General features: G+C 38.2%; 1 protein-coding gene across 1 annotated transcript; it reads left to right on the top strand.

The window, feature by feature from the left end:
* The first annotated feature begins 39,823 nt into the window (after window positions 1-39,823).
* On the top strand, window positions 39,824-96,363 carry LOC149230171 (uncharacterized). The gene is made up of 2 exons (XM_089381218.1): window positions 39,824-40,535; window positions 96,266-96,363. Exons 1-2 carry the CDS (start codon window positions 39,824-39,826, stop codon window positions 96,361-96,363), a joined length of 810 nt encoding a protein of 269 aa, XP_089237344.1.
* Window positions 96,364-144,179: the final 47,816 nt, after the last annotated feature.

Below are 144,179 nucleotides of genomic sequence, written 5' to 3'. Positions count from 1 at the left end.
GAATGAAAACCATTCCTTCTGAGGTACCAATGTTACCTCCAGGAGGGGGACTGTGAGTTATACTAGTGTTACCACCTTCATTCCCTTCGTTATTGGTGCCCCCATTGGGACCGACATTACCGCCATCATTGACACCTAATATGGTAGTGGCTTATGGTTGAGAGGACTTAGAATCAAAGGATTAACTAGATGAATTCGAATGACTAAAGTTTGATGATGGAATAGGGGAGGAACCCTCACTTGTCGAGCAAGTGTTAATGGATTTCCTAACAGGAAATAAGGGTGAAGAAGATGGAGTCTCCACGACAAATTTGTAGGGGGTACAATGATGTTACCAAGGACAAATAAAATTCTAAAGTCTAGGAAAAGTATGAATAAAAGAACAATAAAGAGCAAGAAAACATTACATGTAGTGGTGAAAAGTGAAAGCTAACTACTATGTACTGCTATTATAATTTAAGCAAGCTTGTCCTATACAGAAAAAAAATGAATTCTAGCCTAAAGGTTAACTAAACCTCAAACAAGTCCTAGTACTATGTTTCTGACGGCCTTTCATATAACTTCTTACTTGTGAGACTGAATATATGCAAGAATAGATGTTTAATTAAAGGTAGGGTAAGAGGGATGGTTGCTTCCCATAACGATCTGTATAGGGTTTTTATTCTAGGAATGGAAAATAAGGTTACCTCCGTCCAACGGGGGTGAGCGAACCTCAGCTTATCGGTGTCATCTTTGGAACTAGATTCCTGACCATGGAGTGGAAAGCTCCAAGGAGAACCACCAGTATCCTTAGCCTATGCCTTACCCCCTCTAATAGGTATCTATCTCAATCACCAATTTTTACCATTGGATAATAGATGATTTTAAAGCTCCCTAATTGGACAACCACTATGTCTTAATGTAAAGTGATTGGTGGGTGTTAATGGGATGCCTACCTGACCAACCCTACCCTAGCTAAAAGATTGTTTTTCCTAGGTGCCCAAGTGGGATTAAATCTATGTGTTGAGATTAAGTGGTTGTTTTTAAAAGTCCTGACTTGGAGGTGCTAACCAAGCAGGGAAATTTTTAGGGGGTTAAATTTGTTAATGGACTATTTTTTTTTACATTTTTTGAAAAAACTATTAGCCAATTTGGTGAAAATTTCGCTCATTTTTTTACATATATATGATTAAATGGATGATTTTCGCCAAAAGTTTACCAATTTCAATAGTAAATTGCATTTGTTTTATTAAATATTCACCTACATTCTATATGGATGACTTTTCAAACCATAGTCACCTATAATACTATAGATAAGCATAATATTTGAATCCTTAAAAAAATCCATGTAACCAAGCACTCGTTTGCTTATGGTGTGTAATGTGTGTGAAAATGTGTGGTGTGTCACTATTTTTTCATTTAACATTAACTGTGCTCCTAAAATGTGAATTGCAAAAATGAAAAATGAACTGAAATGAACAGAAAGTAAACAATAACACTCTACTTTCCCCTTGAGGAGACTTAAAAATGACACAAGAAAAGCAAAAGAGGAAACAAAAATGAAAATCACAAGACCAAGGGCCAAAGGGGCTAGAATTTGTGGTAAAAAAGGCCTATCTTACATAGAAAGAATTTGTAGAAAAGGGATGAATTCTAGAATGAAAATGCAGCAAACCACAAACTAATGAAAAAAAAAAACCTAAAGAGGACTTTAAGGGATGGTGAAACAAAGGTCAAAGAGGGGCACAATTGAATATTCAAAGTATCAAGAAGGGTTGGAATAGAAAGTTTGATCTACAAAAGAAACAGTGGGAAACAACTCTTAAACAATAGAATACCAACTCAACTAAATCCATTAAAAGGTGGAAGAGGAGTAATAAAAGCCCTAGAGGGATTTTTTTCTTTCCAAGTGGAGTCACCATTTGTTAGTTGTATTTTTCTGAGCATATGTGCCAAAAGTATATTTCTACAATTGGTGACAATCACACTTGACAACAAAGAAAACAAAAAATAATATGCCACCAAACTTTATGATCTTCAACAAGTTTTTTAGATCTGCAAGAACAATGTTAGCCTACCATGCAAAAAAGAGCTTACAAACATTGAAAATACATGCCAAAAGTAATAACAAAGAACCCAATGGAAATAACTTGATTTATACTAATATAAACACCTAGTGGATTAGAACATAGGCTCGAGTCTATAAAGTCCTCCTCCATGGGAGGGTCCTTTTGAGTCCCTACGGTTCCTTGTGGCTTCTTTCTCGCTCTCTCCCTGAATGTAAATGGGCAAGGAATAAAACTGGTTAAATTCAATGTGGAGATCTCATGGGTAGTGAGAAAAAAGTGACGATGATGATAATGATCATGTGCAGAGAGTCAGGGAAAAACCTCTCTATTTATAATAAAATGCTAGGATAGATTTAGATCTAGTCAAGTAATAAAATATTATTCGACCAAAGCAAGATCTAACCATTGGGAGTGTTCATTATATTTAAGAAAGGAAAATGATAAAGTCAAAAATCTTTATTTAGTGATATAACTCAAAAAATAATGATTAATTAAGTTAATTAAGAAAAATGATTAAAGTAATTAATGAATAAAAACGAGTTATTAATTACTTTAAGGAGATATTGTCAATGTGATTTAGTAATAATTATTAAATAGTGATTTAATAATTACTTCATAGGAGAAATGTGTGAAGATTGAGGAATAATACATAAATAATGGTTTATTTAATTCCCTATGTAATATGGTCAAAGTGGGTTAGGATATTTACTAAATAGTGATTCAATAATTATTTCAAGGGAGAGAAGTTAAATAATTAAAGAATAATAAATAAATAGTTATTTATTTAATTATGTAACAATATTTTTAATTATTTTCACAAAATGGGTAATATGAAAATAACATGAAATCAATTAAATGAAATTTTGGATTACTTTCATGTGGGTAAACAGAAATAATTTAGAAAAATGGTTCTCTAAATTAATTTTCTAAGATGGAAGTGAGTTTTAATATGTAAAAACCAATACTATATGGTGCAGTTGGATCATCTTAGTGGAAAATGGTTGGGTCATCACTTTTAAGGTGATAAAAAATAAAATTCCAATTTAATTCTTGACTTATGTATTTGTATAGTGAACTTTAGTATCCTCCATGTTCATGCTCTGGATCTTGTACATAATCACTCTTTTCATCTATATTAAACATCCTTATAGTGTAATACAATTGCAGTGTCCATGTGTTGTTTTTATATTTTTTTTTCTTCAGCATGCTCTTCAAGAGTTTATCCAATTACTTATGCAATACAAAAATCTTCTACAATATCTTCAAAAAACTTCTCTATAACAATTGTAGACTTGTTGTCTTGTATATATTCTTTTTCTTCAACTAACTCTTCTACAAGTTCTCCTATTACTTATATTATACTAGGCACTTCATTAACAACAACAATGTTTTTTGGTTCATTTCAGTGTTGGTCAATGCCCCCTTTAATTGTATGTCATCTTTAGAATGTTACAAGATTATTGAGATGTGGTTGCCACTACAATCATGGGAATAATGCTATCATTCAAACCTTTTTTAATAAAAGATAATGCTGCAACATCATCCTTACTGTTCGCTATAAGTTGATCCCTTTGATCTTGTGTCATTGCCTCATAGGCTGCTTGACTTGGGGGTTCTTCGAACCTATGCAATAAAATATCCCTTAACTCATCCATTCATAATATAGTTCTTATCTTAATCGCCCCAAACTCATAATCTTATAAAAAAGTTTACACCACAATAAAATAAATACAAATAAACAGCGAGTGCTTTCACATCCCCCAAAAATAACAAATTACTTAGTGTGGAGGCCCCTGTCAATTCTCTCCTCTTGCACACTCTCTTCTTTAAGATGCAATGATGGCTCTCCCTTTCCAACCTTTAATTTACCAATGGATCCCAATATCTATTAGTGACTATGCGAACAAATTTTCTATATGGATTCTTATGACGACTCTTTGAAATTCACTATATGACTCCTAAAATTGACATATAGACCAATCAATGGATGTTTGAGTGGAAAATCAAGCCATGAAAATGGCTTTAGTGCTTAGGGCGGATACTCTTTTGAGTGGCGATAACTACTCTTCGAAGTGTGGTTAGTGACTTATTGTATGTTGATGGTTGTGGTCGCTCTACATGCTACTCAGAACAATATTATAAATGGATAAAGAAGGAAACAAAAAAATAACACACTAAAATGTGAGTTGCTGCTTAGTGAAGTGATTCAATTTCTTAAAGATTACAATGTTAGAAAGACCCAAAACTACTAAGAATAGGCATGTTAATCTTATCTCACACACATATGACTTAGATTTACTAAATTTAACTTTCTAAAAATAACTCAAACTAATATCTAACTGGACTCAATGAATTTAGTCAACATGAGAGATTATTCTATAACAAGAACGTGAGAAGTCCTAACTACCTTTGAATGTGAAATCTTAACATGCAGTAGAGCTTGGTGGTTTCCCTGAGTGATTGATCTCCCTAAATTATCTCTTATGTTGAACACAAAAAATGGTTGAACAACGAAAATGAGATAGCTTATAGTTGGGACGTGGCATTGACACTCTTTTTGCATATCTTTTTCCTATATTTCTCACCATTTTGATCTTGATAGCCACAAATTGTTACTCTATTAATCGCCTTTTGACCAATGTGTGCCTAATTTCTATGTCACATTAATTTATTTAGCTTTTCTTGTATTTTGATATGAGGTTGACTATTTTAGGTGATTTTATTAACAAAATTGACAAGGGGTTGTCTAAGGGAAGTTTGGCTTGATGAGATGTTGTTGTAGGGATATCATGTTATTTCTCCCAGTTTTGTCTTACCAATTCCAAAATAAAGACCCTACTGACATCGTTGCTGCTGTGCCAATAGTATATCTTTAGGAAGCTTTGTTTTTTCAATGATAGTCATGATGGTCAACACAAGATGTCACTCGGTCATGGTTAACATTAACCATTGTTCCAACAAATTAAATTACTTTTTGATAATGAAGCCAAAGTTGGTCGAGATAACTATGATCTCTAATTGTTGGCCTTTTGTTATTTGGAAGCATTGTTTCAATTATGCTTATTCACAATAAACTATTGTAATCTTTTATGTGAGGTTTTGATTTTGGTAGTGTGTGGATCGAGATATTCTGATGGCTGATTCTATTTTAAAGGTATATGTAATGTAAACTATAAGATGGGGAGCACTTTTCCTCGCTGGGGATGGCATCACTATTGTAATTTTGGAGAAACTGTGTAATTGAAATCCTCTTCTAATATCAATGCAACTCTCATGATTCATGGCTTCATATCTCTCCATTGATTAGCATACGAGTTGTGTGTTACCAATTCCTTGTTAAGAAGGAAGGGCCCTCCTCTTTAGTAGGGATTGTTGAGACAATGAGGTATTGTAGCAGTGTGCTTAGTTTCTCTCAGTTATATTTCATGAACTTTTTACTGTTACTATTACATGTTTATTTGATGCATTGTAGTTATTGACTGGTCGATTGGAAAAATAGTAATCTTTGTCACTCATGTAACACCATAAGTCTTGGATCAACCTACTTGTTAATGCGTGTGTTGCTTGTTAATTTATTGTTACATATCTTAGATTTTAATTGATGAATAACTATATGTATGCTACAACATAATTATTCAGATTGATTGAGTGATATTATAGTGAGTTCTTTTATTCAATGAGATGGAGTGAATGATTTTTTTTTTTTTGTCTGCAAGAATGGTGAAGTGATTAAGTGGTTTTTTTTGGCAAGGGTGTTTAATTTTGCAAGAGTTCTTTCCTTTCAGAACTATATGTTGAATATTGGAGTGTAACAACAATAGTTTTGTGTGTTGAGATTGATAATTACAATGAATTGATTTCAAGAGTTTAATATTAGATTGTGCTAGTTGGCATTGTTACCTGCATATACTTTGCATGATAACCTTGAAATAAAAGACCTACCTTGGTTGTTAATTTATGTATGAGTGTGATTAATTGGTCTTAATGTAAAGACATTTAATTCAACCAACACATACCTTTATTGAATAAATATTTTCGAGTTTATGAAATGGGTAGTGCCAGTACCTTTGCATGTGGTAACTTCACCTATAATAGAACTTATCATTTTTCTCAATGGATAAATCTCCCAAATTGGTCTCTTTCCTTATTAATGTGCTGAAGTAGCCTTTGTGTTTTTGTTGAAGGCATGTATAACAAATATATGAATTTTGATTAGTCCATGGATTCCACATAAATCGTCATACTTACTGTGGCATGGGATTTCTTCATAGTGCAGGAAGGGATTTTTCCCTAGTTGGTTATTTGACACATGTTTATCATTTGTGTTGTGTCTTTTCACTAATATTCTATATCTAGAGATAAGAGTCAAATACATACTCTGAGGAATTGACCCTTAATCTAGTTAAAACATTATGAATGAACCTATCCACCCATCAACCTGCAACCAACAAGAAAACACACCATATAGTTGAGCCTCAAGTTACCCAAACCATACACCTAACCTAGGGAAATAGAGCCACCCTCCAAACAAATGACTACCAAGAACAATATACTACTTTGTTTACATGCAGAGTATCTACCAAGGACACTTAAAAAAACTTGCTTCTAAATCCCAGGGTCCCACATGACATTATAGAGAAACAACAAGAAATTTAGATTTGGGCACTCTTTCTTCTTAAAAAAGAATCTCCAGTTGTGTTCATTTTTCTTTTCAAAAATTCTCAATAGCTTATATCACACCAAGACCTACCATGCATTTATTGTATTCCCACTAGGTATGTGCATTGTTCTTCTTGAAAATGGATGTTGTGTTTATTAATCTCCACAACGTATACTAGTATAGATCCATCTTAAGCACATATCTAGCGTGCAGTGAGAGGGATCAAATCTCTTTAGGTGAAAACCTCTTTTAGAGAGCAAAATGTGAAAAAATAAATTTGCATCCATCTCATCCTTTAATAGATACCAATGAATCAATAGTGATTCTCTTTCTCTCTCTCTATATACACAATGTGTAATTTTTTATTGTTAAAATTTTATCCCAAAAATATTTCTTGGATTTCAAGGACAATTGACAAACAAAAATATACCTAAAAGGGGATCAAAATTAATATATTTATATTAGTCTAAGAATTTTAACCATCAACATTACTTCTTTCAATTGCATTATATGATAGATACATAATTTTTTACAAACAATATATAATATATACATAGTTGACATTAAAATATTTTACATAACATGTTTAGTGAAACATTTTATCTATGGACTCTATCATCCATATTAAAATACTTTATTTATTTATTTATTTTATTGACATCTTTTTAAGTATACATTAATATTAGTTAATACTACATATTAAAATAATTTATTGATGGCCGACATTGAAATTATTATTATTATGAATATTCTTAAATGTCACATATTAATTTTATATTAAAATTGAATGAAATACACAACTCCCCCTTGTTATTCTTATTAGGAAGTATTTGATATTTTTTATTTTATTTATGACATTTCAATGAATTTTTTTATTTGGACAAATATTTTATTATATACAACATGAAAATATTTTCTTTTAACATCTCTCTCTCTCTCTCTCTCTCTCTCTCTCTATATATATATATATATATATATGATGTTGATATCAACATAGATTAGTTAATATAGATCTTCAAATAGTTATTTTAAATCTCATATTGAAACATTTTTGAAAAGTATAAGGTTTAAATATCTTACTCACATTTTTTTTACTTCTAATTACTTCATCATATTTTAAAGTTGATATGAAATTATATTTCATCATGTGAACATTGAAATATTTTATTTAGGACTTGGAGTGAGTGATATATATATATATATATATATATCTTCAAATAGTTATTTTAAATCTCATATTGAAACATTTTTGAAAAGTATAAGGTTTAAATATCTTACTCACATTTTTTTTACTTCTAATTACTTCATCATATTTTAAAGTTGATATGAAATTATATTTCATCATGTGAACATTGAAATATTTTATTTAGGACTTGGAGTGAGTGATATATATATATATATATATATATATATATATATTAAGAGGGACATGTGTTGACTCCACATTTAGAACAGATGAAATCACACATCGCTCTCATATTGGTTTATCATCCAAAACAATATATCCTACCATAGTTTCATATTTGTCTCAATTCACTACATGTATGAAATTTGTATTATTATTTACAATTTTTTATTATATATATTTACTTTGAACTAGTTTTATGAGAATAGGGTCACATCAGAGTGAATGTAACATCCCTTTTTCCTTCACCCCCATGTTTGTAAACATGATTGTGTGTCACCAACATGAGATTCACAATTACCTAGAATGGAACTTGTAAATACTTAAGAATTCAATGTGAATTGTAATTGTTGGTTGACTGGAGGAGAGGAAAACACAAATCCAAATCCAGAGGGAAAGTTCTTGTTACATGCCACAAGAAGGTCATATCTGACCACATTAAATTCCCCAACACTATGGCTATCCAACCCAACCACTTGGCATTGATATAAGTTATGAGATTAAGATTAGGTGGCATGGGAGAAGGATTGTGCTTATCCCCATCCTCCTCATGAACCAATGCTAGGGATTTAGAGCCTTGGGAAGAAAGATGAGAGTTAATGAAAAAGAGATAGAAAAAAAATAGAAAAAAAGAAAAGAATAGAGAATGGGAGGAAGTATGGAGAGGTTGGTAGTTGAACATGGTGAATTAATCAAGGATAAGCAAAGAAGGAGTAGGCCTGGAATTGTGACTAAACCATGTACTCAAATACTTGGGGTGTTATTTCCTGTACTTTTGTGTTTGAGGCCATTGGACTATGTGTCTAAGCTTAAATAGTTAGTGAGAGGATCAATGGATGACCAAATCATTATGGTTCTTGCGATATAACTATTAAACTAATTAGACAAATCACTTTGAGCCATTGTTGTGCTTGTTGGAGAGCTTTTAAACCACCCAGATAATGGGCTATAGACCTCTGTCATACTTTCTATGAAAAGACAACTGTCAAACCACTAGAACATTGGAATTCAATCTTTTAGACTAAGCAATAACCCATCTAGACCTTGAGTGAATCCCTATTATTGAACTAAGTGAAGTAAGTGATTCATTGTGGTGCCTACTACTAGAGGGTAGTTGTTAAACCACCAAGACAATGGAATCCATCTATTGAGTGTCTAACAAGCTTTAGTGTGAATATCCCATCAAACTTTGGATCTAGATTGGGGGGGGGGGGGGGGTTAGCCGCAAAAAAGTTGCACTATAGCTAACCTATGGTTGGGTGGAGTGTGGAAGTCATTCCTTCAATTTCCAACCATTCTAACATGATCAAATAAGATTAATGCAACTTTATATTGAGCTATGCAATGTAACATTTTATAAATGTACATGTTTGGTATGGAATCATGAATATTCATGATTTTTTGATATCTCATTCATGGTTGACATGATACAAAATGTGTTTATACTTAATTTATTTGGATTTCTATGGTTGTGGAATGTAGTATCTTATTAGGCCACCTTTATTGTTCAATGGAGGATCTACAATTCCTCATGTATTATTGTTAGACTAGTATGCTTGTTCTCAGTTGATTTAATAAGCATATGCCTCTAAGCATGTCTAAATAGTAGGTAATAAGTACATTAAAATGGAGTGATTGGTTCATTATCCTTTTGCAAAATATAACCACTTTTGTATATTTGATGTTGGGGGTTTTGCCTCCTTTCAAATTTAGAATTGGTGCATTATAGGTGCTATGGAGTATCACACTCTTGCTCAGTCCATATTGAGAGATTTGAGCCTCGGGCCCATGCACGTTATACCATCAAAATTTGGTGTCCTTACCCTTACACTATGGTTCACAAATTGATAGGGAAAGGAAGACTAACCACTACAACTGCCAGTGTTTCACACCATGAATTCCTGGAGACATGCGATGAATCAACAAATGAGAGGATTCATGTCTAGTGATGTGCATATATCTATCTTATGCCAAGTATGACTATTAGGACACCACCATTGCTACCACCTCAGGCTTTAACTTCTTGTAAACAAGTGAAAAGAGAGAGATCGACTACTCTAGGCAAGGTTCCAAGCGTGGAGCCATCTCACTACCATGAAATTTGTAGTGTGGGTCAACCTATGCACTTGTAGAGATGATATAGGAATGTATGATTTGGCCATGGTTTTTTTTCCTCGAAACCTTGTCAGCATAAGATCACCCCCACTAAACCCATTTTAATTCTTATTTATTTTTCTAACAGGCAGTGCCGAGGAAGGTGGGTTGATCTAATTGTGGTTTTGATGTAGAATCTTATCACCACCCATCACTATCATTGTGAACCTTAACAACATATGAAAAACCATGCATATTATAGGTTGACCTATTTGACTGAAGTTATGAATCTTGGAACCATGCGATCATGCCATTACTGCCACCAAGACCCAGAACCCTGTTAACCATGCAGATGAGAGAGGTTGATGAGGGTGGGCCACAACCCATTGCCAAGCCTTTTTGCAATTTTTAAACCTTGTAGATGAGTTTTCATACAGAGGTTCCAACCACATGGAACCTTGTCACTAGAAGAATGACCACTAGCATTATCGAGGAATTAGGTGGACAAACAAACCAAGACTACTGATCCAATGAGATAGGTGTTGGGGTGGGCCCATCGATCACTCACCTTAACATTTATTTGTAATATATTGAATACCCATATCGATTGAGGTGCCCTCCCTCATCATCGATGTTTAACTGGGGGTGGGGGCCATTGTTGGAAATGACATTGAACCACCATTCCCTAATTGATAACTGGAAATGGTTGTGGAGCCCCTTGCACTAGGTTTGAAACCACTTCTAGGAGGTTCTACGCTACCAATGACTTGGTTAAAGTGTTTTACACACAAGGATAGTTGTGGTTTCGATGTTGGAACCTTTCCCATCGCGAGACTGCACACCACTAGGACTTGTAAACCATTATTTTGCAGCAGGCAATCACATGAAGGAGTGACCACTCCAACGTGATGTGGACTTTGTTCTAACCTGGGTAAGTACCATGGACCCCACTAATGATGTGATAGGGACACGCGAGCTCGATGGAGGTCACATAGATGGCATGTGGGTAATGTAATGACATGACCTCTTTTAATATGCAAAACTTTTGATAGGCATACAATTTTATTTGGGACTCAAACTAAGATAAATTTCATATTGCGATAAAATCTCAACAAGCTTATCAGAATGATGGTATCACATTTAAATTCCGTAGACTTTCAAAAATGGGGATTTTGGTAACCCCATTTGAAGATCAAGTCAAATAGGTAATACCTTCCTCAGCCTGAATATCCTTAAGTGGGTGGAAGGAAGGAGTGTACATTGAACTAGCATTCGAGCAAAAATTAATCAGAATTGATGTCACTCACAAGGTTAGTTTAGTATAGAACCAAACTTTTTTCACCAAATTAGCCAATTTGGTATGAAAGCCATAGATTTTGTACAATGGAAGTAAGAACTGTCGGAACCCAAATAGTCTCTTAAGAAACAATAATTTATAAGTGGGTTGTCCAATATTCAATCATAAGCTCCTACTAATGCATTGTAATATAAATTCTTAAAGTAAAAGTGAATTTCTTTTACTTTAATTTTTAACATTACCATTCATTGTTTCAAGGTGTTTTTTAGGATTGAGCCACTGCAACATTTCCATTGGATCCTTAGGGTATGGAACTAGAATTTAATGAAGAACACTGTATCCCTCAATATTAGTGGATCTGACTTTGAAATCTTCATTTTACATGTCAAGTTTTTTTTTTAATGCTTAATAAAAATGTACCCATCACTCAAACGAAATCTTCACTGGACACATTAAGCTTTTTCTATATTATTTTAATGCTTAGAGTGTAATATTCATATGATGATCCAAATATAGGCATTTTATGATATGTAAACATTTGTTGTAACACAAATTTTAATTTGGACACAAAATACCATCTAGTTTTGACACTTGATGCTAGTTTGGTTATACACACTTTTCTTGAGAAACTTTGCATATTTACATATAATGGTTTTTGGGTTTGGATTCATACAATTTTAGTTTATAAGGTTTTTGTTAAGTTTTTTTTCCCTATTCAAATAAGGTTGAGATTTTTAATCTCTACCTGTTATTGTTTCACATTAGATTGGAAAATTTTCAACGTAAATATTTATCTACACTACATTGTAAAATGCTACTTCAAGCATAATTAATATTATTTTTTCATTTTCTAATAAATATTTCATACTTCTTTAAACAATAAACTATATTCTAGTTCTCATATGACAATCTTCCATAACCCTCATTTTGATATCAAAATATTACTAACTACTAATATCAAATGCTATTTGTGGATGCTGAAGAGAAGTCCAATTCAGATTTACACTATATTTGGAGGATATATTTGTTGGGATCACAAAGCGCCGAGAGAGATGTTGGTGTCTAAATACACCATTATTTGTTCTTAGTGGCAACCAAGACAATTTACCTTTTTTCTTTATAGCCTTTAAATAGTCTTCTTGGAGATGAATATCATGGGAAAAATCCATGGATGTTCATATACCTGGAGCCATAATACCACCAATATATTGACCAATTCAAGTTTACTAGAACAACCCTAACAATCCCCTCCTTAAACTTGACTCTGAGAGATTGACTTGGTCCCATTCATTTTTATTGTAGTCCATATAAAAAAGTTTCCATATACCAGATTACATGGGTAACTAACTGTTATATCTTCCAGTTATCTAGGATACCCTTTTGTGTACATGGTTTAGCAACCATCTCATATGAGATCTCACATTCCCCCTTTCAATCTAGGATACCAATACACCTTCCACCTTGGTACCTCTCTAAGTAGTATATTTCACAACTTGATAACTCCATAAGCCATTTGAAATGCATGTGTTCTTGAGCAAGCTCTTAAGGCCTTACAACTATGCGTGCTGCTGTGTAATATGTTTGTCTCATCATCATGCCTTACAAATTCATAGGGAAATACATCTTCTTATCACACATTTCACAACTTGGACCAAAACTCTTACGATGTTCACATATCACACACCAGATCCTTCATTGAATCCATCTCCATTTTCATGATTATGTTCATCTCCATTCTTTTCATCCATCCTACCACTCTCTCGACTTCTTTATCTAGTTGATTTATACTTTGACTTGGAATTTTTCAACCATGCAATCTATCATCACATCCATCCACTAAATCAATTTTCACAGTTGCACCACCAACAACTTGTCATTGGTGTAGTCCTTTTTAACACTGTCTCACCACTCATTTTGATCACTGTTATGGAGATTTCTCAGTAATAGGCCTCTGGTCCTCATGATTTGTTCTACATGCAGCCTACACAGCTACATCCATTCTCTTGAAGGCTCTCACATCCCAAACGATATACTCGTCCTTCATTGAGCACCCATCCATCAAATAGCTAGTCACTTCATACTTAGTGGCTTCTGCTTCACTACTTTGAGTGTAGCCCTCATGATCTCTTGGTCAAACTCCATTTGGGATGCACTCAAAAATAATTTGCTGCTGTTGACTCTCCTTGACCTAGGTTTTTAGGCACTTACCTTAACACTATCACTATCTGAAAAATCTCATCTCCAATTCGGAAAATTGCCATAGGTATATACCCACACACTCCTATGGGACTCTAGTTATCACTGCTTCTAATGCCTACAGGTCTTATCCAAAGCGTGCTCTAGGCATGACTCTCATAGTTCACTACTCGGTCTCTTTTGCCACTACCATAGGTCCCTTCCTCCAACAAATTTATTCAATACTCAGGTTGCTCCACTTGGCCATTGGCTCTAGCCTTTCAATCTTCTCACAACGACCAATACACATTTGCATAAATTACATGGATGACCTAGCCTAGATTTGCTACGCTGACCTCTCCTTTGCTTCCCATGCTCGAAATCAAATCAACATGCTCTCTTCTCTGATTTTTGCTTCTTTACCCTCATTTAACCACTTTTTGATACGCTCGCTTGGCTCCACCTGACGGTGATTGCACCTGCTCAAAAAATACTTTAACACTAGGTGGGATCTGCCTTGCGCTCTCCACTTTTCTACCACTTTATGGAAATTTTCCCTCGCCCATCTCAACTCCTTTGCAGGTCATACCAACACAACAAAAACACATTTCCATTGTCTTTCTTCAAGAAGGAATTGATTTTTGATCCACTCAATATTAGAAAACATTCAAGCATTATTGTCATGGTGGACATTGATCACATTCAAGCATTATTCTCACGGTGGAAATTGATACCACTGCTGCCTCTTTCACTCACAGTTGATACCAAATGAACTTTTTGGATGTTATTCATTCTCAACCTTGAACAACAAGGTTTCTTTAGATTATAGTGCTTCGCGCCCAACTCCTTTCTTTTCCAACCTCCATCAACAACTTCTTCTACTAATAGACCGACATCATCATTCCTTCAGAGTTGTGTCTCCATCTTTGTGAGTTTGCACCTCACAAAGATACTTCATCTTGGAGCCCAAACGATCTACCTCCTACTACTCTGTACAATTGCACACATCGCATATTTTATCAGACCATCCTTGCTTCACATTCACCAGGCTTACATACACTCACCTTTGACTTTGATCACTGTGACTCTGATGTCATATGTTGGGATCACATAGAGCTGATAGAGATGGTGGTGCCTAAAGACACCGTTATTTGCTCTCAGTGACCACCTAAACAATTTACCTTTGTTCTTTCCAACTTTTAAATAGACTTCTTGGAGATGAATACCATGGAAAAAAATCATAGATGCTCATATACCTAGAGCCATAATACCACCAATATCTTAACAAACTGAAATTTACTAAATAACCCTAACAATATTTTGGTTGATTAACGATAAATGCTACAACCAAATGGTCCATAAATTAGCGAAAAGATTCCTAAAATCAGAAGATGACCAATTAAATTTGGACAAAGTTGAGAGTATGTTCTCTTAGCAAACACGGGCAACGTTTTAGCTATTTTGTGAAAAGATTACCTTGAATGTTCAAATCCTTCTCGGGACTCAATATACCAATTGCCACGTTAGGATTAATGTATAAGGGTATTACATTCTCCAGCAGATATCGCAGAAAATGTGAAATTGTATGTAAACGAAAGGTTTGGTTCTAAACTCTCTTAGAACACTGTGAGGGTGGTTCCTGCAGGGGCTACTCCCAATTTTGAGAGAAGAGACGTGAGGAAGGTCTACACAGTAACATATAAACTTAAAAAAAAAAAATTATAAAAAAATATTAGTTTAATTAATAATCCGCAAAATTTTTTAAATATTGAACGGAGAGATCTAATTTTTTTAAGTGTAATTTTTTTTTTTAAATTTAAAATTTGAATGGCATCTAATATAATATTTTTTCATTGTTTAAATTATATTTTAGATGTTATGTAGAGTACATAACTTAAATCTTTGATGGATTTCCCCAAAAGAAAAAAACATATCTAAAAAATGACCAAACTGTATAATATTGAGCATTTTGTCATAAAAACTTATTTTTGACATATTTTATCTTCTGGCATTAAAATTGTTTTTCTGTTAGTAATATATTTTTAAGTATCCATTTTTTTTTTTTATTGAATGAATTACAAATATCCCTCTCATTATTCTTATTAAGAAGTAGTTGATATTTTTTAATTTTATTTTTAAATTTAATTTCTTTAGAAATCTCATATTTTTATCATATACAACATTAAAATGTTTGTTTTTAATGTGTTTTTTTTTCTTCTTCTATATATAGACATATGTGAAGTTGATATCGACATAAATTAGTTAACATAGATCTTCAAATAGGTTATTTATTCCTTGTTAAAATATTTTTGAAAAGTATAAAGTTTAAACATCTTATTTACACATGAACACATGACATATAATACAAGAACCATATGTAATTTTCAAAGTAATGAACTAGGTAATTTTGGTAACTCCAGGTCACCATGCTTCGTGCCTCAACATGAACATGTGACATATAGTACAAGAACCATAGGTAATTTTGAATGCAATGAACTAGGGAATTTTGATACCTTGTTTGGAAAAATACAAGTTTGGACATGGACTTGGTGGAAATAATGCATGGAAAGACAAAACAAGTTTGGACTTGTTCAATTTTGGTGGAAAATTGAAATAATGTAGGGAAAAGAAAAACTAATGCTAGAATTAATTAGCTTTTATAATTTTTCTTATATCAAAAAATGGTAATTTCCTTCTATGAGGTTCTATAAGAAAATTGGTAATTCTTATAAGAAACTAAAAAAAACCAATAATTTCTATATTAATTTTTTTTATAAAACCACAATTTGCAATAAAACTAAAGATAATTTCTACTTTAACAAAAGAATTATAAAATATCACCTATATAAAAAAAATAAAAGTTAGGCCACTTTTATATTGGAAAGATTATAAAATGACAGATTTTAGTTTCAAATGAAATTTTCATCTCATTATTTCTAAATCATTTTAGAGAGAAAAAATCTATAATATTTTTGAAAGGAAAAATTAATATACAAAACAAATAAACAAAAATATCTAGTATTCAAAATAAATAAACAAAAATATCCTTGTTAGGGAAAGATTTAATGAATTTTATTTAAAATTTTAAATATAACTATTCTCCAATTTTTTATATATTAAATTTTTATAGAAATCTAATTGGAATTTGGTAACCATGCGTGACAAAACAAAAAAGATAAAAAAGATCATGGTGCATAGGAGCTTATGCTCGTTTAAAACATAAATTGCAATGAATAAATTAAAAACGATGGCAATATTGATGTGGAGCTTTTTCCAAAGAGAAATTATCATATGACCGAAGCTCGCAGATTTTTACAATCAGTATGGCCGAAGCCAACAGAATTTTTTACGGCATAGCCGGTACAAATATCGCCGTAGCGAAGGGGCCTCAATAAACGCCTCCGCAGAAATCGAACACAACTGGGGTGCGAAAGCCATCCGCCCCAGTCGTCATATCATGCACGTCATGGCACCCCATCCGCCCCCGCCATCATATCATGCACGTCATGGCACCTCATCCGCCCCAGCCGTCATATCATGCACGTCATGGAGCTTATGCTTGTTTAAAACATAAATTGCAATGAATAAATTAAAAACGATGGCAATATTGACGTGGATCACAAACATATAGCGAAATAGCTGGTAGAGACCAGTTATTCTATTATTCTAGGTTACCGGATTTTAAAGTATTATGGAAACCCTGGCTTACAACAGTACTATCTGAGACAGACCGAGGAAACGTTGCCCTTGCAACAGACATCCGCGGTGTCACAGAACATTATTATCATTGGAACTTGACGATGGATGAAAATACGAATAAGCTTCGTTACGGACCAACAACCGGTGGCGGGCTGCATGTACGTAAAATAAACAAATTACATCAGTACACACATGGATCCATGAAAGAATAAGGAATAAATCAGAATGAAGGAAAGAAAATAGAAATAGAAATAGAACGTACAAGCGGTCGCAGTCTACTCTGCATGTCTGGAACAAAGGAATAACGCCGGCGAGCAGTGGCTGCAATTCCAAGCGGGCTTGGCAAGCGCAAAGAATGTTGTCGCTGATGGCATGACAACAAAACTCTGTATTGGACGGATTGATGCCTTGCAGCACACATCCCTGTATGGCGTCCTTCAAATCATCTACCGTCTCGTCGCATCGCACCACTGTATCACCAACATGCGCACCTCCCCCAATGGGTTCACCAGTAATGGGTTGAGCAGCAGCTCCTCCAATGAAGGCGGAAACTGCCAATATCGTCATCATCAGCATTTTCATATTCATATTCATCATCTTCGTCTTGCGTTCTTGAGGAATTGCAGCGTACTCCCTGAAACATGGAGAGCATGTGTATCCATCGGGTGGTTTAAATAGAAATGGAATACCGCGCACTGATGGGAGGGAGAAACGTATTATTGTTGCCACCATTGTTACAAGATTCGCCATATCTTCATCAATATATCATATATACGCAATACCAATACATCTGGCGTTGGACATTCAGTACACATCGTGCGTTGGACGGACTCAAATGCCATACAGTTGGGTTTCTATTATTATACGCCCAGAACAATTTTATATTATATGCTTACTGGGTCGTCTACCAAAGCGGAGGAATTGTCAGGATAGTTAAAAATGATTATAAAAATTCAATAAATCTTGCCATAGCAGTGTTTGAATCATGTTTTTGAAGATAAAAATAGATTCAGCACTATTAAACACTTCTAAGACACTCAAAATATTGATTCGATTATTACATATATAATATATGCATGCATGATCTGCTAAAGCGTCTCTAATGGCTCTAATATCTCGGCAGACATATATCAAATTACCGCTATAGAGTCATTATAATTTGACAACTATAACTTGAATTTATAAAAATCCTACCACATTATATCAAAATCTTACCCAAATTTCTATGATTTTCAAAGAAAAAACAATTGGTTAGACTATAACTACCATTCACTCATTTAGTAATACTTTGATTTGATCTAAAATATCACTTTGGTGAACATATAAGATAGAAACCTTAAATGTTGTTAATAGATGCTATTTGTTTGGGCATTAAAACAAAGAATAGAAAGTGTGGTGTGAAATTGTTGTTTTAGCTGTCTATTTACCATGTAGAATTGACATATTAACACCATATTAACACTTTGCCAAAGTAAATAGATTTGATGACATTAATTATGTGATTTAGAAATTTAAAATGTAATTAATAATAATTAAAGGTTATTGTTGACACCTAATCCTCAGGATTGGGTGAATTCATGTAAATAATTAAATTAGGAATGTGAACAGTCATTAGGAGATGAATTGAACAGTCACACCCTTTTGTATATAACAATAACATACCTGATGGAACAATATGAATCAGTTTTTCTGCCAAATGGAGTTACTCCTGGCCTGACATGGTATCAAAGCCAGCTTCTTTTTAGCTCTCATGCTCCTTGTAACTCCTCTATCTGTCTACTTGTGATCTCTGTCTGCTAAAAGGTGTCTGACCATGAATGTTCATTGTTCTGCCATATTCCTGTGCCTAGCATTAAACCGTCTGCTCTCTGGTGGTCTGCCATATTCCTGCGCCTAGAATTAAATCATTTGCTCTCTGGTGGCCTGCCATATTCTTTTTATACAGACCAGCACTATCCAAGCTGGCCTGATGCATTGATGCTACTCTTGCTTTCCCGACGAACGGAAACTGAATTCACATCAGGATTCAAGCTCGGCCTTGAGCTGTGACAACTGCTCTCGAATTCTTCTCTGTTTCGAGCTTCAAATGATGCTCAGCCTCCGTTATTTTGATTTTTCGTTGTAATCTATTTACATCTACTACGTTCAATCATCATAAGGCTTCTTCCTTTTGAATTTTCGCTGTTTCTTGGCTTCTATAATCGAGGTGTTCGGCTTTGCTCACCAGGGAGGCCTCACCATACCCTGCGAGGTCGTGAACTGTCAAATATGGAGGCAGATACTGCTTGAGTTTGTCAACCTTCTCAGAGTCATAGACGCACAAAGTGCATGGCTTTTGATAATTCTGCTCTTCTGCCTTGGCACTGCTTGTAAATATTTTCAAGCAAGTCTTTAGAGATCTCGAAGAAATGACCCCGCTGGCTAGTCTCTGAGCCTCGAGGACTTTTACCCCAAGGAACGCGAGTGTGGATCGAAATCTTTGGATCCAAGCGACGGCAGGGAGTTGCGGTCTACGGTCTACGAGCCCTGGCCTGCAGAACCGAGACGAGTACTGTTGACAAGTACTGAAATTTAATTTATGACAGTATATGCGTGTGGATAGTATTGAAATTTCGATAACATTTATTTGCTATAACTTCGGGGAATTATAATGTTTGGTGAAGATCTTTAGCGCAACGGAATTCTATTCATGCCTTCCAATGATCAATAGTATATGAATAGCGTTTGGATGGTTTTAATACACTTTGTATATAATGTTTGGTGTGGCTGCTGGGATATATATACCACGCTGTTGGGCTACCATAGTGTTGTTTTCATAAAGTTGTTTTCAAAGTGACTAACATAGTTAACGCTCTTGCGTTTGACTGTGTTTAATATATTGTTTGAGGCCAGAATACATTTTGATATCAGAATCAATTTTCTTTTAGCAGCAAAAGTTTTTTTTCTCCACAAAAGCACATTTTTGCCAGCAAAAGTATTTTTACAGCTCTCGGATTTTACAATGCATTCAATCATATCTATGGTGGGAATAGTTCTCACTGGCAAGGAGAACTATCTTGAATGGTCCCGGATGATAAAACACACCCTCATTTTCAATGAGTTGTGGAAAGGAGTGTGTGTCGGAGAAGGAGACAATGACCCAGTACAGCCTACCTCAGACAAAGAACTCGTCATTTGGGAAAACAAGAACAGCAAAGCTTATGCATTAATCACAACATCTGTAAATGAAGAGATGAGTTGCCATATTTCGTCATATTCCACTGCCTTTGAAGCCTTACAAAAGTTGAAAGAACTCTATGGCTCACATTCTGCACTTGAAGTTGTTCAACTCATGATTAAACTCTTCACTCTTGAACTGCAAAATAATGATCCTCTTGCTCTTGCATCTGAAGTAAAGTCTATAATGCATGATATCAATTCCACTAAGGTTGAGCTGGATATCCCTCTTATTGCTTTTCTCAAGGCACTTTATCCTACTTACTCCAATTATCTTGAGTCTTTGCAAGCAAATGGAAATCTCAAAGATATAACCTTTGACTCTCTTGTGAAAAAATTTGCTGAAAGAGAGAAAGCTTTTGGAAAGAAGACAACCCCTGAATCTTCTGAAGAGACTGTGTGCCTTGCTCATAAAGAAAAGCATCCTACTCAAGATTCTACAAGAGGAAGAGGTGGACGAAGAGGAAGAGGAAGATATTTCAGAGGCAGGGGGGTAGACATTCTCAAGGAGAAAAGGCAGATCTGCACTGCATTCGCTGCAAAAGAAATGGATCACATGATGCCTCTACATGCAAGCTACCATGGGACAAAATTAAGTAGAAAAGAAATCAACAGAAAGGTAAAACTGATGATACAGACAAAGGTAAAGCACCTGAATCCGCTCACTATGTTGAGGCACAATGTAACATTGGAGTAAATGAAGATTTGTTTAATGCTTCACTTGCTTCCTGGAAAAATGATTGGTTGCTTGATTCAGGAGCAACCTGTCACATGACTCAGAAAAGATTTTTTTGAATATTTTACTGACAATGTTGATGGAGCAGTATACTTTGCAGATCAATCAAAAATCAAGCCATCAGGGCTTGGCACAATCAGGCTTAAACTGCCTGGTCTTCCAGACTTTCTTCTGGATCATGTTCTATATCTCCCACAGCTCAAGAGAAACTTGCTGTCCTTGGTCCACATCCGCTAGCAAGGTCACTCCATTCATATGTTTGATGGCAAGCTTGAGGTAAGAAAAACATCTGATCACTCGTCATGAGGGGAATAGAAGAATAAAGGCTTCTCAAACTGCGAGGAACATTTGCTCATGCACAACATTTCTCATACAATTCTCATCATGAAGAAGGTACACTTCCATCAAGTTTATTATGGCATGCTAGATTGGGACATTTGAACTATGACAGTCTTCGCTTATTGAAGAAAAATGGTGTTGCTGGTTTGCCTACAATTCCTAGAAAACTTAAGCAATGTGATGCTTGCATTCTAGGAAATCATAGCAAACAATCTTTTCATGATTCACATTCAAGAGCACATAGGAAACTTGAACTCATTCATTTAGATTTATGTGGTCCAATGCCTGTTCCTTCTGCAAATGGAAATAAATATATCATGACATTTATTGATGACTACACCAGAATGTGTTGGGTTTATTTATTGAAGAAAAATATGATGCTTTTCAAACATTCAAGAATTTTCATAAATGGATTGAAAATGATGCACAATCTCATATTGGGTCTATTCGCACTGATAATGGAAAAGAATACACATCAAATGAATTTGAAAACTATCTTCGCCAACATGGGATCAAACATCAAACAACTGTGCCTTATAATCCCCAACAGAATGGTGTAGTTGAAAGAATGAATAGAACAATCTTGAATATGGTACGATCCATGTTTTTTCTCAAAAATGTAAAGATAATGTTTTGGGCTGATGTTATTCTATGTGCTGCATATATAAAGAATAGATGTCCATCTAATGCTATAAGGAACAAGACTCCTTATGAAATGTGGTATGGACATGTTCCTTCGGTAAAACATCTCAGGGTCTTTGGTTCCACCTGTTATGCTTTGATACCTAAGGTACATAGAAACAAACTTGGTGCTAGAAGTCGTAAGTGTATCTTCCTGGGGTATTCAAACACCTCCAAAGCATACCGACTCTATGATGAAGTAAATAAAAAGTTTTTCGTATCTAGAGATGTAATTTTTCTTGAATCATCCAAAACTGACAATGTTGTTGAGCGGCAACTTGATCGTTTGGATAGATTCGCAAAAGCAAAATCATTTCAAGAATTTGATAATCAGATTCCACATCTTGAAGGGGGGATTCCTATACTAGATCAACATGTGGAATCTTCTTCTGAAGAACAATCTCCCCCGCATGAAACTCCAACAACGGATGATGCTTTAAGTGATGTAATTGATAGAATTGGGAGATTCAATCTTGATTCAGTTCCAACTCAATCAACAGAGCAGCTTGGACCATCTCAGAAAGGTCCCCCAAAGTGGCTGAAGAAGACACTTGAAAGTGTTCATCCTGATGAAATTGGAAAAACAGGAACTAGAAACTCAAACCGACAAAATGGAGGTGATGTAGATGACTCTAATTCACCTGTTGATATGGATGTTTCTTATGATTGTGAATTGAACTTGTCTACAGATTTTGAACCAACTTCCTTTAAAGAAGTTGCTTCTCATGATGAATGGAAAGAAGCGATGCAAAAGGAGTATGATGCCCTCATAAAGAACGACACTTGGAAGCTGGTTGATCCTCCATTTGGAATCAAACCAATTGGCTGCAAGTGGGTCTACAAGAACAAGTACAAAGCTGATGGCTCACTTGACAAGCACAAACCTAGGCTTGTGGCAAACGGTTTTGCACAGAAGGAAGGGTCGATTATGAGGAAACTTTTGCCCCCACAGCAAAATGGGCCACCATCCGGACACTATTTGCACTAGCAGCTCAGAACAGTTGGAAAGTCCATCAAATGGACGTAAAAACTGCCTTCTTGAATGGAGATCTAAAAGAGAATGTTTTTATGTCCCAGCCTGAAGGATTTGTTGTGAAAGGACATGAACATAACATATGCAAACTTGTGAATTCCTTGTATGGCCTCAAACAAGCACCGCGAGCCTGGTATGAAAAACTAACTGAGCATCTTCTGAAACTCAATTTCAATCATTTTGATCTTGATGATGCAACTTTATTTGTCAAGAAAGTTGGCAAAACAGTTGTATATCTTGTGGTATATGTAGATGATCTTTTAATGACAGGGAACAATGAAAGCTACATTGCATCCATAAAGAAGGAATTGGGAAATTTTTTTGAAATGACTGATTTGGGCTATGTTCATTACTATCTTGGCATTGAAGTAACCCAACATCCAAAGTCCATATTTCTTTCTCAAAAGAAATACATTGGAGATTTGTTGAACAGGTTTGGCATGACAGAGTGCAATCCTCTTACTACTCCAATGGAACAAAACTTGAAGCTCACATCTATTGAAGGAAAGGAATTTGAGGATGCAACAAAGTATAGACAGGTTGTAGGAAGTCTCAACTACCTAACTACCACTAGACCAGACATTTCATTTGCTGTTGGAATCCTCTCCAGGTTTATGCAAAAGCCTTGTGAGGGACATTGGTCTGTTGCAAAAAGAGTTCTAAAGTACTTGAAGGGAACTCAAGACTTTGGAATCAAGTACACACAGGTGGATGACTTCAGTTTAATCAGATACTCTGATTCAGATTTTGATGGAGACAAAGAAACTGGGGTATCTACTTCAGGATATGCTATGAGTCTTGGATCAGGAGCTGTCTCCTGGAGATCACGCAAACAATCAGTTCCAGCAGATTCCACAACAGAAGCAGAATACGTGGCAGCAGCTGAAGAGACAAAAGAAATTATGTGGCTCAGGAAAATTCTTGAAGATTTGCAGGTAAAACAAGTACAATCAACTCCACTCATGATTGACAACACCTCTGCAATAAAGTTGGCCAAGAACCCAAAGTTACATGATCGAACAAAGCACATCAATACTAAATATCATCTGATCCGACATCATGTTGAGGCCAAAACAATCCATCTCCGTCATTGTTCCACAAATGAGCAAATCACAGACATCTTCACCAAAGCGCTTGGAAGAGAAAAGCTTGAAAGATTCAAAATGATGCTTGGACTCACCAACATCCTTTCAGATTAAGGGGTGGGAATGTTGACACCTAATCCTCAGGATTGAGTGAATTCATGTAAATATTTAAATTAGGAATGTGAACAGTCATCAGGAGATGAACTGAACAGTCACACCCTTTTGTATATAACAATAACATACCTGATGGAATAATATGAATCAGTTTTTTCTGCCAAATGGAGTTACTCCTGGCCTGACATTTATAATGCCCAGGGAATTGTAGTTGGAGTTAACTTTAAAACATTTATTTAACACTAATACATATCAATTGTAGTTGGAGTTGACTTTTAAGCATTTATTTAACACTAATACAGATCAATTTTAATAACTGATATAGTAAAAGTGGAGAGGGATAAAATTTATTGAGGTGTAAATCTCTTTTTTATAGTACAAAATTTGAAAAAGAAGTTTGTCTCTAGAGACGTTTGATTCTTGATAGATTCATGGATTTACACACCCATATGTATTTTTTCATTATTAAATTGTATTTTTGTATGCGTAAATAGATTCAACATATTGAAAATTTTCTTAAACACTTGGATGATACACACTACACAAGTTAAAATTTGTAATTTTAACCCATATTTGTTAATAAACAAAAAAATATGCTTAAAACATGAATAGAATACTAAGTAGCCATAAGAATTTATTCTCTCAATTTCTTTATATAATATATAATTTTTTTTTTTATTAAACTATATATAATATATAAATAGTTGGCATGAAAATTTCACTTAACATGGCATTGAAATATTTTATTTATTGTCCACATTAAAATATTTTTTTATTATTAAAATGTTCTTAAATAGACAACAATATTATTTAATTTTACATTTCATTTATAATTTACATTTCCTTTATTATTATTATTATTATTTAAATGCTACGTGTTAATTTCACATTAAAATTTAAATGAATTACATTTTGCAACTTATTATTTTTATTAAGAAATAATTGAATTTTTCTAATTTCAATTACTCATTTTGTTTAAATTTTTTAAATGTTTTTATCATGATTAGGATTAAAATATATTTTCCTTTTACATTATTTATATACATAATAATAATAATATGATATCAAAATAATTTAATTAATAAAATATTCAAATAATTTGTTTAAATTTCTTACTAAAATATTTTTTTTAACATAAAAATCATATAACTATAAAAATTATACAATCAATATATATGTGTTATATACAAAATCACATAAATATAATGAATGATTATATAAAAAATTTCCCATGTAAATTAAATTTCAACATAAACAAATAAACTAAAATCATTTACAATATTGATATGAATCAAATCTTCAAATAAAATAAAAATTATTATTTAAATTAAAAAAATAGTGATAATTGTATAGCAACATAGCTCAAAGTTTGTGTTTCTGGAAGACCCACTACATTTCGAACAATGAAAGCTTCCTATACACCTCTGCAATTTGCAAAAATATACACCTCCGCAATTTGCAAAAGTAAACCTCATAGATGCACATTTTGCAATCATTACAACAATTTGGAAATTCACTTTGAGGTGCTAATGAACTTTCATTGCGCTGAATGTAAAAATGAGAAAGAAGAAACTTTCATTAGACAGAGTGTGGAGGGAGCATAATGTTCTGTTTTATGATTGGGAGAATATGCTAAGGCATGAACTGTCTTTTGATGTGCGAAAAAAGAATGTAGAGGGAATGCAAAAGAAAAAGAAAAAGTATACAAGGAATGAGTGCGTGGAATCAGTGACACAAACTCCTCCTCAGACCTTTTCTCCCACACACCTTTTCTGCCCCCACACCCCAACAAAAAGTGTACAAGGAATGAGTGTGTGGAGTCAGTGACACAAACTCCTCACACCTTTTCTCCCACTCACCTTTTCTGCCCCCACACCCCCACAATTTAAATAGATTTGCAAGGAAATATTAACCTGAAATAGTAATATAATTTTTTTATTAAAACCTTTGATAAAACAAATATTCACTTTGGACTTACACGACATGGCAGGATGGTAGTTTGAATATAATTTTACATTTAAAATATTCACTTTGGAAGAAATAAGTCGTGTACTTATGTAATACAGTGGTATGCTCATAGCAGTACTCATGAAAAAAAATAATTAAGACAAACTTGGAGGTGTACATTGGATGAGTTTTGCACAAACTTGAAGGAGGCGGACGTGGTGATTTCTAGTTTTGAATGTAGCCTCCGTCATTCATCTTCGGGAGTGCTTGTCTCCTTGTTACTCTGTCTAGTAGTGCTATATTCAAAACAATCAGAGTTGTTACTATAACTGCATTATAAGAGACACATTTTCACTGATTTTTTTATTTATTTTCAATTGAAATTAAAAATAAGACTTACTAGAGATTGAATTTTTTTGTTTGTTTGTTTTAATTAGAAATAAGATTTTTACGAACTAGATTTTTTGAATTTATGTAAAAATAAAAATATTTAACATTTTTTTAAAATTTTGATTAAAATTATAAAAATTTGACAAAATAATCAAAAGTCAAAAGAGTTTGACTACAACACATAATAATCTTATACAAACAAACAAGAAGAGTTCTCAATATTAATGTGAATAAAATTCCAACATAAACATATGATTGATTATTATAAGCACTTAGTTCAACACTCCTTGAATCAATATTCAAAAAGATTTTTGTTTTTTGTTTTTTTTATATTTTGAAAAGAATATTTATTATTTTGAAATAATGATAATTTTTGTGTTTTTATTTTGGAATAGGACTTCTAAAATTTTGACTTAATTATCAATAATTATTAAGTGGATGGTATGGATTTAACCTTCATATTCTAGAATATTCATAGTGGTATATACAAATAAAAATGGTTGAGATTTATCTCAAAGTAGTTTTATTTTTGTTAGATCTAAGACTTTTGTGATCCATAATGTAGATAGATATAAGTCTTTTAGATTAATCCTAACACTGTGATTAATCCGAAAGACTTATATCTAGTTTTATTTTTCTTACTATTTTGATTAAATTGATTAATTAAAAAAATGTCATAAGAACAGGTGTCATATGGAGTAACTTATTGTTTTTTGGGCATGGTATTAATAAAATATGGTATTAGCCCATGCGGTATTGTAACAAATCCTATTCACAAACTCTCTCCATGACGAAGTGGAGGTAAATCTCCATGAATCTTGTTCCATGTTTATTTAAAAGTATATATGTTTAACTTATATATTAAAATTTTAAATAATAATAATAATAATATTGTTATTATTATTATTTAGTTAGTGTTTATAAATTATTTTGAGAGTAATGTGAGATATATTATTTTGATGTTATTATTTTTCAACGAAATAGTTATAAGATTGTTTATAAAATTAGTTTATATTTGTTTTCACAATTTTTAACCGGTAGAACATGTTTCTGAGCACAAACACAATATGTATCTCTAAATTCTTTCAACGTTATTTTAATGTTTATTATAAATTAATATCTATCTTTATTATAGAGTTCAGGCTTCTGTGATCCATATCAAGATTGTGAGAGATTTTTCAGCGAAAATCACATGGAGTATCATTTGTCGACGCGTTTCGAACCAACTAGTGTGGTTCATCGTAAGGACAACTTGTTGTCCTGACGATGAACCACACTAGATTTGTCTAGATGATGAACCACACTAGATTTGTCTACGCGTTTCTAACCAACTAGTGTGGTTCATGGTCAGGACAACAAGTTGTCCTTACGATGAACCACACTAGTTGGTTCGAAACGCGTCGACAAATGATACTCCATGTGATTTTCGCTGAAAAATCTCTCACAATCTATCTTTATTTTTAAAGGTTTAATTTAATTTATAGAACTGTGTTAATTTACCATTTAATTTTATGATTATACTATGATAGTTCTTGTGTGTTCAATATACCAAAAAAAAAAGAAAAGAAAAAAGAAAAAGAAGAAGAAAAAGAAAAAAAAAGTAGATATCACCATATGCATAGCTCTTTTATATGTTGCAATTTGATGTGTCGAACTACTACATTATGGCTTGGGGAAGCAAACTGGCTATGATCGTTCCACCTCTCTAACTCTTCGAAATCCCAGGCACACGCTTCTTTACTATTCTTCTATTCCATTTCATTAATAATTTTGTACATTATTCTTCCTTTGCTTTGTTTTTATGATAAAATCTACTGGTTGACATGAGAATCAAATAATGGTGATATTATCTTCATTATTTGTCATTCTACTGACTATGATGCGCCTGCTCAAGCCACTCTTGGTACTTTTCTTCTGGTTGAGTCACCTGGGTATGGAACTAAAGGTAATGGTAAACCTAGAATTGGTGAATCTGGCTTGCCAAAAGTCAAGATTGATGCATGCCAGCCTGTCTTTCATACTTCCATCGAACATGAATGCAACATCATCTCATCCATGCAATGATAAGTTTCGCTATATATTTCGCTGTGTTGAATAGTGAAATTGGATTAGCATTCCCTTACTACACAATTCATATCGATAATTTTAGAAAGTGGGTAGTGATGACTTAGACCTTCACAATTTACTCAAACGATCAATCATATCCTCAAATGGTTTCTTGTACACCTGAGCACAAAGAATTTGTTGAACACCGAAAATGGATTATCACCCCCTTATTAAATAAGTCGTATGGAGTTTAGAATGTGGGCATTTGTTATAGCTAAGTGTAATATTTTTGAGATACAGATCTAGATCTGCAAAACAATAAACAAGCTTGCAAGAGAAGGAAGGAAGCGAGCAAGAATTGAGAAAAGAATGAAAATTGATTTTACAATATTAGTTTTAGAATAAATACATAAAAGCAACTAAGTTAAGCTTAGTTATACATGCAATAACTAAAGCTAAGGCTAAGTGTGCTTTATCTTATGTTAATATATACATGTGCCACATGCAAGCAATAAGTTAACTGGAACTAATCTAGATGCATGTACACCAACACAGCTAGTCTAAGTGCATGTACACCAACACAGCTAGTCTAAGTGCATATACACCAACACTAAGTCGTATGGAATTTAAAATGTGGACATTTCTTATCACCTTTGCAAGTGACAACTTCGCCTGCAGTTGAGCTTGGCGGTTTCCTTTGAATGGCCGATCTCCCCAAATGGTCTTTTGTGCTGAACACTGAAAACGAGATAGCAAAACTTTACTAGACAAATCTTTCGGAGTTTCTGAAGTGGGCAGTGCCAGTAACCTTTGCATGTGATAACTTCACGTGCAATAGAAGGAATGTGTAAAAAAATAATGAATTTTTCTGTCCATGGATTCGATATAAACCGCCTTAATACTGTGGGCTGTATTTGTCCACGACATTATCTAGCAACAACAAGAAATTGGGATTTGTGCGCTCCTTTCTTCTCTGAGAAGTTGTGTGCATTTGGGATTTGGGCGCTGCTTTCTTCTCTGAAAAGAATCGCACTTTTCTGGTTGAAAGTGGATGTTGTGTTTGTTGTTCTCTATAGTTTATAGGCAGCGGCTAACCAGTCTGCTATAGGGCATTAAATGTCTCGGGAGATGCAGGCTGGATAACTCGCTAACGCGAATTCGGAAATTAGACATTAAATAATAAATGGGAATTCGCGTGTTAGCGGGCTATCCAGCCTGCATCTCCCCAAGCATTTAATGCCCTATGTCAAACTGGTTAGCCGCTGCCTAATTTATATGATACCATGGCCCGCCATGCATTTGTTCTATTCCCACCAGCTGTGCATTTCACTTGAAAATGGATGTTGTGTTGTTGTTCGCCACAACTTATATACAACCAAGACTCGCCATGCACCTGTCCTATTCTGCGCAAGGTAGGCCGCTGTCATTGATAAATATTTATCAGCCAAAACAACATATCCTCCCACAATTTCATATTTGTCTATCTTAACTAGATATACGGATTTTTAATTATTTATTTACAAATTTATATTATATAGGTTTACTTCATATTAGTCTTATAAAAACATTAAGTGAACTGATTTTTGAGCAAAAATGGGGTGAAGCTAAATCGTAGAGAGTCATTTTAAATATAGATTTAGCATTTCAAAACAATTTTTTTTTGAGTGTAAAATTTGAAAAAATAAAATTATATGTTGATATATGCCAATGAATATATAGTGGTTTTCTATATATAGAATGTGATTTTTATTATTATTTAAATTGTATTTATGAATGATATATGAAATACATAGTTTAAATTTGTAAGTCAAAAAATATCTTTGTTCGATCGTGGAATATATATCTATATCTATATATATACATATATAAACAATGATCCAAATGTAAAATAGTGAGAGTATTTCAAACATTTTATTTATAGACTATATTGTTCACACCATTTTTTTTATTAATACATTTTTAATTACTTAAACTACATCTTAAAATATTTTATTGATTGAATTTTTTTATTATTACTTGATATTTTTATTTTATTTTTGAACTTTCAATTACTATTTTCCTTTGGAGATATATATATATATGTATGCTCTATATATAACACTATATAGAATTGAGTAAACATATATATTTAAATAGTTTATTTAAATTTTGTGTTGAAATATTGTCGAAAAATGTGAAGTTTAAACATCTTATTCACATCCTTTTTTAAAGTACAATACTTTATTTCCTTTTAAAGTTGATATCAAATTATATTTTATTTATTATCGAGAGTGATTGAAATACTTTTCTACATTGAGTTGAAATATTAACAAATTGGGATTATAACTTTAGATAGAATCACACATCGCCCTCATATTAGGTTGTGGAATGCACCTCTCGAGACACTGATCCTAACTTCATTTAACTTCAAACCATTTGAAACTTTTTTTTGATATATTTTTTGAACACTTGTGCAAATTTTGATTATTGTTGCTATTTTAAATATATTCATCCTTACTTTTTATATATAATTGACAAACTTTATATATATATATATATATATATATATATATATATATATATATATATATATATATATATATATATATATATATATATATATATATATATAGATATATATATTTCTATTCCAATTCTACTTTTTTTTTTCTATTCCAATTCAATTTAGATTTCTGGTCTTTACTAGTTATTGTTTCACACTAACTGCAAAGTGCTCTACATTACATGGTAAAATGGCTTTTTAAACATAATTAATTTTTCAAATACTTTAGACTTTTTAAAACCATAATTTATGTTTCGGATGAAAACCTTCCATAACCCTCATTTTGATACCAATATTTTAGTAACTATTAAATATCAAGTGTTGTTTCAGACATTGAAGTGAAGTTAATCTAGATTTACATCAAATTTAAAGAATGTATTTGTTAGATAATAAATTTTTGGAATTAGGTTTGTGTTATGGTGAGTGGTTATTAGAGTCTAAGAAGACCCAGAAATTGAATCAACAATTTCATTAGGTATTTATATGTACATTGTGCACATTAATTTTTGAGATCAAAATTTAATATATAGTTGAGTTTGGTTTCCAATTTGTTATCATACAATGGTATCAGAGCGTAGGTTGAGCATTGATTAATCATATCAGGGCAAAGATTTATTTGCTCTTATAAATAACTTGAGCCACTAGTTTTGTGACTTCCCGGTTGTATGGCCTTCTTAGAGAGTGCTTATTTATGAAAGAGAGGGTTCAAATCTGACACCAGTGGAATGGAGCACTAGTGAATTTGTTAGAAAATCATATCTTTACATCATACTTCAAGTTTGAAAATAAATTTGCATCTTTAATTCTACAAACACTACTCAAACTACATACGTAATTAGAATTTATGTAGAAATTAATGTGTAGATTCGAAACTCTCGGATGTGGGTGTACATAAAGAGTGATCTGATGGCAGTGACACGGGATGGCAAATGGCATAGCCACATGACCACCCATAAGATCGCACATAGAGCAATAAAACCGTGTCACAACAGTAGTAAATTCCATTCAATGCAGCACTCGAACCAATTCACCAATGCCATCCCGCCTTGGCTTTGCATCATGGAGCCCTCAGGCAACATTCGACCCACTTCCTCTATTTTTACTCCTCTGCCTCTGAGCTGCAAGTGCCCCCTGGCTGCAGTGGAGTCGAGCACACACACTGCAATGGGAAGGAGATGCAATATTCTCTGCTGCATAGACTTTGGAAAGGGCAACCATTACTCTCAGAGTTTGATCTGCAACCTGACTTTCGATTCTGAGCCTTCTACCTCAGAGCTCCGCTCAGTGCCGACCTCTCACATGCAGTCTCTTCATCCCCAATCCATCATGCCTCAACTGCGCCAATGAATGCATAGCAGGAGGGGTAGTAGTAGAAGGAGACTACCCCATTCTTCACCCTCAACAGTCTCGAACTCCTCTTCCCCTTTGTCAAATTATCTTGATACTCACAGTGACAGAGGTCGCACTCGCGCTGTCCACTCCTAATGCAAACCTCCATACCAGTTACTGATATCCCTTCCAGCTCTCAGCAATCCCACCATTCTACCTAATTCATTTACCATTTCTCTCTGAATTGACCACTCATAAAGGATACCACCACAGTTACCTTTCAAGAGGAGCCTTCTAGTGACGAAGGACGCCCCACACACGCAATGGAGAAGAGTGATAATGCTCAGGGCAAGCCTTCTATAGCAGAGCAAAATCGAGAACTGGCGAAGGATGACACGAGTGTTCTGCCGAAAGACGAGGACACCCGCGATGCCTACAGGTGCCTAATTATCGAAGAACACCTGTTAGCACCAAATGATAACTAATTCACCACGCGTCTTCAGGTTTCAGGTTGTCGGAAACCAAGTCTATGTGTTTACTTTTGAATTTTTGAGCAAAATAGTTAGTATGAATTCAATAGAATATCGCTCCATGTTCGTATGCTGGTTTCTCTTGTGTGGGCATCAAATTTATTTTGGATTGGACTGGTTTCCCATTTATGGGTAGTCTTAATTTTGTTTTTGCTGCATTATGCCATGAACCTTAGCTCAGAATTGCAGAGGCCAAAGCCTCCTTGTATCATTTTGTTACAGTAATAGATCTTAGACTTATTTAGAAAAAAAATGTGTAGATTCGAAACTATTCATGAAATTTACTAAATCACAAGACTCGAAGTTACTCTACTGATTTGCAAAAGTTAATTAACCATCTAAGACACAAATCATAAACATGCACAAAGAAATCAATTGCTCAAAACCCCTTACTGTCTATATTGAATTAATCAGAGAATAGAGATGAAATACATATGCTTGCTCAAGCTTGATCACACCCTCCAAGTGTATAGTCTATCCCTCTGCATGCCTGACTGACTTTAGTCAACACTTAGTCAATTTTCAAGCCCTCCAAGATCCTATTTCCTTACGTTGTTTCGTGAGGAAATTAGCCCCTAATATTTAGGAAATTCCTCTAATTCATTACGCAGTTCCCAGGAATGGTCGACCTAACCTCATGCAACATGCATACACTCAACGAGTTTAAAACCGTTGGTTAACTGCCTTGGAAACTCCATCCCAACTAGGTAACTCAAATTCTCTGCATGCATGAGCTAATTTAGACTGATTGATCAGTTAAATGGTTGATCACTAAGTATGGTTGAAGTTCCACTTCCAAAACTTGACCTTCCACTAGTTCCTCCAACAACATTTAGAACTAGTTTAACTTATCATAACTCAATTTAACTGAAATAGATTGCTACAAATAAGAAATAAATTATACTTAATTGAACTCAAGCTTCCCCAACTCGAATTAACTAAGTTAGACTCCTATATTTTAGGAATCAATTCAAGCAAATTGAAATTCAACTCATTAGCTTGAATTGAGTGTTCTTAACTGAGTGACCAGAGCCATGTTACCTCATTTAACTCCTTCATTTTTTCTGTTGATGTGGAATTTCAAATTTACTTGATTTGATTAAGGAAAATCAAAATTGAGACTTTCTTGTTGTATTTTCAGCACTCCCTCTCAGTATGAAAGGGATTATCAACCACCCTATCTTGCACCTATGGAATGTACTACATACAACACCTCTCCCTGTTGCTACTACTACTGCAACATATGAAATTAAGAAGCATCCAAAAAATACTAAATCAACTGTGTCTGCATCTGTATAATGGGAAAACTGTGTTACTACTGACTCTGCTACTAAGCCTCCTTCTCTGTTGTCAACACTCCTCTTGACTCCTCCGTATCTGATAGACATTGATCCTCCTACTACTGAATACTATGGACCCCCGTAGTAAGGTAATGATTGATTTGGATCTTGGGGGGAGGCCCCCATGATCTGAATTTTGAATATTATATTTCTATGCTAATATCCTCATCAGAATACAAAAATGTGCTTGAGGTTTGTACTCCAAAATAGCAAGTAAAAACATGATTTTTTATGTGTGTTTTCTTAAGTTAATTTCATGAAAAACTTTAAAAATGAAATCAAAACACTGAATGGAGGCATGCATCAATCAGTAATACACCAGCCACTATTAAAGGTGTTCACCCTTCCTGGGCTACATCTCCTTGGATCAGCTCAAATGGCATGAACCCTTCTCATTATGCTCAATGTCTAGAAAAAGAAGAGTACATAATTGAAATGCTAATCTATGAAAGAGGGAAATGTCTAATCTATGCTTGCTGAAATGAAATTGCAGAAATGGAAATGAAACAACTACTCTACTCTTGCTGAAATAAACTACTTAGCAGAAGGTTGTAGTAGAAAATAGAAGAAAAGCAGCAATCACAAATACTCTGACACTTCCCCGGCAACGACGCCAAAAATATGGTGGGCTCCAGTATTGCAGCAATGATGCTGCAACTCCTGGGACTCCCTTCTTTACTTTTATCAACCTGGTTGTTCGTAACAAACTTGGAAGTGACGGTGCTATATGCACAAGTACTAGCTCTTGTCGCAGGCTGTCACTTGATCAGCTGGCACAAGTTCACTAGGAGCTTAAGCCAACTTCTATGATCTCTTAGAAGAAGCTTTTAACTGTGATGGATGAAAGCTAACTCAAAAGAGGCTAGTCTACTTGCAGAAAGAAGATGAAAGCTGAAAGGAAATGTAAACCCTAGCAAACCATAGTTTATAATCCTACTAGTGCAAGAAAAGAGATGAAAGCTGCGGAAATGGATGTCATTGACTTTTGGAAAGGTAAAATGCATGTGACTAAGCTACTTCTAAAGTAAAATTTGAAAAAAACATCCTTTTGTATTTTTGGGTAATCTTGCAGAATTATTATGCATGTGCTTTAATTGTTTTTGACTGTGCAGAGGTTGATTGGTGAAAGGAAATGGATGGGGCACTTGCAAGAGGTTGGGAAGGTGAGAAGAGGACCTAAGGGGTCCTTAGCACCCTTCCAAAGAGTTTCACAGCAATCAGATCTCGAAAAAACTGCTCACGTGAACTTCTACAGGAAGTCTGCAGGGGTTCTACAGGAAGTTCTATAGGAACGGCTGAAAGAGGATTTTAGAGGATTGATGGAGAAAAAAATGGTGGGGAAGTGGAAATGAAGGATGGATAAAGTTTTTAAAAGGTGTGGGACTTGGTAAATGAAGCTCAGGAGTGATGAAGATGGTTGGATTTGTTCAAGGATGGAGAAGGCAATGTTGCACAAAAATATAGAAATTAGGGCAAATTGGGACAGTGTGGCAAATGAAGGGAAGGAATCTTGGATTAGGGGCTGGAACAGGTTGGATGATGGAGGAAGGGTAGGTAGGAATGTATTACAAGTACTCTACACACTATTTTCCAAAACTGATTGAACAAAGACTAGAAAAACCAGAGACCTATCTATTTTAACCTAATTTGACCTAAAAACCAGAAACATGATGAACATAAGTTTATAGACAGGAAATCATGCAAGATAGCTATGGAAACTAAGCAAGAACATATCTAAATATGCAAGTACAACTGGTATCAACTTTTCCAACTCGAAATCTAACACTAGCAATTGCATTGAAAGGAAAAAACAATGTTTTTGTGGTAGCAAGTATGCCTTGGTTTCAGCTCATGGTCCCAAGGAGGGAGAGATGAGATCAAGGATTGCTTGATGGCCTTTTTTCAAATATTTTCTGTTACCAAACTGTCAAATCAAATTGAAGCATGAAAATATATTTTAATCATCAAAATAAACCTAAGTAACAAAGCAAGATCTTAACCTAAATAACAAAAATTATTCTATGAATGCAAGGAAAACACATAAAAGTACATAGAGGAGGTACTGGCACTTGGGTTGGGCCCAACCCCAAGAGCTATAGCCTCCTAAGAAAGCTCAGAGCTGGTGCAAAGTGAAATTCATCTCCATTACTCAAAAAATAATACTCATGTCACAAATTTTTTTACAACAAGAGCTCGAAAATGAGCTGAAATGCAGAGCTGCACTCAAGTGCAAAATAAATTGTTCAATAGCTAAACTACCAAGGATTGAAGCCTTCCTACTTATGCAACACGAGGACTCCCAACAGTCCTCCTTAACTTTAGAAGCTTGGCTATTCAAAACTGTAGTTAATTAGCCACTTCACAAAACCTGCTCAACTGCCCCTTGAAATGATCTTTTGTGGGCTATTGAACTCCGAACTGATGATGGAGAACTCGAGGAAGGGATCATTTAGTGCAAGAGACACCCCTCCTACAAATCCTCAACCTTGTTCCTTCGTATTTGGTTGTCAACTTGCTCATAAATGCTTGACCTTTGTCCAAAAGATGTCCAAAAATATGCAATAAGTACGTATTAGACTTTGTGGTCAAGTGACTATTCTCATTCATTCAATTAACATAAATATATTCAAAAGCATGCATAAAACCATGAAGAATGGTGGATTAATTGAGAATAATAGGCAAAATGAGCCCATAAAGTTACCCATTTTTGGGGCCAATCACCTGCCTCAATAAGCTTGAGTCTATAAGACTCCCATTCAAGTTTCAGTTTGGCATTCAGGCCCAGTTTCCAAGAGTGTGGCCATGTACGAAAGGGGTATTACAGGGGAGTATGGTTCATTAAGTCAACAAGAAATCTAAAACCCAATTGATGTAATGCCAAGATAATTTGTGGCGATAGTGAATCATCCCCATTCATCCCCTTTATCACATCCATTCCAATATGAAACTTAGCCCCGTTTCCTTCCTGGCATCTCATATTTACACAAATCCAAATCTTAGCAGCCATTAAGCTACCCCATTAAACAATTTTTTTACACTTAGACAGAGCTTCAACAATAACCCACTCTTCCATACTTTGTTGCTAAATATATTTACCTAATATTATATCTCTCCATAAGCCTTGTGCATTAAAATCCCTCCACGGATTACAACAGAGGAGGGCTAGATTAAAATGCTTTGTGTCCCTTAATCCCCAGCCACCCGAATCTTGAGGGCAAGAAAGTGATCCAAACTTGATGAGGTGAAATTTCTTCCTTGGACCAGATCTTGACCATAGGAACTTGGCAATGGTAGCATTGATTTTGTGAATAATCGCCACTGGTAGAAGGAGCAAGTGCATCCAATACACTAAAATTCCTTGAAGCACCATTTTTATCAAGATCACCTTGTCGCCAAGGGTCAGCCATGGATGGTCCCAAATAGAAATATTTTTTTGGATTTTCAAGATGACATTGTATCTTCACAAACCTATAATTGCTACAACTCAATTTTTTGTTTATATAACTATTCTACTTGTGTTTGTGAATTAATTCACCCAACCATTTAAATGTATTGTCTTTCTGGTAGCTCTCCATGATCGTATGTGTGTGCAAGCTTATTAGATAAGTGTTAATTCTGGATTAAGCTTTTGAGGGATCCATTGATCCTCCTTGTAGACTACACAAAAATGTATGTATTTTCTATTTAGTTAATGTATAAGGAAATATATCTTACTTTTCTATGCAGTTGTATTGTATAAAATTAGACAGTAAGTGTGTTTTTAATTTTTATAAGAGCGTAGTGTTTTTTTTTAATTAGTCATTTTCTTTGGTAGTTGAAAATAATTAATATTATATTGTATTAATGGAAAAATGGTTACATAGTTGTAATATAACTCCTTAATTTAGGATTAGTTCCTAGGTTGTAGGAGTTTGTCCTCACCTCCCTATTCTTTTGAGATGTATTTATTGTATTATCTTTGGTTAATTGAATGAGAATGTATGCTCCAGTTTGTGTGCTCTCCAGGTGCAGCTTGCTCACCTGTGAGCTGCTAGTTAATCCAATCCATGTTTTTCTTTCTAGTTTTCTAACATGGTATCAAAGTTTAGATCTAGTGAGCCTGATTTACCTGCAGAGACTTATTAGCTACACTAGAGCCCTAGTGGCTATAGAGCCTTCGGTGGCTACAGAGCCTTCGTGGCTACAGAGCCTTCGTGGCTACAGAGCCTTCGTGGCTACAGAGCCTTCGTGGCTACAGAGCCTTCATCGCTACAGTGCCCCAGTGGCAACATAAGAGCCTCAGTGCTCACATTTCTAGAGTATAGGTGCTCGGGAGTGACGTACCTTACTCACAGGAGAAATTTATTTTCTCACAGGTCTCAGCATATCTTCAACTAAGCACAAAGTGGTCAGCATGCCTTTTGGCCTGACAGAAGCGATGATCATCGTGGATCTCAGGGTCAAACCCGCGATGATCAACCTCTCCTTGGGGATATTTTAAGTCATCGTTGATTTTCAGTCTAAAAGAGTGATGGCATGTTTTTAATGGTTCTAAGCTTTAGATCGAGCAATTTGGTGGCGGATCTGAGTTGCAGAGATAGAGATCGTGGTAAATTGGTGGCAGATCGATCAGATTGGAGGTAGATCAGGAAGTTTCATGGTAGATTTGTGATCGTTCAAAGGTTCTGGTATGTTTTGAGATTATTTTCTTTTGTATCTTGTAATTGTTCAAATGGTGAGAATCAACTGTAAATTGAGGGATTGGGATTTCGATTAGTAAAAAATGAACAATTTTACAGAAGCTATCTCAACGAGTCTAATAAATTCGATGGGAACAATTATACCAATTGGAAATTCAAGCTATAAATGTTGCTTGAGGGATTGAACGCTTGGTCGATCATCAATGGCAATGAGCAGAAGCTGACCACGGCAGTAGGTGGCTTGGCAACACTAATGCAGGATTGGGATAAAAGGGAGAATAAGGTGAAATTCTGAAGATTTCTACTAAAGATAATATTATCCCGCATATTAGATATTGTAAATCGTCTAGTGACATATGGACTACACTCAAGAACCTCTACCAGACACAGAACACCAATCGCATATTGTTGCTCAAAGGCAATTTATTTTTCTTGAGAATGGAGGAGAATGAACCTGTTGCCAAATTCATTGCACGGGTCAAGGACCAAAAGGACAGATTGTTAGACATTGGCGAGAAGGTTTCTGATTTCAATCTTGTCACAATTACATTTAATGTGATGACAGATGAATACCAGATGTTCATCACAGGCTTGTATGCAAGGAAGGAAACCCCTGCATTTGAAGAGCTAACAGGAATCCTGATACAGGAAGAAGAGCGGTGGCAAAATTTGAGACCACAGAGTGTCGATCTTGCTCTGATGGTGAAGAAGAAGCCATACAAAGGGAAACCAGCACAGGGAAAGAAAGGATGTGTTATTTTTCATAAGAGACCATTTAGAGGTATGTCTCCAAATAAATATGACATTAAATGTTTTTATTGTGGGAAAACTGGTCACTTTGCTAAGTTTTGTTTTAAGAGACAAACATATGAAGTTATAAATAAACAGAGAAAACACACAAGGAACTTTGCCGATGGTGGTCACAGTCATGATCTTCGATTATTTGTAGTTGATTATGCTCTTTCACCTATTGAGGAGGATGAGTCTGAAATATGGTTCGTAGATTTAGGCACATCTTCACATATGATAGGTAATAGGCATTGGTTCAAAATATTTGAAGAAACTATTTGTGGAGCTAACATATATTTAGGTGATGAAAGAGGTTATCAAATCAAGGGGTACAATGATATTCCAGTGATGTTACTTGATGGTAATATGAGATATATTAAAAATGTGATGTATGTACCCAGGATCAAGAAGAACTTGATCTTTGTTTCAATGATGGCAGATCAAGACCTGCAAGTTGAATTCTTAGATCATATTGTGTCATAAAGGATAGCAAGAAGGAACCAATTGCATTAGGAGTGTGTGTGGGAGGCTTGTATAGGTTGAACGTCAAGAGCATGCCACACCAATCTCTAGATTCAACATTACTGACAACCGAGAATCTCTGGCATCAAATATTCGGTTATCTGAACCTACAAGATCTCATGTTGCTACGAAGAAAAGGTATGGTTGATGGATTGCCTGCTTTTCAGAATGTTCTTTTAGATTGTGATGGATGTGCATTAGGGAAAATGAATAGGGAATAGTTTCCTTTGAATTCTAATAGGAAGAAAAGAAATATTCTAGAGCTTGTGTATACAGATATATGAGGACCTATGCAGAGTAGGTCGCAAGGTGGTGCATACTATTTTCTACTTTTTAATGATGATTATACTAGATTCTCTTGGGTATATTTTATTAGAAACAAGATTCAGACATTTCAATGCTTTAAAGAATTTAGGAATATGGTGGAGAATCAAATAGGGAAATTCATTAAGATTCTCCACTTCAATCAAGGAGGAGAATACAAGTTGGGAGAATTCATGAAATTTTGTAGGAATCATGGGATTATTCAACAGTACATAGTACCTCACACTCCGCAGTAGAATGGAGCTATTGAACGGAAGAAAAGAACCCTTATGGAGTGTGCAAGAAGTATGCTTCAAGGTAAGGGTATATCCAATGGTTTTTGGGCTGAAGCCACTAACACTGCAGTATACTTGAAAAATAGGGATCCAACTAAATGTCTCAATTTTAAAACTCCTTTTGAAGAATTTTATGGATATAAGTCTGCAATGAATCATTTAAGGTTTTTTGGGTCAAAAAACTTTGCCCATATTCCCAAGGATGATAGGAAGAAGTTAGATCCTAAGGCCACAAATGCATATTTGTAAGATACTACATTGAGTTTAAATCTTATAAATTGTTTAATTCTTTGATTCATAAAGTTTTTGCGAGTTGAGATGTGCTATTTCATGAGAAGATTGGAGAAGGAAATAAGGAAAACAACCTTGAAGAGTGGCACATTCCATTGTCGATGGAAGAAAGCAGTGAGGACATGCAGCAACAACAACAACAACAACAAAAACAACAACAAAAAGAGGAAGAGGCAAGTGATGTAATCAGTAAGTCAAGTCCATTTAGGTCTGAAGTAGATAGATTTAAGGTGAGTCCCTTACATCGAAGATCGGGTAGGTAGACTCAACTACCAGCCAGATTGAGAGACTATGCTTTAATGTCAAACATTTTAAATGTTATAGAGCCCACAAAATATAAAGAAGCTAGTCAATATCATGAGTGGAGGGCTGTGATGAATGAAGAATTTGAATCTATTATCAGAAATAATACTTGGGAACTAGTTGAATTTCCTGAATGAAAAATACCCATCGGTTGCAAGTGGCTTTATAAACCTAAATTTAATGTAGATGGGAGTATAGAAAATTTTAAAACTAGACTGGTAGCAAATGGTTATTCATAGAAAGATGGAATTGACTATGGAAACCTTTGCTTCAGTAGGCAACCTGAATACTATTAGAATTTTAATTGTTGTAGCTACAAAACATCAATGGAAGCTACACCAGTGAGATGTTAAGTCTACATTTTTAAATGGTGATATAAAGCAAGAGGTTTATTTAATACAGCCTGAAGGGTTTGTTAAACAAGGGCAGGAGCATTTGGTTTGTAGATTGAAAAAGGCCCGTTATGGTTTAAAATAGGAACCCAGGTCTTGGTACAAGAAGATTGATTCATTTTTCTTACAACATAGTTTTCATAGGAGTAAGAATGGCCCAAATATATATACCATGTATGATGAACAGGGGCATATAATTTTGATTTCCTTGTATGTGGATGACATGATTATAACAGCTAATGTAGATGCATTAATCAAAGAAATCAAATTGAAAATGTCACAGGTTTTTGAGATGAAAGACCTCAGAAGTTTACATTATTGTCTAGGTCTGGAAGTGTGGAGAGAATTTGGGCAGACTTTCCTTACTCAAGGGAAGTATGTCAGAGGACTGCTCAAAAAGTTCAGAATGGAACAATGTAAGACAACATCAGTACCTTTGTAGCAAAACCTGAAATTATGCAGAGACGATGGCTCTAAGGAGGTGGATGCCGCTTTGTACAGGCAGATAGTTGGTAGTTTGATATATCTGACTACAACTAGACCAGACTTAGCATAGTCTGTTAGGGTGTTGTGCTAGTTTATGTCTAGACCTCTTGAAAGTCATTGGGTTGCAACAAAAATTGTACTGAGGTATCTTCATGGTAATTGTGATTATGGTATTTTATACACTGATTCATCTGATGTTATTTTAGCAGGTTTTTCAAACTATGATTTGGCATGTAACCTGTATGATCGAAAATCTGTCACGGGTTATGCATTTAGTATTAGATCTGGGGTAATAGCATGGAGAAGCAAAAAACAGATCATTGTGTCCTTATCTTTAGCTGAAGTTGAGTACCAAGCAGTATGTGTAGCGACATGTGAAGCTATCTCATTGAGGAGGCTTCTCCATGATGCAGAAGAAGAGCAGAAAGAAGCGACCGTCATCAATTGTGACAACCAGAGTTCCATTAAGCTAGTGAACATTCTAGTGTTTCATAAGAACACGAAACACATAGATACTCAGTTTCATTTTGTAAGAGAAAAAGTCCAGGCAAAAGGAATTTTTATTGAATATTGTAAAACATGTGACAATATGGCTGATATTTTTACAAAGCCTCTTGGGAAAGTAAAGTTTGAATTGTTTAGGGGGGATGTTAGGACTTCAGGATAATCTTTTCTCCATTAAGGTTGGGGGGGGGGGGGGGGGGGGAGTTGAAAATAATTAATATGATATTATATTAATGGAGAAATGGTTACATGGTTGTAACATAACTCCTTAAGTTAGGATTAGTTCCTAGGTTGTAGGAGTTTGTTCTCACCTCATTATTATTTTGAGATGTATTTATTGTATTATCTTTGATTAATTGAATGAGAGTGTATGCTCCAGTTTGTGCAGTCTCGAGGTGTATCTTTCTCACCTATGAGCTGCTAATTAATTCGATTCATGTTTTTCTTTCCAGTTTTCTAACAAGGGTAGAGACTACAATGATCAAACGAACTAAGAATTATTTATGGGATGACCATTCTCATATCATCATCTTAACCAATGTTTTAACAAAATGATCATTTTTGAAATTATTTTAATTATTTAACTTTAATCTTATGGACAACAAGATTGAAGCTATTGTGAGATTTTCATTTTACAAGGAATTTATATTCTTATCAATGTAAAGTATCCAAAATTTTATTGAAAATAAGATATTCACAGTTCTATTTATATCCAAAGTTTTAATATATCGTAAGGATATCTTAAAATTCACTTGATATACAAAGTCACTTGACTTTTCCATATCTATGCATATTCTATCCAAAGTTCTAATTTCCATATATTTTATTGCCCCACCATTTTGCAGGCACACTGCTTTCTACACGAGTACACATATATTGTGATTGATGCCACATGTGTGGCACTTATGTTGACATCACATGTCCTTATATATTCATCAACACATATAAGGGTAGAAACCCCCTAGAAATAGAGCCACCCAGAACTAGAGCCACAAAGAGAGGCGGAGATTATGATGGGTGAAGTTGTTCTTAGCCAAATATTTTGTTATGAAGCATTGTATAACTAGGAGATAACAACAACCACCAATATGCACTTCATATTTGGCTATTAGTGTTGATCTTCTTAAAGGCATAATATCTAGGAAAAGTATGCATAACATATTATTGCTTTCCTTCCTGATGATTTGTTTGTCCCTATGTATGCGTATGCTCTACATCCATAAAAGCACCAAGGTGGACATTAGGTGAACCCAACTAGCACAAAAATAAAAAAAATGTCAACAAATTTCCCAAGTTAGTTTTTACTTTCACAAGGAAATGGAACATACACAAGAAAATGTATTGATGTCTGTTGTCTCATGTCGACTAGTGAGGCGCCTTACATTTCCCTCCCCATAGGAAAAAAATATTCTCCTTGTGCATCAACCATTGAATTTCTTCTATCAAGACACTGCATTTATTTTATCCAACCACTACATTGATTTCGTCCAAGCACTCAATTGTTTTGTCCAACCACTACATTTGTTTTGTCCAATCTTCCATTCAGACACCACAACTTTTTCCCACCATTGTAGGCACCTATCTTACCATGTGCAATGTATCATGAGTTGAAGACTTAATTAGAGAGTGACTTAGTTTCTCTAAGGTGTTGATTTGTGTAGCTTGGGAGGTACTCCAAGCCCTAGGGTTTAGGGTTTGGAGAGCAAAGAACCACAAGGGAAGCTTGTGGGCTTGGAACCCAAGTATGGGGTTTTGGCACCCATCGAGATTTGGGAAAAAACACTAATGGATTTATGGCATGTGATGTATCAGGATGATAGTGCTTGGAAAGACGATTCCAACGGAATGAAAATCGTCTAAATCCAATTTTTCGTTAGAGAGAAATTGAATTTTGAAGTTGACATAATTATTATTGTATTTTTCAAGTAAGCCAACTTGAAGTAAAATCCAAAAGACATGTCTCTTCATTTGATTTTATTGAGGCCTTAGAGGCTATTTATTGAGGACGTATTGGAGTCATTTAAAGCATCCATTTGTGAGGAATACATCTGCTAGTATCCTATGAAATTTCAGTGAAGCAAGAAGACAAAAAGGACAGTGTGGAGAAGCCCTAGCAGTAGTGTGGGAGAATTTAGGTGGCTATAGGTACAACATGGAAGTCTAGGGATCCTTGGGTGTTAATTTTATGTTTTTCTTGGGTGCCATTGTAGGACAACAAGGTCGAAGGTTAGAGGAGGTTGAGCCACAACAAGAGAGGGCCAAAGGAACAACGTGAAGGAGCTTAAGGAGAAGCATGACATTTCTGTTGGAAGGTTGAGTTTCTGTAGGTTAGAATGGGTTTCTTTGAGGCTTGGTTGAAGGTTGTCTTGGGTGCAGATTGTTGGGAAAGGAAGGCCGTAAATCTGGAGGAGAAAACAATGTTGTTTAAGGGCTATTTGGGTGGTGTATAAGGGAGCTGCAGCTACAACTAGTTGCTGGGCTAGGCCATAGGCCATAGCTAGCAGCTAGAGGCCACCTAGGTGTTGTGTTTGAGGTAAAACAAGAAGACATGGGTAGCATAGGAGTGTAGGAACATTCCCTTGGTGAACCGCAGTATTTGGAGGATGTATTGTTGAGCTATGTGGAGGTTGAGGGTAGCATGGTGTGCCCTAACTAGTGGTACAGTGACAACATTGTAGTAAGGTGAACAATAGTGTTTTGGAGAAGTGTATTGGCTCAAAAGAGTCGACTAGTTTGGATCAAAATTGGAGCAACCTGTGGGAGCCAATTGAGAGCCTTATCTTGGTGATCAAGAGCCTCTTCTTGAAGTAGATCTCACAGTGAAGTATTGGGTGTCATAGAGATGAATGGAGGGTAGTGTCTTGGCTGCCCAAAGTAGCCCTATCGAAGTAGAAAAGAAGGACGTTGTTGGTGCGTTTTTGGGTGAAGGATTGTAGCCTTATATGCAACACTTTTATGGATGAAAGTGATTGCTATATTCGCAGATTGGAACTCGAGAATTAGGCCTGCCCAAAGAGAATTTTGATGAGTTTGTGTTTATGTCGCAGACATGATTTGCAGCAGTGATAGGAGGTAGCCATGTTGGAGTCTCGATGTGTAGATGCTTTGATGGACTAAGGCACTATTAGTGAGCGGTATGGAAGCAAACGATCGATAGGACAAGATACGACATAGAAGCTGCAACGAAGTTTGTCATTATATCTTGTATACCATAGACTGTTGTATTATTCAGTGTTTGGTTTAATATAACAAAGATTGGGATTTTACAATTTTGTTTAAAACTTTTTATATTGTGCATATGTGATCTATTGATTTATATTTCTGCTATGCAAAGTAGTTATGGTTGAGATTCTTGGTTTGGTAGTGTCAACGATTTTAAGACTCTAACCTAGACCCAAGGTTGTGGAAATTCAACATAAGGAACCAGGTTTCGAGAGAAAAAGAAGAGAGAGATAAAAGGGATAAAATTGGTATATCTCCTTCCTTCTAGGAGTTCAAGAAGACACAAGTCATGTTGCTAATGCAATGCAACATTTCTAATGTGTAGAGAAATGATGGACAGGAAGAGTAGCCTTTTAGGATTTTGCAACAAAATGTTGGAGATGAAAGGGAATGAGACGGTTCAGATACATCCTTGAAAGAAAGAGTCAAAGGGAGTGAAGATCAAGATTCAAATCTATATACCATAAAAATCTTCAATCAAGAAGGTAGACAAGGTGGTAATATGTTATGTAATGGTATCTCTTATGTTATTTGTTGTCCTTCCCCTAATAAAATTGTTATTTTCTATCTTTAGAATCATGACACTCAAAATAATAAACTTGAAGGAAGATATTTATAAGGTGAAATGGTTACAGATGCCAAGGATTAAGAGTTAGACCTATATTCTCTTATAAAGAAAAACCAGGTAAGGATGCAAAAAATAATCAGTGCACACTTCAGAGAATGATCTCTCCTCCATGGTATGAAATAAATTTCTTTGTCCTTTTCGGAAAACATAGAAACGACATTGAGTCTATTCTTTTTCTACAAAAGAAACTATCTTTAACCCTAGTAAAGAGAAAGAAAAACCCCCTTTTCCCACCTAGTAATGTTATTTTATTTCCCATTCGTACTATTTTATTCTTGTATTTAGATATCAAAAGACTATTAGCATGAGAAGTTAAGGAATGAAAAATAAAACTAGGTCTTTGTTGATAATGCAACACTCAAAGTCATCATTGAAGACATTTTGTAGGTTATTATGATTAACTAATTCACCAAGGTTAATGTGGAAAACATTGAGATTTGGCTCATCTGTTAATAAAGATCAAGTAGTGGTTTTTCTAATACTTAGAATCCTCATCACTAAAGCTGCTAAAAGCACTCATTTCCTTCAAATGATTAATAAAGAAACACAAACCTTGCCTTGCCATAATCTAGGATCTAAATCCAACTTCACTCTCATAGAGATGAGATGAGAGTTGTGTAGTGGTTGCAGTCAAATCCATTTATGTTATTATTAAATGCTATGGGCATTAGGATGGGATTAATGTTTGATTGTGTGGCTATAGATCATTCATATCCTCCTTAGAAATAATAAGGTGTTCATTGGCATTCACACCCAACAACCTTTTCTGGGACTTGGGTTGTTTGTATATGCATGTTTGGAGTTACTTGGAGCCTTTCATTGTAGCCACATATAGTGCATGCAAAAAATTATTCTTGGAGCTACCGTTGATTTCAATATTGTGGGTGCATGTCTAGCTTAACTTCCACTTGGGCCAATCATATCTGTTATAGGCCATTTTGTCACATATTCTCAATATGCCTACAAACTGGATCAATCAATATCCATGAACACCTTTCCATTATCCCTACACAAAGCCCTAAGCATGAATCTCCCAAATCCATGAGTTTTTTACCTTGATTGCTTCATTCTAGTGCTTTTAAGGCCCAACGCACCCTGGATCTTTAGGGACTTGTGTTCAACAACATGTTGCTTTGTTCTCCACCTGGTTTGATTAGAGAAGGTTGTCCCTTGCTGGGGGTGCATTGAGTTTAGAAATTTAGGAAAAATAAAAAGAATCCCGAAGCTTCCTCTTCTAGAAGCTTCTAGGAGTGGTTACAACCATTTACCTTGGATAATAACTTTGAATCCTATCTCATCCTACCTTGGATATTTCACCTCTTATACCTTGAGCTCATCCTCCCATCAAGAGTGGATCTCAAGCCTATATTGGTAAATAGATAATAATTCATAAACTTCCATCCTCTTTTATATATTTACTGCCATCCACAAGATAGAGGTTGGATTTTGGAGAATAATCATACCCTTATGTTGTTTCTTTGACCATAAGAATGTTATCATTCCCATGCATTAGGGTGACCTTGAGGTATACATTATGGCAAGGAAGTACAAGTCAAATTGGGAGGATCTCTAGAAGATCAACTTTCACTTTTGGTTGTAAACTCTCTCCCTTTCATATTAATGCAAAGAGAATATGGTTTTCGTATATGTGTTATGTTATGTTTACATTCATATATTTCAGTGTTATGTTGATCCGTTGAATAGAGTGATTGGATAATGCTACATAGATGTGGTATATATTAGGCTTGTGTTGTTTATTTGTGCAGATTCTAATTATAGAGACCAGAGCTACGATTGGATCTTACAAGCCAAGAGGAGAGAAGAGCTTGCAACATATCACAAGTAAGCATCTTTACATTCTCCAATTTCTCTAAGGAAAACTTTATAGTCTTTGATTTATGTTGTTCTAGATGAGGCCACTAGGTCTAGGGAAGATACTTCTATCCACAGTAATAGATTTTGTACAACAAATTGGTGACCATGCTAGGGAATGATTCATTCCCTTGATGGTTTAATTGAATTTTTCCCTTTGTTACACCTCTTGAATATACCTCTAGTGTTTCACTCAGCTTGAATTGACACTAGGAATACCTTTCATTGAGTTGCATTTGATTTTTTGGGTCATTAAATCCCTTTTCCTTAATCAATGCATCCCTTGGTCTATTGACAGAGCATTGCAGAGCACCCTAGCCTTCTATGTACCTACATTGCAGAGCATTGGTAACCTCTTTCCACCTACACTAACCCCTGTTTCATGAAAAATATTTCCTTTTTTTGTTTATCTCTTTGATTAACTTGATTCCAATTGGTCCTCCTTATGTCCCTGAGTGTGTTTATCCCTCTCAGAAGCCTTCATCTTATTTGCTTTGGTTTTGAGTGCCTTTGACAATAATTTGTTTAGATTTTCCTTTGGTTTTTCCATTAGGTCATTAACAAACTGATTTCTTAATTATTGGATTTCTTGAAGGAATTGGTGTTTTAGTCATCATTCTGAAAAGTGTTTTTTATCAGTGATTAGGTGAATATCTTAGTTTACATCTGAAAGTTAAGTGGAATTGAAAAGACCAATATCTTTGCAATGCATATAGGGATTTGATTTTGATTGGAATAGTGAAGTTGAGGAGATCGATTGTTGCATGATTTGTTTATTGCATTGTTGATTGATTTCTTCTTCCCCGAATTAGTTAGGTCTTTCATTGTTAAAAGGAAAACAAAAAGCATTCCTTTTGTTATATTAGTTATATCATAGGTTGTTCTAGTGACAATGATTTTTTAGCCCTGGAAATGAAACTTAATTGAAGATATACTATAAAATTTACTGAATCAACCTAAGGAGCGTTTGTAACATTAACACAACACAAAGAGGTCTAGGCTAGAGACATGTTCTGACATATTTAAACATAGGAGTTTTCGTTCTTCGTTAGCGTTTCATTCTAGGGGTGATATCTTGTTTCTTGTATGTAAGTGTATCATACCTTTCTCCACGTATCTCCAGGTATATTGGATGGTGCTCCACGCATGATAATTATGTTATCACCTATATTTACCTCAGGCTAAAGGAAGGGAACTTCCAGGGTAACCACAAACCAAGCTTAGCCTTGTAGCTAGCCCTACAAAGCCAAGAGAGGGCCTCTCCTTTAGAATCTCAGTCGAGATGACTGGATCAGGTAAATGATTTTAGGCTAGGTATAGTAGCTCAAAATGTTTTGATTGAATTTGTTGGCGTTTTGCTGGATCAGGAGGAGCTGGGCAATTTAGGTCTAGGAAACTAACTCAGAATTGTAGGGTGTTCTATGGGGCAAGGTAGGCATAAGCTTTAGCACCTTAGGCTTGATGAGGTGAAGTGCTAGACTGGTGAGGAGCTAAGAAGGGCATGAGAAGGTCATGAATCCTTCTTAAACAATAGAAAAGACATGAAATATTGGTGTTTTCCCAAGGCAGAGCATCAAAACTTAATGGATTCCACCTATCTGACTTGAAAACATCCAATTAGAAGCAATTACATGAGAGAGGCATACATGAAAAACATGAAAACATAATAACAGAAGAAGAAACTCATGCTAAAGGCCATACCACATGGATCCCATAAAAATAGCTACAACTTTATTTAGTTTCCTGCCAAACTACTACAAGATGATGTATATTCAGTACATGAGCATCCAACTAAATCCAACCTCTACAAATGACAAAGAGAATACATGAAATATACATATAAACCACTCATCCTAGCCATCAAGGGTCGAATCCATGAGAAAAGGAGCTGTTTCAACCATTTCTAAACAAGGAACTGGAATCTAGGCAACCAAACAACTTGCCTCTAAAAGAGGGGAAACTAATTCATTACCCTAAAAACCACTTTTAATTTAATGAATCTACCATCTACCAATGTTTAACCATCATATTTACAAGCCATGACATTAATTATATTAGTAAATCATCCATCATGAGAGATAAATCATGAACATAGTCGAAAATTGGCAGAATAGGCAACCTGAGCAAAATTTGCTCTACACGCAGCGCCATTGGTCCTACGCGTAGTGAAAATTTTAGGCCACTGTTTGAGCCTTTCCCATCATCTAAATTGAGCCCAGAATAGCTCATTGGAAAGGCCTTCAAGTCTAATTTCTAGAACACCTAGAATTTCTGCATTTGGAGCTCATTTGACCTCTCAAACGTTGATACTCCCAAGGTTGCTTCTGTTTGTCCAAAAACTGGCAGAAAGGTCAATTTTGGAGTGTTTTTGGACCTTCTGGTGGACCAGTTTTTCTCCAAAAATTTTGAAAATTGCTAGGGTACATGTCATCAATTCCTTGAATCGAATAATGAAAACCATTTGTCCATTGGGTGCCCATATAAAAAGTGCAGTTTTTCTGTGTATTGAATTTCAAAAATTCACAAATGACAAAATTTGCTTAAAAATTGTCCAAAATTGGTATGAAGCACCACAATCATGTGCTTTGATTAACCAAGGAGGCTTCAGCCAACATCCTAAGCCTATCCCCCTCCTTTTTGCCTTTTAGAGCCCGCCTTAGCCTAGCTTTCATCTTTTTGATTCTCATGTTGCAATTCTTATTATGGGTCATGTAGTGATATGCCATGTGTCTAAGCATCTTGTTGTCCCTGTTGGCCTTCTTTAACAGCTCTTCAAGGTGTAGATTGACTCTTTCAATCCAAGTCTCCCTTATGAGTAATTTTGTGTTGCCTGGTTCTCTCTGCTAAACTGTCACTAGCTGTGTTTTCCTCTTCATATTCATAATCTCCTCTATCAATATTTACAAGTTTTTTAGTTGCACACTTTTAGACAAAGATGAAGGGAATGAGTGGGATTATTTAGGGTTTGTAGGGATGTGTTTAGGGTGGATCTAGACACTTATGGGTAAAACATGAATCATGAGAGTGAGGGAGAGGGTTTTTGGGATGAGGGATATAATGAAGGAATATAGATGAGGGGACAAGTAGGGATGAAAAGAGGGGTTTCTTGCTCTAATGATAGGTGATGGGAAGAAACAAAGGGGTTTAGGGTTTTTAGGATGAATGGAGTGAAACTAGGGTTTGATTTTTAACATGGAGAATAGCACTTATAACTTTGATATGCAAACCAAAAATGAAGTAAAGGAGGTTAACTTACTTGGAATGAGGGAAAGAGAGAGCAATTTGGAGATTTTTTGAAGTTTTGAGGGTTTTGGAGCCTTCCTGCTTAATGCGTTGTGCCTTCGCCCAGAAGCACAGTGCCTACTCCTACGCGCAGTGCTTGTGTATTTTTGAATTGGAGAAAATTTCTCTAAGCACAGCGCACTACTCTATGCGCAGCGCCTCCTTCCCTACGCGTAGCGCATTTTGCAGGCCTTCCCACTGTCCGAATTTGGCATGGGATTGATTTTTGGAAAAATTTTCAAGTCTAATTTCCTGAACATCTTGAATGTTTCAATTTGGAGCTCATTTTCGCTGTCAAAAGCTCAATCTCACAAGACTGGTCAAAATGTGCAGAATGAGGTTGCCAAAATGCAGAGTGCTTTTTCAGTCAACTTTTGGAGGTCTTCCTCAACTCCAAATTAAGCTCATGATAGCTCATTAGAAAGCTCTCTATGTCTAGTTATCATTTGACTCATCAAGAAAGTCACTTGGTCATCCCAGCTAGGATAAATCTTGATTTTCCCAAGGTCACTCCAAAAGTGCATCAACTCTCTTGAGGCAACTTTATTTTGACATTTCTCTAAAACCATGTAACCTGTGTAAAAAGTGAAGGAGGTTTTTCTTCCTTGGCATATTGTGGTCAAAAACCTCTCTCACTATTTCCAAATTCTTCCATGTTTGGTCTAAAACATAGTTTTAAGAAAAACCAGCCCTATGCGTGGCAAATGATTTGTCCCTTGGAATGACTTATTGAAAACTGATGGAGACATGATGTGTATGAGTTGGAATGGCCTCATACTCACTGAAATGACCTCCCTTATTCCACATATACTCAGATGTCTCTGATTTCATAGCCAACCCTAGCTCAATGGGTGAGGAAATTAGGGTTTAGTGCTTGTGGAAAATGATGGTTTGGACACTCTTGGGAAAAACAACTCCCTTTGGCATGCACTTAACCTTTTGAAACTTTACCCTTTCACTTGACTATTTGCTTTGAAAAATTGATCTTTTGATGGTCTGGCATCTTTGGAACACTAAGTTAACAGCTTGGGATGGTGAAATTATTACATTTGAAAGACATAAAATTACATAATGAAATAAGAATTTCTCTTTACAAATCATCTTCACATGGTGAAGGGATGTTATTTGATCACCCTTTACTTGCTGGTCTTATGCAATGGAATGGAACCTTGGCAACCCTAATGACCTAATGAAACCTTGAAAAACCCTAAAGACCTAATGAGACCTTGAAGGACTAAATTTCAAGATGACATAATGACCTAATGACTGATACAAATGGCATGATAAAAATAACTTTATGGATGATCTACAGTCAACAAGATATGAAACTATGCTAGAAAGTAATCACATTTAGGGAAGAGTGATGTTTTTGGACTAGGAATACCATGAATGACTATTTTTTTGCATGACCTAGAGGAATGATAAAAAATTGCTGAATCAGACCCCTAAAATGAAATGAAAAGAGGATTTTTGATCATTGATGGTAGGATGCAAATACTGACACTAACATTGGATCCATTGGGGATGGTATCTCTTTGGAGGTGCCAATAACACCATAGACCAAGTAGCCTTATCCATTGGGCATGGAGTAAAAAAAAAAAAAAACACAATCTTAAATACATGACTGAATATTGATGACTCAAAGACACAGACTGACTTTTACTCAATACTAAAACACAATTGACAAACTAGAAAAGATGCTCAAAATGGAGCTTATTCAATAAAACCTAATCTAATTGTTCCATTCATCACCTGATCAGGTGAAATGAAACAACCAATGCAACCAAGTAAGCATTCTGGTTGCTGTTTGAATTCTCCGCAAGTGCTTGTTTATGAGCAAGAAGAGAGAACTACTAAAATGCAACTCCCATGAAAACTTGTAAACATATCCAAATTTTCCCATATTGAATAATATGGATGCTCTATCTGACTCCAAAAACACTGCATAAGGATCATGAAATTCATGTGCACTAGGACTTAGCTCATCCAATGGATTACTTTGCTTCTCCTCATACCATGAATGCAAACTTTCATTTGAGCTTTGTGACGAGACTCCTGCTGAAAATGACAAAGAAACCGGCTGCTAGATCAAGTTTGTATCAATACTTTTTTCAAGCTCAAAGTTAGCTAATGGAGAAAGAGTTTGACTGTAGATATCATCCAACACATCATCTATTGGATCGTGAAAAACTTGAAAAGACTGTTGCAACCCATTTTCTATTGTTTCCAATGAGATTGCATGATTTTTTATAGGCTGCTCATCCTTTATTGAAGATATACTATACAAATTTCCCTTCAAAAACTGAAATGATTCAAAATAGAATGGTACAGAATCATCTTGCATCATTTGATCATATGTTCTAGCTTCCAAGTCTTCATCTGCAACCTAGCTTTCAATGGCATTCTGGGGCTACAAATCTAGATATGAGAAGTCTTGAGCAAGGATTTCATTGCCCACTAGATGGTCTACATCAAAAATTCTCGACGATTGATTTCTGATTGCACGAAAGTTGTCTCTAATGATCTGAAACGAAGTAAAACAAAAAGGCAAAGATCCTTCACTTACTTCAAAATTTGCTGCATTTTCCTCCTCACTTCCATAGCTGATATGCATCAGCGGATCACTGTATTCGAGATGCTGAAAGTGAATCTTCCACAAACCAGCTGTTGATTTGTCTACAAGACAAACTTCTATTTTGAGAACATAATCATCATCATACTGATCAAACTTAGGCAAATCATCAGTATAAAACACATCATCAAGCATACATGTCAGATCAACAGATCTCTCTTCTCCAAGATGATCTATAAAACAGTGATTATCAGATCTATGACAACTGGGATAAGAAAGAAAATGTTTTTGATCAACCACTTGTTCTTCTTCAATCCGTGAGCCATGGTCTTTAACATCATACTCATTCCTTGTGGTGATCTTTGGCGTCATCTCTTCGATTGCACTTACCAAAATGTTGAGCTTTACCTCTAAAGATGTTGATTCCTTTGGATCTATGTTCTTCATCTCTTCTTCCTTCAACTTTGCCCTTCTGATTAACAAATTAGCCTCTACATCTACTGCATTGTTCTGCATCTCTTCAAGTGTTGTAAGGTTCCTTTCCCTCGGCTAAAACTCCATTACCAGATCAAAGGCACCCGGGTAGTGCAAGAGAGTGGATCCAGGAGGATGCCTTAGATTAGCAGGCATCTAACAGTAAACTTGGTTAAATCTGGCAGAAAGTTGTTGTATTGTCTCCCCTGGCTGTCTTTTTAGTTGGTTATACTCTTCTAGAATCAAGAAAGGGTTCTGTCTGACCACCCACTTGTCGAGGAAAACTTTGACAAACTGCTGGAAATATGCGATGCTCGCATCAAGTAGGGTTTTGAACCAACTCTTAACTTTTCCTTGCAAAGAAAGAGCAAAAAGCCTAATACTGACATCCTCTTCATCAACTTCAAAAAGGTCAAGAAAAGACTCAAAATTTAGTACATGTCTCTCAACAGTGATGTTGTCACATTCACCATCAAATCTTGGTAGATATAGGTAATGATTTTTAGGGAAAGCATGGGATATAGGAGGTAAAATCAGAGGTTTGTATCTATCTGGAATTTTACAAGGTATAGGAGTATATACAAAAGCTATAGAATCTGTCTTGGTCTCTTTAGGCTTATCAATTTGAATATGGTCATCATAAGATTCAGAATAAGGGTCTTGATGAAGATCAAAGGCGTACGAAGAATTTGTTTTCACAATCTTTAAAGGGAAAGAATCAAATGCAGGTCTAGGATCTTTTCTCAAATACAATATAATTTGTAAAGCCTTCTTAAAATTCTCAGGAAAAGAGAAGAAATAATTTATAACAAAGAACATAATGTCTTGGATGAAATTCCAACTTGAATACCTAATCTTTCCATATTGTCCTTTCATGTTTCTGTTGGTCAGGGTCATCCTCTAGTGGAGTCCTTAGATCTGATATCGAAACTAATTTAGAGTCGCCAGGTGAATGATTTCAGCCTTTCGGTCGCTTTCCACCATCAACAATCAGATCTAAACTTGATACATTTTGCTGAGGAACATAAAACTACATTCCCTAGTATGGTTGCCACTATGTTATCACCTAGATTTACCTCAAGCTAAAGGGAGGCAACTTCCAGGGTAACCACACACCAAGCTTAGCCTTGTAGCTAGCCCTAGAAGGCCAGGAGAGGGATCTCTCCTTTAGAATCTCAGTCGATATGACTGGATCAGGTAAAGTATTTTAGGCTAGGTATAATAGCTCAAAAGGTTTTGATTGAATTTGTTGGTGTTTTGCTAGATCAGGAGGAGCTGGGTAATTTAGGTCTGGGAAACTAACTCAGAATTGTAGGGTGTTCTATGGGGCAAGGTAGGCATAAGCTTTAGAACCTTAGGCTTGATTAGGTGAAGTGCTATACTGGTGAGGAGCTAGGAAGGGCATGAGAAGGTCATGAATCCTTCTTAAACAACAAAAAAGACATGGAATATTGGTGTTTTCCCAAGGTAGAGCATCAAAACTTAATGGATTCCACCTATCTAACTTGAAAACATCTAATTAGAAGAAATTACATGAGAGAGGCATACATGAAAAACATGAAAACATAATAACAAAAGCAGAAACTCATGCTAAAGGCCATACCACATGGATCCCATAAAAATAGCTACAACTTTATTTAGTTTCCTGCCAAATTGCTACAAGATGATGTATATTCAATACATGAGCATCCAGCTGAATCCAACCTCTACAAATGACACAGAGAATACATGATATAGACATCTAAACCACTCATCCTAGCCATCAAGGGTCGAATCCATGAGAAAAGGATCTATTTCAACCATTTCTAAACAAGGAACTGGAATCTAGGCAACCAAACAACTGGCCTCTAAAAGAGTAGAAACTTATTCATTACCCTCAAAAACACTTTTAATCTAATGAATCTACTATATACCAATGTTTAACCATCATATTTACAAGCCATGGCATTAATTACATCAGTAAATAATCCATCATGAGTGAGAAATCATGAACATAGTCGAAAATTGGCCGAATAAGCATCCTGAGCAAAATTTGCTCTACGCGCAACGCCACTGGTCCTACGCGTAGTGTCACTTTTAGGCCACTGTTTGAGGCTTTCCCATCATCTAAATTGAGCCCAAAATAGCTCAATTTTGGAGTGTTTTTGGACCTTTTGGTGGACTAGTTTTGCTCCAAAATTTCTGAAAGTTGCTAGGTTGCATGTCCTCAATGCCCTAAATCCAAAAATTCAAGCCATTTGTCCATTGGGTGCCCCTAGAAAAAGCGCAGTGCTGGGATATTTTTCTGTGTATTGAATGCCTGTGGCGCTGCGCTTCTGGGTAGTTTTTCTGTGTATTGAATTTCAAAAATTCACAAATGAAAAAAATTGCTTAAAAATTGCCCAAAATTGGTGTGAAGCACCACCATCATGTTCTTTTATTAGCCAAGGAAGCTTCAGCCAACATCCTAAGCGTATCACCCTCCTTTTTTCCTTTTAGTGCCAGCCTTAGCCTAGCTTTTGTCTTTTTGATTCTCATGTTGCAAATCTTATTGTGGGTCATGTAGTGATATTCCATGTGTCTAAGCATCTTATTGTCCCTATTGGCCTTCTTTAACAACTCTTCAAGGTGTAGATTGACTCTTTCAAGCCAAGTCTCCCTTATGAGGTTTTTTTCTGCTGCCTGGTTCTCTTTGCTGAACTGTCGCTAGCTATGTTTTCCTCTTCATATTCATAATCTCCTCTATCCATATTTGCAAGATTTTTAGTTGCACACCTTTAGAAAAGATGAAGGGAATGGTGGGATTATTTAGGGTTTGTAGGGATGTGTTTAGGGTGGATTTAGACACTTATGTGTAAAAGATGAATCATGAGAGTGAGGGAGAGGGTTTTTGGGATGAGGGATATAATGAAGGAATATAGATGAGGGGACAGGTAGGGATGTAAAGAGGGGTTTCTAGCTCTAATGATAGGTGATGGGAAGAAACAAAGGGGTTTAGGGCTTTTAGGATGAAAGGAGTGAAACTAGAGTTTGATTTTTAACATGGATAATAATGCTTATAACTTTGATATGCAAACCAAAAATAAAGTAAAAGGAGGTTAACTTACTTGGAATGAGGGAAAGAGAGAGAAATTTGGAAATTTTTTGAAGTTTTGAGGGTTTTGGAGCCTTCCTACTCAACGTGTAGTGCCTTCACCCAGAAGCACAATGCCTACTCGTACGCATAGCGCCTGTGTATTTTTGAACTGGAGAAAATTGCTCTAAGCGCAACACACTGCTCTACGCGCAGCGCCTCCTTCACTATGCATAACACGTTTTGCAGGCCACTTTTGGAGGCCTTCCTGGTGTCCAAATTGGGCATGGGATAGCTCGTTGGAAATCTTGTCGAGTTTAATTTCCAGAACATCTTGAATTTTTCAATTTGGAGCTCATTTTACCTATCAAAAGCTCAATATTCAAAGACTAGTCAAAATGTGCAGAATGAGGCTGCCAAAATGCAGAGTGCTTTTTCAGTCAACTTTTGGAGGTCTTCCTCAACTCCAAATTGAGCTCATGATAGCTCATTGGAAAGCTATCTATGTCTAGTTATCATTTGACTCATCAAGAAAGTCATTTGGTCATCCCAGCTAGGAGAAATATTGATTTTCCCAAGGTCACTCCATAAGTGCATCAACTCTTCTGAGGCAACTGTATTTTGATATTTCTCTAAAACCATGACACCTGTGTCAAAAGTGAAGGAGATGTTTCATCCTTGGCCTATTGTGGACAAAAATCTCTCTCATTATTTCCAAATTCTTCCATGTTTGGTCTAAAACATAGTTTTAAGAAAAATCGGCCCTATGCGTGGCAAATGATTTGTCCCTTGGAATGACTTACTGAAAAATGATGGAGACATGATGTGTATGAGTTGGAATGGCCTCATACTCGCTGAAATGACCTCCCTTATGCCTCATATACTCAAATGTCTCTAATTTCATAGCCAACCCTAGCTATTAGGGTTTAGTGCTCGTGGAAAATGATGGTTTGGACACCATTGGGAAAAAACAACTCCCTTTGGCATGTGCTTAACCCTTTGAAACTTTACGCTTTCACTTGACTATTTCCTTTGAAAAATTGATCTTTTGATGGTCTGGCATCTTTGGAAAATTGAGTTAACAGCTTGGGATGGTGAAATTATTACCTTTGAAAGATATAAAATTACATAATGAAATAAGCATTTCTCTTTACAAATCATCTTCACATGGTGAAGGGATGTTATTTGATCACCCTTTAATTGCTGGTCTTATGCAATAGAATGGAACCTTGGCAACCCTAATGACCTAATGAAACCTTGAAAAATCCTAAAGACCTAATGATACCTTGAAGGACTGAATTTCAAGATGACATAATGACCTCATGACTGATACAAATGACATGATAAAAATAACTTTATGGATGATCTACAGTCAACAAGATATGAAACTATGCCAGCAAGTAATCACATTTAGGTAAGAGTGATGTTTTCGGACTAGGAATACCATCAATGACTAATTTTTTGCATGACCTAGTGGAATGATAAAAAATTGTTGAATCGAACCCCTAAAATGATATGAAAAGAGGATTTTTGATCACTGATGGCAGGATGCAAATACTGACACTAACAAAGTATATTGGAATTCTCTCATTGAAAGGTTACGCATTAGACAACACTACCATGGACCGCACTTCCATGTACCATCGAGTATATTTTGCAAGTCCACTATAGGTTTCTACACTCAGCATAGGTAATTGCGCTGGCCGCCTTGTATATTGTGATACATCGAACACAAAATTTGGGGAGATTGCCTACTTGTACGTAAATCTTTGGTTTTCTAGGGTGGTATATTGTAATTCACAGTTGCTTGGTAAACCTTTTTTCCTAGTTACCCATTTTATTTTTATTTTGTGTATTTAATTTCTAAAATCAATTAAATGAATGTGGAACAACTCCTTAGTAGATCTTAGGTTAAGACTAATGGCGAGGGTTCCTGAGTCTAACAATCAAGGAAACCCCTCCGATAGGAATCTTGGTCCTTTTTCTTCTTTTGGAAATATTGGTGCTCCTTATATGGCAATGTTGTCCCTTTCAAGATTTACCATTGGTTTTCTAGTTTGGTTGTTTTCGACCCTTATGGTTCTGAATGTCCAAACTACTCCTCAACCAATTTTTCCTCCACCTGAACAATATCAACCTCAAGTTGATGCTAAAGTTGACCCTTTTCCTTTTTCACTTGTTTTTTCTTCATATCTTTATTCCTCCTCACCTAGTGAATGTCTTGGTTCTAGTAACTGAGAGGCCGAGAAGAAGAAGAAAAGGATGATGGAGAAGAAGAAAAATAAGCAGGGGGGTAACCAAGTAACCATTTCTACAGATGCAACCAGTATGGAGGAACCTTCCAATCAGCCCCACAAAGTTAAATTCCCTTTCAAGTTATGTAAGGGTGACCATCTTCTTAGAGATTTATCTAGTATTCCATAGGCACTAGAAGTGTGGCCCATAGGCTCACGTCAGCCTTTGTCATCAACTTCTGGAGATCATGTTGGTGACAAATCATCGACTGGTGATCATAAGGTTCATGGGAAGAAGGGTAAAGTTAATTTTCCCTATAGGTTATGGGAAGTAAATCATCTTATTCACATTTGTCCTTATATGTATGAAGCCTCAAAAATGTTGGAAAACCTTACATATTCTCAGCCTCGTCCTTCTGCTGGTTACCAAAATATTTTCCCTAATCCTCCATTAGTTGATGAATTGACTGATCAGAATCCATCTCCATATAATACCACTCTCTCTGAACATGAATCCCATGAGTCTGTTCTCGACCAACCATCGGTTGAGAAAACAGTTGACTCGATTCCACCTTCAGTTGATTGTACCTTTCTTGTAGAGAGTGAGTCTCATACAACTCAGGTTCTTTTCATTTATTTAGGTTCCAATTAACTGGGGATCAATCCTTCCATTCCAATGACATAGGGTGACAATCCTCCCATTCCCAGAGTATAGGGGAGTGGTTCTCCCATTCCCATGACACCTCTTACAAGTCGTATGGTCACTTCCTTTGATTGGAGCATGATTAGAGTCGACTGGAAGGATATCATCTTCCTTCTTATGTGCCCTTTTCAGATCATAGTACAGGCTTATAATACGACCATAAATAACACATATATAGATGAAGGTCCCTCTATTAGTATTATGTCATCAACTACTTAGCAAGATTTTGGTTCTCTACAACTTGCGCTTGTTACCTAGAATCTATTGGCTTTTAATAGAGGAACCAACCAACCATTAGGGATCCTTCCTCAGTTTCCTATTACTTTGGGAGGAAATATTTTCTATAAATATGTGATGGTAGTCTAAGGCCCTTTGGATTTTAATTTACTCCTTGGGCATGACTATGTTTGTGTCATGGGAGCTCTTGTCTCTTCACTCTCTTGTGTGATTTTTTTCCTACATGAAGGAAGAATCATGACCATTGACCAACTTTCACTTATTGGTCCTAATTTGACTCCCAATCAACTAGCTTCCCTAAATGGTCCTTATACACAAGTGGTATCTCCCTTGTCACAAATTAATTATGTAGAAACTTGTTCTATGTATGTGTCTATTGATGATCTAGTAGGTGATTTAGTGTATCATGTGCTAGGGGCATTGGATCCTGATATTTCCATTAGATCCCTTGATATGTATCCCTTCCAGAGTGTTGTTCTCCCATATGATGAGAACCTCTTCGAATTCATGGCCTTTAATAGGTCATGGTCAAGGTACCAAAGTAGAGTTCCTTCTCTTTTGTCAAGCTCCTTAAAAAAATGAAACAAGGTCCTCGGCGCAGAGTTCCTTTTCTTTTGTCAAGCTCGTTAAAAAATGAAACAAGGTTTCATGAAAAGAGTTCCTTTTCTTATGTAAATCTCATTAAAAAATGAAATAAGGTCTATGAGCATAGTTATTTTCCTATGTCAATAGTGTTAAAAAATGAAACAGATCCCCTTCCAATTTGAGTCTTTGGTTAGATATCGTAAATTCCCAGTCGAGTCTTTCACTTGATCTCATAAAAGAACCTTCATTCCATCCACTTGTTAGTAACTGGTAGTCTACTTAGGTGCATGAAATGAAGCTTGGGGGGCATGTACCTTGAATTGAGTCATTATGTTGGGGGCATGCAAACTTATTTCAAGAATAATTTTTTAATATTTCATGCTTATGTAAAAATGAAACCAATTTCGAGCATAGTTTCCCATGTTTCAAGCTTACATGTAAAAATGAAACCATTATCATCCTATCCCTCATGATTTCCATTTTTATCAGCCTTTTTCTACCTAATGAGCCTTGGTTTTCTCATTTCATTGTCACCATCTACTTGGCCAATCATACGCTTTCACTTGGTTGTTTTACCCTTTCCTGAGGAACCGCTACAATGAGTGGTCTTATTAGCAAGCCTTTTGACCTTTACATGTTTTTAGAAGTTCCATCATGACTGGAACCAATTTCTACCCTTTATACCACTCATTCCTCTAGGAGGATTCCTCTTTCATCTCTTTTTAGACTCCCTAAACATGAAAAGATTGTTGAGAACTTGTGTTTCCGAACTCGTTAAAGTAAATGAAAAGAGGTCTACTCAGCATAAGTTTAACCCTTTTCCAGATTGAGTTAGACTAATTATGAAAAAGGAATAAATTATTTGAACATGGATAAGAGGTTACCATGGGTATGTTTTCTACCTTTTTGGACTCAAGAGAATATCTATGAAAAGGAACCTTTGGAGTTTTCTTTTTCGCCTCTTTTTGAAACTCTCTAAACATGAAAATTACGTTGAGTTAGACCTTAATTGGAATTGTAGAAACATAAAACAATGATGGAGTCGTCGAACATGATGGGAATGAACCACTCCTTCTTAGGGTTTGTTAAACATACTCAGAGGGATTCATATGAAGGATGAACTTATAGATCAAGCATATGTTATCCTCCTAAAGCTTGTTAAAAAATAGAGAGGTACTGACCAGAAATGCTTGGGGAAATTGGGAAAAGTGGATATTCCACCTATTAATGGTAGTGATTCTCTCTTGAACATGACACTTTTCCAATTCATCTTTGTGGCTATTGTGTTGGGAAATCTACTTGTCTTTTGGTTCATCACACCATTTCAAAGCCTTGATTTTTGGTTTGGGTCAGTGTTGCTAACTCCATTCAGTGTTTTTGATGTTTTTAAGAGAAGTCATTTAGTTTATATCTACTATGATATTCTTAAGCCTTCATTCCATGTTTCTCATTCCTAAATTAGTTCCACATCAAAGTCATTATGTGTCAAATCATGATACCTGTTTCATGTCATTGACGGGGGATACATCAAGGCCCTCCTACAACGAGTTGCTTCCTATTGACATCAACTCATTATATAGGAAGTTAACTTAGAAACTTTTCCTTCATTACCTTGGGACTTGCATATATTAATGGAAATTTTCCTCGCCCTTGGCAATAGTTCTTCATCATTGACCTTCAATCGACAGATTTTTTTGTGTGTGTTTGAATTCAAATCATTCATTCAAACCATACATATTTTATTGGTGTACCTTAAGAACCATTAACATCATCGATGATTTCTATCGCATCTGTTAATGAATTACACCATTGGCTAGTAATCATATGGTGTCTGCCATGTTTGAGTTCAACTTACTAATCCGTATGGCTAGACTCGTACATAGGACAATTGAGTGAACAACATAGAATAACTTGGATCTAGTTCCATCCATCCAGGTTGTGATATCATACAAATAGTCATCCAATCATGGATCCACACTTCATCATCAGTGGACATGTATTTTTGGTCATTGTACATGTAATGTTAGCTTATGTGTTGAGTATGGGTATGCCTCCCTCAAATATATCATGATGTAAATGTATTGTAACAGATGATGATCCGACCAGTTTTTCTTGATCCAAACTTTTCACAAGGTAAATCACTTGAGTCATCATTTGTTATTTCTGAATTTGTGCTTTAGGGGGCAATATGTTATAGGCCATTTTTTCACATCTGGTAAATAGGCCTATAAACTAGATCAATATACATCAATGAACACCTTGTCATCATCCCCACCCAAATCCCTAAGCATGACTCTCTGAAATCCCTGAGTTTTTGACCTTTACTACTTCATTCTAGTGCTTTTAAGGCCCAATGCATCCTGACTCTTTAGGGACCTACATTCGGCAACAAGTTTTTCAATTATACACCTACTTTGGTCAGAGCAGGTTGTCCCTTGTTGGGGGTGTGCTGAACCTAAAAATTTAGGAAAAATAAAAAGAAGCTTGAAGCTTCCTCTTCTAAAACCTTCCAGTTGTTGATACAACCATTTACCTTAGACAAGGACTTATCCCTTGAGCTCATCCTCCCATCAGGAGTGGATCACAATCCTAGATTGGTAAATGGATAAGAAATCATAAACTACCATCCTCTCCTATATATTTACTTCCATCCAGAAGCTAGAGGTTGGATTTTGGAAACTAATCATACCCTTATGATGTTGCTTTGACAATAACAGTGTATCATTCCCATGCATTGGGGTGACCTTGAGGTATACATTTTGGCAAGGAAGGACAAGCTAACTTGGGAGGATCTCTACAAGATCAACTTCCACTTTTGGTTGTAAACTTTCTCCCTTTCATATTAATGCAAAGAGAATATCATTTTGCTATATGTGTTATGTTATGTTTACATTCATATATTCCATTGTTATATTGATCGATTGAATGGAGTGATTAGATAATGCTACATATATGTCGTAGATATTTGGCTTGTGTTTTTTGTTTGTGTAGGTTCTAATTATAGCAATCAAAGCTACGGTTAGAGCTTACAAGCCAAGAGGAGAGAAGAGATTACGATGGATCATAAGTAAGCATATTTGCGTTCTCCAATTTATCTAAGGATAACATTATATTCTTTGATTTATGTTTTTCTAGACTAGGCCACTAGGTCTAGGGAAGATACTTATGTTTGCAGTCATAGATTCCATAAATGTTATAGACATTTTTGTGCCTTACAGCTATAAACATGAAATGTCCATAATCCAAGGGATCCGAAGTCCCTAAAGATGTTGTTACAGCTCCTAAAGGAACAAGGTCAACCAATGACAGCTTCTCCCAGAAGTTCTCCACCAAAAACCACTCAGAAACAGTCAATTCAGGATCAATTCAGATGCTCTACTAGCTGCCTGCGTTGCAAAGCACCCAAATGCACTGGCTAGGTGCGTTGCAACGCACTTGGATACACTACCCAGGTGCGCTGAGCGGGAAATGACAAATGGAAAGCTCATTCAACGAGGTGGAAAGACCATGGAAGCTTCCAGAATCTTCTCCAATGACACTTGCCTCAATGAATTCGACTAGTGATGAGTAAGAGGCTCTCAACCTCCAAGTGGAAGCAAGAACTGACAGAGAGAAGCCACAAGTCAAAGCATAAGCTGACTCATCCTCTCTGCTTACATCTATATATGGATCCCTCATCCCAGAGATCCAGAGGCTGGAATTTTGTACTTTGCAGAGAATTGCTGTTGGTTTGAGATTGAGATTAATACATTGGGTGATTTATGCTTTTTTGGAGGAGAGGAAGGGATTCCTTTGCTGGGAGGTAGATGCTGGATCAGAACTCACTTGGTTGTATCTCCTCTTGGACTTTCTTATTCTATCAATAAACTATTTGAGTTTCTCCTACATGCTGTGTATCAATGATGTTTTGTTATGCTTACATGTTTAGCTTAATCTGATCTTGAGCTTTTTATGAATGTATATCTGTATCTTTGTGTAGTTTCTCTCTCTTGTGATCTTGCAGGAATTCGGTGAAGCTGGGCCGGTGAAGGAGCAAGGAGCTAGGAGCTACTGAAGAGAGAAGTGATTTGGATCAACAAACTAGCGGAAGACACAGGTTAGTTACATCCTTCCTCATCATTTACATTTCATAAAGAAGAATACTCAATTAGTTTACCTTGTTTGTTGCTAAGGCACTATCACACCTTAGAGTGGGATAGGGGCATTCCGAATGGATACTTTTCCCAACAACAAATTGGTGACTCCACTGGGGACCGTATCTTGTTAGTTTATTTGTGTTTCTATTGTTGTTCTTCTCATAAACTTAGGAGTGTAGAATCGAACTGCATTTGCCATTTACAAATGCAAAGTAGAGATCTGCCACTCTAGTCCACTCACTGGGCCTGTTTATGATCTAAAAAATCTGATCCACAAGTGCTCTAACAGCCCTTTATGATAGATCTTAGTCCTCCTTTAAATCATCCTCCTAATTGTACCTAATTGATAGCTTTTATCCGGCCAAAAACTGTAGATTAAACTGCAAACCGTGACCCAGAACCGAGAGACAATTCTCGTTTTGCTTCAGCGCAGGCTCTGTGAAGAGGTTCTGAATTTCAATGTAGGTCCCGAGAGGGCTACCTGCGCTGAAGTTCAGTTTCTTTGTGCTGGGGGTGCGCTGATCAGCCCTTGCCTTGTGCAGCTGTGGTTCCCTGCTTCCTTTTGCTCAGTTTTATCTCTGTTTTTTGCAGCCTGTTATCAGTGTGTGTACCTATTTGAAACCCATTTTCTTTGCCTCAATTCCGCCTCAGTTGTATAAAGAAACTTTATTTGTTCTTTGCGTATTTGTTACATCATTTGCAGTTTCCCATTACAAAAGTAAACTAGTCATATTGTCGCCCTTAGATATAGACCTGTCGTAAGTGTCGTTTTTATCTTAGGAGTGAGTTTGTTTGCTGTTCACAGTTGATTACGCTTTTAATTTTGTCTTTTGGTTTGAATTTATGCATTTCTAGTGTTGAAACAAGTGTTTACTTCAAAATCATAAAGTGTCCTAATCGTTTTTTTTGAGTTCAAAAAGAAACTTGTTTGTGTTTTCACTTGAAATCGAATTCAAATTTGTACAACAGCTTTCTTTTTAGGCATCAATATTAAGAAAGTGAAAACAAATACATGCATTTGTGCATTTGCATATTGATAGTTTGCATGCTTTGATTTAGGAAAAGTGCATTTACAGTGTGCTCTATGCTCTTTGAGAAAAGATTGTGTCTTTCTTTTCCCCTTGTAGCTAGGATTTTCATTGTTGAAAAGATATAAAAGCTTGCTTATCATCTTTAGACTGCATTTAGGAATTGTATCATACATCTCGTGGTGATACAAAAAGGCAAACTTCTAAGAAAGATCAACCTAAAATAAATTGAATGAACTTAAAAACGCTTTGTAACTTAATGCACAACATAGAGGTCTAGGCTAGAGACGTGTTCCGACGTCGTAAAACCTGGTGACTGTCGATCTCGCTGATGGTTGGGTGATTCCTCCTGAGAGACGATAAGCGCCAGTACGGATTGTGCTCCCACGTACCGTCGAGTATATATTGGGAGACCCCTATAGGCATAAAACCTTTATCCATAGGAAGCCGTGTCGGCCGCCCTACTGATCGCAATGCACTGAACACAGCATTCGGGAAGATTGACCGCCCGTACCTTAAAAAGTATTCTGCGGTTTTGCGAAAAGTTCGGCACACCCTCTACCTAGAATTCCAGAGCAGTTCCTTTTGGCCTTTTTCAGACTGTATAACGGAAAAAGTCCAGCCGAGCATTTGTCACTTCGGGCTCGTTAAAACATCGAAGGCGACTAGAGTCATCTTTTGCTTTTTCTCGACTCTTTAAAATTGAAAAAGCAAGTTGTGTCTAAGCATCGTTAAAATTTATTTTAAACGGAATATTCATACCCTTTTTCCTGCGTTGATCTTTAGGTTGAGAAAATGGAGCCTACCAACCAAGGAATTCCCCTTGGTGGAAATCCTAGTCCTTTCTCCTCTTGGGGAGATGTTGGTGCGCCCCATATGGCCACATTGTCGCTTCCAGGACTGACAATTGGCTTGCCGGTCTGGCTCTTCTCAACCAATGTCATTCAGAACACCACTATTCCTGAACAGTCGAATCAACAGTTAGACCAGTCCAGAGTTACCCACCAGCCTTCTACTTCCTCTAATTCTTCCTCTCCTCCTTCCTCTTCGCTTGACGGGACTGGTAAAGATAAAAACCAAGTTCCTAAGGAGAAGAAGGAAAAGAAGAAGAAAGAGAAGAAGAAGAAGGAGCCAAAAGCGACTGGGGGCAAACGAGTGGCGTCTAACGAAAATCCACACACAACACTGACTAGTCCTAAATCGCCATGTGTCATATGCAAGGGAGACCACTTTCACAGAGATTGTCCCATCATCCCTCAGATACTAAGGGACTGGTCTCCCCGTTTGCACAATCCGGTGGCATCAACCTCTGATAGCCATGTTGAATGCACACCGTCAACTAGCGAAAGTGAAGTCCCTGGAAAAAAAGGGAGAGCTAGATCTCCCTGTAGACTGTGCGAAGGCAACCACGCCATCCACCGTTGTCCCTTCTTAGACGAAGCGAAAAGAGTTTTGGATGATCGTCTGGTTTCACCGTTACGACTTCCTCCTGAATATAAAAAAATCTTGCCGAGTCCTTCGTTAGTTGAAAATCCAGCTGGCCCGCTCAAGTGGTCAGCTGAAGCGCCGGTCGTTGAAGATGAACCAGCTGAATCCATACCCGACGAAAGTCAAAAGGTCGAGGCGGCAGTTGACCCGGTCTTGCCTTCAGAGGTTTTATCTTTGAATGATACAGTCACTGAAGAGGATAAAGATGACACCATCCAAATTCTCTTCATCAACACAGACTCCGACGAGCACGGGGGCAATCCCCCCATTCCTTTATCGCAGGAAGGAAGTTCGTCAGAGCGATACCCGGCCGTTTACTCGGTCCCACCACCAAGCAACCTAGTTGTCTCCTTCGACTGGAACCAACTAGGCAGACCCCGTTTGCCAGCAAGCATACCATTCAGAATTATCGTCCAAATATACAGAATGGTCATGGCTGGCACCATCATTGATGAGGGGGCATCTGTGAGTATCCTTTCCTCTATTTCTTGGAAAGCGCTTGGTTCGCCAGCGCTTTTGCCTGAAATGAGAAATCTGACAGGCTTTGATAAAGGAACCATTCGACCTTTAGGGATCCTCCCCAATGTGCCCATAACATTGAAAGGGAAGACCGTTCAAATGAACGTGATGGTCATTCAAGGACCCTTGGATTATAACCTACTCCTTGGACGAGACTATATATATTGCATGGGAGCCATCGTCTCCTCACTCTTTAGAGTAATGTGTTTTCCACACGAAGGAAGAGTGGTCAAGCTCGTGGACCAGCTTTCATTTCCCGGATCACGCATCGCAAATAGTCATATACCATCCCTAAATGGTCTCTTCACGGAAGAAATGTCTCAACCCATGGTCCGTCCTCCCGATGAGCGCGAGTAATTCGGAAGGATATGACTGGAACCCAGGGGGCATGCGTCCTGGTCTGCTTCGGCAGGAAAACTTTGGGTATAGGGTAGGTTTCCGCGGGAGAATATGACTAGTCTGTACCCCGTCCGTGATTGGAAGAGGGGTTGTTCTAGAATAAGATTCTCTTGTCAAAGTTATGTGTTTGGCGCTCGTTGTCACTCACCTTTGTCTATCTCGGTAGACATCGCCGAAGAAGTGTTTTGTTTGGAAGATTAATGGAACAATCTTTGGGTGACCTGTAAGAGGTAGGCCTCTCTCGCTAAAACAAATGTTTTATCGGACTAAAGTAGAGGTAACCTTGAAACTCTGTTTTATACCTGGGGGCATGCAAACCTTTTGGAATGCAAGCAAGGGGCGGCTATTTATTTTTTAAATTTTTAGGACCTCTAACCCTTTAAACTCGTAGGATTAGTCGTTTCCGAACTTGCATAACGAAAGGATGTGGGGCATAGCTTTGTAAGGCGCAAGCTCCATAAAAAATGGAATCTTACATGAGACATTCTTATCATATGACTGGATTATCGAGCAGTTTTAGCACATAGTTCATGCTCGTTAAAAAATAAACATAAGATTGAGCAAGTGTTTCAACCCGTGTTTAAGCTCGTTAAAAAATGAACTATCCTCCGGTAAATAACCTCCGTGAATGTAACATTATCAGCCATTAAAGCCTTGGTCGTGTTTGCACCGTCACCTCCACTTTTCCATTGGCCGATCATTCACCTCCATTTGATTGTTTACCCATTTTGAGGAACAGTTGCGAAGAGTGATTTCACTAGCCATCCTTGTGACACTGCCGTGCTTGGAAAATTCCAACCCTTACCTGGAATCAGCTGCTACCCATTTTATCACTCGTTCCTCAAAAGACGAGTCTTCTTTAAGCTCTTTTCATCTGACTCGTAAAATATGAAAAGATTGCCGAGTTTTGGCCTTCCAGCTCGTTAAAGCGACCGGAAGAGCTATCCCTCCTCTAGATTTTAATCTTTTTGGACCTGAGGGATTATTGCACAAAAAGATCGAGCGCTTGTTTTGTTCGGCTCGTTAAAACTATCGAAAATTCATCCCTTCTGTATTGTTTTATACTTTTTCGGACTTAAGGGATTAGATGACGAAAAAGGACTTTCGGAGTTAACTTTAGGTACCTTTTCAGACTCTCTAAAAATGAAAAGGACCGAGTTATCTTTGTCGTTAGACTCGTTAAAAAAACATTAATAGCGACAAACTTGTCTTTAGACGAGAACGAGTTTCACTATCGCTAGGCTCGTTAAAACATAGCGATGGGTTTGCCCGAAGGGAAAATTATAGAACAAGCATATGTTATCCTCCTCAAGCTTGACAAAAATAAAGAGGTACTGGTCAACAATGACTGGGGAAAAAATTGGGAAGAAACTCAAAGAACTTTTATTGGTAGCAAGTCGCTCTTGAACATGACACTTCCGCTCCGTGCCTGAGTCGGGTTGGGTTGTTTCATTCATCGGTCACATCACCATGGTCTCGCCATACCATCCACCTTTGGGGTAAATGCTACCAATCCATCACATAAGTGTCGCCGATATGTTCAAGAGAAGTCATCCAGAGAAGTCAACCGTGTCCCATCCACTACCATACATTATCCTTCATTCTTTCATGACCGCCACCCTGAACCATATATCATCAGATCGTTTTCACCTCCATCAAAATCATTTGCTCCGTTCCGTGTCACTGATGTGGGATACATCAAGGCCCTCCTTTGATGGATCACTTCTTGTCGACATCAGCTCATTATCCAAGAAGTTGATCTAGGAACACCCCCTTCAGTACTTTGAAGCTTGCATGCCTCAATGGCAAGTTTCTCACTTCCGGCGACAGGTATACATCAATGACCTTCGACCGGAAGATTTTGCGTGGTGTTCGACGCCAAGTCCTTTATTCACACCACGTGAATTGTGCTGCAGTACCTTGAGGGTCATTATCATTATCGGTGATTCCTCTCGCGCTTGTTAACAGTTTAGATCATTGACTAGTAATCAAGCGATGTCTTTCCATGTTCGACTTCAAAACATTTCTCACATGGATCGACTTGTACTTAGAGTGAAGATCGGACGAGATTGAAGACCCCAGATCTAGTTTCATCCATCTGGGCTGCGATATATATTTAGGAAAAATAAAGACATTGGCATGTACATCAGTGCAGAACAGATAATCATCCTACCAAAAGGATGATGATTTCATCAAAATCATCAGTCTACCATCAGACGATTGTATGTCCTATGTACATAAAAATGAATTTATAAAGCTGAGCATGGGAATGCCCGCCTCAGCTAGATCATGAAAGCAGTATGAAAAATAATGTATTGTATTGTATCTTATTACAGGTCTCCTCCCAGCATTGAATGAACTTCGGATCCTCCTAATAAAGCATTTCACCCGATAAACGACCTCATACTTTAGGGGGCAACTGTTATAGACATTTTTGTGCCTTACAGCTATAAACATGAAATGTCCATAATCCAAGGGATCCAAAGTCCCTAAAGATGTTGTTACAGCTCCTAAAGGAACAAGGTCAACCAATGACAGCTTCTCCCAGAAGTTCTCCACCAAAAACCACTCAGAAACAGTCAATTCAGGATCAATTCAGATGCTCTACTAGCTGCCTGCGTTGCAAAGCACCCAAATGCACTGGCTAGGTTCGTTGCAACGCACTTGGATACACTACCCAGTTGCGTTGAGCGGGAAATGACAAATGGAAAGCTCATTCAACGAGGTGGAAAGACCATGGAAGCTTCCAGAATCTTCTCCAATGACACTTGCCTCAATGAATTCGACTAGTGATGAGTAAGAGGCTCTCAACCTCCAAGTGGAAGCAAGAACTGACAGAGAGAAGCCACAAGTCAAAGCATAAGCTGACTCATCGTCTCTGCTTACATCTATATATGGATCCCTCATCCCAGAGATCCAGGGGCTGGAATTTTGTACTTTGCAGAGAATTGCTGTTGGTTTGAGATTGAGATTAATACATTGGGTGATTTATGCTTTGTTGGAGGAGAGGAAGGGATTCCTTTGCTGGGAGGTAGATGCTGGATCGGAACTCACTTGGTTGTATCTCCTCTTGGACTTTCTTATTCTATCAATAAACTATTTGAGTTTCTCCTACATGTTGTGTATCAATGATGTTTTGGTATGCTTACATGTTTAGCTTAATCTGATCTTGAGCTTTTTATGAATGTATATCTGTATCTTTGTGTAGTTTCTCTCTCTTGTGATCTTGCAGGAATTCGGTGAAGCTGGGCCGGTGAAGGAGCAAGGAGCTGGGAGCTACTGAAGAGAGGAGTGATTTGGATCAACAAACTAGCGGAAGACACAGGTTAGTTACATCCTTCCTCCTCATTTACATTTCATAAAGAAGAATACTCAATTAGTTTACCTTGTTTGTTGCTAAGGCACTATCACACCTTAGAGTGGGATAGGGGCATTCCGAATGGATACTTTTCCCAACAACAAATTGGCGACTCCACTGGGGACCGTATCTTGTTAGTTTATTTGTGTTTCTATTGTTGTTCTTCTCATAAACTTAGGAGTGTAGAATCGAACTGCATTTGCCATTTACAAATGCAAAGTAGAGATCTGCCACTCTAGTCCACTCACTGGGCCTGTTTATGATCTAAAAAAACTGATCCACAAGTGCTCTAACAGCCCTTTATGATAGATCTTAGTCCTCCTTTAAATCATCCTCCTAATTGTACCTAATTGATAGCTTTTATCCGGCCAAAAACTGTAGATTAAACTGCAAACTGTGACCCAGAACCCAGAGACAATTCTCATTTCTGCTTCAGCGCAGGCTCTGTGAAGAGGTTCTGCATTTCAACGCAGGTCCCGAGAGGGCTACCTGCGCTGAAGTTCAGTTTCTTTGTGCTGGGGGTGCGTTGATCAGCCCTTGCCTTGTGCAGCTGTGGTTCCCTGCTTCCTTTTGCTCAGTTTTATCTCTGTTTTTTGCAGCATGTTATTAGTGTGTGTACCTATTTGAAACCCCTTTTCTTTGCCTCAATTCCGCCTCAGTTGTATAAAGAAACTGTATTTGTTCTTTGTGTATTTGTTACATCATTTGCAGTTTCCCATTACAAAAGTAAACTAGTCATACTGTCGCCCTTAGATCTAGACCTGTCGTAAGTGTCGTTTTGATCTTAGGAGTGAGTTTGTTTGCTGTTCATAGTTGATTACGCTTTTACTTTTGTCTTTTGGTTTGAATTTATGCATTTCTAGTGTTGAAACAAGTGTTTACTTCAAAATCATAAAGTGTCGTAATCGTTTTTTTTGAGTTCAAAAAGAAACTTGTTTGTGTTTTCACTTGAAATCGAATTCAAATTTGTACAACAGCTTTCTTTTTAGGCATCAATATTAAGAAAGTGAAAACAAATACATGCATTTGTGCATTTGCATATTGATAGTTTGCATTCTTTGATTTAGGAAAAGTGCATTTACAGTGTGCTCTATGCTCTTTGAGAAAAGATTGTGTCTTTCTTTTCCCCTTGTAGCTAGGATTTTCATTGTTGAAAAGATATAAAAGCTTGCTTATCATCTTTAGACTGCATTTAGGAATTGTATCATACATCTCGTGGTGATCCAAAAAGGCAAACTTCTAAGAAAGATCAACCTAAAATAAATTGAATGAACTTAAAAACGCTTTGTAACTGAATGCACAACATAGAGGTCTAGGCTAGAGACGTGTTCCGACGTCGTAAAACCTGGTGACTGTCGATCTTGCTGATGGTTGGGTGATTCCTCCTGAGAGACGATAAGCGCCAGTACGGATTGTGCTCCCACGTACCGTCGAGTATATATTGGGAGACCCCTATAGGCATAAAACCTTTATCCATAGGAAGCCGTGTCGGCCGCCCTACTGATCGCAATGCACTGAACACAGCATTCGGGAAGATTGACCGCCCGTACCTTAAAAAGTATTCTGCGGTTTTGCGAAAAGTTTGGCACACCCTCTACCTAGAACTCCAGAGCAGTTCCTTTTGGCCTTTTTCAGACTCTATAACGGAAAAATTCCAGCCAAGCATTTGTCACTTCGGGCTCGTTAAAACATCGAAGGCGACTAGAGTCATCTTTTGCTTTTTCTCGACTCTTTAAAATTGAAAAAGCAAGTTGTGTCTAAGCGTCGTTAAAATTTATTTTAAACGGAATATTCATACCCTTTTTCCTGCGTTGATCTTTAGGTTGAGAAAATGGAGCCTACCAACCAAGGAATTCCCCTTGGTGGAAATCCTAGTCCTTTCTCCTCTTTGGGAGATGTTGGTGCGCCCCATATGGCCACATTGTCGCTTCCAGGACTGACAATTGGCTTGCCGGTCTGGCTCTTCTCAACCAATGTCATTCAGAACACTACTATTCCTGAACATTCAAATCAGCAGTTAGACCAGTCCAGAGTTACCCACCAGCCTTCTACTTCCTCTAATTCTTCCTCTCCTCCTTCCTCTTCGCTTGACGGGACTGGTAAAGATAAAAACCAAGTTCCTAAGGAGAAGAAGGAAAAGAAGAAGAAAGAGAAGAAGAAGAAGGAGCCAAAAGCGACTGGGGGAAAACGAGTGGCGTCTAACGAAAATCCACACATAGCACTGACTAGGCCTAAATCGCCATGTGTCATATGCAAGGGAGACCACATTCACAGAGATTGTCCCTGCATCCCTCGGATACTAAGGGACTGGTCTCCCCGTTTGCAAAATCCGGTGGCATCAACCTCTGATAGCCATGTTGAATGCACACCGTCAACTAGCAAAAGTGAAGTCCCTGGACAAAAAGGGAGAGCTAGATCTCCCTGTAGACTGTGCGAAGGCAACCACGCCATCCACCATTGTCCCTTCTTAGACGAAGCGAAAAGAGTTTTGGATGATCGTCTGGTTTCATCGTTATGACTTCCTCCTGGATATAAAAAACTCTTGCCGAGTCCTTCGTTAGTTGAAAATCCAGTTGGCCCGCTCAAGTGGTCAGCTGAAGCGTCGGTCATTGAAGATGAACCAGCTGAATCCATACCCGACGAAAGTCAAAAGGTCGAGGCGGCAGTTGACCTGGTCTTGCCTTCAGAGGTTTTATCTTCGAATGATACAGTCACTGAAGAGGATAAAGATGACACCATCCAAATTCTCTTCATCAACACAGACTCTGACAAGCACGGGGGCAATCCCCCCATTCCTTTATCGCAGGAAGGAAGTTCGTTAGAGCGATACCTGGCCGTTTACTCGGTCCCACCACCAAGCAACCTAGTTGTCTCCTTCGACTGGAACCAACTAGGCAGACCCCGTTTGCCAGCAAGCATACCATTCAGAATTATCGTCCAAATATACAGAATGGTCATGGCTGGCACCATCATTGATGAGGGGGCATCTGTGAGTATCCTTTCCTCTATTGCTTGGAAAGCGCTTGGTTCGCCAGCGCTTTTGCCTGAAATGAGAAATCTGACAGGCTTTGATAAAGGAACCATTCGACCTTTAGGGATCCTCCCCAATGTGCCCATAACATTGAAAGGGAAGACCGTTCAAATGAACGTGATGGTCATTCAAGGACCCTTGGATTATAACCTACTCCTTGGACGAGACTATATATATTGCATGGGAGCCATCGTCTCCTCACTCTTTAGAGTAATGTGTTTTCCGCACGAAGGAAGAGTGGTCAAGCTCGTGGACCAACTTTCATTTCCCGGATCACGCATCGCAAATAGTCATATACCATCCCTAAATGGTATATTCACGCAAGAAATGTCTCAACCCATGGTCCGTCCTCCCGATTAGCGCGAGTAATTCGGAAGGATATGACTGGAACCCAGGGGGCATGCGTCCTGGTCTGCTTCGGCAAGAAAACTTTGGGTATAGGGTAGGTTTCCGCGGGAGAATATGACTAGTCCGTACCCCGTCCGTGATTGGAATAGGGGTTTTTCTAGAATAAGATTCTCTAAAAAGGACTTTCAGAGTTAACTTTACGTACCTTTTCAGACTCTCTAAAAATGAAAAGGACCGAGTTATCTTTGTCGTTAGACTCGTTAAAAAAACATTAATAGCGACAAACTTGTCTTTAGACGAGAACGAGTTTCACTATCGCTAGGCTCGTTAAAACATAGCGATGGGTTTGCCCGAAGGGAAAATTATAGAACAAGCATATGTTATCCTCCTCAAGCTTGACAAAAATAAAGAGGTACTGGTCAGCAATGACTGGGGAAAAAATTGGGAAGAAACTCAAAGAACTTTTATTGGTAGCAAGTCGCTCTTGAACATGACACTTCCGCTCCGTGCCTGAGTCGGGTTGGGTTGTTTCATTCATCGGTCACATCACCATGGTCTCGCCATACCATCCACCTTTGGGGTAAATGCTACCAATCCATCACATAAGTGTCGCCGATATGTTCAAGAGAAGTCATACAGAGAAGTCAACCGTGTCCCATCCACTACCATACATTATCCTTCATTCTTTCATGACCGCCACCCTGAACCATATATCATCAGATCGTTTTCACCTCCATCAAAATCATTTGCTCCGTTCCATGTCACTGATGTGGGATACATCAAGGCCCTCCTTTGATGGATCACTTCTTGTCGACATCAGCTCATTATCCAAGAAGTTGATCTAGGAACACCCCCTTCAGTACTTTGAAGCTTGCATGCCTCAATGGCAAGTTTCTCACTTCCGACGACAGGTATACATCAATGACCTTCGACCAGAAGATTTTGCGTGGTGTTCGACGCCAAGTCCTTTTTTCACACCACGTGAATTGTGCTGCAGTACCTTGAGGGTCATTATCATTATCAGTGATTCCTCTCGCGCTTGTTAACAGTTTACATCATTGACTGGTAATCAAGCGATGTCTTTCCATGTTCGACTTCAAAACATTTCTCACATGGATCGACTTGTACTTAGAGTGAAGATCGGACGAGATTGAAGACCCCAGATCTAGTTTCATCCATCTGGGCTGCGATATATATTTAGGAAAAATAAAGACATTGGCATGTACAGCAGTGCAGAACAGATAATCATCCTACCAAAAGGATGATGATTTCATCAAAATCATCAGTCTAACATCAGACGATTGTCTGTCCTATGTACATAAAAATGAATTTATAAAGCTGAGCATGGGAATGCCCGCCTCAGCTAGATCATGAAAGCAGTATGAAAAATAATGTAATGTATTGTATTGTATCTTATTACAGGTCTCCTCCCAGCATTGAATGAACTTCGGATCCTCCTAATAAAGCATTTCACTCGATAAACGGCCTCATACTTTAGGGGGAAACTGTTATAGACATTTTTGTGCCTTACAGTTATAAACATGAAATGTCCATAATCCAAGGGATCCAAAGTCCCTAAAGATGTTGTTACAGCTCCTAAAGGAACAAGGTCAACCAATGACAGCTTCTCCGAGAAGTTCTCCACCAAAAACCACTCAGAAACAATCAATTCAGGATCAATTCAGATGCTCTACTAGCTGCCTGCGTTGCAAAGCACCCAAATGCACTGGATAGGTGCGTTGCAATGCACTTGGATACACTACCCAGGTGCGCTGAGTGGGAAATGACAAATGGCAAGCTCATTCAACGAGGTGGAAAGACCATGGAAGCTTCCAGAATCTTCTCCAATGACACTTGCCTCAATGAATTCGACTAGTGATGAGTAAGAGGCTCTCAACCTCCAAGTGGAAGCAAGAACTGATAGAGAGAAGCCATAAGTCAAAGCATAAGCTGACTCATCGTCTCTGCTTACATCTATATATGGATCCCTCATCCCAGAGATCCAGAGGCTGGAATTTTGTACTTTGCAGAGAATTGCTGTTGGTTTGAGATTGAGATTAATACATTGGGTGATTTATGCTTTGTTGGAGGAGAGGAAGGGATTCCTTTGCTGGGAGGCAGATGCTGGATCGAAACTCACTTGGTTGTATCTCCTCTTGGACTTTCTTATTCTATCAATAAACTATTTGAGTTTCTCCTACATGCTGTGTATCAATGATGTTTTGTTATGCTTACATGTTTAGCTTAATCTGATCTTGAGCTTTTTATGAATGTATATCTGTATCTTTGTGTAGTTTCTCTCTCTTGTGATCTTGCAGGAATTCGGTGAAGCTGGGCCGGTGAAGGAGCAAGGAGCTGGGAGCTACTGAAGAGAGGAGTGATTTGGATCAACAAACTAGCGGAAGACACAGGTTAGTTACATCCTTCCTCCTCATTTACATTTCATAAAGAAGAATACTCAATTAGTTTACCTTGTTTGTTGCTAAGGCACTATCACACCTTAGAGTGGGATAGGGGCATTCCGAATGGATACTTTTCCCAACAACAATAAACAAATATTTTTCCCTACAATATGCATTAATGTGAGATGGCATGGTAGTGACGATGCTTGGTATTCCATATGTGAGGTAGTATGTAAGTGACAATTTATGGTAGTCTATATATTTAATTTAGCCACCTTAACCATCTATTCAAACCATAGTGGGCTTGATGTGAATCCCTCTCATTCTATGATCTTTTGCAACTAAGCTCTAGGCTATGGTTTTCTTGTTTCACTTCTAGTCAGTTGGTTGACATGTATTTAGGGTTACAACATCAGTAGGTTGGCATGTATGTATGGTTATAATTGTAATGAATCCACTTGGTAGAAGGTTGAGATTATTTTTTTTATTTTGGTATTTTGTGTATAATTCTTGTTTTGGAATTTGTGACTGATAAGTCTATACCTATGGCATAGAAATGTCCATATTTTAAAATTTCATCATTGTGATAGGAAATTCAACATGCAGAGTGTGTATATGTTTGTAGTATTCCTCAAGATTCTTTTATTTTTTATTTATTGTTCTTATTTCTTATGAGTCCTCTTTAACCCATTGGATCAATAAAATTCTTCAAATAAAATTTGACTTCAGGTGATTAATTAAACAACTTTTGTTCCATGTTATAGAAGTAGATTTATTTACTGACTATTATATTTTTCTATTGTGCTGAGGGTGGTAGTTTCGATGGTATTCTCTTATTGGTTTTGATTTGAGTAATGGGTTGATAAGATCAGGATAGTCACAACTATCAATATCATGCAGTTGAATGCATTTTAATTTCATTTTTTGTAACACACATTAATTCAACAAATTATTTGTTAAACCTAAAATTTGTTAAGAAAAACAATGCTTTTTGTGACATAATTGTAGGACATAGAAAACAACACACACATGATAGAATTTTTTTTGAAGTGGTGCAAGTTCTGTAAATCTTATCAATGCTATACTCCAAGTTTCTCTCTCCGTTGTGTGTTGAAATACAAAATTCGAACCTTCAAAATCGAAATGAAGTAGAATCTCATCATGTCCATATGCCCATTCCTAATATTGATGCACATCAATTCCTTTCTCACAAGAAGAAGAAGAAGCACTATCTCAAGGCCTCGACTTCTCCCAAGAAACCAAAAAATAATGTCTTTGTTGATACACAACAAGTGAAAGTGAAGAAGAAAGAGAAGAAGAAGAATAATGAAGAGGAGAAGTTGATTGATGACAATATTGAAAAGGAAGTTTCTAATCGAATTGAAAACAAGGAGGTTGTGAATGGAATAAAAAATAAGGATACTAAAGGAAAAGAAAAAGGAGAAAAAAAAGTAACGATAGTGAAATGAGTATTTCTGGGAAATGAAGTGAGAATACGATGTAAAAAATGTTGAAATTGTTTGAGGCAAGGCTTCTAGAGAATGTGCCACATCACTATAAAAAATTCGAAAACCATCACACATTAAGGAACATGCCTGGCCCTTTATTCTAGATGGCAGGGGCTTCATTGGCATAATGACCATTGGATCAAGTACACCCCTCTTTACTCTCTTTTTCCTTTTTTTTTTTTTGTTATGGGTTTGAAATCTCTATGAACTTTTATAATTTCTGGGGACAAAAGTGGTTGTAATTTTTTCTCGTATTTGTTGTTCATTTATTCTCTTTTAATACATTCTTATTAACGTTTTCCTAATTTTCTTTAATTCAATTATCTTTTGAGTTGGCGAAGTGGAAGGCCAAATAATGTAACTTTGTGCTTATCATAAACCCATATTCTCATTGTGGCTTGGGAGGTTTCTAAAACCTACTTATGAATTTTCAATCAATCCAATTTATCTTCTTAAATTTTAGTTTTTCTCATAGTCATCTTTGTGACCCTCAACACTCTCTATATCGCCTTTCCCAAAAAGATGGTTTGAATAGTAAAAACCCATTAATTTTCTTGTATTTGTTCTCAAAATAAGGTTTTCCTCATCCATATATATAGTTGGGTGGGTGGGAAGACTAAATTCTTGTAATGTTGTCAAGCTTGTTCTAAATTAATCTCGGTAGGCCTCTTTCTTATTTCCATAGTTAGCAACTATGTAGGACAATCCATAACCTGCTAGCAATAAAATAAAGAAATTATTGAGAAGTTAAAATTTAATAAGATATTGGCATATTAGAATATATCTGACATTTAGACAAAATTGGGTCAAGTAGAGTGGAACGTGTGTGAAATAATATACCTAATAGGAATTAGTAATTCCATAGGGGTGTGTTCTTGTGTGTCCATTCGACACTTACTAAGGTCCATGCTAGAATCAACCATTTTTAACCTTGACCTTAACTAGGATTTCTTCATGATAGGCTTGCAAGAGTGCAAGGGAAATGTTAGAAACTCTTTATAACAAGGAACATTTTCATTCCTATAGGGGTTAATGAGGGGCATCCTTATGTCTCACATTATTTTCCTATAAAGAGGATTTTCTACTTAGGGTTTTGTTATATGGAATTTACCACCACAAACAAGAGTGTCTTCCCTAGGTCTGGTGGACTGACCTAGAACAACAAAAAGAAAGGACTATAATTTCCTCCTTAAAGTAAATGGACAACGGGATGAATCCTACTTGGGATTCGTCACAATATTCATTCATATCTTGGATTGTATGCTCTAATCCTAGCTCTGATCGCTATAATTAGAACATTAACAATTAGACAACAGAAGCCAAATATATATGACATCTATGTAGCATAATCCAATCACTGCATTCAATAGATTAACATGGTATTGAAATATATGAAATCATAACATCACATATATGAAAACAATATACTCCTTGTATTAATAGAAATAGAGAGAGTTACAACCAAATATAGAGTTGATCTTGTAGAAGAGATCCTCCAAGTTGACTAGCCATTCCTTGTCAAAATGTGTTCCTCTGTATCACCCTAATGCATGGAATAATGTCTCTCACAATGACACCATGAGGGTAGAATCTATCTTCAGAAGCCATCCCCTATCTTGGGGATGGCAGTAAATATATAGAAGATGATGGTAGGTTAGGAATTCGTATACATTTACCAATATATGCTTCATATCCACTCTTGATGGGAGGATGAGCTCAAGGGATAATGAGTGAAATATCCAAGGTAGAATATGATAGGATTCAATACTTTCATTGAAGGTAAATGGTTATAACCACTTCCGGAAACTTTTGGAAGAGGAAGCTTTGGGATTATTTTATTTTTCTTGAATTTTTAGAATCAGCACAACCCTAGGAAGGGGCAACCCACTGGTGATTAGCACAGGTCCAAAGAGGTACAACCCACTGATGAACAAATTCTTTCAAGGAAACAAGGTTTGTTGTGTTGAGAAATCGATGCAAGTAGATTAGGGTTTGATTCCTCTTTCTTGACAATTTCTTGTGATTTATGTTGGTTTATTTTACTTCTTTATTATCTTATATTCCATCAAAAAATTACAATATTATGTGTCTATTAAGATCACAAAAACACAAGACACAAGATGTAGGCACTATGCCAAGGAAAAACCCCCCTCGTGGGAAAGTCTAGTTAAAAATTCTCTTCCTTCAATAGTTTTATTTGAGACTCTTCAACCTAGACATAGACCAAACCTTCCCTCCACACCAAGTCAACTCTTCGAGATCTTCAACCCCTTTGCAACAACACTTCCATCTGAGTAACTTCGACTATGCAGCAACTTATGACATCAGGTAGCAACTAGCAGCAACTTACGGCATTAGGTAGCAACTGGCAGCAACTTACGGCATCAAGAAGCAACTGGTAGCAATAACACTTATAATACTTCAATCTCCCAAACTAGGGCACGAAAGAGAGAGAGAGTATCACCAAAACTTTGATTTCTTCCTTCTCCTTATCCTTTACCCAACTCACACTTATTTTGATTTCCTTGACCCACTTTGCACTTTTCCCAGCTTCAGTAGAGATATTGAACTTGCTTGAGATGAGATGCTCCAAATGAATTTGATATCCTTATATTTATAAGCTCCAGGAGAGGTCGAATTGGTCTCCCTTAGACCGACTTGATCACCTTTGGGCTGACTTGGTATGGAGGTTACATAAATCATATTTTACTCAATAATTAACCTTTTTAGATGATTCCAAAGCCCAAGAAGGGTCTCTTTAATTGTAAAAAGACTCTATTGACTCAATATTAATCCTAGGAGTCCACAATGGGGAATTTAACTAATATAATGTTGACCCAAGCATGAATCCCATTCTTTAATAAGTCATTGTAACAAAAATAAAAATTATTGTCTTTATTCCTTTGACAAGTACATTACATGATGACTCAAATACATTAATGAAGACTGAACCTAGTTACATTTTCCAACACTCCCTCTTAACTAGGAAGGTATTCATCATATACAAGTACAAGGAAGATCTCAACTATATGAACCATGAATAAGTTTAGGCACAACAATGCCATGGACTAGATTCATGAGCAGGGAAATATATCCATTGGTCTCTCAACAGTTTAGGCACTACAATTCCATGGAATATATTCTTGACCAGGGAAATCTATCTAGGTGGGACTAATATGGACTCAATATTTCAACCTTTCTAGGTACCATCAGGCTTAGTTTCTAACCACCAATCGAGGAAAATAGGTGTGTATTCGAGGTCGGAGCTCTACAACCAACGCCACCCTCCCTACTTTGGGACCTAGACATCAACACAAAGTGCTAGCTGGATGTCCTCCCAGGAAATGCTTCACTTGAAAAGCCTCAACAAATCTCTTCCAATATCTTATCATCAATACAATCAACAATATCTACTAAACCAATCATGTTTCTTAGATATTCAAACTTCTTATTAGGAAGAGACTTTGTTAGTATGCCTGCTACCTGTTCATCCATCAAGACATACTCCAACTTCACGATCCCATCCTGCACCAAGTTCCTAATAAAGTGGAACTTATTGTTGATATGCTTCATTCTAGTATGAAACACGGGATCTCCAAAATTTTTAATAAAACTTTGATTATCACAATTAATCATAGTAGGACCTAGAGACTTCTCGAACAAATTTGTTAGAAGCTTCCTTAACCAAACAACCTCCTTTCCTAACTCACATGCAGCCACATATTCTACCTCGGTACTACTTAAAGTAACATGATCTTTCTTTCTACTTGACATCCATGAGATCATAACAATTCCCAGACTAAAACATCCTTTAGTAGTGCTCCTTCCATCAGTCTCACAGCCACCCCAATCAGAATATGTGAAGCTAATTAGCTTAACTTCCTTAATATCATACTTTAGACAATGATGTATAATGCCGCGAAGATACCTCAGTATGTGTTTGGAAGCTATCCAGTGATCATGACGAGGATCCAACTGAAACCGACTAGGAATGTGTACTGCAAAACATACGCTTGGACTAGTATTTACCAGATACATTAGGGAGCCCACCAACTAATGATAGGAGGTAGGATCCATGAGACATGAGTCAGATCCCCTCAACTTCTTGAGATTAGTGATCATAGGAGTAGTCATAGGCTTGGAATCCATCATCTCAAATTTCCGCAACAACTTAATGATGTACTTTCCTTGCCCCAAACATATCTCCCTAGGTTTTGCCCATACTTCTAGACCCAGTTAGTAGTGCATTAGTCCTATATCCTTCATTTGAAATTCATCTGCTACCATATTATTACATTCTCAAATTCTTTACTCCACAACAATGATGAATAGATCATCCACATATAGTAGAATAATGACGGGCTTATTATTCACAACCTTGATGTAGAGATTTGGATCAACAGAACTCTTTACAAATCCAATTCTAAGGAGATATGCATCCATTCTTGCATACCATGCCCTAGGTGTATGCTTCAAACCATATAGGGATTTATTGAGTCTACAAACATGAGAGTCCATGCTATTAACTTCAAATCCTTCAAGTTGTTTGATATACACTTCTTCATCAATGGTCCCATTTAGAAATATGGTCTTCAAATCCATTTGATGGATATTCCAACCCATTGTAGTGGCCAATGAAACTAAAGATCTAATGGTAGTGTACCTTGTTGTGGATGCAAAGGTTTCTTCATAATCAATTCCTTCCTTTTGAGAGAAAACCCTTGAAATGAATCTAGCTTTGTACTTGTCTATACTTCCATCAATAGCATGTTTGATCTTATAAATCCATTTGGAGGTGACAACCAATTTGTCACTAGGTCTAGGAACAATTTCCCATACCCATTCTTCATAATGGATTGATATGCTTCCTGCATCACTTTCTTCCAAACATCTTGATGAGTAGATTCCTTGAATGTAGATGGTTCAATTTCAATTAACTTCATCATATTATTAGCATAACCCTAATATATCTTCGGTCGTTTACTTTCCCTGAAGGTTCCTTTCACAACTTCATGTCCTTCAACATCTTCTAATGTATCTTTTAACCAATTTTTCCTTTTCCTTATGTTTGGGATGACCACATATTAATAGCCTCACTTGTTCCTTCTTCTTCCTTTGGATTTGCAGTAGGGTTTTCATGATGACCTTATTCTTCTTCAAATATTGGAACTTCTTCATCATTAGAATCAACAGGAATATCCTTTGATTTCTTGTATGGTTGATTTTCATTGAATATGATATCCCTACTTACCTTAATATGTCTTTCTTCCTTAATGTATATTCTATATGCTTTTGAGGAGATATTATATCCAACGAATATTCACTTGATACTTGTGGAATCCAAATTCTTTTGCTTGTCCTTTGGAACATGGAGATATGCTGGATTTCCAAAGATTTAGAGGTGATCCACACTTGGCTTCTTTCCTATGTATACTTCTTTGGGTGTTATATTATTAATAATTATATGAGGCCTTATATTTTGAATGTACATGACTGTCATTACTTCTTCTCCCCATAATAATTTTGGTGGGTCTTGATCAAGGAGCATTGTTTGAATGCCTTCTTCAATTGACCTGTTCTTCCTTTCAGCCACTCCATTTTTTTCGAGATAATAGGTAATAATGAGCTCCCTATTAATTCTTGTTTCCTTACAATATGCAATAAATTCCTTAGAAGTGTATTCCCCACCATTGTCAGACCTTAGAGTTTTTATCTTTCTTTCGGTTAGGGTTTCCACTTTAGATTGAAACTCCTTGAATTTTTCAAATAATTCATATTTTATTTTGATAAGGTAGAGCCATGTCTTTCTAGAATGGTCATCAATGAATGTTACATAGCAGAGATGACCTCTAAGTGATTTGTCATACATGGGCTCACACACGTCATAATGAGTTCTAATATATCTTTAGACATAGTTTCACTATTAGGAAATGGCTTTCTTGTATGTTTACCCAAATAACATCCCTTGAGCACACCTTCATGATCTAACTTCATATTGAGGATGCCATGAACCAATTGTATCTCTAGCACTCATTTACTTACAAGGGTCTCTATGGTCCCTGATGATGGATGGAGTCACCATCTAAAATGTTGGACATATCACTCATATTACACAATGCTATTATGGAAATCTCTGACAAAATGAACCAATTTATTAAGAGTCGGGATAACCTTATAATGTAGATGACCATACCTCCTATGTCATAGCTCAATGGGATTGATCTCCATGTGAACCGAATCTTGATGAAGTGGTGTAATAACTCTATAAATACTTCCTTCATGAACTCCAATAAACCTAGATTTATCAATGTTAGAGTTTTTTCGCCAAACAAATACTTTTCCATCAACAAAATCAAATATATCCCCTTTATCGTCTAAACAAGAAATAGAAAGAAAATTATTTTTCAAACCTGGAACGTATAGTATGTTGTTGAGGTTAAACTTTGATCCATTTTCTAGCTTCAACTATCTTGATCCTAGGCCTCTAACATCACTGCTTTTGTTGTCACCGAAATCCACTACATGAGAAGACGGCTCCTTTGATAGTGTAGGAAGTTGTTTACTTTCTCTTGTCATGTGCCTTGATTCTACACTACCAATTATCCATGCATTTTCATCACTAAGAGAAAATGTAACAGAAACCAAGAACCCTTGAATTTTGACCTTGTTGAATAAGTAGTGAATGATATTCTTGATCCATCTTCCAGCAGTGTTGATACCCATTCTCATATATTTTATCAAAGAGGGAGAATCCATGTACCTTCACTTTTCCTTTTCGCAGAGGGATATACTTTGGGATATCAGTTATAGTCTCACCCTCTTTAGCATCCAACTCCTCAAGGATCCGTGAACCTCTTCTTCATCCAGGTCAAGGGTTTCATGCGGTTGTTTTGACTTGTCCATTTTTTCCTTTTGGCAAACGTCAGTGGGTTTTTTCCTTGGTGACTATCTCACTGGATCTGACTATGATTTCTTTTTCTTTTTCTTAGTAGCAGACGACTTAGGCCTAGGTGACCTCAGTGCCGTAGGTACAAAATGTGTTTCTTCTACTCATTGTGTGACTTCAAGGGTAGCGGCTTTAGAAATGACGAATTCTATGCAGTTAATGGTTGTCATTCTTTCCAAGAAAGTGTCATGGAATGCTTTGGGCACGTTAGCTAACCCTAGATGTAAGAAAATATCTTCCTAATTACAATGGTTCATAGACTTAAGGAACAAAATATCACAAGTGATTTTCAGAGAGAAAAGTGTTCTAATGCAGGGTAACATGCCATATTTATAGGTGATTTCAAATTCAAATCTGACTGTTCCCTCCAAATATCTAACATAAATGCATCTTTGGTGGCACATTGCCAAATATTTGTTCCATAAATGTAGCCTACCCACTCCTCTTAATGGAAATTTCACCATCTAATCATCTACAGTGAAACCAAGGACTATTTTTTTACTCTATTGCATGACACCAACCTCCATGGCATATCCCTCCTTGCGCATCTCCTCTTGGCGCACTTCTTGCTTCCATTGTGAGCCCCCTTACTTCCTTTTCCACTTCTTGGGCAGTGTAGTTTATAGTCCCATACTTCCTTGCAGATGCCTAGAGGACTAATATTATCCCGCCATCATGTAGTCATTACACAGGGGTAGGGTCCCCTATATACAACTTCAAGCGACTTCCATTAACTCTACTTGGAAGTAATTCCCCATTCAGCTTCGTGAGCTGAAATGCACCACCATATGCAATTTCCTTGACTACATAAAGTCCTAGCTAATGTTGGCATTATGACACAGGTTTGGCACTATGGCACAGGTGTGGCACAGGTGTTGTCCTTGATGGCAACTCACTCTGGTAACAGATCTCAGTTCAGGTTCTCAGAACGAAGAAAAATATATATACGCAGGTTCATCGTGATCAAGCTATGTATACATGCGGGTTAGACGTTCCAAAGTCGCGTATGCATATACACGCACTTTCATGCAAGGAAAATCACGTACATGTGGGAGAACTTATGTTTGGTCTATGGTATTTAGTCCTTGGTATTTGAACCTATGGTTTTGGACCATAGTATCTCGTCAAATGTGTTGATCCCAAGTATTGGGTCCATGGTATTGGTTTGTTATTGTTTTGGACCGTGGTATTGTGAAAGGCCTAAGACTATAAAAGAGGAAGGAGATCATTAGGCAAGGATCATCTGATGTATTGAATATCTGAAGACATGCAAGTGATTGCTTTGTGTGGCTGAATCTGAATCAAGGAGGAACGTGAGCATTACAAGATAGATAAGTTCTATTGATGGGTCGAGATCTCAAGGCTTGAATAGTAATATCTTTTTGTGATTTGATCTATTATAATCGGCGCATACTTAGATCTATAAATCTGATAATTTGAGTATAACTGAAGATTGTTTAAGTGTAAAGGGTGAATTGTCTTTTATAGATCTGTACGCAGGTTCGACTCTGAAAAAGTGCGTATACACGCAGGTTCAGCAAGAGAAGAAAGCGTATACGCAGGTTGACCTTGATTTAGCTGCGTATGTACGCAGGTTTATACACAGTGAAGTAGCATACGTCTCTTGAAATCTGGTTTAGCTGCTACTGTGGATTACTACAGTGTTCTGGGTTCAGCATTGGTGTCTGGTTATTAGTATTATTTTCTGATTACATCATTTTGAGAAGTTATTGGTTGATTTAGCAGTTGTTGTGGAAAGGAGATTGGTTGATGCACATATACTTGATGTTTGTTTGATATTCATGGATCCAGTCTGAAAATTGATGAAATGTGGTCCCTGGAAGAAAAGATAAGGTTGTAGCCTTCTGTAGGTCAGCACCTACATACTAGTATATCAGCTAGTACAAGAGCTAAGGGGGTTGTAGCTCCCTTCCAGGAGAAGCTGGAGAACGAGAGAGGGTTGTAGCTCTCTGCAGGTTGCAGCCTACGTACTGGTATAAGTCTGCACCAGTACAGAATCATTGTGAAAAGAAGTTTCTAATTAAAAGAAGATAGAGACAAATTGCAGCAGGTGGTTTTCACCCACGTTGGGTTTCCACCTTATATCTTGCGTTCTTGTGTGTGATTGTCTTATGCTCTATTTTTACTGTTCCTGGTTACTGTTTATATGACTCTGATGCACAGATTAATGATCAACATCTGTAGAATACATTAAATTATAAGTCTGCATTGTATACGCGGGTTTTATTATCTGAAGTTGCGTATATACACGGTTTTCTATAACTGAAGTAGCGTATATGATCTGGGTGTGAAATAAAAAAATTTGACTTAATAATATTGATTCACCCCCCCTCTCAGTATTATTTTCAACAATTGGTTTCAGAACAGGTCCTTTAGAAGAAGCTTGATCACTTGAAGGAAGATCTATCATCATGAGCAACTACGAGAGAGAAGCCTCGATCAGGCCACCAATTTTTGATGGGACCAACTTCGTTTATTGGAAGGTAAGAATTACATCCTATCTTCAATCTCTTGGTACAGAAGTCTGGGATATCATAGATACAGGGTACACATTTCCATCAGCTACTCCTACAGATCCGGCTGAGAAGAAGCAATATGAAAAAAATGCAAAGGCTGTCAATACTCTATTAGGGAGTCTATCTCAAACAGAATTCATCAAGGTTATGTGGCTCAAAACCGCAAAAGAAATATGGGACAATATCGTTCTGAGCTATGAAGGAGATGAACAGGTAAAATGAGCAAAACTTCAAACCCTCAGAATTCAGTATGAAAATCTCAGAATGCACAGTGATGAAAGTGTGGCTAACTATTTCCTTTGTATAGATGAGATTGTTAATTGTATGAAAAACTTGGGTGAAGAAATAAAAGAGGTTGTTTTGGTTGAAAAGGTTCTAAGATCTTTGTCTTCTAAGTTTGAATCAAAAGTTTCTGCCATAGAAGAAAAGCAGAATCTACAGAGCCTTACCATGTCACAGCTGCACGAAATTCTAATTGCTTACGAAATGAGAAAAGGAGGACCATTAGACAGGAGAGAAGTTGCATTCAAGGCTTCAAGCAAAGGAGATTACTATGAGTCAGGACATATGTCAGAAGAAGAGGAAGAGTCAAACTTTGTCAAGAACCTCCAACGGGGAACTGGAAGATTCAGAGGTAAGCTTCCTTTCAAATGCTTTGCTTGTGGAAGAGTCGGTCATTATGCTGCAAAATGTCCTCATAAAGATAAACTAGACAAAGGTAAGGAACCTGTCAGATGGAACAAAAAGAAGAATAAGAAGATCTATTACACGCATCAAGACAATGATGGATTGTCAAATAGTGATGAAGATGAACGAGGTAATGATGACAGACTTTTGATGGCTTTTGAAGATGATGATTTCTTGGATGCTATAAATGAAGAATGTCTTTATGAAGAAATTTCTAGACTTAAAGTTTGTTTAGAGGAAAAGAATATGATTATAGATACTCTAACAATCCAACTTACCGAAAAAGATAAATACAATGATAAGTTAGAATGTGAAATTGTGGGACTTAGAAAATAAATTGAGAAAACAAAAGCCCTTAATCTCAGATTTGCTAAAGGGTCTGAAACTTTAGATGAGATCATCAAAGTGCAGCGTTCTCCACTAATCAAGACAGGTCTGGGATATAATGAAGAAGCGTCTCAAGCACAAGAGCCATCCACCTCCAAAAGTTATCTTGATGCAGCAAGGAGGAGTGAACAAATTGACAATCGACAGCAAAGGCACAATGGAGATCACCAGGTAAATCAGGGACAATTTACCTCAAGAATGAACAGAGATTACCAGGTAAATCGAGGGCAATCTACTTTAAGGATGGACAGAAGCTACAATCAGCCACAGGTAAAACATTCTCAATTTGCCTCAAGAATGGATGTCAATAGAAACTACAATCGTTCGGTTGGTAGATTTGATAATCGCAGGAGTTTCTTCAATGGCCAGTGTTTCTCTTGTCATAAATTTGGTCACAAAGCAGCTCAATGTGTTTCCTATAAGACAATCATGACTAAAGAAACTCAAAAACAAAGAAGTATGACTGGGATCATGAAAAGGACCTAGAATAACGTTTCTGCTCTTGAAAATGAAATAGAATGTTCTATTTGTAACAACTTCGGTCATGAAGATTCTGAATGCAGGAGTAGGTTTCGGCAGACAACTCAGAAGGAACAAGTCTCAAGTGCCAAAACATGGAGAATGAAAGAACCACAACTAGAAAGATGTGGGATAGCCTTATATGCAGAAGGACAGGAAAATCAATGGTATATTGAAAGTGGATATTCGAAACATATTACAGGTGATAAAGAAAAACTTCAATCATATAGTGCCCTAGAAAAGGCAAAGAAGGTCTCATTTGGAAATGACACCCCTGCGTTCATAAAAGGTAAAGGTTCTATTCAGTTGAAAGAAAAGGTCAAATTTGGAAATGTTATGTATGTTGATGGCTTAAAGCACAATCTATTGAGTGTCAGTCAGATGTGCGACCAAGGAACTGAGGTAATATTTCGATCAAATGGATGTAGTGTTCGTGATCTTGATACAGGAAAAATAGTGTTCAAAGGCATAAGAACTCCAAATAATTTATACATATTCAAAGAAGGAAAACCTCAATGCTATCTAAGCAAGAATGATGAACACTGGCTATGGCACAGAAGATTGGGGCATCTTAGCTTCTCTCAAATAAGGAAAGCATGCAAATATCAGGCGGTTCGTGATTTTCCTGACATCAGAATTCCAGACAATACAATATGCAAATCATGTCAGTTTGGTAAGAAAACCAGAACTAATTTCCCTGAGAAGGAAGTATCAGCTATCAGGCCACTTGAACTTGTCCATACTGATATATGTGGTCCAACTAGGAAGAAGTCACCTCGAGGTGAAGAGTACTTCATATTGTTTATTGACGATTTTTCAAGGATGTGTTAGTTAGGACTCATGAAGTATAAAGATGAAGCTTTCGAAAATTTCAAATCATTCAAAGCCTTGGTTGAAAACGAATCAGATCGACGAATAAAATATCTCAGATCTGATCGAGGAGGAGAATTTACCTCAGATGAATTTTTCGATTTTTGTGAAGAACATGGCATAAGAAGGGAATTTTCTACTGCAAGGACACCTAAGCAAAATGGAGTAGTGGAAAGGATGAACAGAACGGTTCAAAATATGGCTCGTGCTATGCTCCATGAATCTAGAACTCTCGCAACCTTCTGGGGTGAAGCCGCATTTTCTGCAGTAACTATTCTTAACAAGACAAATGCCCGGGTAAACGACACTCAGACTTTGCATGAACTTTGGTATGGTAAGACTCCCGCGGTGAAATACTTCAAAATTTCTGGAAGCAAATGCTACATTAAAAGGACTGATGAAAATCTTGGCAAGTTTGAACCTAGAGTAGATGAAGGCATTCTCCTTTGTTACTCTCCCCATAGCAAAGAATATAAGTGTTACAATAAAAGACTTGGAAAAATTATTGAAAGTATTGATGTAGTGATTGATGAAGAAGGAAATACCCCTAGGCAGGAAAGATCTGAAGTTTTCGAAGATGATGAGGACTATCCCTCAACGTCAAATCAGATTCATGATGAAGAAACCCATGAGGCACCAGAAGAACAAATAAGAATAGAAGAAAAGACTCCATCCAGATACGTTCAGAAGAATCATCTAAAATCTCAAATTTTGGGGTAGAAAGAGGCAGGTGTACAAACAAGGAGAACCATTTCAGAAGATTCAAGCTATCTAGCATTGCTCTCCTCCACCGAACCACAAAATGTAAGAGAAGCATGCAAAGATGAATGCTGGGTCAAGGCAATGAATGAAGAACTTGAGCAGATTGAAAGGAATAACACTTGGGAGTTGGTTCCTAGACCAAAAGATAAGAATGTCATAGGGACAAAGTGGATTTTCAAAAATAAGCTGAATGAAAATGGAGATGTGGTTAGAAACAAGGCAAGACTTGTTTGTAAAGGATATGTGCAACAAGAAGGCATAGACTTTGAAGAAACCTTTGCACCAGTGGCTAGACTTGAGGCTATAAGAATGTTCCTTGCTCTCTCTAGCTTTCAAAAGTTCAAAGTATTTCAGATGGATGTAAAATTTGCCTTTCTGAATGGAGACTTGAATGAAGAAGTGTACACTGAACAACCAGATGGGTTCATCCTTGGAAATGATCCAAATCTTGTATGCAGACTCAAAAAGGCTCTCTATGGTCTTAAACAAGTTCCAAGGGCTTGGTATTTTCGGTTGGATGAGTACCTTCATTAACAAGGTTTTGCAAAAGGTGTTGGCATTATGGCTCAAGTGTTGTCCTTGATGGCAACTCATACAGATGACAGATCATAGTGCAACAAGTCAGTAGCAAAGATTGATGATCAGCCTACAAAGAATGAAGAAAATAAGAAGTTCGCAGGTGCGCCGATCAAAAGGTGCAGTCATCGGCAGGTTCTGCAGGCACATCATTTAGAAGGTGCGGACATGTTCGCAGGTTCACAGTTCAAAAGGTGCGGACCCCAGTTCACACACTTTCATGCAGAGAAAATCACGCGCACGTGGGAAATCTTACGGGCGGTCCATGGTATTTAGTCCGACGCTTTTGAACCTATGGTTTGGTCCGTGGTTTTGCATCTAAAGGTTTGAACCCTGGTTTTGGATCCCTAGTATTGGATCTCTATGGTTTTGGTCCATGGTTTGAGAAAGGCCTAGACTATAAAAAGGGGAAGGAGATAATTTGGATGCAACACTCATGAGTTGAATATCTTAAGGAGAGCAAGATCTGAAATTTTGGTGATCGGTTGGTGAGTGATAGCTGGATCTGAATCAAGGAGGAACCTAAGCTTTATAAGATGGATCTACTAATGGGTCGAGATCTCCTTGGCGCATGTGTTAACACTCAGGTTGTCCCCTTTGACTCCTAAGGGAATACGACCGAGGTAACCACTAACCAATCTTTTGGCCACAGGTCCTAGCCTACCTGTAACCAAAGAGGGCTCTCTCTTTCTGCTTTAACTTTGTTTTGATGATGTTTTAGGCTAGCTATGATGCACAAGGTTTTGTTTTGAATTTGTTGGATGATGATTTCAGTCATAACAGGTATGTTTTTGCAGGGTGATCTAGGCCATTGGGCATGGAGTTCGTGAAGTTTAACTGCTTGGTATGTCTGCCTTGAAACAACAGTGATGCTACAGAGCCAGATAAGTGTCTATGGAACAATTCTTTAAATCTGTAATTGAATGGGATGGAATCAGGGCGTGAAAGGCAACTAAGGATCTTTCAGTAAGCTGATATGGGGAACAGTGGGAACATTACTTAGGAACATTGAAGAATTCCTGAATAACATTCATATTTATAGAACAAATACAAACATGAGAAATTAAGAATTCATGTCCATGATTAATTCTGAAGAAAACGTATTCAACAACAGAGATTGAGCACAGGGTGTAATCAAACATTTCGTATACTATTCTTTTTCTCTATTGTTGGACTAGTGAAACATGCATATGATTTAAGCAGACATAAGAAGACAAAACATAGTTTAGGAAAACTTATTGTTCCATTAGACAACACAGGAATTCTGTAATAGCACGCAGAGCATCATTGAGACATCAAGCATTCAGGAGATAATGAACTTTTCTAGCCTTTTGCATTAGATCATCTGAAAATATACAATATATTGTCTCAGAGAGAAAATCACCAACCCCAAATACGTTGCAAGGGGGGGTATATATACAAAATTTAGATACAAAAATATCTAGCTGATGAATTAATGGCTCATAAATACTGTGCCAACTCCTGAAGAATTACAGCTGAGAGAGTAAATGTTGTAATAACTGCTTAGTGTATTAGCTGTCCAAAATTGTCAGAGAATTTTGACTTTGTGACCCATTGAGTCAGCTGGAGCCGTATTGCCCAAATTTGTGCGTTTCCTTTGCTTTAGCTTGCTGTCGTAGTATCATGCTAAGTCACCCTTTTTGGCCGCCTTGCATGCTGTCCTGATTCTGTTTTTGACTTTGGTTGAGCTGAAGCTGACTAGGACAGACCAAACCGAGATTACTGAGGAAAAATTGCAGCATTGCCTGCCACCAATCTTCCTTGGGTAGTTGGTGTCTTCGTATCTTTTTCAAGGTTTCATCTGCCTCTGTATACCTGTAAAAATTTGGTGGGACCTCAAATAGGTGATTAATCTCATGCTCAATGTAGAATAGATTTTCAAGCTTGTCATAGAGGCTCTGCCCTGATGGAGGTCCTGTTTCTTCAGAAGTATTGGCGGATGCTGTGATCTGATTTTCAATAAAATTTGTCATCCTAGTGGCATATAGCTCACGGGCGAGCAGTATTCCTGTGCCGGTCAATAGGCTGGGCAATCCTTTGTCTTGCAATGCTCCCATTTTAAGCTTGTATTCATCCACCTCAACCTGCATTTCATGACATTTTCTCTCCACAGTTTGTACAAAATTTTTGAGGGTCAGCACCTTTTTAGCTGTTAGGACAACATCTGTTCTGTTGATGATGTTTAGGGCTGCCATCTCCTCCTTGGTCTGATTGTTGAGAAAATGTATCATCCTGTTGGCCTGCTCAGGCCTATTCCCCAGTGCTGTTCTGGCTTTCTGGCTTTCAACTTGTGCTTCGCCTATTAATTCCATCTGTTCGTGCACTGTTTTGATTGACTTCCACTGTCTGGTAAGGGAGTGGTCAATCCGGGCCCACAAAATCCTTTTTATTTCTGCCAGAGTATTTTCTAGTTTTAATTCCTTCTCTAAGGCCTTTATTTTGTCCTTTAGGGCCTTAATCTCTCTGGTCTGCTCTGCTACTGTCATCTTGGATTTGTCATACTTAGCTTCCAGCTCTGCCAATTTCTCCTTGGCTTGTTTGATCTCTGTCGCCTGAAGCTCCAGCTCTTTGATAACTTTTGTCAATTCATCCATGTTTAAGCTGGACTCAGGAGCTGTTGTTGTTGCTGCTGCCGCATCTGTTGTTGCTGTAGCCGTTGCAGGGGTCGCTGCTGCCTCTGTAGTTGTGGCAGTGGTTGGGGCAGTCTGAGGAGGTTGGGAGGTTGATTCTCCTTGTTTGTCTTGGAGTGCCCTTTCTAGCTCCCTTTCCAGATCAATCACTCTTTAATTCAACTGCATTATTAGGTCGAATTGATCCTCAACTTCCTTTTCTTTCTGCAATTCTGTTGTTTGAGGGTGCTCAATAGGAAGCAATTTCAGTCTCTTCTTCAATGCAGCAATATCATCCTCTTTCTTTTTCATAAGGGCCCTCACACCCTTAGTATCCTTAGGATCATGTCCTAAGTCCACAATGATGTCCTCCAGTGTTTTGATCCTGTTGTCCTTGGCCATGGATGACATTCTCTCCAAATCTAGCTGAGTGTTGGTGTTCTTCAGAGATTATTTTAATTCATGGGCCATTGTGGCCCTGTCTACCAGTGTGGCATAGACCATTTCCCCTGTTTGCTTATGCAGCTCTATCTGATCCATGGGGTGAATGTCTTTTTCCATGACTTCTAACTTTGTTTTGAAAAAATCTGCAGCTGAGTGAGGCTGCGGTATCTTGGGTTTAAAATGGCCGAGGATTATCTTTTCCTCTTGGATATCATATACTGACATCAGCCTCTCTTGTTTAGTCGGTGTTGCCTTGAGAAATTGTTAGTATACCTGCACTTTTAACAACTCATTTTGTGCCTTAATTTCTTTGAAGGAGGCCTTGGTGCTGGATGGCTTCTTGCTTTGCTGAGTGGAGGAGGACACCTCCATGCCAAGTTGTACTCCTTGCTCTTGTTGGAAATAGCTTGTGGCTGTCTGCCGACTGTCTTCTCTTTCTTTCCTTGGGCTCTCAAGGATCTCCTCGTTAATTTCTTCTATGACTGGAGAATCAACCCTTTGTCTTTTGGCTTCGGGTTGCTGAGCGGATCCACTAGTAGGTGTGGACTCCTCTCGGTCCCTTTTCTTGCCCCTTTCCTCATGTGCAGGGGTCTGTAAGGTAGGCACTGTTGGCGCCTCTGTTTGTGGTGGAGGGGTTTGCTCTTGCTGCTGCCCAATTGAGGGGGCAGGTTTTTCTGTCACTACTTCTTTTTCTGCACCCATTATCCCCTTGCCTTTTTCTGTACCTGATGCTGATGTAGATGGCCCCTGGGTGACTGGTGCGGTTGCAGCAGTGGAGGTACCTTCTCCAATTGGATGCGGCTGCTTGAAAGTTACCTGCTGCACAGAATCTAAGTCAAGAGTTTTTTCTAAATCCTTGACATTTCTTTCCATTATTTCTTCTTGAGTTAGTTCCTCAATTAATGTGCCTTGCAACCATTCTTGTTGGTTGGCATACTGCTCAATTTGTGGATATTTACAGTGCTCATACCCTAGCAGCCTGTATTTGACTCTTCTAGCACTGATGAAGCCTTCGGGGTCATAAGGGACCCACCAAAAGCTTCTCTTTAGTTTGTATTTATCTCTGAGAATTTGATCAGCCTCTTGCCAACCCTCTTTCTTATTCATGATAAAGGGACCCATATGGTCTTTGAACTTGAGATGGGCTTTCTTCTTGGCACTATGAAAGTGGGTGAGGTCAGAGTTAATGAGTTTCATATAGTATTCCAAGGCGAACATCCTCATCGGTACATATCTTGGGAGCCTATATGGACAGAGCTCACAGCCATAGATTCTGATGACTGTATGGTTTTGGTATAGGTACCAATCACCTATTTTATAGTTCTTGGACAGCTGCAAAGTCTTCTGGATCTCAAATGACAGGCTGGGAGGAGGGGATCTCATCAATAGGCAAGAGACCGGGTAAACAAATTGGTCAATAAATTCACAGTAAGAATATGGTGAATCTTGGACTTGGTGGAAAACTGATGACCAGAAGATGACAGACCTCCTCTCTCCCCTAGAATCCAGTTTCTTGATAGGGCATTGAAAAACCTCAGACTGATAATACATGAACAAGTGGTAGATATATGATGAATATTTGAACACACCCTCCCTATCCACTTTCAAGAGCTGGTCATGTATTTTGTTAGCTATAAACTTGGCAAAGGTATATTTGTAAGCAGGAGGCTGGCCTGGGCTGTAAGCAACTAATAATACTAGCACTGTCTCATCAATGTGCTCACTGGTTTTGTAGCCCAACACATAGGAGACCATGTCAACTAGGAGCTTGCCCACATCAGTGAAATGGGCATACAAGAAAGGAGGTGGTCCTGTAGGCTGGCGGTCTGCCCTCATGAATGTCTTGGTGACCTTCTCAAAGTCAGCAGTGTAAAGTTTGGCGCCTGCATCCAGTAAATAGTTCATGGAGAAGGGAAACAACAGTTGAGTTTGCTTGAAGTTGAGCATTTGGTTGATGGAGTCAGGATTGATGTGGAAGAGTATGCTCCCAGATGGAGACTTGACAGTTCTCTGAGTTGGATCATAATTCTCAGCACATAAGCGGATGATTTCTGGAAAAATATTAACAGATGGAAGGAAATAGTAAGGAAGATTGGACTCCCATATCCCATATGTGTCATTGTTGCTCAAATAGATGTCTCTCAATTGGCGAAAGGTCTGTAAATGGTTCCTGTCAGCCACAAGGTCTTGGATGAGGTAATCTCTGTCAGCAAGAGGCATGGCCTCAAGTTCCTGGTTTGGTGGATTCATAGGAGCAACACTGAGAGCTAATGGTGTAGCCATTGTATAACTTTCAGGTGTTATCTTTAGAATGCAGCTTCTGAGTGTAACAGGCTAAAGATGACAGCTTATGAGGATTTGAAGAGGAGTGGCAGAATGACTGTAGCTGAACTCAAAATCTTCAATGTTTTATGGCTGTATTGAAAGGACAATTTACAGAGTTTGATTTGAGCTTCAGTTTCTCTTGGTGAACTCTTAGAATTTGTAGACAGTGAGGGCAATTGCAGATGAGAAAAAGGATTGCAGCTTAGAATAGTGAGAGCTTGAACCAAAACTCGGCAAAAGGGAACAATGCCGGGCAGGCGTGAGAGTTTAGCATGCGTTTAAGCCCAAAACGATTGTGTAACAGTGAAACTTGAAAAGAGGGTGCTTAAGATCTTTTTAGGCTAATCATTACCAGGACAACATCATTAATTTAGGAGTTCCTTAGGCAATTTAGTGGCAAATTTGCAGAGAATGGGAAGAATCACGGAAAATGGGTTGGATTTGGTGAAATACCTGGATAAACTAGCGCCGAGGGCTACTGAATTGACTGGAAGATGGAGAATGTCGTTGAATTTGCAGGTGGCGACGTCCGAATCGTCTAAATTCGAAGTCTGGAGGCAATTTGGCGTAAATGGACAGAACAACGAACTTGAAATTTTGAATGAAAATGACCCAATAACGGTCCATTTCCGTGTTTTTAACGATAAATTTGGCGCATATGGCTTTTTGGCGCTTTCCCGCGATGACGTCATCAGTGGGCCCCGGGTACAGACGGTGACGTGGATGCTGACTGGGATGACAGCGTGGTGGGACACGGTGGAGGCATGCGGAGGTGGCAAGACAGCGTGGAGGGCGACGTGGCGCAGTGGCGGGGGCCTCGGGCGTGACATCACAATGACGAGGGGCTGACGTAACGGGGGTGGCGGTTAGCGGGAGGTGGTTTCCGGTTTCCCCGCACCGCCTTTGGGGGAAGGTGCACTTAGGGAGCTATATAGTAAGTTTAGAAATTAATATGGATTTGCGATGTGAAAGAGGAACAAAGAGCTAAGTTTAAGGAGTAAACTTAGATTTAGAAGCAGATGAGAGTGAGAAATGAATTTAGACAAGAAATGTGGCTTCTTTTTGGAGAAGAAGGTCACAACTTGACATGAATTTCACAAATGAGAGATGCAAGGAGGACTGTTTAGGCAGATCCTACAGTCCTCTAGGGGATGTTAGTAAGAAAGCTCTTGAAGGGAATGAGGGAAGTTAGATATACTTGATGGTTTGCCACATAGATCATTTTTCTTGCCTTTCTCCTATTGGTGAGACCAGATATGATTTTCCATATATCATGTGTTTAGATCTTGTTTTCTGCAACCTCCAACTGCCTACCCTGCCTAATAGGCCTAACATTTTTTCTTCTTTTGGATGGGTTCACTTAGCCTTGCAAACCCTGATAATCCTCTTTTCTTTTTGCTGCCCTCCTAACTAAGTCTACCCTTATGTCTTCCAAGGGCCCAGATTAAGTAGTTGGGCTCCTTCCTTTCTCTATCCAACTAGTCATCTGCCAAGCTTGAACTGTTTGAGCAGGTACTTTCTCTCTAGTCTGGAACAGGCAATTTAAAACATGGTATGGCCCAGCTTGAACTGTTGGACCATCCATCAAGATAGCAGTGGCATTTTGGCTTAGCCACTTTCATGGTCTTTGTTTGGGGTTCATTTCAATTATTTTTTCTAACCAGTTCATTTTCTTGCCTTTTGATTATTCTTTTAGGGCATACCCTCTTTACATTTTTTAACTGTCTGTTTCTTTCACAAAAATGGAACCTTTGTATCATGGAAAATGAACATTTTTGGCACTTTCACTGTCAATCATGAAAAATGAAAGCCTATTGGTATAGGAGGCTAACAGTGGCTTCACTTGGGGATGGCTTTTCCAGATGAAAAGCCAAGAACAACAGGTCAGATTGCCTTATTTCTCCATTCTTGCTGCAATCTGAATGTTTCTTTTGTTGGAGACCATTGCTCTGAATCCTAGGTACTTGTATGAAGCACCCACTGAGCTGATTTGCTGTGAAATTACAGCTCTGTTTTTTACCTGTTTCTCTGAGTTCTCCTCATCACCTTGATAGTTCCCAAGTGTTTTCTCTTGCTTTCCAATGATAGGACCAAAACATATATCAAAAAATGGTGCAGTAGCTTGATCTTTCTCAAAATCTGCTCCACTTGGTGCTTTATTTAACTGCTGTAAATGAAAATACTGAAAATACACATATTTATGTACAACATATGAATGTGCAGTGTTTCATCAAAGGGGGTCAAAATAATGCTTGAGCATCCTCCCATTGACTGGGCCTTCCTCAGTGTTTGAGCCATCCAAGCTCTTTAGAAAATAGGTGTTATTACCTTGTACAACATAAATGACATAAGGTCCCTTCCATAAGAAATCAAATTTACCATGTTTCCCTTTGTCCTCCCTTCTGGAATCCCATCTCAGCGCTTTGTTTCCTATAAAGAAGTCTTCAGCTTTGGTTCTTTTGTCAAATATTCTTTTGAGATTTTCTTGCAGTACTTGGGTTCTTTGATAGACTTCCTCTCTTGTTTGCTGTAGGTGAATTGTCTGATTGATCCTTCTTTGAATATGTTAGCTACCTATACCAATAGGTTTCATTTTTCATGATTGGCAGGGGAAGTTCCAAATATGCTCTACTTTGGTGATGCAAAGATCCCATATTTTTGTGGAAAACACCTATCTGCAGTTGTTTGATGCATGTCCTACTTCTGAATGGGTGATCCAACAGTCTAAGCTGGGTCATGCCATATTTCAATTTTTGTTGTAGACTAGAGAAAGAAATCTGTCCAAACTGTTCAATCTTGGCAGATAAGTAGTTAGGTAGAGAATGAAGGTTCCCAACTGCTTAATCTGGGGCCTTGGAAGTAATAAGGCTAGCCTTAGATAGAAAGTCAAAAGAAAATGCAAAAAGAAAAGAAAAAGAGCAATTGAGGGTTTGCCAGTCTAAGTGCACCCTCCTTGAAGTAACAAAAAATGCTAGGCAATAGAATGGGTAGGTAGATGGGGTTGCAGAAGCATGATTTCTTTCATATCTCTGGCCTAAACAAAGGAAACACATGGTGGCCAGTGTAGATCTTCCTATTCAGCAACTTTGTAGCAACAAAGTGAAGCATGTCTAACTTCCCAATCATTCCCCATCAAACTCCTTGCTAACATCCCACTATCACCTTGGTTCATGAGAGAAATCAAACTCATTTATTGATCCTTGTTGCATAAAGAGCCACATTTCCTGTGTAAAAATCTTTTCATTTTGATCTACTCTCCTAACTAAGTTTGTTTCCTAAAAAACTTAGTCTTTGCTTCCTCTCTTCTATGTCTCCCACCCAATACTAACTACTAACTCTATTATTACTTAACTCCCTAATTCCCTTTTTCCCTATCATTATATCACTATTGTATATAAAAAGCCCCAAAGTATATATTCCCCCTTCCCTAGGCAATATAGCCTTATAGCTCTAAAAGAGGTCGGGCAATAGTGCAAAAGTGTGTTCATATCTTGTTTTGGGAATTAAACTAACAACCGGTTGGTTTAATAGCCCTAGCGCCTTTTATAAAGAAATATGTCGTTTACCCGATTGTTCCATAAAACCCACAAATGTCATATATCCTAAGTTTTACCTATCGGCGCGCTCACCACAAAAAACAAAAGGAAATATTATTTAAATGCCGCCGGGACCCTCCGTATCCATCCCGCACCTCCACAGTCCGTCGTCCGTCGGATCTGGGCCCTCCCATCCGACGGCTCACATCAATATCGGACCGCCTCCGATGCCCGGACGATAGCACCCGAAATTTGTCAGACCATGACATCAGGGCTCAGACACGCGTTGCTCCTGAGTTGTATCGGGCAGCCTCCTGCCAAAACCATGCCCGTACCTTAAGCGGTCCGATATTACCGCTTACCGCCTTTCGTTTACCACCCACCACGTGGCCTCCACGTCACCCCCACGTCACTGCCGTCACAACATTACATTGCCGCTCCATCCGCCATCGCCCTGAGTTGTCCGCCACGTCCCCCATCCACGCGGACCACTCGTAGATCGCCACATCATCACTCCGTACCTGACCCCACCCATGACGTCATGCTGACGTCATCCGACAAAAGGCGCCAAAAAGCCAAATTTTCACTATTTTGCCCAAAAAACCTGTTTTTTCGCGTTATTTGCAATATTCATGCACTGTGCTTTTGCATGAGTTAGAACGTCGTTTACCTGCCAACTTCGAGGACTGCTCCCGTGCTGCCAGCGCCCCGAATTCACCTGCTCTTCCACCATTGCCCGAGTATACCAGGTATTTATCAAAATCTCCCCTCCGCGCCTGGTTTTTCACATAGTTCACTGAACAAGCTAAGAGAGGAAAAAACACAGTAAGTTCAAGAAATCCTCAGGAACCAGTGCTCCTCGTCCACACTGTAAGTCCAGTTTCACTCACAGAAGTATCCATTGTGCCGAAATTCCGCAAATTCACAGTCTGTTTGCGCATTCGCAAATCTAAACCTCTGCTAGATAAATTCACCAGGAAAGCAAGTCCCAAATCCTGGCATTTGCTCTCTGAATCTATCTTAAGTGCATTTGGACTCAGTTTTAACCCAGTTTACTTCTTCCCCTTTGCAAATTGCCCTGCTCCTGCAAAATTCATTGCTCTGTGTTGCTGTGCCCAGAAAAACAAGTTCAAATATAATTCAAACTATCAATTGACCATGGAAAATCCAGTAGCATTGAACATTGCACCTTTAAATGCCCCACAAAGAGAGCTAGAATGGCTGCCCCTGGCTGATAGAGACTACGAGATGGCAGAAGTAATCCTAGAGTACAACAGATACCATATTCATGTACTCAATGAGCTGAAAGCCGAACATCTCAGTGGAAATGATATTCTAGGGATTTGGGACTCCAATTTTCCCATTTTCAATCTTCCTCAAGTCAGTGTCCTCCCAGATTTAATCCATAGATGCAGTGCCAACTATGACCCATGTCAGAGAGCTGTCCTCAGTCCCTCAGGCTCAGTTTTGTTCCATGTCACCCCTGAGGCTATAAATCAAATGCTGCACTTTCACACTACAAAGCCATTGACTCCTCTATCTATGATGGACTTGATAAAGCAAGGAGGCAAGTTGTCCAGTGCCCAAATCATAGAGATTAATAAACTATTCATTCAATCAGGCTCTCAAACTGTGAGGACTCCTCCTATTGGAAATGTATATCTCAATGACTTGGGCAAAATGCTTGTGGATATGATCAGTTATGTCCTGGGATACAGATCATCTGAGGATGTTGATGAAACTATTCTGGCCATGATGTCTATCTTCTCCCCTAGAAAGCCTCCTTCTGTTCACTATGATTATGCTACATACATTGCCAATAAAATTCATGAGCAATTGATGAATTTAGAGAGGGAAAGGATATTTAGATACACTTCTTACATCTATCACTTGTTCCTATTTTATCAGCCTAGTAGCTTCCCTATTACTCTCAAGAAGTTTGATGCTCAGGGAAACCAAAGGTCTGTGGTATTTTGGTCTTCAATCTTTCATCACATATCTTTTTCACCATTCAACTACTGTGAATTCATAGACCTTTTCATCCATCCAGCCATGTCCTTGCTGTTGAGTTCCCCTCCTCCAAGATTGACAGATGAGATGCAAAGAATCCTCCAGCTCTCAAAGGCCTACGGCATTGGGGATTGGTACTTTTACCAACACCATACAGTGATCAGAATATATGGTTGTGAGTTAGCCCCATATAGGCTACCAAGATATGTCCCTATGAGACTTTTTGCTTTAGAGTATTTCAGACAATTTGGAAATGCAGACATGGTCCATTTCCACAGCAAAAATAAGAAGGTACAACTCAAAGTCAGAAACCAGCTAGGCCCATTTATTTATAATAAAAGAGAAGAGGCATGGCAAGAAGCAGACAAGATCCTGCAACGCCTCGGGTTGCAAACCAGTTTCCTCTGGATACCCTATGATCCCAATCATTTCATTAGTCTTAGAAGGGTCAAATATAAGTTGGCTAGCTATGATCATGTCAGGTTGCCCCATATTGAAAAATATGCAAATCTATTAAGATGGAAAGAGGGCACCCTAGAAGAGGCAAGTTCTAAAGAAGAAATAGCACAAAAAGAAGCAAAGAAACTTGAGAAGGAAGCTGACTTGGAATATTGTGGGTAGGTTTTTTCTCTTCCTCACACTCAACTTGGAGCAGCTACCTCATCTTCTACAGCTCCCCAGCAAGCAGCTCAAACTATTCCTCAAGCAGCTAGCAGAGATAAGGGAAAAGAAATGGAGCAGGAGCAGACACTCCCAACAACAGAACAACAGAAAGAACAGGCAGAACAACAAGAGGAAATGGCTGAGGCCCCTGTATCCACAGAGCAACAGGCTCAAGAAAGTGTGCCTCCAAGGCAGGAAACAGCAATGGATACCTCAGTGCTCCAAACCCCGTTGAATGAAGAGAGAACCAGGAAGAGGGATAGACAGCAAGAAACTCCCCTCACTACATCAGCAAGTCAACAAGGGGAGAAAAGGCAAAGATTAAATCCTTTTTCTGAAGAAGAGATGTCTATTGGACCATCCATGGGTATGGGCCCCCCTAGCATGGAAGCATCAGCCAGTTCCTTCCAACATGAACAAAAAAGACCACTTGGAGGAGAGGTCAGCTCCTCAAGCCAGCAAAGGAGGGCAGAATCCAGCATTAAGCAACAATTTATTGATATTAAGAAAAGGAATGAGCCAGTCAGACTCCAGCTTTACAATCATTTGCTCAAGATGGCTCCCACCAACCAGCAGAGGCTCATGTCAGCATATGACATTACAGAGGGGAAGATGACTATGAGCCATTTCATGCCTACCATGCTGCAACCCCAGTCAGCTGCAGATTACATCAGGACCAACCTGGAGGTATTTGCAAAAGACATCCACCCAATGGACCAAATAGAGCTACATAAGCAAACGGGTGAGATGGTCTACTCTACTCTTGCAGATAAAACATTTCTAGCACACAAACTGCAAAATAGTCTCCATAATACTACTGCCCAATTAGAATTGGAGAAAGCATCTTCTCAAGCCAAAGACAACAGGATTAGGTTTTTGGAAGATATCATTATAGAGTTTGGGCATGACCCAAGTGATCCCAAAGCTGTGCAGGCACTACTAAAGAAAAAAGAGGAAGATATAGCAGCTTTGAGAAAGATGGTCAAAATTCCAGCAACCCTTCACCCCCAAACAGAAGATGTTGCTCAGCAGAGAAAGGATCAAGATGTAGCAGCTATGCTGCTGACACTACACAAACAATTGGTAGAAACAGAAGGACGATTGATAGCAACAGAGGGTGCATTACAGGCAGCCCTGAAACAGAAAGAAGGAGGGCAAATATCTCAGCCCCCTCAGCCAGTAATTGACCTTGAGGCACCTCCTCAAATTATAAGTCCTCCCACAGGACATACACCAGAGGCAGGCCCTTCAGCAGCAGCACCAGCAACAACATTAGGACAGGCACCTAGCCTTGATATGCAAAATATGATGAAATAACTTCAAGCTCTGGAGGCCCAAATGGCAGAACTAAATGAAGCCAAGGAAAAATTGGCTACACTTAATGAAAAATATGATAAATCAAAGCAAAGTGTAGCTGAAAAAACAAGAGAGGTAAGGGCTCTTGAGAAGAAGATAAAAGAACTGGAGAAAGAGCTCTCTCTTGATAAAATTGTGGCTGAAATCAAGAAAGTCCTGTGGGCCAATATTGGACAATCTATAATAGATCAATGGCAATATATTGAAACCATCCATGAGCACATAGATCTCATAGGCAGGGCCCAAAAAGAAAGCCAAAGAGCAAGGGCATCTCTAGGCAATATGCCTGAGATAGCCAATAGGATGATAAATGTCCTTAACAATCGCACAGGCCCCCAGCTGGCAGAAATGGGTATCTCTAACAGAACTGATACCATCTTACTAGTAAAAAGGGTGCTCACTTTGAGAAATCATGTGCAAACATTGGATAGAAGGTGCTAGGAAATGCAGACAGAGGTGAACAAATTCATGGAGAAATTTACAACATTACATAACAGAGGCCTTCCCAGCTTACTAAACAGTGCAGGAAGGTTACTATCTCATGAAAACTATGCCAAGAGGGTAAATACATTTGCTACAAATCAGATCACTGCAACATCAAGTGCCCCAGAGGAAACAGGGCCTGCATCTGGGCAGAGTCTCTATGACAGAATAGAGAATTTGTTTTTTATCATGAATGAGATTAGACATCTATTTGAAGTGCCTCCAAATTACTACAAATATACTGAGGCAGATGAAACCTTAGGCACAATTTTGAGACATCAGTTGCCTACTCAGGAATGGTGGACAAGCATGATACAGACATTGCTGTGAAGAAACAGATTTTTCACCAAACTTTTGTACATCAATCATAAGTCATCATGTTCAGAAAATTGATATATTCACTATGACTGGAGAGGAGTGGACAGAGCCAACTCAGCAAACAAATTTGGCCACTAAAGCAACACCGACAGATGCAGATGACGGGGCTGAGATAGCTGCAGCACGACAAAGCAATAAAGGGCGTATTATTCAGAATCAATGCAAAGCACCCTGCAGAGCCAGTTGCCCTCAAAAGTCAAGAACTTCTGACAAACAACAAGCAACTGTTGTATATTCATTAAAGTAGCTTTTAATTTTGTAAGAAATATCTTTGAAAGTTGGTAAGAGCAGTTATTGTGCAATAACTCACTATTGAGATATTTCTATGATATTTTGTATATATGCACCCCCGCACAGTTTATTGGGGGTTGTTGTTACTCATTTGTTCAAGAGAACTCGGCTGTATTTCCTCTGAAAGATATAATACAAAGGAGCTGTTGGTTTCCAAAGGAATGAGTTTGGCTTGGAGCTGATGTGATGAAATTATTGACTGCTGCAGGATTCTCGTGTTATGGCATGATACAATAAGTGTTTTCTAACTGTATTTGTGTTTCATCTCTTGCATAATCTGTCTGTGATGTATGGTAATTAGTCTTGGTAGAAAAGAAAAAGGATAGTTCAGGATTTGTACACTAAGGACACCCTAAACTCAATCTTTACTACTAAATATGTTTTCTCCAGGGTTAGCTGCAACTATGGAATTCTTAAATGCTCCTGTTTGCTCTAATCACATGATAAGTCTTTATTCAGTAATTCTTATTTGCTGCTGATAATGATTTGTCTGTTATTCTCTGTTACACTGTGAAAGAACTCTTAACTGCCTTTTACTGGTGTAATCTATATTGTTTATTGTCTAAAAATCAAAGTTTGTATCATGAATACCCATCCGGCCCTGCAGTGAAACTCTCTTTATAGCGTATATCAAACACTTTCATTTCTGGACTCCACATGCCCAATGGATTGAACTCTCTTTGATATTTGCATGCCCTTCCTTGAACAACAGTCTGCAACCAAAATTCAAACAAAATTCCCATCTCATAACTAGCCTAAAATCTTCAAAACAGAAACAAAGTTAAGACTAAAAGAGAGAGCCCTCTCTGATTACAGGCAGGCTAGAACCTATAATCCAAAGCTTGGTTAGTGGTTACCCCGACCGTATTCCCTCAGGATTCAAAGGGAACAACCTGGGTGTTAACATAATGTCATTGGGCTCAGCATGTATTTCTTGCAGCAACTTGATTACAAGAATACCTAAAGATGAAGGAAACCTTGCTTCCATTCCATAAACTAGTTCATATGGACTTGTGCCAATGGATCTCTTGGTGGTCAGCCTGTCTGCCCACAGTGCATTCACCAACTTCTTATGCCAATTCTTTTTATTTTCCTCCAAAACTTTCTTGATGATGTTGATGAGGCTTTTACTGGAAGACTCAGCTAGGCCGTTACCTTGAGGATAGTAAGCAGTGGAATGACCTAAGGTCATATGATATTTGTGGCAAAAGTTGATCATTTTCTTGGACTTGAAGGCGGTAGCATTATCTGTAATAATTTTGTCTGGACAGCCAAACCTGGCCAAGATGTTGGTTTCTAGAAATTGTATAATAATGGAGTCATTGGCCTGCCTACAAGGGACAACTTCTATCCATTTGGTGAAATAGTCTATAGCAGTCAGAATCCACCTATGCTGGCCAGAGGATGGAGGGTGAATTTCACCAATAAAGTCTAAACCCCATTGCTGGAATGGTCTCTCAGTTGAAACAAGTTTGAGTGGTAAAGGCAGTAGCTTTCTCTTGCCTTCAAAAATTTGGCATTTGTGACAAGACATTACAAATTTTCTCACATCAGTAAACAAGGAAGGCCAATAAAATCCAGCCCTTAGGATTTTATCAGCTGTGGACTTCCAGTATAAGTGTCCTCCACAGTCACCTGCATGAAATTCTTTGAGGACGTTGTCAGTTTCATCCAATGTTAGGCAATTAAGTAAGATTCCTTCGTGATTTCTCCAAAACAAAACATTGTCTATGATACAAAACTTTGATGCTTTCATTTTCAAGAACCTGTTCTTGGTTCTAGACAACCTTGGAGGAGCTTGCAGGTTTAACAATACAAAACATATATCAGCATACCAGGGAGATTGCATAAAGGCTTGGTTGATCTGTGGAGTCGCCATCTCCTATTCGTTGTCCAGTTCATTAATGTCAAGGGTTTGGAAATTGGTTTCAGTCATCAGCTTGGCTAGACCTTGTCCCTTTATTAGTTTGGTAGGCTTGATTTCGATGTCATATTCTAAGATATTGGCAATCCATTTGCCCCTTTTTCCTTCAATTCCTTCTTGGGTTAGAATGTCCTTGACCACTGCATTAGGGACATAGGCAATTATATGAGAGTACATGATATAGATTCTAAAGTCTTTGATGGCTTTTACCAATGCATAGGCTTGCTTTTCCATGATCTTATATTTCAAGGGAGCATCTCTAAGGGCCCTACTGAAAAATGCAATGGGTTTTTCACATCCTTGGTCATCTTTTTGTAACAGAACAACAGCAATTGTATGTTCAGATGCAAAAGAAAAAATGATGAAATCTCTATCAAACCTAGGGCTTGTTAGGACTGGTGTGTTTGTCAATGCTCTTTTGATATCCTCAAAGGCCTGTTTAGCTTCTATGGTCCATTTGACCTTGGAATCCTTCTTCAACATATTGTTCAACAGTCTTATGAGCTCGACCAAATTAGGGATGAATCTTCTCAAGAAATTAATCTTACCTAAAAAACCTTGCAGTTCTTTGATATTTCTTGGATGGGGAACCTGAAGGATAGCTTGAATTCTGTCCGGATCAATCCTAATACCATCTCTTGAGATTATGTGCCCTAAGAGTTTACCTTCCTCCAGGCCGAACAATGATTTCTTTGGATTCAAAGATATGCCATATTATCTGCAAATTAAGAAAATTTGCCTTAAATGTTCTAAGTGTTCTTGATCTAATTTTGAAAAGGCGGTAAGATCATCGAGATAGACAACTAGGAAATCATGGATTTCTTTGGCAAAGGCAATATCCATTGCTCTTTGGAATGTGGCCCCTGCATTTTTAAGCCCAAAAGGCATTTTGACATATTTGAAAGTCCCCCAAGGTGTTGTAAATGCAGTTTTGTCTTGATCATCCGGGTGTACTAAAATCTGATTGAATCCAGAGAATCCATCTAATAATGAGATCCTAGAGGCTCCCACTACCTTTTGTAGGATATGATCCATTTTTGGTAAGGGGTAGTGGTCTTTGAGAGAGACTTTGTTCAAATTCCTTAGGTCAACACATAGTCTAATCTCTCCCGTCTTCTTCCTAGTGGGCACTAGGTTTGAAATCCACTCTGAGAACCTGATTGGAGCAATGATTCCTGCTTCATACATACGTTTAACTTCTTTTTCGATGAGGGGAAGGAGGACTGGATTCACTCTCCTAAGCTTCTGTTTAAAAGGTTTTTGGTTTTCTTTCAAAGGTATTGTGTGTTGGATGACTGTGGCATCATAGGACTTGAGGTCCTCGTAACTCCAAGCGAAAATATCTTGGAATTCTTTGAACAGTTCAATGTATTTCAACTTCTGATCAGCTGGTAGTGCCTTGGATAATTTTATCATTTTGGGATTGTCTGTGGTTCCAATGTTACAATTTTCAATTTTAGCATTTAGAGGTTGTATTTTTGGTTTTCTTGAGATATCATTTGAATCAAACAAGTCCTCTAAAGGGGTTAAACCTGTGGGCAGAAAATTGTCCTTTAGATCAATTACTTCGGCTTCTGTTTCAACTGTTTCATCAAAATCTGTTTGCTTCAGTTCCTGTATATTTTCGCTGTTAAAGGTGGTAGGATGCAAAACCAAATTTTCTGTTTCAGCTGATATATTCTGTGTAATTGTGTATGCCTGTGGTTGATCATCTCTAGTGCTAGTATCAATGTTTATGCCGGAAAATTCTTCCTTTAAAGTGAGGAAGTTATTTATCTGTGTGTCACTCTCAAAGACTTGCCAATTCTTGATGTTATCCGGGACTGCAGGTCTATGTTTGATTTCAGCAGTAAAGGTGTGATTGGGTCTGAACGGTAGCTTGCAAGTGCTGGCAAAGGTTTCCAGGCTATGAGCATGTAGATTGAGCTCTCTAGAAATTTTAGTTAACTGGGATTCTGAGAAGGTATCAAGTACTTGGATAGCTGCTCCTTTATAAGCTCTTAACCTTAGATCATTTGTGATAAAGTTTCCTTTTATCTGTTGTATGATCAGATCTGAATCTCCTAAGATTGAAACTTTGGTTGCACCTAAATTCTTTATGAGTTTGAGACCTAACAGAAGGGCTTCATACTCAGCCATATTATTTGTGCATCGAAAATTTAGCCGATATGCATGACCTTCAGCTCTGTCATTCTGCATATTGTGGATCCAGACTCCTGCTCCAGCTCCTAACTTGTTTACAGAGCCATCAAATTCTAAGTACCATAAGGTTTCATGATCAAGATTTGGATTGAGATCTTTAGAAAGTTGGATCATGGGAAGATTGGCTTCTTGCAAGTTACTTGATACATCATGCTCCTTTTTTATATCAGTTATACCCAAAGTCCTTTGGTCTTGGGAGGCCGATTGTTCATTCAATTCCTCTGCCTCTGCTGCCATTAATAGTTCAGAATAAACCTTGCTACAGATGTCAGCATTGTAGAGAATAAATGAATCCATGTCAGAGTGTATTGAATAGATTGGGAAGTTTTGGGGCTTCTCTTGACTGCTTACCACATATTTCATTAATGTTTCGCGGTATAATCTCTTTGGCTGTCCAAAGACTGAAATGGTAGCGTAGGACATGTCTAATTGCAAAGATCCTTGGAGTTGGGCCCCCCAGGATCTGAACAAGAGCATACCATACTTGGGAGGTATGTCAGCTACCACTACATCCATCAAAATTGTTTTGTTTGGGTATTGGACCAGGGAGACACATAAATCTTTAATCAAGCCTAAGCACATGACTTGGCTTGAATCAAATGAGAATAGATCTTTATAAGGTCTTGTGATGTCTAAGTCGAGTTTTTCCATTACAGATTTGGGAATTAAGTTGTGTGAGGCCCCGGAATCAAACATTGCATTGTGTAGAACCTTGTCATGAATGTTTAAACTGACATAGAAGGGTGGAACCCCTCCATTTGCTGTTTTTCCGTTTACCTCAGGACTAAACAGTACCTCAGGTTGATCATCTAGGACATTCACAGCATCTTTATTGTCTGATATTGGAGTGACCTATTAATTTGCTGTCTGTACACTTGATGTTTGGCCAATTTAGAAAGAGGGACCGAAATCTTTAGCTTACTTATTTCTGTTTCCAAGTTAAAGGGCTTTTCCATTTGAATTTTGGCATTAAGTGCAACAGATTTTTCCCTTTCAGCTGGGTTTTCAGTAGTCCTTTCTTCATGGTTGGTATGATTTTGAGTGAAATTGGTACCATATTTATTTTCAGAGGTGGTATCTGACCTTGCCTTTGAAGGATGGGGTGGGGCTGGCTGGTTTTCAGAGGGCTGTTGTTCTGAGATATCCTCCACAGTGACTTCTGTGGTATGTGGGTTTGAGTTACCAGCGGATTCTGGAAGAACAGTCTTGTCATTGGTCTTTTTTGGCTGCTTACTGTCCCTTGGTTTAAGAGGTTCAGGTACATCTATAGTTCTACTCCTTAGTTTATACTGTTTATGTACCTCATAGACTGCTGCATCATAACCTTCTCTAAAATCAAATGATTCTCCTGACTTAGTGTGAAATTGATTGTCATTATAAACCTCTTGATCTTCTTGTGTTAAAAAGACCTGATGTTCACTGTCTAAACCCATTAGGTTGATGTGAGGCTCCTCAGTTGGTTCGCTAGATGTTGAGGCCTCAGCATAATTTTCTTGGAAAGGAGGTCTAATGTGCTGGTCAAGATCAGTCCTTCCAACATTTGGATTTTGATTCTTTCTAAAATTTGGATTTCTAGCAGTGCTTGGTTGACCTTCCCATGATGATTTTCTTTCTATGGTTTCTACCCTATCCCCAAGTTTGTCCATACCTTTGATGATTGCATCTAGCTTTTGCTCAAATGCTGAGGGTTCTTCCTTAAAAGTGGTTCTTCTTTCAGCTCTTGCCCGATTTCTTTTGGCAATCAGATTTGCCTCTACACTTACAGCTATGTTTTGCATGTCTGCCAAGGTCGCAGGGGCTCTTTCCCTTAGTTGATATGCCATATCAGCATCAAACCCATCCGGAAATTTGATTAAGGCTAAATTAGGTGGAGGCCTAAGATTTTGAGGAATGGCATCATAAACAGTGTTGAATCTGGTACAATAATCTAGGACAGTTTCTTGTGGGCCTCTCCTTATGGTGTCATACTCCGATAAAATGTGTAGAGGATCCTTTTTCTTTTCCCATCTGTTCGGGAAGGATTGATAAAGAGTGCCCGAATTAGCTATGGAATTTGCAGCAAGTGCTCTAAACCAAGTTCTTACTTCACCTGTTAAACTTTGGACAAAAATTTTCATTCTCACATCATCATCGTCTATTCATAGTTTTCAAAGTAATCTTGCATTTTCTTGGTATGCTGTAAGGCAATGTATGTATTGGTTCCATCAAAATAAGTGATCTTACTTTGGTAGTCCTGAGGCATAGCCCCAGGATTATCAGGTAGATGAAGGGGGGCATAACGATTAGCCATATTTGCAGGGATCAATGGGACAATAGGTAGAAGGGGAACAACTGGAACAACAGGGACAACAATAGCAGTTTGTGTATTGGGTGGAGGTGTGAATAGTGTATTTTGGGAAGTGGATGAGGAAGAGGGGGAAGACTGGGTTATGTGAGGATGAACCGATGGTTTAGCAGGGGTTGGGATATAACTTTGCTGAACTGCCTCAGGGCTGGAATCAACAAATTCTTCTGGTTCCTTTTGGTTCCTAAGAGTCTTGGGAATCAAATTAGGATTATCGAAAACAGGTGGAGGATTTGGGTCAGGATTTGACCTGGTATGCCTAGTTCTCTTTTTAGGAGCCAGCTTCCGAACTTGTTTTTGGTATTTTTAAGAATATTTTCAGAATTGTTAAGGAACTGCTCAAATTTTGGAACAGCTATCTAAAGCAGACAGCAGTTGAAAAATTCGTTCTGTTCCCTAGCGGAGTCGCCAATTATGTTAACACTCAGGTTGTCCCCTTTGACTCCTAAGGGAATACGGCCGAGGTAACCACTAACCAATCTTTTGGCCACAGGTCCTAGCCTACCTGTAACCAGAGAGGGCTCTCTCTTTCTGCTTTAACTTTGTTTTGATGATGTTTTAGGCTAGCTATGATGCACAAGGTTTTGTTTTGAATTTGCTGGATGATGATTTCAGTCAGAACATGTATGTTTTTGCAGGGTGATCTAGGCCATTGGGCATGGAGTCCGTGAAGTTTAATTGCTTGGTATGTCTGTCTTGAAACAACAGTGATGCTACAGAGCCAGATAAGTGTCTATGGAACAATTCTTTAAATCTGTAATTGAATGGGATGGAATCAAGGCGTGAAAGGCAACTAAGGATCTTTCAGTAAGCTGATATGGGGAACAGTGGGAACATTACTTAGGAGCATTAAAGAATTCCTGAATAACATTCATATTTATAGAACCAATACAAACATGAGCAATTAAGAATTCATGTCCATGATTAATTCTGAAGAAAACGTATTCAACAACAGAGATTGAGCACAAGGTGTAATCAAACATTTCCTATACTATTCTTTTTCTCTATTGTTGGACTAGTGAAACATGCATATGATTTAAGCAGACATAAGAAGACAAAACATAGTTTAGGAAAACTTATTGTTCCATTAGACAGCACAGGAATTCTGTAACAGCACGCAGAGCATCATTGAGACATCAAGCATTCAGGAGATAATGAACTTTTCCAGCCTTTTGCATTAGATCATCTGAAAATATACAATATATTGTCTCAGAGAGAAAATCACCAACCCCAAATACGTCGCAAGGGGGGGTATATATACAAAATTTAGATACAAAAATATTTAGCTGATGAATTAATGGCTCATAAATACTGTGCCAACTCCTGAAGAATTACAGCTGAGAGAGTAAATGCTGTAATAACTGCTTAGTGTATTAGCTGTCCAAAATTGTCAGAGAATTTTGACTTTGTGACCCATTGAGTTGGCTGGAGCCGTATTGCCCAAATTTGCGCGTTTCCTTTGCTTTAGCTTGCTATCATAGTATCATGATGAGTCACCCTTTTTGGCCGCCTTGCATGCTGTCCTGATTCTGTTTTTGACTTTGGTTGAGTTGAAGCTGACTAGGACAGACCAAACCGAAATTACTGAGGCAAAATTTGTAGCATTGCCTGCCACCAATCTTCCTTGGGTAGTTGGTGTCTTCGTATCTTTATCAAGGTTTCATCTGCCTCTGTATACCTGTAAAAATTTGGTGGGACCTCAAATAGGTGATTAATCTCATGCTCAATGTAGAATAGATTTTCAAGCTTGTCATAGAGGCTCTGCCCTAATGGAGGTCCTGTTTCTTCAGAAGTACTAGCGGATGCTGTGATCTGATTTTTCAATAAAATTTGTCATCCTAGTGGCATATAGCTCACGAGTGAGCAATCTTCCTGTGCCGGTCAATAGGCTGGGCAATCCTTTGTCTTGCAATGCTCCCATTTTAAGCTTGTATTCATCCACCTCAGCCTGCATTTCATGACATCTTCTCTCCACAGTTTGTACAAAATTTCTGAGGGTCAACACCTTTTTAGCTGTTAGGACAACATCTGTTCTGTTGATGATGTTTAGGGCTGCAAGCTCCTCCTTGGTCTGATTGTTGAGAAAATGTATCATCCTGTTGGCCTGCTCAGGCCTATTCCCTAGTGCTGTTCTGGCTTTCTGGCTTTCAACTTGTGCTTGGCCTATTAATTCCATCTGTTCGTGCACTGTTTTGATTGACTTCCACTGTCTGGTAAGGGAGTGGTCAATCCGGGCCCACAAAATCCTTTTTATTTCTGCCAGAGTATTTTCTAGTTTTAGTTCCTTCTCTAAGGCCTTTATTTTGTCCTTTAGGGCCTTAATCTCTCTGGTCTGCTCTGCTACTGTCATCTTGGATTTGTCATACTTAGCTTCCAGCTCTGCCAATTTCTCCTTGGCTTGTTTGATCTCTGTCGCCTGAAGCTCCAGCTCTTTGATAACTTTTGTCAATTCATCCATGTTTAAGCTAGACTCAGGAGCTGTTGTTGTTGCTGCTGCCACATCTGTTGTTGCTGTAGCCGTTGCAGGGGTCGCTGCTGCCTCTGTAGTTGTGGCAGTGGTTGGGGCAGTCTGAGGAGGTTGGGAGGTTGATTCTCCCTGTTTGTCTTGGAGTGCCCTTTCTAGCTCCCTTTCCAGATCAATCACTCTTTGATTCAGCTGCATTATTAGGTCGAATTGATCCTCAGCTTCCTTTTCTTTCTGCAATTCTGCTGTTTGAGGGTGCTCAGTAGAAAGCAATTTCAGTCTCTTCTTCAATGCAGCAATATCATCCTCTTTCTTTTTCATAAGGGCCCTCACACCCTTAGGATCCTTAGGATCATGTCCTAAGTCCACAATGATGTCCTCCAGTGTTTTGATCCTGTTGTCCTTGGCCATGGAGGACATTCTCTCCAAATCTAGCTGAGTGTTTGTGTTCTTCAGAGATTCTTTTAATTCATGGGCCATTGTGGCCCTGTCTACCAGTGTGGCATAGACCATTTCCCCTGTTTGCTTATGCAGCTCTATCTGATCCATGGGGTGAATGCCTTTTGCCATGACTTCTAACTTTGTTTTGAAAAAATCTGCAGCTGAGTGAGGCTGCGGTATATTGGGTTTAAAATGGTTGAGGATTATCTTTTCCTCTTGGATATCATATACTGACATCAACCTCTCTTGTTTAGTCGGTGTTGCCTTGAGAAATTGTTTGTATACCTGCACTTTTAACAGCTCATTTTGTGCCTTAATTTCTTTGAAGGAGGCCTTGGTGCTGGATGGCTTCTTGCTCTGCTGAGTGGAGGAGGACACCTCCATGCCAAGCTGTACTCCTTGCTCTTGTTGGAAAGAGCTTGTGGTTGTCTGCTGGCTGTCTTCTCTTTCTTTCCTTGGGCTCTCAAGGATCTCCTCGCTGATTTCTTCTATGACCGGAGAATCAACCCTTTGTCTTTTGGCTTCGGGTTGCTGAGCGGATCCACTAGCAGGTGTGGACTCCTCTCGGTCCCGTTTCTTGCCCCTTTCCTCATGTGCAGGGGTCTGTAAGGCAGGCACTGTTGGCGCCTCTGTTTGTGGTGGAGGGGTTTTCTCTTGCTACTGCCCAATTGAGGGGGCAGGTTTTTCTGTCACTACTTCTTTTTCTGCACCCATTATCCCCTTGCCCTTTTCTGTACCTGATGCTGATGTAGATGGTCCCTGGGTGACTGGTGTGGTTGCAACAGTGGAGGTACCTTCTCCAATTGGATGCGGCTGCTTGAAAGTTACCTGCTGCATAGAATCTAAGTCAAGAGTTTTTTTCTAAATCCTTGACATCTCTTTCCATTATTTCTTCTTGAGTTAGTTCCTCAATTAATGTGCCTTGCAACCATTCGTGTTGGTTGGCATACTGCTCAATTTGTGGATATTTACAGTGCTCATACCCTAGCAGCTTGTATTTGACTCTTCTAGCACTGATGAAGCCTTCGGGGTCATAAGGGACCCACTAGAAGCTTCTCTTTAGTTTGTATTTATCTCTGAGAATTTGATCAGCCTCTTGCCAAACCTCTTTCTTATTCATGATAAAGGGGCCCATATGGTCTTTGAACTTGAGATGGGCTTTCTTCTTGGCACTATGAAAGTGGGTGAGGTCAGAGTTAATGAGTTGCATATAGTATTCCAAGGCGAACATCCTCATCGGTACATATCTTGGAAGCCTATATGGACAGAGCTCACAACCATAGATTCTGATGACTGTATGGTTTTGGTATAGCTACCAATCCCCTATTTTATAGTTCTTGGACAGCTGCAAAGTCTTCTGGATCTCAAATGACAGTCTGGGAGGAGGGGATCTCATCAATAGGTAAGAGACCGGGCAAACATAAATTCACAGTAAGAATATGGTGAATCTTGGACTTGGTGGAAAACTGATGACCAGAAGATGACAGACCTCCTCTCTCCCCTAGAATCCAGTTTCTTGATAGGGCATTGAAAAACCTCAGACTGATAATACATGAACAAGTGGTAGATATATGATGAATATTTGAACACACCCTCCCTATCCACTTTCAAGAGCTGGTCATGTATTTTGTTGGCTATAAACTTGGCAAAGTTATATTTGTAAGCAGGAGGCTGGCCTGGGCTGTAAGCAGCTAATAATACCAGCACTGTCTCATCAATGTGCTCACTGGTTTTGTAGCCCAACACATAGGAGATCATGTCAACTAGGAGCTTGCCCACATCAGTGAAATGGGCATACAAGAAAGGAGGCGGCCCTGTAGGCTGGCGGTCTTCCCTCATGAATGTCTTGGTGACCTTCTCAATGTCAGCAATGGAAAGTTTGGCGCCTGCATCCAGTAAATAGTTCATGGAGAAGGGAAACAGCAGTTGAGTTTGCTTGAAGTTGAGCATTTGGTTGATGGAGTCAGGATTGATGTGGAAGAGTATGCTCCCAGATGGAGACTTGACAGTTCTCTGAGTTGGATCATATTTCTCAGCACATAAGCGGATGATTTCTGGAAAAATATTAACAGATGGAAGGAAATAGTAAGGCAGATTGGACTCCCATATCCCATATGTGTCATTGTTGCTCAAATAGCTGTCTCTCAATTGGTGAAAGCTCTGTAAATGGTTCCTGTCAGCCACAAGGTCTTGGATGAGGTAATCTCTGTCAGAGAGAGGCATGGCCTCAAGTTCCTTGTTTGGTGGATTCATAGGAGCAACACTAAGAGTTGATGGTGTAGGCATTGTATAACTTTCAGGTGTTATCTTTAAAATGCAGCTTCTGAGTGTAATAGGCTAAAGATGACAGCTTATGAGGATTTGAAGAGGAGTGGCAAAATGACTGTAGCTGAACTCAAAATCTTCAATGTTTTATGGCTGTATTGAAAGGACAATTTACAGAGTTTGATTTGAGCTTCAGTTTCTCTTGGTGAACTATTAGAATTTGTAGATAGTGAGGGCAATTGCAGATGAGAAAAAGGATTGCAGCTTAGAATAGTGAGAGCTTGAACCAAAACTCGGCAAAAGGGAACAATGTCGGGCAGGTGTGAGAGTTTAGCGTGCATTTAAGCCCAAAACGACTGTGTAACAGTGAAACTTGAAAAGAGGGTGCTTAAGATCTTTTTAGGCTAATCATTACCAGGCCAACATCATTAATTTAGGAGTTCCTTAGGCAATTCAGTGGCAAATTTGCAGAGAATGGGAAGAATCACGGCAAATGGGTTGGATTTGGCGAAATACCTGGATAAAATAGCGCCTAGGGCTGCCGAATTGACTGGAAGATGGAGAATGTCGTTGAATTTTCAGGTGACGGCGTCCGAATCGTCTAAATTCGAAGTCTGGAGGCAATTTGGCGTAAATGGACAGAACAGTGCACTCGAACTTTTGAATGAAAATGACCCAAAACGGTCCATTTCCGCGTTTTTAACGATAAATTTGGCGCATATGGCTTTTTGGCGCTTTCCCGCGATGACGTCATCAGCGGGCCCCGGGTATTGACGGTGACGTGGATGCTGACTGGGATGACAGCGTGGCAGGACACGGTGGAGGCATTCGGAGGTGGCAAGACAGCGTGGAGGGCGACGTGGCGCAGTGGCGGGGGCCTCGGGCGTGACATCACAGTGACGAGGGGTTGACGTAATGGGGGTGGCGATTAGCGGGAGGTGGTTTTCGGTTTCCCCGCATCGCCTTTGGGGAAGGTGCACTTTGGGAGCTATATAGTAAGTTTAGAAATTAATATGGATTTGGGATGTGAAAGAGGAACAGAGAGCTAAGTTTAAGGAGTAAACTTAGATTTAGAAGCAGATGAGAGTGAGAAATGAATTTAGATAAGAAATGTGGCTTCTTTTCGGAGAAGAAGGTCACAACTTGACATGAATTTCACAAATGAGAGATGCAAGGAGGACTGTTTAGGCAGATCCTACAGTCCTCTAGGGGATGTTAGTAAGAAAGCTCTTGAAGGGAATGAGGGAAGTTAGATATACTTGATGGTTTGCCACATAGATCATTGTTCTTGTCTTTCTCCTATTGGTGAGACCAGATATGATTTTCCATATATCATGTGTTTAGATCTTGTTTTCTACAACCTCCAACTGCCTACCCTGCCTAATCGGCCTAACATTTTTTCTTCTTTTGGATGGGTGCACTTAGCCTTGCAAACCCTGATAATCCTCTTTTCTTTTTGCTGCCCTCCTATCTAAGTCTACCCTTATGTCTTCCAAGGGCCCAGATTAAGTAGTTGGGCTCCTTCCTTTCTCTATCCAACTAGTCATCTGCCAAGCTTGAACTATTTGAGCAGGTACTTTCTCTCTAGTCTAGAACAGGCAATTTAAAACATGGTATGGCCCAGCTTGAAATGTTGGACCATCCATCAAGATAGCAGTGGCATTTTGGCTTAGCCACTTTCATGGTCTTTGTTTGGGGTTCATTTCAATTATTTTTTCTAACCAGTTCATTTTCTTGCCTTTTGATTATTCTTTTAAGGAATACCCTCTTTACATTTTTTAACTGTCTGTTTCTTTCACAAAAATGGAACCTTTGTATCATGGAAGATGAACATTTTTGGCACTTTCACTGTCAATCATGAAAAATGAAAACCTATTGGTATAGGAGGCTAACAACATGATCAGATCTGTAGTCTGGGGTATGAGTAAAGTCTAAAAAATTGATCTATACCTGCAGGACTGCAGGTGCGACACGGCTACAGGTGCGGAGGACCACAGTCCAGACACAGCTCAGGTGTGGAGGTGTGCCGGTGATTCTCAGCAGCAGTGTGGAGGTGCGCAGGTGATTCTCAGCAGAAGGTGTGGAGGTGCGCAGGAAAGACACAGCAGCAGGTGCGGAGGTGAGCAGGAAAGACACAACAGCAGGTGCGGAGGTGCGCAGGAGAGACACAGGCGCAGGTGCAGAGGTGCGCAGGCAAGCCAGAGACGCAGGTGCGGTGATCCGCAGGTCAGACACAGAGAAAGTGTGGATACCCGCAGGCTTCCTAGTGGTCAAGTTGCGGACTTCTCAGAAAATATGTTTTAGCTGATTTTATTGCTGTGTTCAGGGTTCTGAATTAATGTCTAGTTACTGTTACTGTTTTTTGGTTATAACATTCTGAGAATAGTTTGATTGATTCAATATATTGGGGTTTCATTGATTCAGTTTTAAGTGATATAAAGATTGATGTTGGTTGATTATGTGCTTCAATGATATTGATGGGTCCAGTATGAAAATTGGATGCAATGTGGCCTTGAGATTATGTGTTGTGCTTCAGGAGTATCCAGTCTGAAAATGTATGAAACGTGGTACCCGAAGGAGAGAAGATTGTAGCTCGGCGCCTGCCTACTAGTGTCTCAGCTAGTACAAGAGCAAAGGGGGTGGTAGCTCCCTTCCAGTAGCAGTTGGAAAACGAGTAAATGTTGGAGCATTTCAGTAGGCTGGGACCTACGTACTAGTAAATGGATTGGCTAGTACAAGAGAAAAGGGGGTTGTAGCTCCCTTCCAAGAGAATCTGGAGAACAAGAGAAGGTTGTAGCCTTCTGCAGGTAGAAGCCTGCGTACTAGCATAAGATTGCACCTATAGAGAACCATTGTAAAAGAAGTTTCTTATTAAAAGAAATATTGAGGTGACTTGCAGCAGGTGGTTTTCACCCACATTGGATTTCCACCTTACATCATGGTGTTCATGTGTGATTCTTGTGTGTGATGATCTGTTCTGTTTTACTGCTCCTGTTTACTGGTCATATGGTTAATAATGTTCTAATGCACTCATTAAGGATCAACTAACTGAATCATAAGTTTTCTGGATATACACTGGTTGCATTAATCATAGTTATGGAAGTAGCATATATGAATCTGAATATGGAAATAAAAAAGTTATATTGATTTGATAATACTGATTCACCCCCCCCAGTATTATTTCCAACAATTGGTATAGAGCAGGTCCTTTGGTAGAAGCTTTATCGCTTGAAGGAGATCTATAGAACAATGGGAAAGAATCTTAAGAAGAAAGCACCTATGTTAGGGTCCCACCCTAACCCCCTTATTTATGTAGTGGGATCGAGTCATAGTAAAGAGTCAATAAAGCCCATATTAATAATTGTAAGTGGTTAACCCGCAATTAATGACGGGACCACAGTTAGTTGCAAATGGGCCATGGTATTAGATTGATGGTATTAATAAAACCCATGGTATTGATCCATGGTATTTCATGTATGAGTCATATATAAAGGATAGAGACTCCTTGCAAGGAGCATCGTGTCTTATTTTTGAATCGAGCTTTGCTTTATTGGAGGTTGCCCCCTCGAAGAGGCCAGTGAACATTGCTTTCTGAATAATAAAATATTTGTTGTTGTCTCTCACTATTCTATGTTCTGGGTATCTTTCTTTGCATATTCTATATTTAGGTATATTTTTGCAGGTTATGAGCATAACAACCTAAGAAGAAGAAATCTCAGAAGAACTATGACAGTGGGAGTATCGATTGGGGAAAATGTGGAAAAAGCACTTTAGATTAAGAATCACTTCATGATGAAGACGAACAAGCAAATGATATATCAGGTATGAATTTGTTATCCTCTGGTGATACAGGTATCTATCCATTTGGAAATGATGAAAGTGATAGCGAATCAACTGAATTTGCTCTTATGGGTGAGCAAGAAAGATATCAAATAGAGGCAGAATTTAAAAGGCTTACAGACAAAATTAGAGATCAACAAGATCTATTGAACAAAAGGGAATGTGCCTTCAAAGAAGAAGCTACCAAACTAAAAGCTCAACTAGAGGAAGGAAACAAGGTAAGGAAGTTATTCAAGGACAAATATCAAAAGTTGCAGGATGAAGTAACATCACTAAGAGATGAAGTCAACTCAGAGATAGATCCAGTTACTATGAAAGTCTTGAAGCTACGATCCTCTCGCTAAAGAAAGATCTTGAAGAATCAAAGAAGCAGAATAACGAACTTCTCCAAGCTCATGAAAAAGGAGAAAATGAAGTTCTTGATCTAAGACATCAGTTGGAAGAAGGAAGAAAAGCTGAAGAAAACATGAAGAAGTGGTATCTTGAAGAGGAAGAGCAACATCAGGTTGAGGTAAATATGCTAAAAGATAAGCTAGAAGAAAAAGATAAGCTCTTACGATTCAAGATAGTACTAAAATTGTGGATGATATTCTTAGTAGTCAAAGGTGTCCTGCTATCAAAGCTGGTCTTGGTTTTCATGAATTTGTTAAAGGTGAATCTAGTAAGACAAGGGACTCTAATGCAAAATTTGAAATGCTCAACAAGGAGATGAAAGGTCAACCAAGGAAAGAAATTCTTCAAAGAAAATATTTTACTCCTCCTATGAATAAGGTTGAATGCTATCTTGGACATGTTGTAGCCAGATGCAGAATGGGTCAAGGTCATCATGCAAAAAGATCATCACATTCCAGGTACTTTAATGGATATTGCTTTGCTTGCAATATGTTTGGTCACAGAGCTATTGATTGCTATAGAAGGAATATAAGACATGTAAGATGTTATGCATGTAACAAGCTTGGACATATAGCTAAGGAATGTAGGAACAAAGTATGGACACCATACCAAAAGAAGAAAACATCATCACACTTGAAGATATGGAAGAAGAAGGAAGTACAGATAGAAAGATGTGGTACAACACAATATATAGACTCAGAGGGAGCTGAAAGTGTAAAACTTCAGTGTCCTAAATCTCATACGCAAGTTTGATAAAGGGAAGACGCGTATATACGCGAGTTAGTCACTGCACAGTGACGTATATGTTAGCAGAGTCTGATATGATTCAGTTTATTATTTGCTCTGTTTGATAATGGCTACAATTTGCTGATGATGTGTGGAAATGTCTTGACACTTGTAAGATGTTTATAAGTGTTTTTGCGCCCAACTTGATGATGATTCTTGCTGATATATGAATGTTCAAGATCTGACAGTAAACAGATGGCACAAGTTCAGGGGGAGTTTATGCTTTTAATAATGCATTGTTGGCATTATGGTGATGATGCTTATATATTTTTGTCATATGATTCTTGGGGTTACATAGTTGATCAGATTTATGGTTGATTCTCTGATGATACATATATGGTGTTTACATGGTGATCTTCATAAGGACAAGGAGAAGTACAAAGCTTGAATACACATCTTCATTGCTTGATGATGAGTCACTCATATAATGCTGTCGTCATATGCATAAAGATCATATAATACAGTTATGATGCAGGATTCCTATAGTTCTTGGCACTCATATGGATGAGGATTGTTGATGTTGATGATATAAAGAAGTCTTGACAAATGATCTTGAGCTCAAGATACTTAGTGCTGGATACATGAATGATTACTCAAAGTTGCATTGTTGGAGACATGATGATGATGAGTTCTCACCTATATGATGATAGGTTGATGCTTACATATGTTGATTGATGCAGATGTTCCCAAGTGATGATACTTGGATCATGCAGATCTTGATGTTGATGAGATGGCTATGGTGTCTTTCGCATATGATAATGATCTTATAATGCTCAAGATCAAGAGAATGAATTGATATCTATATGCAGGCATATCTTGTCACAGGATGATGTTATCTACACTAAGGGGCATATACAGGATTGCTAGTCTAGATGCTATTGGCAGATGCTTATGGAGCTGATCATTCACCATTCATTATCAAGGTCATGTAACGACCTATGTTGGTTTCCCCACTATGCCTGGGATGGATGATGTTATACTCTTGTGCTATCATGTATCCCCACTTGATTGGGTGGATGAGTCAAGTTTGGTATATCCCCATTTTGGTGGGAGATGGATGAGTCTTTGGTGATAGGAAGGTCACTTATGATGTATAGAGTCATGTTCTTCTTGTAGAACATCTTTTTGCAGACCTTTCTTATAGTCAAGGGGAGCATGAACAACACTCTTCAGCAGAGCAGAGACTTCAGCAGTACTCAGAGGAAGCATGGTCAGATTGGTACACCTTGGCATATACAAAGGGGGAGCTCATTCAGAGATTTCAGCAGATACTCAGGGGGAGTATGGACAGCGGAATGGTTATCAAGGAAAGAGAATATCTTGGTCCGCCCTTTTCCCTTGATGTCAAAGGGCGAGAGTGAGTTGGTATTGTTGCCATCAAGTCCAAAGGGGGAGATTGTTGGCATTATGATGCATGTGTTGTACTTGATGGCAACCCACTCGTAGAAGAACAACTCACTTATATATAACTTATATGAATCTACAGAAGTGAGATCAGATGTGATAGAATACATGAGATGCAGGTCAGCTAAAAGGAATCAGTTCAAGTAGACAAGTTAGCTTTGCCATCAAGTCCAAAGGGGGAGATTATTGGCATTATAGCTCAAGTGTTGTCCTTGATGGTAACTCATACAGATGACAGGTCATAGGGCAACAAGTCAGTAGCAAAGATTGATGATCAGCCTACAAAGGATGAAGAAAATAAGAAGTTCGCAGGTGCGCCGATCAAAAGGTGCGGTCATCGGCAGGTTCCGCAGGCGCATTGGTTGGAAGGTGCGGACATGTTCGCAGGTTCACAGCTCAAAAGATGCGGACCCCAGTTCACACACTTTCATGCAGAGAAAATCGCCTGCACGTGGGAAACCTTACGGGCAGTCCATGGAATTTAGTCTGACGCTTTTGAACCTATGGTTTGGTCCGTGGTTTTGCATCTAAAGGTTTGAACCCCGGTTTTGGATCCCTAGTATTGGATCTCTATGGTTTTGGTCCATGGTTTGAGAAAGGCCTAGACTATAAAAAGGGGAAGGAGATCATTTGGATGGAGCACTCATGAGTTGAATATCTTAAGGAGAGCAAGATCTGAAATTCTGGTGATCGTTTGGTGAGTGATAGCTGGATCTGAATCAAGGAGGAACCTGAGCTTTATAAGGTGGATCTACTGATGGGTCGAGATCTCCTTGGCGCATGATCAGATCTGTAGTCTGGGGTATGAGTAAAGTCTGAAAAATTGATCTATACCTGCAGGACCGTAGGTGCGACATGACTGCAGGTGCGAAGGACCACAGTCCAGACACAGCTCAAGTGCGTAGGAAATTCTCAGCAGCAGTGCGGAGGTGCACAGGTGATTCTCAGCAGAAGGTGCGGAGGTGCATAGGAAAGACACAGCAGTAGGTGCAGAGGTGTGCAGGAAAGACACAACAGTAGGTGTGGAGGTGCACATGAGAGACATAGGCGCAGGTGCGGAGGTGCGCAGGCAAGCCGGAGACGCAGGTGTGGTGATCCGCAGGTCAGACACGGAGAAAGTGCGGATACCCACAGGCTTCCTATTGGTCAAGTTGCGGACTTCTCAGAAAATATGTTTTAGCTGATTTTACTGCTGTGTTCAGGGTTCTAAATTAATGTCTGGTTACTGTTACTGTTTTCTGGTTATAACATTCTGAGAAGAGTTTGATTGATTCTATATATTGGGGTTTCATTGATTCAGTTTTAAGTGATGTAAAGATTGATGTTGGTTGATTATGTGCTTCAATGATATTGATGGGTCTAGTATGAAAATTGGATGAAATGTGGCCTTCAGATTATGCGTTGTGCTTCAGGAGTATCCAGTCTGAAAATGTATGAAACGTGGTACCTGTTACACAAAAATATCGTCACCATGATTATTTGTAGTTAGTATGGGTCTATCATCACTTGTGCTATCCTCCTAAGCAAGTCTCAGACCTCAGCTCTTCAAATCAAGCTTTGGAAATGAGAGAAAGACATTAAAAATCAATGTAACTCTGGTTCCGCACTTTCTCTCATGGTCACCTGCAGTCCCGCACCTTCTGTGTACAAAAACTGCGGACCTACCCGCTCTGTCCCTAACAGTGTAGGTGCGGACCCCTGTGAAAGTCAAAAGGCGCAAGTTTTATCTTAAAAAACTCACTTTGGGTTAATTCTAGAGGTTTCTAGAAGGAATTTTGACGTGGATTGTTCGCTCTGAGGTGGTTCATGCATCCCAAAAGAGAAGGAGCTAATCCCTTGATGAGAGGAGCTATCCCTTTGAAGGAGGGCTTTATCTCTTTGAAGGAGGACCTAGTAACCTCCCTCCATTGCACTATAAATACAGGCATTGGGCTGGTTGCTGGGGAGGTTAGAAGCTGGACATTTTTGAGGGTAAATGCTGGTGAAATCAAGACTTCCTAGTTAAGCCTAAGAGGAGAGATCACATACCTTTTTGGTTTCATTGGGGAGTGAGTGAAACTTGTCAAAGTAGAGGAGACTTCTTGCTGGACCCTGGGAAGAGCTTGTACAACGTCAAGGCACAGGTTGTAAAGTTCTTCTTTTGAATTAATACAATCAAACTCATTTTTCTCAACAAGTATCTTATGTTATTTGTTTCATGGACTCCTTGACTTTCATGTTAAATATGTTTTATGCAATTGGCTTTTCAGGTTCTATTTAATTTGTTTGCCTTGTTTGTGTTTGCAGATTCGCGAAAAGGAGCTCATTTGGATCAAAGGAGCGAGGGCATCCACAAGCTTGCGTTGGACCTAAGGTAGGCCCTAAAAACACTTGTTTGCTATTGTTAATCAAAGCATATTTAGAGAAAGATAGTGTCTGGTTGGTTTGCTTGTCATTAGGTCTTCTTTAGATTCTAGGAAGGTCTATCTTGTCTGCAAGATCGACTTATTCCGTGTGACAAAATGGCGACTCCGCTGGGGAATTGATTGTTTTCCTTGTTTTTACTTTGACCTGAGAAACTCTATTTTTGTTTCTGTTTTTGGCTTGTTGTGTGTAAAATTGGGTAGAGTTTGTAGATCCAGGGGTATTTTTCGTTTTTCATGGCTTTGGGAGAGGACCGCACCCTAGCCGTTTGACACAGTGCGTACCTACCCGCAACTTGGCTTTTAGCACAGAGCGGGACTGCACCTGTGCCAACTGTGGGCCTGCGGACCCTGTCAAAATTTTGAAAACCCTAAGATTTCCTCTGTTAGTCAGCTTAGTTTGTGTTTAGAAATTTTTATCCACTGCCCAGACCTGCATATAACTTGCCAGAAGCTTACCTTGGATTGATTTCGTTAGTGTTAGGGTTTTAGGTGAAATTCCTAGGAGTTTTGCTTGTTGGGTTTGTTTTTCATTGTGGTTGTGTAGTGGCTCTGAGCTTAGAAGCTGTAGGGACTTCAGATCACCTTAGTGTCTACCAGCCTTCTTATGAGTCTGACCATTTATGAAATCTCCCCTTGTTTGAGGGATCCACTTTGAGTTTTCTCTTTACAAAACTTCGAAAAGCTTGTGTTTGAAAGTTTGGATTTTCATTTTCAAAAAGAAAACAAAATTGGTTGTTCTTGACTTATTTGTGATTCTGCATAAATTGGTCCTTAGCTTACATTTAGCTAAGTAAAACATCCTTAAAAAAGACTTTTAGTAGGCTTTGACTTCAAATAGGTTTTTATAGTTTGTAGATCTCAAAGTTAGTCGTTTGCTTTAGTTTTGAGTGTTTTATTAAAAAATATAAAAATCTCTTTTGGAAAAAAGTTTGTTTTTTGTAGTGATTGAGTGCTTTGAAACGAAAAAGGGAAATTTTTGTGAAATAACTAGTTGTCTCGTTTTGAGTGCTTTGGAAAGGAAAAGCTCTTCTTTTAATTTGTTTAATTGAGAAAGATTTGTGTTTACAAAGTATTTGCATTCTCAAACTCTTTCTTAGTTTAGAAGTTCATCGAAGAGAAAAAGATTGTTTAGATCATCTTAGGTGCATTTTTTAGTGATTTTGAGTCGAGTCTTCATACCACGAGTTTCATCTCCGCACCTTTGGAATTAAACAAAAACCACTAAAATTAATGCTTAAAGTAAAATTCACCTAGTAACATTTTTATTTCTAGGGCTCTGATACACCAACTTAGCTTAGGCTAGTGTCTTGGAGTAGGAGAGTAATTAACTCTCCAAGACAATAAAAACAAACAAGTAGTTGTATCTTGTGGTAGGGAGGAAATCCAATTGTTGCAGTTATGCTCTGGGAAAGCTCCTCTTAAAGAAGAAGCACGAGATCGTGTCCGAACCAGTGTGGGAATCAATCCTTCCTCATTGGGAACGCCGCCAGATATTCACGTATTAAAAATGGTAAACCTCGGATTAACCATTGTCGAGGAGCCTGGGGTCACTTGTTGGTAAACCTTGGATTATGTCAAGGAGCCTTCAAGGGGATTGAGCTTGCTACTCTGCCCTTGCGTGCGTATCGGATTGTAGACTGTTCCCCCAGGTGTATTTGTCTCAGTTGGTAACCTTAGTGGCCATATTCTTTAGGACTCTTCCTGAGGCGACAGTGGTGGGAAGATCCCACTGTACCTGGAGTTGACGTCGGCTAGACTCACTTGGAATTTCTAGGGGGTTCACTTCACTCGAGACGGTTAAGTGGAGGAACTTGTGCCAGTCTATTCATTAAGCAGGTTGCCGGGGTAACTGTTCCAACCGCCATTTCTGTACTGAACTCTGCGACGTTGGATTTCATCACCAACTAGTGTTTTCAGTACGGAAAGTTACTGTTTATGTGTGTTTGATCTCCTAGATTCTTTAGGTGTGTGATTCAAATTTGTTTGGTTCTTTAGAGACTTTAGGTGCTTTTCATTGAGATTTTACTTTGTTTGCGTGTGAAGTAGTTAAAAGTCTTTAACTGTGGTTGAATTACCAAGGCAGTCCCGTAGACTTCGGGGCCAGTCTCCTGAGTTAGTAAACGTGGCTGAGTTACTGAGGAGGTCTCGTAGACTTCGGGGCCAACCTCCTGAGGAAGTACCGAGCCAGCTCGAAGGTTTGAAAGTCCTCGTAACTCCTAGAGACAGTAGAGTTGGGTCACCTGAAGAAGGAGAATCTTCTTTGATAGTACATCCTGATTTTCAACCTTTATTAGTAGAGTATAATCCACAGTCAGTGTCTGTCTCTGAAATTGCTGGTAGCTTTTCATCTACTAGTGATATAGGTGAAGAACCCGAAATATCCGAGCCTGAAAGTGAATTTGCTGCTACTCTGACATCGGGGTTTGTTTCTCCAACTTCTAGTGGTTCTGGTTCACCTAGGGTAGAAAGAGTAATCACCCAAGATCTTCCTTCTGGACTTATTGCTATTGAAGAACTTGCTCCGGAAGAAGAAGTAGGCATCCCTATCCCTGAAAATCAACCTGTTATTGAACTAAGGGAGCGTGAATCAATTTTTTACAGTCCACCTAGGAGTAGTTCTTGGTATCTTTCTTCAACTAATTTTTTAGAAAACTCAGGGTTAAGTTTTTCACCACCTCTTGCTCCTTATCACCCAACACCTAGAGGTTTTTATACTCCCGTCAATATGTCAGGACAGTCATCCATGTTTACTCAATTGCCTGAATCTTTTTTGTACGGCGGTCCTTCTGTTCCCTCCGGGTATCAGTCACTTTCTGGTACTTTTTCGGGAGCATCTCCTCAACCCATTGAGCAAGGGTTATTAACTGGAAACAATGGTACTAAGCCGTTGAGCGTAGAAGACATTCTTATGATGTCAGGTTCTATTCCCAATCCTCAACCTCAAGGTGGCCAGTTACCGCCTGGGGGGCAGCCTCAATTAACGCCTGGGGGGCAACCTCAAGGAACATAATTTGCATCTGGGGGGCAACCTCAAGGACAATACATACCTATGGGACAGTACGTTCCTCAAGGTCAACCCCAGACTCAATATTTACCCCAAGGTCAACCCCAGTATCAATTTATACCCCAAGGTTAACCCCAGTATCAGTATCTGCCTCAAGGGTATCAACCCCAAGGTCAATAATCGAACCAAGGTTTCCAACCACCCCAAGGTCAAACGTATGTTCAAGGAATGGGAAATGTACCTTTCAATTATCAATCCTACCCTCAACTTGGTTATGGTCCTCAGTATTCTCAACCTGTTATGGGTCAGTACCCCGGAATGAATATAGTGTGGGATCCATCGCAAACCCAACAGGTGTTGCAGCCAAGTGTACAATTGTCATCTCAAACTGGACAACCCTTAGTTTCTGGTTCACCCCAGCAACCAGTCCAGTCTAACATTCAAACTCCTGTACCTTCGGTAGTTTCTCAGCCTGGGCCTAGTACACCTCGTACTCCACCTCAAATGACTGCTACAACTGCCTCAACATCTGTTCAATCTACCCCACCTACTTCTGGAGTATCGACAGCTCCGGTTTCTACTGTTCCTGTATCTACTCCTCAGAAATCTTTACCACCGTCTGGATCTACGATTCAAACTTCGGTTCAGATGCCTGTAGGACAACCTGGTTTAAGTACGGTTGTCACAAGTCAACCACAATTCACCTATCAAATGTACCAGGGACAGTACCAATTCGGTCCTGCTGTGCAGCAGCCAGTCTATCAGTATCAACCATACCCTGGGCACACTTATCAACAACCTCAACAACCCCAGTACGGTCCGGTTAATCCTGGTTTTCCGGGAGGATACAATATCCCAAACACGATTCCTATTCCTAGTTATCCTGGATATCCTCCTCCTGGAGCTGGTCTCATGACCCAGAGTTTTAGGGATCCTAATCGGCAGTTACCGTTTATCGCAACTTTGGACTTACCTGACTTGTCGCGCCTAACGAACGATCCCATTAATTATCTTCCGTTTTGGCCGCCAATGCCGAATAAGTTGCCCAGTGACATTCCCAAGTTTGAAGGTAAATCAGGAGAGGACCCGTCAAACCATGTGATGACTTACCACCTCTGGTGTGCGTCTAACTCCATCACAGATGATTCAATTCGTCTTAGACTTTTCCAGCGCACTCTCATTGGTCTCGCGGCCAAGTGGTACATTGAGCTACCGCGAGGCACTTTTTATAATTTTAGTCAGTTAGCTACCTCGTTTTTGACTCATTTTCAGTTGCCAGTCCGATATGAAAATGGCACGGAATTGCTAACTTCGCTAAAACAATCGACATCCACTTACATTTCAGATCATATACATGAGTGGAGAGGTCGACGACGTTTAGTGAAGGTATTTATTCCGGATCAAATCTTGGCTGAGTGGTTTGTAAAATATTTGTTGCCAAAGATCACTGAAGATGTTGCTAAAGCCGGAGTTGTTACTGAGGAGCAAGTAATTGCTCAAGCATAGTACCTTGACTTGGTCTACACTTAGTCAGGTACGTTACACGAAAAAATCCCGGATCTTCCCAAGAAAAATCAAATCGCTGCAGCTCCTTCGGGATCTCATGCCGCCGATGGTATGATTGGCATGGTTAACACTAAAAGTAAGAAGAAGTCTTCCAAGAATTCTTCCCCTATCATAACCTTGCCTGATTCCCCAACAGGAGACTCTTCTGTAGAGATTTCCGCCGATATTCACGTTGTAGAGTCATCTACAGCCAAATCAAAATCCAGTGGGAAGAAGAAAGGAAAGAAGAAGAACAAAATGGACAAACGTTCAAAGGAGAAACCTGAAAAGGTGGAATCCAATAATGAAAAGCGTAAACCTCGTTATCCTTGTCTCATTTGTGATGATGAACATTTTACAAGAGACTGCCCTCATCGTGCAGAGGTTGCGAAGATTGTCAACGGTTCCCAAACTCCTGCTGTTTTGAAGGATCCCTTTCCGGCTCAAGACAGTAAGATGATAGGTTCATCCTTGAATGCCAATGAAGAACCTATACTGATGATGTCCCATGTTAGGATTGCGACTCGATCACAAAATTATGGTAGTAAAATTCCTGTTGATGGTAAAGAAGCAGAATCTTCTCATTCTAATCCATCAACCTCAGCTCCCGGTTCCGATCCACTACAGATCGAGAAACCTAATCTAGACTTGGTAATCAAACCGCTTGCCAAGGGTATACTTCGAAAGTCAGCTTTCAATCCACATGCGAGAGCGGCTCAGAATTATAACATTGTTGAGGATTTAGCTGTTTCACCCTCAGCAATGTCGGCTTTGGAAGTGTTGCAATCATGTCTAGCACAACGTAAATTAATTTTGTTGGCTATAGGAGCTGTTGATGTTTAGGACCCGAACCTAATAATCTTCGATCTAGGAAATAGTACACCGCGTTTGCCTCATCAAATGGCTTTCCAGATTCCAGTGATAGTAAAAAACAGGCCTATTCATCGGATTGTAATTGATGAGGGAGCCTCAACGTGTATTACGTCGATACAGTGTTGGAGATCGCTTGGTTCTCCTTCACTAAATCAATCCCCGACGATTCTAAAGGCCTTTGATGGTCGTGGGTTTCATCCTTTTGGCATTCTATAGGATTTGCCTATAGGGGTTGAAGGAAAAACCGTTAGTCTAGATGTGGAGGTGGTTGATGCCCCTCTAGATTACAACCTTCTCTTGGGTCGAAGTTGGTCTTACGCTATGACCGTGGTTGTTTCATCGGTCTTTCGAGTAATAAAGTTTCCACACAATGGAAAGATCGTAACAATAGACCAGCTGGCTTACTTTTCATCCGACCTAGCCTCTTCGGAGAGTATTCAACATGTTGGTAAGACGACTATCCCATATAAGGATGTTGGAGTAGTATTAGTTAAAGATGCCGGTTTACTGGGAACTTTTCCTTTTCCTCCAATCAACGCATCATCTTCATTTGCAACCATTCATATGATTACATCAGACACCATTATTTATGACGATCCTTGGATTGTCCCTTCTGAATCTGAGATAGACTCATTTGGTAATACCATGCCTTTGAGTCCATATGAAACTGCTTATGCAGCCGTGCAGTCTTTTGCCGACCCATGTTCAACCGAAAATGACTTAATGAATGTGGTCCGTGAGGAATCAATTTTCACATCAACCTCGGATTTAACTACGTTTTCTGAACTTGTTCACTCTGACGAGAAAATTTGTGAAATCCTATTTGTAGATGATTTACCATGGGAAGATCTCCATCACAGATCTTCGTTTTTACCCGAGATTGATCGTTTTGAAAATGATTTCTCATCAATTTTTACAACTGAATATGTCAAGGAACCTCAGAATCCAATGAAACATCCCGATTCAGAGTTGAATTTGGGAAACATCTCTCAAACTATTCCTATTGACATTTCGGTTAAGCTCGGAATTGTTGAGAACATTCATATAGGTGCCTCGTGTACAGATGACGAAATTCAATTATATAAGGCCCTATTTCAAGAATTCCGCGACATGTTTGCCTGGTCCTATGAGGAAATGCCAGGAATTGATCCCGCGATTGTTGTTCATGAGATCAAGACTTACCCGGACGCTAAACCCTTCCGGCAACGTTTGCGTGAGATTCACCCATGAAAAGCTGCTGCAATCAAAGCAGAAGTTGAAAAATTATTGAAAGCAGGTTTCATTTATCCGATCCCGTTAACGGATTGGGTATCGAATATTGTTCCGGTTAATAAAAAGCAGGGAACAATAAGAATATGTATCGAATATAGGGACATTAATCGAGCCTGTCCAAAGGACAATTACCCAACTCCCTATATCGATCAAATCATTGATGATTGTGCCGGTAGCGAAATATTCTCCTTTATGGACGGTTTTTCCGGATACAATCAAATCAACATTCTACTTGCCAATCAACCAAAAACGGCTTTCATTTGTCCATGGGGGACATTTGCTTATTTCAAATTACCTTTTGGGCTTAAGAATGTCGGAGTAACTTTTCAAAGGGTGATGCCTTATGTGTTTCATGACATCAAGCACATTGTGCAACCATATCTCGATGATTTGCCTGCTCATTCATTACATCGAGCTGATCACCTCGTCCATTTACAAGCAATCTTTATGAGGTGTAGGCATTATCGTATTCGTTTGAACCCACACAAATGTGTCTTCTGTATAGAAATGGGTCGATTGCTGGGGTTTGTAATTTCGAAAGCCGCCATTCGCGTTGATCCCTCAAAGGTCAAAGCTATCATCAAATTGCCTCCTCCTTCGAGTCTTCGCCAACTCCAAAGTTTGCAGGGGAAAGCAAACTTTTTACGACGATTCATTCCTAACTACGCCGAGGTTACAAAGGGTTTTACCCGGTTGTTGAAGCAAAACACTCCATTCTATTGGGATGAGATAGCTCAGAAATCTTTTGATGCACTCAAACACGCGTTGACCCATGCACCGTTGTTGCATCCTCCCAACTACAACCAGGATTACTTTTTGTATCTCGCCGCCTCTCATTCCACCATTGGAATGGTCTTAGTTCAGGAAGATGAATCATGAACTGAACATGTGATATATTACCTTAGTCGAACTTTAAATCCAACTGAGCTAAAATACTCACATGTGGAGAAATTAGCATTGGCAGCTGTTCAAGCTGTCCAATGTTTTCGTCACTACATTCTACTACGCAAAACTACAGTAATTTCGGATTGCAACCCTATGATCTACATTTTGACCAAGCAATTGCTAGGGGGCAAGTACTCTAAATGGATCGTTATCCTGCAGGAGTTCGACTTGGAATTCGAGAAATCCAAGTTTAAGAAATCTTTAGTTTTTGCGGAGTTGATGTGTGACTTCCTGCGTGCTGACACGGAAACTGTGGCGGAGGAGCCCATTGTGGACGAATCCTTGTTTCTAATCAACACTTTAGATCCGTGGTATGGGGATATCATTATTTATCTCCAGACCCAATCCTTTTGACCAGAAATTTCACGGTGAGAACGTCGAAAGATTCGTTTCCAGTCCCAACAATTCAGGATTATTGGAGATACTCTTTATCGCCGTGGGGCGGACTTTGTTTTTCAACGTTGCTTAACTCACGAGGAAGCTGAAAGGGTTCTAAATGACTTTCACTCTGGAGTGTGTGGCGGTCATATGTCTGGGTTTGCCACAGCCCAAAAGATATTGCGCGCTGGCTACTTCTGGCCGTCTTTATTTAAAGATTGTATTACGACGGTCTGAAAATGCCACAACTGCCAAATTTTTGATCGAAAGATGCGCGCTCCACCTGCTCCTCTCCACCCTATAATTTCCGTTGGTCCTTTTGCCAAATGGGGTATCGATTTTATTACATGTAACCCTCACTCGGCCGGGGGGCATGCGTATATCATCCTTGCAGTAGATTATTTTACTAAGTGGGCCGAGGCGATGCCTACATTTGAGGCAGACGGCAAGACAGCTGCAATTTTTGTGTTCAATCATATAATTGCTAGGTTTGGTGTCCCGCAAGCGATAATCACTGATCATGGGCATCATTTTCGAAACATTATGATGACCGAACTTACAGGCCAGCTTGGTTTACGTCACGATAGTTCAACCCTTATTATCCACAAGCGAATGGTCTAGTTGAATCCATCAACAAAGTTTTAGTTATCATGATCCGACGAATCATTGGGATTCATCGGTCGAATTGGCACAACATGCTATTTTTAGCGCTTTGGGCATACCGAACTTCAGTAAAAACATCAACAGGGCTCACTCCTTTCCAACTAGTTTATGGTTTGGAAGCTGTGTTACCCATTGAATGCGAAATCCCGTCACTGCAAATGGCCATCGAGTTACTTCCAACCACTTCTGAAGAGGAAAAGATTTTGTTATACTTGGCTCAATTAGATGAGAATCGACGTGATGCTGCATTGGTGATCGAGACTCACGCAAAACGAATGAAAGCTCAGTATGATCGAAATGTGACCCCTCAAAATTTTTCGGAAGGAGATCTAGTCTTAGTTTATGATCAAGCTAATGATAAATTAGGCGCTGGAAAATTCGTTCCTATTTGGCATGGTCCCTATGTTGTCAAGCGAAAGCTAGCTAAAGGGGCTTATGAATTGGTAGACTTTGACGGGGACTCTTTGGGTAAACCTAGAAATGGTCTTTACTTGAAGAGGTATTATGCTTAAAAGAATGGGTATGGATATTTTTAGTTAGGATAGTTTTTTCTTTCTAGCTGGTGTGTTTTAGTTTAAACAGTGTGCTTAGCTTAGAGAGTGTTTCTTCGCCATTATTCCTGCTTATCTTGGTTTTACTCTTGATATTGCAGATGTCGATGCCTCTCCAAACATACATTAGTTTCGCTGATGGTGCTTGTCGTAATACATAGAACATCTCTTCCGCAGCTTGGGTTATCTATTCGCCCTCTGACGAGTTAGTATCTATGCATGGGGTAAGCCTCGGTCAAACAACGAACAAGATTGCCAAGTATAGTGCAGTGATTGAGTTATTGTTTGAATCTATTTCATTTGGGATTCAGAGTTTGATAGTGACGTTAGATTCTGAACTCGTTGTATTACAACTTAATAGAGTGTATGCCATTAGAAATCCAGTGTTATTAAGATTATTTTTGAGAGTGCGTCTCTTGGAACGTGAATTTCATTATATTGAATATCAGCATATTCCAAGGTCTTTAAATACATTAGCAGATGCAATTGCTTATCGAATGTTAAATAGACATTTGCAATAATCATACATGTAAATTTAAAACCATTCCATAACATTATTTACAAGATAAGCCGGTAATAGTGATATATATATATATATATAGGAGTGTGTCAAAAAATACATCGTCCTCGATCATAGGTTGAAAAACACCTTATGATTGGCAAAAATGATAAGTACAAAAAACAAAAATGTCATATGTGCCCACAATAGGCGATCATCCTATCACTGGTGATGATCTCTATAAGAAACCATTGCACGGGCCACCTTGCAAAGGAACCTCCTAAAAGGTCTCGGGACCCCAATCACATAGCGCTGAAGTCGACGAGGAATGTCGTCTATAGTGATCTCAGGAATATCTCCTGTCAAGCGCTCGAGATGACCCTCCAACTCGGCCAAAACCTCTGTTGATTCGTCCTGTGGGGCTGGCGCGGGTGAAACTGGTTACCTCCTCTCGTAAGGCCGGAGAGCGGCTGGTCGCTGTGGACCCACATCTGCATTTGAAATTTTTACTATCAGTTTTGAGACGATGAAAAAATAACAAAAAAAAAATAAAATAGGAAAAATGTTGAAAAGGATTTTACCTGAGTCATCCCACTTCTCTCCTTGTGGAAGAGCCATGTCTGGGTCACCACGAAAATCTATCCCAACGTAAGGGAAGTCCTGAATAGAAAAGACTTGGTTTTCCAGCCATTGGAAATACTCAGGTTTGAATTGAGCAACCTCTGTCCTCTCGTCCGGGTGACGGGCCATGACTGCGACCCATCGCATCAGTTTGGGCTCTCAAGGAAGCCCAGCTCCAACAGTAAACTGATGAAGTGTGGTGCACCATATGTGCTCAGTTAACCTTTCTCTTACTTTGTTGTATTATAGTTTATGTTGTTTTTGGGGTTTTCTTCTTGTTGGTTTCCTAAAGTGTCTAATGCAAATGGAAATCCTATTCTAAGGTCTTAAGAATACTTTTAAAGGACAAGTATGGATAAAGATTTCAAGACAAGGCCTATGTCCCTAATGGTAACTTCCAAAACTTAGCACTTCAAAAGAACTTAAAACATGTTATTGATGGAATTATTACTTAAACCAAAGTGTAAGTATGCAGCTACTTCAATCAAAATAGAATGCAACAACCAAACAAGGAGCCAGTGACTATGAGACCCAGTATCCTTGCTGCTTCAGCAGAAGGACAAGATGATTCTATCATGTCATTAGTCATTAAAAGGCTATGTGCATCACTAATCTACAATCAAAATAGAATGCAACAACCAAACAATGAGCTAGTGACTATGAGACCCAGTATCCTTGCTGCTTCAGCAGAAGGACAAGATGATTCTATCATGCCATTAGTCATTAAAAGGCTATGTGCATCACTAATCTACAATCAAAATAGAATGCAACAACCAAACAATGAGTTAGTGACTATGAGACCCAGTATCCTTGCTGCTTTAGCAGAAGGACAAGATGATTCTATCATGTCATTAGTCATTAAAAGGCTATGTGCATCACTAATCTACAATCAAAATAGAATGCAACAACCAAACAATGAGCTAGTGACTATGAGACCCAGTATCCTTGCTGCTTCAGCAGAAGGACAAGATGATTCTATCATGTCATTAGTCATTAAAAGGCTATGTGCATCACTAATCTACAATCAACCGGTTGAACACACTTGCATGAATTAAAATTGCATGAATGAAAAATCTAATCTATCAAACTTGAAAGCAATCAAATAACATAATGAAATCAAAGCAAAATTGAACACACTTGCATGAATTAAAATTGCATGAATGAAAAATCTAATCTATCAAACTTGAAAGCAATCAAATAACATAATGAAATCAAAGCAATATTTACAAAATGAAATCTACTCTACCTTACATTCCACAAAGCAATATTTACAAAATGAAATCTACTCTACCTTACATTCTAATATGCTCCATGACATATACTTCACATCTCCTTCCATGTTGAGAACATCAAAGCTTTATTCAAATTCTTCAAAAGTACAAAGTACAACAAAGTTATCTAAAGCTTTCAAAAGCCATCAAGGAAGAACTACAAACTTAAGAACTAGGGACTAAAGACTAACAAATGAAGGAGAGAGATCTCCTATTTATACAAAAAGATGAGAGCCATCTCATTAATGATAGTCCATGAATCTCTCCCTCTACCTCTAGAGTCCTAATCAAAATAGGAACTGATAAGACACATGTCTTTTTAGAGTTACAATACAATTAGGAGATGTGACACATATCCTCATGATCCCATGATTCTTTCCAACCAAATTCGAATTTGGCCTTAGAGTGCCACATAAGGGTCTTCTAGAAGTCTCCTTTCAACCTACACATGTCAACAACCTCAACCCATTTGTTAGGTATAAGCATATGCACATTATTTTCTAATTTTTAACCACAAATTCACTTAAAAGACTTAGAATTAATAAATATTGGAAAAACATAAATGTGGCCCAATGATAATGAAAGTGGGATGAATGTGGTGACATAGTAACGAAATGGAGGTGATATAATGGACATAATAGTGAAAGTGTAATGGAAATGAATGACATTTTCAAGACTCAACATACCCCCCAACTGAAGCTATTGCATGTCCTCATGCAATATATATTACATTAACTCTTTTGATCCTTGAGCTTTGGCTTAACTTTGCATGATATCATTTGATAACTTCATATTTCTGCAAAGTGTTTTACTTGAATTGCAACATGGTTGGTTCTTGTGTTACAACCATTTTTTTTTTTTTTTTTACATAACAATCATTTTTCTGATCCTCCAGATCACACAAAGTGCAGGAGGAGAGCATACTCAAGAATTGTTAATTTTTTTTTAGATGTAAGAAATAAGGTCTCATAATTACACTTCCCCGGAAACGGCGCCAAAATGTCTAGTCAATTTAATGTCTTAAATTGCTCTACATAAATTATCAATCCGGGTATCGTAAACTGATGAAGTGTGGTGCACCATATGTGCTTAGTTAACCTTTCTCTTACTTCGTTGTTTTATAGTTTATGTTGTTTTTGGGGTTTTCTTCTTGTTGGTTTCCTAAAGTGTCTAATGCAAATGGAAATCCTATTCTAAGGTCTTAAGAATACTTTTAAAGGACAAGTATGGATAAAGATTTCAAGACAAGGCCTATGTCCCTAATGGTAACTTCCAAAACTTAGCACTTCAAAAGAACTTAAAACATGTTATTGATGGAATTATTACTTAAACCAAAGTGTAAATATGCAGCTACTTCAATCAAAATAGAATGCAACAACCAAACAATGAGCTAGTGACTATGAGACCCAGTATCCTTGCTGCTTCAGCAGAAGGACAAGATGATTCTATCATGTCATTAGTCATTAAAAGGCTATGTGCATCACTAATCTACAATCAAAATAGAATGCAACAACAAAACAATGAGCTAGTGACTATGAGACCCAGTATCCTTGCTGCTTCAGCAGAAGGACAAGATGATTCTATCATGTCATTAGTCATTAAAAGACTATGCGCATCACTAATCTACAATCAAAATAGAATGCAACAACCAAACAATGAGCTAGTGACTATGAGACCTAGTATCCTTGCTACTTCAGCAGAAGGACAAGATGATTCTATCATGTCATTAGTCATTAAAAGGCTATGTGCATCACTAATCTACAATCAAAATAGAATGCAACAACCAAACAATGAGCTAGTGACTATGAGACCCAGTATCCTTGCTGCTTCAGCAGAAGGACAAGATGATTCTATCATGTCATTAGTCATTAAAAGGCTATGTGCATCACTAATCTACAATCAACTGGTTGAACACACTTGCATGAATTAAAATTGCATGAATGAAAAATCTAATCTATCAAATTTGAAAGCAATCAAATAACATAATGAAATCAAAGCAAAATTGAACACACTTGCATGAATTAAAATTGCATGAATGAAAATTCTAATCTATCAAACTTGAAAGCAATCAAGTAACATAATGAAATCAAAGCAATAATTACAAAATGAAATCTACTCTACCTTACATTCCACAAAGCAATATTTACAAAATGAAATCTACTCTACCTTACATTCTAATATGCTCCATGACATCTACTTCACATCTCCTTCCATGTTGAGAACATCAAAGCTTTATTCAAATTTTCAAAAGTACAAAGTACAACAAAGTTATCCAAAGCTTTCAAAAGCCATCAAGGAAGAACTACAAACTTAAGAACTAGGGACTAAAGACTAACAAATGAAGGAGAGAGATCTCCTATTTATACAAAAAGATGAGAGCCATCTCATTAATGATAGTCCATGAATCTCTCCCTCTACCTCTAGAGTCCTAATCAAAATAGGAACTGATAAGACACATGTCTTTTTAGAGTTACAATACAATTAGGAGATGTGACACATATCCTCATGATCCCATGATTCTTTCCAACCAAATTCGAATTTGGCCTTAGAGTGCCACATAAGGGTCTTCTAGAAGTCTCCTTTCAACCTACACATGTCAACAACCTCAACCCATTTGTTAGGTATAAGCATATGCACATTATTTTCTAATTTTTAACCACAAATTCACTTAAAAGACTTAGAATTAATAAATATTGGAAAAACATAAATGTGGCCCAATGATAATGAAAGTGGGATGAATGTGGTGACATAGTAACGAAATGGAGGTGATATAATGGACATAATAGTGAAAGTGTAATGGAAATGAATGACATTTTCAAGACTCAACATAGATCAGCATAGGAACCCTCTCCAGGCCAAAACTCATGACCAAAGCCCCATAACCAAAGGTCTTTAGTCATCCGTTCTTGGCCCTGGTCAGTTGGCCTTTCACATTGGCCAACACAGCATCGCACCAGTTGAAGATGGTGCCTCGAAAGCAATCGATTGGCATACGCATCTGGGATCCGGTGGAAATATGTAATGCGGTAGCTCCGCAAAACCTGGTGACAGTGAACGCAATCACCATGACCTCAGGATGGGATATGGTTTTTATGTCTATCCCTTTGTCTCTAGCCTGGCTGTTGCAGTACTCTAGCCGGAGGCTATCAATAGACTGGCCACCTGGCCTAGTCCCGTGCAGAGTCAAGTCTTCACCTCTCTTAGGCAAACCAGTCAAGAAATATATGTCTGCCGGCTCGATTTTGAGCTGGTGGCCGCCAATGAAGAAGCACTGGTCCTGTACGCTCCATCTGTCAACCAGCCACTGTAAGAAATCCACCTAAGCCCTCATGCCAGGAATGGCCCAGAATTTATACAATCTGCACGCCCTCAAAGAATCAAGTGAAGGCTGATGATTCCATGTGGCAGCATCCATGTCCTCATGCTCTCGTTCACGACAATCTAGCATGATGTACTCTCTGCATCAAGTATAAAGACAAATTAAAATGCTAGAAAATATTTTGTGTGGTCCACTTTTGAGAATTTTTGGGTTAAAAACCCTTGCGGCGGGGACCACACCCTCCAGGTTAGACACAGTGTGTGGGACCGCACTTTGTCTACACGGAAGGTGCGGACCCCGAGCTTTTTTCCAATGGAGAAAAAGTCGGGGTCCGCAGGCCTGCAATGGTGAACCTGCGGGCCCCCGCGCGCAGGTTTTGTGCCTAAAAACCCTCCCAAAAATGAAATAAATGACTAAAACAAAAAATTAAACGGTTAAAAATGAAGAGTGGGATGATGTGGATTACCTGGAGAAGACGGCGTTCGATTCCGACGGTTGGATTTTCCGCAATCTTCACGAGAAGTTTTCTGAGCAAAAGCACTATTTTCTCACCCAAACTCAAACGGTAAAAATGAATTGACAAAGGCCCTTTTTATAAGTTTTTTGAGTAAATAAATTGCAAATTTGTTTATGTTTCACTTTGAAAAGGTATTTTGCGACATTTTTATCCATTTCAAACAGGCATGAGTAATGTTTGTGTTTTTGTGCAGAATAAAGGATTATTCAGGTGAAATCTATCATTATCGACGAAAAAACATGTAGAGTCATCTTTAAGCTCTTTTCTGACTCCTAAAACATGAAAAGATTGCTAAGTGTTTCTTTTAAACTTGTTAAAATGGAATGAAAAGACGGTCTACTTACAACTCTTTTTCGACCGTAAAAAACATGAAAAGATTGCCGGATTTTTGTCGTTTCAAATTCGATATCGGTCATAAAACAACGTGTCATTGATCACTTTTTTACTTTTTCGGGTTAAGATGTTGAGGGCCCCGAAATCGGGTCAACAACAAGGGGGATACCC

The sequence above is a fragment of the Pinus tabuliformis genome, chromosome J (assembly GCF_031772625.1).
Source record: "Pinus tabuliformis cultivar Carrire ecotype Pingquan chromosome J, CPIR1, whole genome shotgun sequence".
Taxonomy (NCBI): domain Eukaryota; kingdom Viridiplantae; phylum Streptophyta; class Pinopsida; order Pinales; family Pinaceae; genus Pinus; species Pinus tabuliformis.
The sequence above is the reverse complement of the archived record's forward strand: the minus strand, read 5'-3'. Positions and strand labels throughout refer to the sequence as shown.

Bases quoted from the DNA above. Each gene is read 5' to 3' on its own strand.
- LOC149230171 (XM_089381218.1), top strand. From the start codon at position 39,824: ATGGAGGAGAATGAACCTGTTGCCAAATTCATTGCACGGGTCAAGGAC. The intron at 40,536-96,265 runs GTAATATGAGAT...AGCTGGACTCAG, and splicing joins TCCAGTGATGTTACTTGATG to GAGCTGTTGTTGTTGCTGCT.